This window comes from Apteryx mantelli, chromosome 26 (genome assembly GCF_036417845.1).
Source record: "Apteryx mantelli isolate bAptMan1 chromosome 26, bAptMan1.hap1, whole genome shotgun sequence".
Taxonomy (NCBI): domain Eukaryota; kingdom Metazoa; phylum Chordata; class Aves; order Apterygiformes; family Apterygidae; genus Apteryx; species Apteryx mantelli.
Window position 1 is genome coordinate 6,827,292 of NC_090003.1, and position 121,896 is coordinate 6,949,187.

General features: G+C 49.1%; 5 protein-coding genes across 10 annotated transcripts; 3 read left to right on the forward strand and 2 right to left on the reverse strand.

The window, feature by feature from the left end:
- Positions 1 to 8,622: 8,622 nt before the first annotated feature.
- On the forward strand, positions 8,623 to 26,117 carry DISP3 (dispatched RND transporter family member 3). The gene is made up of 20 exons (XM_067310977.1): positions 8,623 to 9,550; positions 11,269 to 11,488; positions 13,153 to 13,289; positions 13,741 to 13,875; positions 14,173 to 14,333; positions 14,724 to 14,863; positions 15,647 to 15,792; positions 16,748 to 16,909; positions 17,329 to 17,490; positions 17,982 to 18,104; positions 18,735 to 18,871; positions 19,546 to 19,727; positions 20,181 to 20,311; positions 20,421 to 20,596; positions 21,841 to 21,967; positions 22,776 to 22,921; positions 23,243 to 23,402; positions 23,794 to 23,907; positions 24,953 to 25,119; positions 25,755 to 26,117. The coding sequence occupies exons 1-20, from the start codon at positions 8,623 to 8,625 to the stop codon at positions 26,115 to 26,117; spliced, it is 4,017 nt and encodes a 1,338-aa protein (XP_067167078.1).
- A 41,935-nt stretch (positions 26,118 to 68,052) lies between these two features.
- On the reverse strand, positions 68,053 to 93,257 carry FBXO2 (F-box protein 2). Of its 3 annotated transcripts, none has more exons than XM_013940058.2 (6): positions 93,153 to 93,257; positions 91,125 to 91,400; positions 89,784 to 89,910; positions 89,591 to 89,686; positions 89,056 to 89,191; positions 68,053 to 68,096 (listed from the first exon to the last, which is right to left on the reverse strand). In XM_013940058.2, exons 2-6 carry the CDS (start codon positions 91,372 to 91,374, stop codon positions 68,079 to 68,081), a joined length of 627 nt encoding a protein of 208 aa, XP_013795512.1. In that variant the 5' UTR covers positions 91,375 to 91,400; positions 93,153 to 93,257; the 3' UTR covers positions 68,053 to 68,078. The 3 variants fall into 3 exon arrangements, with proteins under 3 accessions (XP_013795512.1, XP_013795511.1, XP_013795513.1); XM_013940057.2 differs by lacking the exon at positions 68,053 to 68,096 and adding an exon at positions 87,034 to 88,219; XM_013940059.2 differs by lacking the exon at positions 68,053 to 68,096 and adding an exon at positions 87,034 to 88,639.
- A 455-nt stretch (positions 93,258 to 93,712) lies between these two features.
- On the forward strand, positions 93,713 to 97,180 carry LOC106482440 (F-box only protein 6-like). The gene is made up of 6 exons (XM_067311182.1): positions 93,713 to 93,722; positions 93,929 to 94,249; positions 94,883 to 95,009; positions 95,739 to 95,834; positions 96,160 to 96,295; positions 96,966 to 97,180. The coding sequence occupies exons 2-6, from the start codon at positions 93,991 to 93,993 to the stop codon at positions 97,110 to 97,112; spliced, it is 765 nt and encodes a 254-aa protein (XP_067167283.1). The 5' UTR covers positions 93,713 to 93,722; positions 93,929 to 93,990; the 3' UTR covers positions 97,113 to 97,180.
- Positions 97,181 to 97,365: 185 nt separating this feature from the next.
- MAD2L2 (mitotic arrest deficient 2 like 2) lies at positions 97,366 to 105,562 on the reverse strand. 4 transcript variants are annotated; one of them, XM_067311180.1, is made up of 9 exons: positions 105,549 to 105,562; positions 102,691 to 102,742; positions 102,341 to 102,459; positions 101,729 to 101,800; positions 100,758 to 100,858; positions 100,546 to 100,640; positions 100,359 to 100,432; positions 99,191 to 99,283; positions 97,366 to 98,897 (listed from the first exon to the last, which is right to left on the reverse strand). In XM_067311180.1, the coding sequence occupies exons 2-9, from the start codon at positions 102,728 to 102,730 to the stop codon at positions 98,856 to 98,858; spliced, it is 636 nt and encodes a 211-aa protein (XP_067167281.1). In that variant the 5' UTR covers positions 102,731 to 102,742; positions 105,549 to 105,562; the 3' UTR covers positions 97,366 to 98,855. The 4 variants fall into 4 exon arrangements, with proteins under 4 accessions (XP_067167281.1, XP_067167279.1, XP_067167282.1 ...); XM_067311178.1 differs by lacking the exon at positions 105,549 to 105,562 and adding an exon at positions 104,949 to 104,986; XM_067311181.1 differs by lacking the exon at positions 105,549 to 105,562 and adding an exon at positions 104,907 to 104,937.
- A 134-nt stretch (positions 105,563 to 105,696) lies between these two features.
- Positions 105,697 to 118,110, forward strand: DRAXIN (dorsal inhibitory axon guidance protein). The gene is made up of 7 exons (XM_067311177.1): positions 105,697 to 105,779; positions 111,480 to 111,961; positions 113,400 to 113,587; positions 114,136 to 114,247; positions 114,620 to 114,709; positions 114,964 to 115,053; positions 117,073 to 118,110. The coding sequence occupies exons 2-7, from the start codon at positions 111,502 to 111,504 to the stop codon at positions 117,183 to 117,185; spliced, it is 1,053 nt and encodes a 350-aa protein (XP_067167278.1). The 5' UTR covers positions 105,697 to 105,779; positions 111,480 to 111,501; the 3' UTR covers positions 117,186 to 118,110.
- Positions 118,111 to 121,896: the final 3,786 nt, after the last annotated feature.

A 121,896-nucleotide genomic window follows, 5' to 3' on the forward strand; every position in this document is an offset into this window, starting at 1 on the left:
AGGTAATAAAGCAAACATCTTTTAAAGCAGCGTCTCTCACTTTTCCCCATATGCCGATCTTGCAGACCTGCAGTCCCTTTCTCCAGCCCGTTCACTGTTCGTGTGGCTGGGCTGGTGGTAAAGAGAGATGGGGAGGCTGATGGTCCTTAGTACCTCTGTCACTGTTAGGCCTTTCTGAGGTGTCTCAGGTACTGGCATGTACATCACTAGTCAGCACAGATTGCATGAAATTGGCTTTCATTGCTGAGGATGGATGTCTTTATCCAGCAGAGGTTATAACGCACAGCTATGGTTACACTTGATGTTACAGCTCAGATTACGCTCACAGAACAAAGCAGAGTTTGCAGTTTGTTGCACACCCCCATCTGCTGTTCTGTGCGCTCTAAGAAATTAGGTGTCTTGTGCGTCTCAAACTAGGCACCCAAAATAAGTGTCTATTTTTTTCCTTGCAATCTCCTGAGCTCCTGCATCTGCCAGATGGGGACTGCACCACCCCCTCCTTCTCAGAGATGCTAGGAGAAGAGATTCGGTTCAGTCCTGTTTGTTCAGCCCTCAGACACTGTCATGACAAGCAGTGTTGAAAAGCTCATGAGGAAATTAATAATTCTGCCTCTGAGCGAGGCTTGAGCGGCGTGCAGGAAATGAGGCATGAGACCACACGTTGAACAATGAGGAGAGAACAAGGTAGTGAATAGCTGCTGGTTCAGGGAGCATCATCCATCGCATGCACTGGCAGAGGCCGGAGTTCTGGCATCTGGACACCGGGCTTGGAAGAAAAACTGCACTGTGAAGCATTTACAGAAGAGGGGCAAATTAAGGATGCTGTGTCAGCCCTGAATTTGGCATTTCCTGACTGGTGAGTGCTTGACTTTGCAACTAATCTTTCCACAGTGTTTTTGGCATGTAATTATGAGTACATCTAATCAGCCTGTGTCAGACACCTGGAATAGCAAGCAGATGCGGTGAGGAGATCCTCGGTGTCACACGCTGAAGATACTCCAACCATCCTTTGTGCCTGTTGAAAGCAGATCGATAGATCCAACTGGCTGCTTCCATTTCTAGCTGCTCTTATCTTAGCCAGGGTGAAAGTGCCTGTGAGGGGAAAGGAGGGGTAGGACAGGCAGCACTTGAAAAAGAACACCTCAGTTAGGAGTGAGCGTGCATGCAGGTGCTTGATTTCTTGCATAAAGCTTGGGAGCTCAGCCAATCCTCCATCCTGTATACAGCCCAGTCTACTGTCTTGTCTCCTACAGGCAAATGGAATTGCAGAGGATAGAGTTTTAATTTTTAAAAAAAAGTCATTTTGTTGAACTTTTTTCCCAGCAAACACACACTTGCATCATTGTACTGCAGTTCCAACAGCACCATGCTGCTGCGGCATCTTGATGTTGTTCTTGTCTGCAAAGCGCCTGGGGGTCTTGCAGTGTTTTTGTGCAACTTTCCAAAGGATTTGAAGTAAGCGGGAAGGGAAATGCAAAGAGCCCGGAAAGAAAATTAATTAAGGCCTTGTCGCTGCATTGTGTTGTACAGCAGGAAAAGGAAAAGGAGATCTGTGTGGCTGATAATGGTGGAACCAGCCTGGCCAGCAGCTTAAACCAGTGCCTTCAAGCATGTGCACCTCTGGGCTTGTGTCCAACTGAGACAGGTTCTGCGTTGTCTCCTTAGGCACAGGTTCTGGCCAGTGGCTGAATCTAGCCAGTATTTTCAGAAGTATCTCAGGCGGTTCAGGTTCAGGTGCCCAGTCTGAGGTGTCCTGGGCCTGCTTGGTGTTCCTGGAGAAATGGGTGTGCAGCGCCTCTGCAAGTCAGACCTCCAGTTAGGGGCCCAGAAATTGTGCTGAATACCTCCTGTCTGCTTCATCTTCCCCACTCATGGATGGCAGTAAGACTTGTCTGCTTTGGCAAAGAGCAACACAAGGTTTACTCCTTGCACTCAGTTACAGTTGTGTTGATGAAGGGAGAGCAGGGACCCGAGAAAGCCCTTTTTGCTTGTTTTGGAAAATGATCTTTCCAGACTAAGCTTAGTGATTCAAGTGCAGAGCAAAACTCTGGGTCCTGAGTCTCAGTGCTGCTGTGGAACACAACTTTAGAGTGGCTATAAACTAATGATGCCCTCCAGCACTTTTGCATAGCCAGAGCTACGTACAGCGTTTTTCAGTGCGATGAGGCCTGGCAGACACTGTGTCTATCCCTTCGATCAGCACAAGCCTCAGCTGTGCATCATTATGGAGAGGTGGCTGTTCGCTGCAAGTGAAAGCTTGTAGGTTGATTTTGCAAGCAAAAATCCCATTTCTTTCTCTTTTGGAGAAGCTTTAGCTAACAAAGGGGCCAAGAGCTGCCTTCAGTAAGACTCCAAGAGTTTTCAGGAATACAAATAGGACTGCAGAATTGCTAGCTCTGCCCTGAAAGCTTCGCCCATGGAAAAAATGAATGTGAAGTTTAATTATTTTGTCGATAGGAATCTCACATATTAAGAAATTGTCTTTCCCTCCCCTTCTAGCCTTGTGCTTTCTTCCCTTTTCTGTTTCTAGCTTGCTGGTGCATAAGGCTTCCCTTTTCCTGTAAGAAGGAACAACTGAATAATTGAAATGGGACACCAGTGAGGATTTTTTAATCTGAAAGTCTGCATTAATTAGTCAGGTTGGATGTAATTAGCTTCCTCATCTGTCACTGCCTCTCCCCAACTTGTCAATGACTTTCTTCTATCCTAGAATTCACCAAAAAGAAAGGACCGTCGCGTGGGAGCTGCATGGATGTTTTGCCTGTTGGGGTACGAGTGAGTGACAATACCTGCAGGGCTCCTGGGGTCCGAGCTGGATCCCACCTGCTGCAGTCGGGGGCAAAATTCTTGCTGATCTCAAGGCGTCCCACGTTTGGCTTTGACTCTTCTGTGTCAGGCCCACAGTAGGCAGAGTTACTCCTGCCCTGGGCTCCCTAGCCCTGCCGTGCCTTAAACGCTTAGCTCAGTCAGACTGATAGATTGCAACAAGACATCGGAGATACCTAGGCTGATTAGCTGCTGTATAGAAGAGGGGGTGCAAAGATTTAGGGGCTGCGACTGGTTTCTCCCTGACAGCCATCCAAGGAGGGATGGGTTGAGGCTCCTCCGTCAGGCCCCAGCGCTGTTTCTGGCTGTGGTGCTGAGGTGCAGCTGCCTGGTGCTCGGGGCAGGGAGGGGTTCGTATCTGATGCGCGATGGCTGCTATGCTCTTCTAGACGGAAGTGCCCATTGGCACTGATATATAGCCTTGGCTAGGAGACCTCCCTCATCCGCCTACTAGTCACGTCTCCGCACTGCTGCTGTGGCCTTGAAGAGGCAAACCAGGTTGTCATCCAGATCTTGGAATTATTGGCTCTTCTGTAAAGTTTGTACAAATGCAGGGCTGGAAGATATGAGTCTCCTTATTGCCACGTGCCTCTTCGCTATGGTGGGTTGCCTGAGCTCATATCTTCTGACCAGGTTTTGTAGGCGTCCTGGGAGGATGCTGAAACTGCCTAGCAGTCCCTAGCCCAGAAGGCTGAATGCTAAGGGAGGAGGATTTTTTATGTACTGTACTGCAGACTCCTCCTTCCCTTTCCCTCTCGAATCCCCGCTCCTGCCCTCCCTTCCCAGCTCAGTTAGTTTTCTACAAGGTCTCTCTGAGCCGAGCTGTGCTGCTGAATCAGCAGCTTGCTTGCTTCTCCCTCCTTCCCTTTCCCTCCCCATTCTCAAGTGGTTCTCTGCTGGCTGAATGAGCGAGGCAGCGCAGACGAGCGTGTGCCGCCGCCAGGCCGGGGGGTGGACGAGCTCGGCCGAGCGTGAGCGGCGCGGACCCGGCTCTGCCAGGGGAACGCGAGGTCTGTGGTTTCTCTGCAGCCACAGTACCTTTCGGATGAGGCGGGAGGCTTCCGTTTGTGTCCCCCGCTCCCTTTGCAGTGTACTCTGCGTAGGCAGCTCTGCAGAGCCTGCTAGCAAGCTTCATCCATGCAGTGGTGGCATGGGGAAGAGAAAGGGCGCTCAGTCTCCCTGCTCAGATAACCCCGCATCTTCCTCGTGGCCGGTACCCTGGGGAGACCAGCCCCTCACTCTGCCCTGGCTGTGCTCGGCGAGCTGGCAGCGCAGGGTGCGTGGTCTGCCCACGCTGCCCGCCTTTGCACGGGTGTGCAGGAGCCGCCGCAGGCTGTGGGTGGCCTTGAGGAAGGGAGAGGAGGGAAGGAATCGTGATGGAGGAGCCGTGGCAGATTTTCTGCGGCTCCAAAGCAGACTGCGGGGTGCAGGGCTGGGCTGGAGGAGAGGGAGCTGCAGGCTGAGCAGGGAGCTCGGGGCTATGGCTCCATTTCAGCACTGAAAGGTCTCCTTGAGATTCCTCTTCTTTTGTGGGTTAAATCAGCAGTTGTTCCAGCAGCTGCTGCCGCTGACTTCCCATGCAGCCCAAGCAGCTGGTTCAGATTCTGTCTTCCGTGGGGATCACAGCAGCAGCCTAGCCCGTTCCCACCACACCTCCTCAGCGCTTGTACGTTCCTGGTGGGAATCCCTGAGAGCCTCAGGACAGCGGGGCCGGGTCCCTGACGCGAGGCAGCCGCAGTCACTGCAGCTCCGTCTTTTGCTTCCTGCTTGCAGTCCGGATGGAGCTGTCGGTAACGGGTGTCTGAGGGCCCTGCCGGCTCCGGCTTGGTGCGGCCAAGCGTGTGACTCTGGAAGCAGGGCCGCTTTGTCGGGCAGAGCCTGTCGCGTGGCAGGGGGGAGGTTTGCAGTTAATGTGTGCAATTGCTAACTACTTTGCCCAGTTTTCTCTACCTTTTTCTCACTTAATGGCAGCTAACCTGTAGCAGCACCTCAAGTGCCAGCCAGTAGCCCTCTTTGCAGGCTGTTCTGCCACCCTGTCGGGTCCTGACTTTTCAAACCAGGAGAGCCTGTCTGCTTGGGAGTCGGTGCTGGAGGGGAGATAACAGCCCAAGAAGTCTGAGTGCCTACCCTGGGAGGCTGAATCAGTGCCTCTTCTCCAAAGAAACAGATCCAGGGCAAGCCCTTAGGAGCACTTTCATGCTTTGCTCCTTCAGACCTGGAGCAGGCTTAGCTTGCGCTGAAGTGAGGCAGAGCTTTAATTAGGGCGGCAGGATTAGGTCTACTGTGCAAATTCTGGAACTGAAGAGGTAACTGGGCCATGCTGCAGTGCCGGGAGTCCCTCAATAATACAGGAAGCCGTGGAGGGAAAACAGACCAGCCCCCAAGTAGAAATCGAGCAAAGAAAATGCATTTCACTCCCCTCCTGGCTGGTTTCAGGGTTTATCTCCCCCGCCGATTCAGTTTGCCGTGTTTTGGCTTGGATAAGCTTTCATCCCGACCCGGGCAGGATCTGACGAAGGCGGTAAAGCCAGACGAGTCCCAAGGGCAGTGCTAAGTGAGCTGTGTCTGGCTTTGCAGCCGCATCATGTGGTAAACTCTCCTTTGAAGGGAGTTCAGAGCGGTGGCGGAACTAGGGCAGGATGCGTGCACGTGCTCTCCCTGCGTGCAGAGGGAAGCGGTCGCTGTCAGGCACAGCACAGCCCAGATAGCTCCCTCCTCGCCTGCTTCTCCCTGCCCTTGCTCTTCTGCAGGGGCCAAATCTCGATCCTCCCAGAGCCCCGACTCTGTGGGTGTATATAATCTTGGGTCTTTTCTGGCATCTGCTGTGCTGGGATTTATGCCAGCATCAGAATTTGTACCCAGCCTTCATCTAGAGGGTAACATCCCTTGGCCTTCATACACTGTGAGTGCCCAGCTGCTGTAAGGTGGCTTTTGCAACCACTAACAGGGTGGATGGAAAAGTTGGAGAGCGATTCCTGAGGTCCCAATCCCCTTCCTTGACCTGAGGATTTAGGTCTTGGACAAAAAAGAAGATGTCATGATGCTTTTTGTGCTGCCTTATTACTATCTCAGTCTTTCTCTCATTTCCCTTTCTTGTCACATGCAGCTCTTCTGTTTCAGGATTACAACCTTTTCGCTTCTCCTCAGTAGCTCAGTAAATGGGAAATGATTATAGCTCTTTATTTTCTAAAAAGGGAATACATATACCGGATTGGGTCTTGCAGTAACTCCTGTCTCTTGAAGGGGAAACCAGGCCCGCGGGAGAAAGGATAGCTTGGAGGTGTGGGAGGCAACTGCATGTATGTACCAACCTGCCCAGATGGGACAGAGTGACGGTTGCACCTGCGTTCTGCAGCACCGGTCTGTACTGTTGGCATGAGCCGAAGTTGTAGCTTGGTTGTCTCCTCGCCCTCTAGACGCAAGTAAGGCTCTCTGTAAGCAACAACAGTCACGCCCGTGGCTGTGCGTGCCCGTGCAGTCGAGGCGGGGGAACACCTGCACACTCGTGGCGGTGCTGGGCAGCATCGTTAGTGTGCCCTTGGCTTTGCCCCGGGGCCTAAGGCTCACGCAGTGACGCACGGCCGTTCAGGGAAACTTTCAGATGTGCCCTGGCTGTTTAGGATTATGCATCCTGAATATTAAATGTTAATGGAGCCTAAAAACAGACGGCTTCTTCCTAGCCTTCCTGGAGGCTTGAAGAGACACCCCTTTGCCTGTTCTTCCCATCTAACAGTCCCACATGAGAAGGGGGAAATGCCACAGCAGAGTTTTGTGAGCCACCCTCCCCTCGCCCTATTTCTCATTCTCCTAAGGACGCACAGGTCTGGCAGAAGAGGGGCTGTGGCCATCTGCCGTCAGCGGTGCCCATCTGGTTTTGCGCGGAGAGGCTGCAGGGCAGGAGGACTCGGCGCAGGCTTTCGTGTGCCCTGGTGCGCAGCTGCGGGCAGCTGTGCCGAGGCAGGGGGAGCCAGGCGCCCAGGCCTGCGCTGCTGGGGCCTGGGAGTCCCCCCTTCTCGCTCCCAGGAAGGGTGGACTCTTCTGAGACAGTTGCAGACTGTAAAGCCCCTGATCAGCTTTCGTGCTTTCCTTGCTGTGGGCAGGAGCAGGGAGGAGAGCAGCAGGGAGGCCGGAGCTCTGGAAGCAGAGGGAGCCGGCGCAGAGGACAGGTTCCCCGTGCTCTGCAGGCTCTCCAGTGCTGAGCTCTCTGCCTGGCACGCCAGCACAGATGCTGTCAAAACCCGAATAAGTCCCATAGGAGCTGCTGCGGCCAGTGAACAAAGCCACTGGCAACACTGGGCTGACCAGAGCCGGGGGACGGCTGCTGTGACCCAGGGGCCAGTGCACATCCCTCTTCTGCCAGGGAACACCTGTATCTCCTTGCTTGTCCCCTCCGCCCCAGCTCAGCCAGCTCCCAAGTCTTCTGAGGAACTAGCGCTAAGGGGTGTTGGCAATTCATCTTCCTGGTGATTGAAGTCCTGTTAAATAGAAACACTGTTCAGGAGCAAAGCTCTCAAATTGCTTCTGGCCTGTGTGTGAATTGCTTGCAACTACCAGGGTCAAGCAGTGAACTGAATCCGTTCGTACAGGGAGGGGGGCTCGAGGCTTTGCTGCAGAGAGTTGGGAAAGGGAGCGACACTTGTGGGGTCTGGGGTCTCCTCTGGGCCTCCTTCTTGGGGAGCACCACCTGCGGCTTGCCGGAAGGGGGGCTCCTGTGCGACACCCAGGAGGAGCACGCGGGAAAGGCCAAATAGCTGTGTGCTGACAGCTCCGCCGGCAAAGTAGAGCATCTCCCAGGGAGTCCCTCTTTCTTTCCTGCCCAAGCATGAGCTGATCAGGGGAAAAGTTTCCTTCCTTCTCATTCCCTAGTGACAGTGTCCGCTTTTACATCCTGGTTGTTCCATAGGAACCGGGAAAACCTGCTCCATAAACAATGGCCTGCAGGGGTGGGAGGAAAGCGGGGCTGAGGTGCTCTGCGCCACGGGGTCATGCGGAGCACCCGTGGGCTGCGCTTGTCTCCAGGAAATGAGCAGGACTTCTCCTGTGGGAGGTCCCCGCCTGACCGCCGGGACGTTCAGCCCTTCCCTTCCCATGCTGGCAGTGGCTAGCCCTGCGGGGAATAGAGCAGGGTCACAGCCAGCTCACCATGGGAGGAGGTACCTGCAAGTGCGTGCATACGTGTGTCTCTGCAGGCATATGTGCGCGCACTTCTGGCTCCGGGTGTGCACGCACGTGCATGCTCTGTGGGAAAGATAAATACTGTTCTAAATACCTGGAGGAAAATCTACTGTCAGCTTTAATGAGAGGAAGAAAGGGTCCCTGGCATTTTTCATCTGATGGCATGAATTTTTCCCGGTCTTGAGAAGCAGATTCGCTAATTAAATGTTCCTGCTGCTGTGATCTGAGGCAGGGACTGAGCAGGGTGTACTGCGAATCCCCTGCCGTCTCTGTGCCTGTCATTCCTGGAGCCTCACAGAGCCCTTTCCTGCCAGGGCGCCGGGCTCTGGGACTGTGGTTCGAACTTCTCCGCTCTCCAGTTTCTCTGAGGTTGCCAGGCAAGGTGTGCGACGTGCTCTGATAAGCCAGTTCTTTCAGTGGCTGTAGCAGATCTGCCAGGTCCGAAAGGAGCCGTGCTTTGCTGCCAAGGGTGCAGGGCTGAGAACTGGAGCGCGCCTCCCTCCCTGGCTCTGTTCCCGAAACCCTTTGGTGACTGCTGCGTGTGCATGCCCGTGCCTGGTGACCCCCAGTGCCGGGGCCTTGCTGACTGCTTTTCTCTCCCACTTTGTGCAGCCACTGGACATGGACACGGAGGATGACCCCTTGTTACAGGACGCCTGGCCAGATGAGGAAGAGGAGGAGGTTGCCTTCACCACACGGAAGAAGTGGGAGGGTGCCCTGTTGTGTGGGAAAAGTCCATGGAAAGTCAGGCCCCTGCATACCACGCTGCCAGTGACTGGCTTCTGGAATATTGTTGGCTGGATATTTACCAATCCGTACTGTGCTGGCTTCATCCTTTTCCTGGGCTGCACCATTCCTGCTGTGCTTGCTGTTGTCATGTTCCTCCACTACCCAGCCCTGGACATTGACATCTCCTACAACGCCTTTGAGATCCGCAACCACGAGTCCTCTCAGCGCTTCGATGCGCTTGCCTTGGCTCTCAAGTCCCAGTTTGGGTCGTGGGGCCGGAACCGCCGGGACCTGGCTGACTTCACCTCCGAAACCCTGCAGAGGCTTATCTTTGAGCAGCTCCAGCAGCTGCACCTCAATGCCTCCCATCTTGGGGGCACTGCGCGGGCCAAGCGTGGCATGCCAGAAGGCAGGACTTCCTCCCCCAAGCCCCATGCCCGCCTGAGGGTGGGAAACCAGACCTTCCGAGTCGCGAGGGGTGCCCCGCGCTGGGACTACTCCAGCGCTTATGTCAGTGCCAACACACAGACACATGCCCACTGGCGCATCGAGCTCATTTTTCTGGCTCGGGGGGACTCTGAGAACAACATCTTCACCACTGAGCGCCTGGTTACCATCCACGAGGTCGAGCGCAAGATCATGGACCACCCTCGCTTCCGGGAGTTCTGCTGGAAGCCTCATGAGGTTTTGAAGGACCTGCCCCTGGGCTCCTACTCCTACTGCTCCCCTCCCAGCTCCCTCATGACCTACTTCTTCCCCACTGAAAGAGGAGGGAAGATTTACTATGACGGCATGGGACAAGACCTTGCTGACATCCAAGGTGAGCCGGGGTGAGGGCTGGCATGTTCTAGGCTCGCATCTCCTGTGAGCTGAGGCAGTCACTTACTAAAGTGCAGCTAAGATGGGGACTGCCTTGTGCAGAGGGGAAGGTGCTGCCATGGTTTGCCTTGAGGAATTGGCTCTTGTGCGCTAGAGCCCCCTTTCTACCCTTTCAGCAAAGCCCCTTCAACCCTGGTGATGGGTCACACAGGCTCACCCAGCAGGTGAGTGAGAGGGACAAAAGAGAGGGAGTGCGGCATGTTACAGATGCCTTCACTGCCCCTTGGCCCCTGTGAATGACCATGATTCATTAGGGCCGTGTCAGGTCTTGGACAGACAATGGGGGTGAACTTCCCTGCCCCAGGAGCAGATAAAAGAGGTCTTTGGGCTGCTTTGGAGCTTGAAAGGCAGCTTGTGAGTCACCAGCTAGAAAGGCTGCTGTCAGAAGAAGAGGGGGAAGGCCCTGGCTCCTCCTCCTCCTCCCAGCTCTGCACCCTGCATGATGCCCCTCCGCTAGAGCAGAGGCTCTGGATGGTGAAGAAGAGGTGAATCATGATGAGTCTGTGGGTGCGATGTGGCTGTGGGATGAAACCTCCATCTGTTTCCCAAGCACAGGCTGCAGATGATAGCTGTCCAGGAGCCATACGGTGAGCAGGCAAGGGATTAACTCCTTCTGCTCCAGTGTGAATAACAGCTCTGCTACCAAGATAGGAAAGAGCCTAGTTTCTGGGTGTTTCTAGCCTGGCCTCAAGGGAACCTGGATTTTGGGGATAGATGTGCAGTTTCTCTTACTCCAAAATGTCTGGCTCTGTTTTTCATGGTGTGCTTGAAGAAATGAGGTCTCCTTATTCTCTATTATCCCCTGATCTTCTCCTGCATGTGTAGATGATCGTGTTACCATAGTTCAGTGACTTGCTGTGTGCCAGACGAGCCCAGGCAATGCTCCATGCGCATGCTGTTTGCCTGTTGGGAATGAGAGGTCAGCTCATGTGCCTTCTTTCACTGCTGGGGTGATCACCTTGCCTGTCCCTTGGCTGTGCAGCAGTAACCATGCATTTGCAATCATTTCTATGTTTTTGCTTGTCAGTGTGCACAGGAATGCAGGGCTCTGCCTGGCTTGAAGGGAGCTGAGAAACTTTTTCCTGCCACGCCAAATCAAAGATCAGTGGTGATCATAAGTGATATTACACGTGATGGTGCTGAGGGCACCATTTTTACAAGCACCCCTTTGAGGAATGTGCTCCCTTCTCCTCATCCCTGACGCCATCAGGTGGCAGAGCTACCAGAGCACAGCAGAGCCAGGACCCCTCACCTTCCACGGGAGACATTTAACTCTTGTGCTTCCCAGCATGATGGAGCAGCTGTTAGGCCAGTGTAAGAGGGCTAAGTGCATCCGACAGTGGTGGTTTTGATGAGGGTGTTTTGTGCGTTGCTGCTCGGGCTGGCTGTGGCTCGGATCACAGTTGGGGTGGAAGAGTCATTGCTGGTGGGGAACTGCATTCAGGTAACATCGCATACAGAGACACAAAGCAGAAGAAGGTGAGTCTTTGCCATACAGCTTTGCCCAGCTCTCTTTGCTCCCTGCAAGGCAGCAGCAGTCAGCAGCACTCTGATGAAAGACAGTATCACTCCTAGCTCTGCTGTTGCTAAACTGGACCCCGTGCCTTTCCGAATCAGCTAAGCAGGAGCTAACAGACGTGGCGCTGCTTTCTCCTGCAGGGTCCCTGGAGCTAGCCATGACCCACCCCGAGTTCTACTGGTACGTGGACGAGGGGCTGTCTGCTGAGAACATGAAGAGCTCCCTGCTGCGGAGTGAAATCCTCTTTGGGGCACCGCTGCCAAACTACTACTCAGTGGAGGACCGCTGGGAGGAGCAGCGCCGCAAGTTCCAGAGCTTCGTCGTCACCTATGTGGCCATGCTGGCCAAGCAGTCCACAAGGTGAGGGCTGTGACAGCCAAGGCAGGTGCCTGGCTGAAAGAGCGCGAGGGCAGGAAAAGGCAGAGGTTGGGGAGCATGGTACTCGCTATTGCACTAAAGGAGTGGCTGGAATATGCCCCTCAGGGTGTAAATGTTTGGTCCGAAGGTTTATGCAGGTCAGACCTGTGTGCCCGGCTCAGATAAACCCTGCAGTGTTGAGTCTCACCTGGAAGCCACTAGGTTCAGAGGGTTTGGCATGCCAGCGCAAACTGTTGGTCAGTCTTGCACAGTAGCCAAGGTGTTATGCTCCAGTGGAAGGAGAGAAAGTATCTCCTTTGAAATTGGACTCTGGCACAGTGCTGTGCGTGAGGGTGGGGAGCATATGGCAGAAAGCCATTCACATGCTTCCCTTTAATGCTGCAGCAACGTGCCAAAACCATCAATAGAGACAACAAAAGGGAGCTAAAGATTTATTCCAGTGCCTGCTTTTCTGCTCAGCCCCTGTGTGGCACTGGGAGTGTTCACTTCCACCTCACAAGTCCAGTGCCAGTGGCTCCAGCAGAGCTGCTGCTCTCCATGCCTGGCCTGAATTTGGCTCCAATTGGTCTGATGCAGGGGGTGAAATGGCCCTCTGTTAAGGCTCAATCTGAGGGACTGATTCTGCTTTTGCTCTTGTCGGTGTAAATACTTCCAAGTGTTCAGTCTTTATACAGAGGGAGAGGTGGGAGGTATCAGGGCAGAATAAGTTTCAGGAAATGCAGGCTTGTTTCACCTTGGTCTGTATGACTCTGGTTTAATAGGGTTTTGCTCGGTGCTTGTTGGAGGGAGAAGGTGAAACAGAGCTAACAGGGAAAATGCCTGTTCACCACAGGGTAGCCAACTACCCAAACAGCTGGGGAAAGGCAGTGAGTCCTGATGTCAGTGTAACTTCTTGGTCCCCAGCTCTCTACCGTCCTGAATCTCAATAGCTCCCAGAGCAAAGGGACGCTGATCTTCAAAAGTAGAGTGAAATGCAGCCAGCCCTTGTCGGCCCTGAAAGGCATGCAGCCGCAAAGCGTTCTCAGCAACGGGCAGGCAGAGTGGGTTGCAGTATTGGGAAGCTGAGAGGGGACTGGGGCCAAGGCTTGGTTCTGAAGCCTGGATTCCTGGTAGGCTCCTATAGTGCAGGGCTATTGTACTCCTGCTTAAATTATCTTGGATTACTTCCTCTCAGAGCCTGCTTCCAGAAGCAGAGGCTGGTAAATCATATGGTTCTTGATAGGCTCTCACTCTGCCCGCATCCGCTAGTTATTACCTTTGTGCTTAATATAATAAGCAATGATTAGGATTCCAGATGGAATTGGCTTTGGAGGCTTCAGGAGCTGTTTGCTGACAGCAAGAAGTCTATTAGTGCCATGGACCCAATATGCACTGGAGGAATTTTAAAAATATTAGTCCTGCTATTTTATTTTTCTCTCTTCTTGTGCAAACTTCACCTCCTAACATCCCTCCAGCAGCAATCTAGTTCAGCCCGCTCCCACTGCTGTCTGAGTTGCTTCCTCAGAGAACTGCCAAGTTTATTAGATCAGTGACCTCCTTTGACCCCAGAAGAGACAATGATGTGCTTTGTTAAAACCCCTGGCTCTTCTCCCTTTACACTCAACTCTGCCTACTGCCCTTCCTTCCTTCCTATCTTCCTACCCCAGCAAAGTCCAGGTGCTGTACGGAGGGACGGATTTGTTTGACTACGAAGTGAGGAGAACCTTCAACAATGACATGTTGCTGGCCTTCATCAGCAGTAGCTGCATAGCTGTCTTAGTCTACATCCTTACCTCCTGCTCAGGTAGGCCACAGTCAGAGCTGTCCAGCTCTCGAACAAAGCCAAATGTGCTGCGACTCCCTGCGTCCATGTGCAAACCCTGGGAGAGGCTTCAGTGCTCTGACCCCAGCTTGGCTTTACAGCACAGCAGCATGCAGAAGGTCACACAAGTCTCTGATTTTTCAGGACGGAGCTTACAGGCAGGGCTCGAGGAGAAGCTCGTGTGAGAACAGGAGTGAGATGTAAAATCCTATCTTGCTAACTCTGGTGTAAAGCTAAGTTGTTTCACTGATGGGGCTGATGGGAAGCATTCTCCAAGCTGTACTCCTGCACTCCTGAGCTGTTCTTTGTCCCACTGCAAGCTTTCCCCAGCACACTCCTGGGAACCAGTACCCCTGTGGGGCAGGTGGGAGGTGGCTGTTCTTCCTGGGGGCAGCCAGCAGTGGTGTTTTTCCATGTTGCTTTCCTCCTGCAGTATTCCTGTCATTCTTTGGCATTGCCAGCATTGGGCTAAGCTGCCTGGTGGCTCTGTTCCTGTACCACGTCGTATTTGGGATCCAGTACCTGGGCATACTCAATGGTGTGGCTGCCTTTGTCATTGTGGGGATCGGTAAGCACATCCTTACACAAACCTACCTGTTCTGCATTGCCGTAACTGCTGCCTGCATGGAGAGGAAGGTGAGGGTGACAGATGCAGACTGAATTTTCAAGCCCTTTCCCCCTGTTTCCTGTAAGTGGAAGATTTGCACTCAGATGCTCAGGGGAAGTGAGTTTTTAGCTTCTCTGAGCTGTGCTGAGTTATCCAGTGGCTGATTTGGCCCTGTACATCCAGGTTGGTCCATCCTACCTCACCTAGACGTAAGTCTCTGGTGTGAGCAAAGTTTCAAAATCTCCTTTTTTTTCCCAGGGGTTGATGATGTCTTTGTTTTCATCAACACCTACCGCCAAGCCACCCACCTCAAGGACCTGCGACTGCGCATGATCCACACTATCCAGACAGCAGGAAAGGCGACCTTCTTCACTTCCCTGACCACAGCTGCTGCATATGCTGCCAACATCTTCTCTCAGGTATGCTGCAGCTTTGAGATTTTGGGCTTTCTGCTTCTGACACAGGCCCTGATAGAGAGGGGAGCTGCCAGCACTCTTTCTGCCCTCTCTTGCAGTGCAGGGCCATGCCAGACTTGCCCTGCACGTCTCGCCCTCACCTGCTGTAAAGCAGTGAGCACTCTCTCTGTATCAGCATCCAAGGCAATATTTCCTGTGCCATTGATCAAGCAAGATTCAGTGGCTGTTGGGCTCCAGTTCAGCTCTGCACCTGCCAGGGTTGCTGACTACTGTAGCTGAGGGCAGCATGAGCTATTCTCAGGGTGCTCCAGATCTCTTTGGCATGCTGTCTCTCCAGGCCTCTCACCCTAGCAATTCTCTGATCCCAGCTCCATGTTCTCTCTCTTTGTGCAGATCCCAGCTGTGCATGACTTTGGGCTCTTCATGTCGCTGATTGTGTCCTGCTGCTGGGTAGCTGTGCTCTTCACCATGCCAGCAGCTCTTGGAATATGGACCCTTTATGTGTCCCCACTAGAGAGCTCCTGTCAAACCAGGTGAGACCTGGAGCCTTCTTTTGTGAGTGGGAAGTTGTTTGGAGCCCGTGGCCAAGGCAGCGTGCAAATCCCTGCCCCGTCTCTCTGCCATCCTCATCCCCTTCAGGCATCTTAGCTCAGCCATACCCCATTAGTCTGTAATGGAAGGGAAGTTTAACTTATGCCCTTCCAGATCAAAGCAGAATAGAAGGGCCAGGTTACAGTCTCGTTCCCTCTGGTGTATGTATAGGTGCCACCCAGGAGCCAGGGTCTCTGCAATGTCAGTGATGTCTCTTTGTCCAATCCCATGGAGCACTGGAGCCATCTGTGTCCTTAGAGCACTTACTGCACAGCGAAATCCTCAAGCTGTGGAGGCACAGGCCCTGCAAAGCAGACAGATCAACAGAGCTCCTGTTTCTGAGCACAAGCAGTGCATGCAGATTTGTATCTGGAAGTCAGCACCCTTCCCCTGCTCTTTAGCAGTGCAGGTGACCTGGCCTGATTTAATTCATTAGCAAGGAGATGAACTGCTGAACTCCCATCATTCAGCACCAAGCCATCGAGGCTCAGCCCTGCCCTGTATATCCAGCCCAGCCCTCTGCTGCTTTGCCATAGCAGCTCAGCCCCTGACCTCTCAGCACTTAGCAATGGAAATTGCTTATGGTACTGCCTGTGGCTGTCTTTTCAAGTAATTGGAGCAGGCTGTTGCTGCTTTTCTTGTTGTTAAAGAAGCCTGTTGGTAGCTGTTTGTAGGGTACATGGCGTACAGCCCATGCCTTTGTCTCCTTCCCTCCCCGAATCCAGCTGCAGTCAAAAGTGTACCAGAAAGAGTGCCTTGCACCTGGCCGAAGACCTCTTCATTTCCTCGGAGGCCACCTCCAGAGCAGGCCAAGAGACACTTCCCTATCTGGATGATGACATCCCACTGCTCAGTGTGGAGGAGGAGCCTGGTATGTGCTTATCGTGTGCTGCCTTTAGGGGGGACCACGCTGTCCTGTTCATCCTGGAGCGTCTTTCTGTCCCTGCCATTTGTTCATGCCTCAGTTTCCCTACTTTTAAGCTGGGGATAGTGCTGCCACAGGAGTTTGTAGGAGTATGAACTCACTAATGCCTGCAAACTACTTTGAGACCTTCAGTGGGCATCCATACATGCTTGCTAATTACTTTGCTAATCCTCTTGGGTCTAATGTGGATTGTACTCTCTGGCTGGAATCCTTAATTGCCACATGGGTGTAGCCACAAAACATCTAATCCACAGCCCCAGGACACCCCACCTTTGAGTAAAGGAAGGGTCTCTCCCTCTTTCTTGCCATTCAGAGAGCTGTGTTTGGGAAGCAGGCAAGAGAACACTGTGTTATTCTCCATCATCACCTCCTCAGAGCATCTCCTCCCTCATGGCAAAGAGGGCAATGTCTTGCCTGAGACCACATAATCTAGAAAAAGAGCCCAGAAATGCCCTTATCACTTGTTATCAGCAGATATTCCTTCTAGCCCTGCCTGAAGATAAGGGTACTTATGGGGTCATACTCTGTTTTACTGGGCTTTTAAAACTTGCTGGGATCTCTTCCTTTTTAAGTCCCACAATGGGAATGTTCTGGGCAGTGGGTAGCCTTCAGGCCTAGCAGCAAACTGGAACTGGTGGCAAATGGATCCATGGCTGAGGGCCCCATCAGCCCACAGCAGTGCACAGACCCTCTCCCTGCAGAGAAGGCTCTGAGTAGCTTTTGATACACAGGTATGCTCTGCAAACCACTGCCTCTGCCTGGGTCTTATTCCCTCTCCATCAGCTTGAGTGAGTTGTACAGCACCTTGCACAAGGAGATATTGTAAAGGAGAGCAGAAAGCTATGAGTGACTTTAGCATGACACTGACCACTGAGGCTGCCCTTGATTTTTCTCTTTCTAGTCTCCCTGGAAATGGGTGATGTGCCCTTGGTATCTGTGATGCCAGAGAATCTGCAGCTTCCTGCAGAGAAGAGCAACCGGGGTCACTTGATAGCCCATCTGCAGGAGCTGCTGGAATACTGGGTGCTGTGGTCTGCAGTGAAGAGCAGATGGGTGATTGTGGGTAAGGAAGAAGGGGAGATATCCCATCTGCATGGATTTTAAAGGGTTTGACAGCATCTTGATCAGTCTTCAAGCCTGGATTATTAGTGATGGGAGATTGCATAAAGGGACAAGATAGATGGCTTCTGACCCAGTGGATGAGTGTCCTCAGCACAGATGGTCCCTAAGAGAACTGCACAAGGAATTCAGATACTTTTCCATCCCTCTTTTCTCACTCAGATCTGGAATGGCAGGTCCTGATGGGAGGGTTTCTAGTCATGGGGCTTATAAAAAGAAAGCCCAGCTGCCAGTGTACTTCAGGGGTTGTTCCTTTCTTCTCTTGAAAATAGCATCTTGCCTCCACTCCCCTGCTGTCTGGGTACGTCCTGCGTGCAAAGTGCATGCAGGGTCCCACACACTTATCAGGACTTCTTCTTGCAGGGCTCTTTCTCCTCGTTTTGCTCCTGTCCGTATTCTTTGCTAGTCGCCTCCGTCCAGCTAGCCGTGCTCCAGTCTTGTTCCGGCCAGACACTAACATCCAGGTGCTGCTAGACCTGAAATACAACCTGAGTGCTGAAGGCATCTCCTGCATTACCTGCTCAGGTGAGAGTGCTGGTCCCCAGGCTACAGTGGTTGCAGCCTGGCCCAGGCCCTGGGCTGGGAGAGCTGAAACATGAGGTCTGAATCCTCCCAGTATCTCAGTGCACAGATCCCATTGAAGGGAGGAGCCTTCTGGGAGTGGAATGGTGGAGTTCCCCATGGGAATGGCATGTTTTGAAAAGCTGCTTTAGCCAGGATCTGGCTGAGTGTTTCTGCTAGAGCAATTCCTTTATAGTCCAGGAGAAGTGACCACTCTCACTTCCCTGGGCAGCTCTACTGCAACACAGGGTCATGCAAAGAGGCTCCTTTTACACATAGGAGACCATCCCAGTGACCAGCTGGGGGTCTGTGGCTCTGCGTTCCCTGCTCAGGGTTTGGTGTTGGATACCAGAGTCCCTGATGTTTTCCCTACTCCAGTGAGTTGCATGCACAAGGCTGACAGGTCTCTTGTCATGCCATTCACCCTTTCATCCCTGACTAACCTTTTGGGACAGGTTTGTTTCAGGAAAAGCCCCACAGTTTGCAGAACAACATCCGAACCTCCTTGGAAAAAAAGAAGAGGGGCTCAGGGTTGCCTTGGGGAAGCAAAGGGAGCATAAGTGATACAGGGCAGCAAGGTGAGTGGGGTGTGATGACCGTGACTTTGGCCACATTTGGGTCTGGGGCTCAAGGGTCCGCTCAGGTGAAGATCAAATCATATGTCCTCTAAATAGCTGATTGGGAATAATTTTATTCGGGCACACCTCTACTGAGCCCTGGCTTGATGCTGGACATAAGGGGCATCATTATTATCCTCCTTCCTCTGAATGTATTCTGCTGTGTGGAACAGGTCCCTATAACCAAGGTAGCAGCACAGTCTAGTGATATCTCTCTGGCCTGCCCAGTCTGAGCACAGGGTTAGGAGCTCAGAGCTTTTGCATCCCAGTCCCATTTCACAGCCTTGTTGGCAGGCTGTGAGGAGAGTAAATTCAGCCTGCTTCTCATGGGATTTTGAGGATAAAAGAGTTATGGGGCCAGGTCCTAAGTTGACGTCAATCAATAAGCCTTCAGGAATTACTGCAGCTCAGGATATATTTGTGAAATCCTTTGAAAGATGTGCTGTGCTGCTAGGAGGCAGAAGCTGTGCCTGCTGCCCCAAAGGAGACCGCAGGCCAAAAGACCCTCCTTTGCTGCTGCCCCTGTTTGTAGGATTTACTGATCGAAAAGTGCCATTAACACTCCCACTCCTACTGTGTTGTTTTCTTCAGATCTCCAGGGGACTGTGTATATCTCCAAGACAAGAGGCAAGGGAAGACCAGCCATCTACAGGTTCTCGCTCAACAACAGTGTCCCTGCCCCCTGGCAAACGGTGTCAGCGGGAGATGGGGAGGTGCCTTCGTTCCAGGTGAGTCAGGGGATCTTGGACTCCTCTATCAAGAGTGCAGCACACAACAGGTGAGCACGAGAGCCTCCTGCCTCTCCACAGGGCCCTGGGTAGCACAGGGTGCAATATGCAGGGTATTGCAGTAAGGTTGCTGACAGCGAAGGCGTTGTGCCTGGCAGTGGTAGAGATTAGGCCTGGCACTGCCGCAATACTGGGCTGTTGCTGTTGTGTGACTGTCAGCAATGGGAGCAAGAGTGTGGATACCTGTGGGAATCAGATGGGACCTGGCATCCTCAGCCAAGCTCACTCCCTACTAGAAACTGCTACTGAAACAGCTGGATTCCTGCTGCCTCCTGTCCCTTCACAGACAACTGGTGAGCAGGCAACACTGCTCGTGCGCAGACCATGGGGGGGACACACCTACAGGAGAACCTGCTTTCAGATCTCCCTCACCCTGCACAGAGCAGCCACCATCTACCCTAGGGCCATGGAGAATGGGGATGGTGAGGGATCCTGTTAAACACTAGCCATTGCTGGGAAGGAGGCAGGCTGGGGACTGGCTTGGTTTGTGCCTGCAGTGCTCATTCTGTGTGGCTGTGCCAGTGCTCAGGGAGGAGGGGAGTGTGTGATGCTAACATGCGACAAGCTGCAACCCTGTGGAGTTAAGTGTCTGTTTTCATTAATCCATTGCTTAGGTGTATAGAGTGCCTTTCGGTAACTTCACCAGGAAGCTGACAGCTTGTGTGTCCACAGTAGGGCTGCTTAAGCAGACGAGCCCCAGGAAGTGGATGATGACCACCTTGTCCTGTGATACCAAGAGAGGCTGGAAGTTCGACTTCAGTTTCTACGTGGCCGCCAAGGAGCAGCAGCGAACGCGGTAACCCTCCAAAACCCACTGAGGGCCAGGCAGCAAAAGCAGCACAGCCAAACAGCTGATAAGGGGTGCCTGATGTCCAGTGCCAGTCCTGCCCTCAGTTGGTGACATCCCTGGAGGCCTGGCTTTGCTGCAAAGTGCCCTGTCTTTGCAGAGTTATTTTGCAGGCCCATAGTGTCATTGATGTGGCAAAGGCCATCCAGGCTCAGGGCTGTGACTGAGGGCTTCTTTGGGTGGCAGAAACAAATTGCTGATTTTTGGTCTCTCCCTTACCTGCCTGAACTCTTGGGCTGAACAGGCAGCACACAATACACAGTGGCTGGGGATCCAGATCTGGAGTTGCTCCCCTTTTCCTTCCCTGTGCCCCCGAGGTTCTCTCTAGTGCTTTCCACATGGTGCTTTGGACACACCATCTTTATCACCTCTGGTCCCCCATAACGAACTCTGTTTGCACAGGAAACTGTATTTCGCCCAGTCGCACAGGCCTCCTTACCATGGCCGAGTGTGTGTGGCACCTCCTGGCTGTCTTCTCAGCTCTAGCCCAGATGGACCCACCAAAGGCATCCTTTATGTTCCCAGTGAGAAAGGTAAGCTGATGAGGGCCTGTTCAGCCACGTCTGTTGCTTTCCGGGCCAGAGAGGCAGTCAGTTCTTTGATTTCTTCTGATGTAACCATCCTTTCTTCTGTATTTGACAGCAGCACCCAAAGCAAAGCTCTCAGCTACTTCTGGATTTAATCCTTGCATGAATACTGGCTGCGGGAAGCCAGCAGTGCGGCCACTGGTGGACACAGGAGCCATGGTGTTTGTGGTGTTTGGTATCCGAGGGGTTAATCGTACTAGACGCCCGGACAACCACGTCATTGGAGACATGGTACACACACTTTCTGGCATGCTGAACAAGCATGCCTGGGGATGATGAGTGAAGGAAAATCTCCCTGGATAGTGTTTAGTTAATCCCCACAGCCCAGGCAGCATGGTCCAGCAGTCTAGCCAGATGGAATAGCAGAGATGGCAGCACTGGGATGAGCCAAAAGCATGTTTCTGTTTTAACAAATTCACAAATAATGGAGATAAGCCCAGTGCTGAAATCACTTTAGACTTTCTAGAAAATCCCTTTCTGAGCGCAATGTCTAACCTTCTAATTTTGAATCCTGAGGATTTTAGAAGCAAAACCATCTTGAGCTCAGTATGGAAACCTCACTACAACCTCAAGATCCCAGCAACTGCTGTTTTTCTATAATTATTGTTTATCCTGTTGTGAGATATTAACATAAAGTACAAATCGACTACAGTACCAGGGAAAGGTTCCTGAATATGACTTGTCCAAGAACAGCTTTTCCCCCAAATCTGACACCTTGACATATTCGCAGCCTTTCCCCAGCAAAATTATGCTTAACTGTTCTCTTGGCAAATGCACGTCAGCTTCTTGCAGTTCCTCCTGCCTTCTGATTGGGGGGAACTGGCAGAACCAGCCTTTGCCCATTTCCTCTGGAGGGGACAGTGCAAAATGCAGGCAGTGGAGTGGGCGGAAAGATGGAGTTCAGCACTGGGCAGTGCTCGATTTGCAGCTTCTCCTTAGGCAGACCCTAATGGCTCTGGGCATGGGCACTCATCAGTGCTTCCCTCATCCAGCCCGAGTTTTTGGCATAGTTTCTTGCTGGGTTGTCTGGCGAGGCAAAGATGTCTGATGGTTTGTTTGTTTGTTTTTTCACTTTATAACATGAATAGTGACATTGGTACAAGTCCTGGTGTGGGCACAGTTCAGAAGTCCATTGGGGAATTAATGTGGTTGAGCTTTCTCCTTCCCCTCAAGGAATAGAAGCACATTCATTGGATAATAGGATAATTCAGGTTGGAAGGAACTTCAAGATGTCGTCTAGTCCAACCATCCTAGGAAGTAAATGCACACTGCAGGTGTGCCTGTAGATGACATGGGGACAGGTTTCCTGTGCAACAGAGCTTGACCCTGTGGGTACAAGAGTCCTCAGGGTGTACACATCAGAGCTGGTCCCAGGCTGTGTGCCCAGGGGAGGACTCAGTTTCTGCCTTCTTGTGCCAGTTGCCATGTGTGTGCCTCACGTGTGGTGCTCTTGTTGTTGTGTCTCCTTGTGAAAGGGCAGCGTTATCTATGATGACAGCTTCGACCTCTTCAAAGAGATTGGCAACCTGTGCCGCCTCTGCAAAGCCATTGCCAGCAACACTGAGCTGGTGAAGCCAGGAGGGGCTCAGTGCCTGCCCTCCGGTAGGTAGGATTAATGCCAGTCACAAGGTCCTTGGGGAGATCCGGAGAACCTGGGTGGATACTGGTTCTCATCTTCCAGTCTGAGGAGGGTGGCTGCTAGGGGTTTTAAACTTTCAGATCACAGCTTGATGAGGCAGGGAGAGGAAGGAGAGGTGCCAGTCAGTGGTAAACGCAGGCAATGCAGGGAGGAGATGTGCTTCTCAGCAGCCAGCTCTCCTAACTGAAGCCTTTCTTTTCAGTCATGGGCATTGCTGGTGATATATTCACAAGCTTTTGGGCAAGCAAATCTCTCTTCTCAATAGCTCCTGGGTAACCGGCAAACCACACCTGACTTGGGTGTCCTGAGGCTCCTCTCTGCCCCTGTGGCTTCTCGTCCCTAACCAGTGACTCTCTCCCAACTCTAGAGGTCACAAAGTTACAGAGCTGAGTTTAGGGAGGGAATATGGGCTTTAGGCCAAAAGCCAACCCTGCACCTTCGCACCTGAAGAAAATCCCTGCCAGGCCAGGCAGACAGCTCCTGTGCTGACATAATTCAGCACTTGCTGTTGGTACCACTTCCTGAAGGCTGGGGACAAGCAGTTGTGGTAGTGTCCTGTTGGGTGCTGATGGCACTGAGGGCCCTCTCAAGCTAGCAGCAGTTACGGGCTCTGCTGCTGAGAACTCAAGTGCTTTGGCAAGTCATAGATGCCAGGGGAAGCAGCTGCTGCTAAGTGGGGCCTGCAGCTTTCTCTTGTTTTCTTCCCCCTTGCTCCCATGTGTTCCCTTTCCCTGTCCCATCCTCCACTCCTTGCTCTTTTTTTCTCTCCAGGTTATAGCATCTCCTCCTTTCTGCAGATGTTGCACCCTGAGTGCAAGAACATCCCTGAGCCGAACCTGCTGCCTGGGCAGCTCTCTCACGGGGCAGTGGGAGTGAAGGATGGAAAGGTGCAGTGGATCTCCATGGCATTTGAATCAGTAAGCACATGGCATCACCATCTCTCCTTGTGAAGGTTCATTGTGACTTCTAGGGGTTTAGTTGTGCTTTCCCTGCACTGGCCACTTCCATTTTCAGCTGTAATTTGGTGCTTCCTAGAGCTTGTTCCTTGTTGCAGACAGGTGCCTAACATCACTCTTACCACAAGAGCTTGGGCAAAGAGCTGGTGCCAGTTTGCCCATCTGCTGCTACCAGTTCTGCCTGGTGCTGCAACTCCAGTTGGCTTGTTCTACCTCCTCCCTTGGCATGCAGACCCTGCCCTGGGAGCAGGACACAGGAATAACCCATTCATCTTCTTACAGACAACCTACAAAGGGAAATCTTCCTTCCAGACATATGCTGACTATCTGAAATGGGAGACATTCCTGCAGCAGCAACTTCAGCTCTTCCCAGAGAGCTCTGCTCTCCGACATGGCTTCCAGACCTGTGAACACTGGAAGCAGATCTTCATGGAGATCATAGGCAAGTGACTGCTGTGTTTATCTGCCCAAGGAACCCCAGCTCTCTGACATACCTTCACTGCAGTCTCCTCCATCTTATGGACAAGTGTTATACCCCTAGGCCCTTACCATTGCTGTGCAAGCTCCTAAGCCTGTTTGGCTCTGCTCCAAGCAGCTGACAGTGTCGAAGTCCTAAGCAAAGCCTGGGGACATAGAGAGGGGAAGGGACTCTGCCCTGCTCATGTGGCAGGCCAGAATAGGACTCAGGTCACCCACTTCCCACTTTTCATCCTCTTCTTCCTGTCTACCCCAGTGTGATTCCCTGTCTGCCTTGTCCCCAGCAGGGTCACAGTGTCCCCCTCACCCCAGCTGTCACCTTGCAGGATGCAAACTAGCTGGCTCTTTTCTTCCAGGAGTGCAGAGTGCCCTGTATGGTCTCATCCTCTCGCTGGTTATTTGTGTGGCTGCCGTGGCAATATTCACCACTCATATCCTCCTCCTGCTGCCAGTGCTGCTCAGCATTTTAGGTAAAAAAAAAAAAAAAAAAAAAAGCCAACCCTAATGTGTCAGGCTTTCCCTTGGTGTGAAATTACTGGACTGTGGCACTGCTAAGTCTCTGGTGATTTTTTTGAAGTGTTCTTAACTCTATGTAAACCCTTCTGGCTTTCCTGGACTTGGTCCTGATTTACCTGGGTGAGTGGGAGAAACTCTCAGCGAGTGCAAGGGGACCTCACTGCGAAAATAGATTTTTGTATCTAATTCCTAGTGCGTTTTATCTACACAATCCCTTCTATTTGTTTAAGTAAGGGTTTTAGCTACACAAATGCCATCCCTGCCTGTTATGTATAATAATGTGATTAAGTCCCACATGCTCTGAATAACAATTGCACTACTTCCCAAGGATCTGCACCATGGCTGCTGTTTCCAAGCAGTGTGAGATTTTAAAAGCTGAATATTTTAGCGGTTTTGTTAGTATTTGAAGCAAATTTGTAAATAGCCTCCCTCTCCCTGACTGGTGATTTGACGATATTATGGACTAAGTGTGTTGCTAAACTTCCCTGTTTAAAAATCCAATCTATCATTTTTAAACCACTTAGTCTCCCACTCATGACTCACAAACATCACTCTTGTCTTAAAATAAGCCAAAAAACAACAAAAAACGCACATGTGTTCAGCTTGTGTGTAACTTCAGGAAGGAAAACATAGGACCTTCTTTCTTGTAGTGCACGTGTGCACACATGCACACTTGCTTGGGCTTGGATTCACTTAGCAAGCATTCACCTGCATTGGTATCAGTCTGTTGGTTTGCTTAATATCTCAGTTAGGTGCTTCCCTATCACTGGCAGGTCTGAACACCTTACTGAGTGGTCCCTGTGGCCAGTGGAAGGTGTGGGAGGTGTTTGTCTCTCAGGGTAGGAGGGAGTGGGTACATGGTTCAGACTGGCTAGGGTGCAGACCTGCAGGGGTGCATTCCCAAACTACCCTGTCACTGATTTGTAGCAGTAGGGCTGGGATTTGAGGCAGGAATCCCAGAGTCCTTTCAATTTGCTTAATATTACCTTCTCCCTGCAGGCGTGGTCTGCTTGGTGGTGACCATCATGTACTGGTCTGGCTGGGAAATGGGGGCTGTGGAAGCCATTTCCCTCTCCATCCTCGTTGGCTCCTCTGTCGATTACTGCGTGCACCTGGTGGAGGGCTACCTGCTGGCAGGGGAAAACCTGCCACTGCACCAGGCAGAGGTGAGCTCTGGGGGCACGAAGCGGGGGGTGCATTTTGCTACCTCGCAGCACGCCCGGGCTGGTTGCTGCTTTCCCAGCTGACTGGTCAGAGTGATGCGAGCTGATATGCCTGAGCACAGGGAACCCAGCAAGGGTCCTCCCCACGTGGATGTCTCTCTTGCTGGCCACTGGACATAGCTGTATCCAAAGAGACCCTCCTTTCATGCCCCAGTGAAGACCATCCTGCTCTGGGATGGCTCTACATTCCCCCCTAACCTGCACAAACTGGTGTGTCTTGCTGCACTGCACCTCCAAGCTCTCTCCTCCCTTTTTAACATCTTTTCCCTCTTTGGGAAGATGGAGAGCGCAAAAGCTTGGAGATCTCTGATCCCAGGTATAGTGTCACCAGCAGTCAGCCTGATGTAGCTGGAAGGAGGCACTGATGGGCTGATTTTGCTTCTGCTTGGATGTTAACCTCATGGCTGTTTGCCCAGTGTGCTCCAGGACTGCATGAGCCATGAGATCTGCACGCCTGCAGCATCTTTGTCCTGGATCAGGATGCTATGAGCTAGAACAGCCCTCTCGAAGGCTAAATGTTAGTGCAGCCCCATGTGCTCATCCCCACTCCCTCTTAACACTGCCATCCCTTCTGCCAGGACCCCACAGCATGCCGCCAGTGGAGGACGATCGAAGCGGTCCGTCACGTGGGTGTGGCGATTGTCTCGAGCGCTGTCACCACAGTGATTGCTACCGTCCCGCTCTTCTTCTGCATCATTGCCCCTTTCGCCAAGTTTGGGAAGATTGTGGCCCTCAACACAGGAGTCTCCATCCTGTACACGTTAACTGTGAGCACAGCCCTGCTAAGCATCATGGGGCCTGGCACCTTCATCCGGAGCAGGACTTCCTGCCTCAAGGCCTTGGTGGGGGTGCTTCTCGCTGGCCTGCTGGGTCTATGCATCTGCCTCGCCCTGCTGAAGAGCGGATTTAAGATCCCTCTCCCTAATGGGACAGCCCTGTAGACCCTATGCCAAGAGCTACATGCTCTGTCCTCTTGCTCACTTTTCTGTTTTCTTTTCTTTTCTTTTTTTTAAAGGATATCTTTTGTAAGAAAAAAAAAGAGGAAAAAAAATCCCTTTTTTCCAGAAGTTTTTCAACTCCAGATGCACTTTATTTTCTAATGGGTTTTGCTCTAAACTTGTATTTATTTCAGTAGTGACGGATGGAAGACTGACAGCGAGGGCTGCCCAGGGAATACCTCAGCCAGAAAATAGCAGGGGAGAAGGTGTCCTTCTCTTCTTAATTTTCTTTCTCCTTTGCTTTTCTTTTTTAAATGAACAGAGTTTTCTGGAACCACAAAAGTAAAGGGAACAAGTCAGGTAGGCATCTGATCCCTTTCAAACCTCTTCCCTTCTTCCCCCTCTTCCCCTTGGTCAGGGTCAGTGTTGCAGTGATGGCTCTTGGAGCGAAGTCCTGCCTCCACCCCAGGCCTGTGCATTTCTACCTGAGCCTTTGAAAACAGCAGTGAGCTGATGAACAGGCACGGGGAATATCGCTATCTGGACCCCTTTGCCATGCCCTGTGCTCAGGCTAGGCCAGGAGTGAGCTCATTGGACAGGAGACACATTTCCAAGAAAGCTCTTCTGAGGGGGCCTTGTGGGATCTGCACTGGAGATGTTGGGCAGCACCTCCCAGAGGCACCTGCACACATCATTAGCAGGGACTGCCAGGACGCATGGCTCTTCCCCTCCTTCTGAAGGGACAGTGCACCTTTTGCTTCCCCAGAGGAGAGATCCCCCTGGAGCTCTTGGGTCTGGGAACAGCCATCAGGAACGCCATCGGTGCCCTTATCAGCTTGCCTGCCTCTCTCCCAGCGAAGCAGGGAAGCCAAGACAGTAACAGTGCCCTGCTCCTGCACCACACGTGGCCTCACCAGTCTCTGTGCCTGCTCTTCGTTGTGCAGAGGGAACAGCCTTTGGCTCCCTGTAAAGCCTTCTGCTCCTGGTCATAGTAGTCAGCTCGCAGTCTGAGTAGGAGATAACCAGGCAGAGCCCCTGGCTGGGGGTGTGCGCAGATAAACAGAGCTGCCTCCTCCATGGCAGCTTAGATGCAGCCTCCGTTGTGGAGAGATGAAGGCAGCGGAGCTTCAGCCTGCGGCTGCTGCCTGCTCAGAGCAGATGGTTTATATTAAAGTAAAATGAAATTGCAAACTGGCGCCATTAACAAGTACATTTTAAGCATCACTGATTCCATCATATTCTTAAAATTGAAATAACTAAGTGTGTGCATTGATATGCAGCACATCTGGTCCCCAGCAGAAGGGGAGGGGTCAGGCCCACTGGGAACTGCAGTAAACATTATTTACAGGGATGCCAACAGAGGGAGGTGGCCAGAACGTGGCCTGACTCATTTGTTTGCAGATACTACATCCCTGGTGACTTTGCATTCTCTGTCTGGATTGACCCCCTTTTTAAAATGGAAATGCCAGGAAGCCAATCTCCATTGCCAGCTGTGTTCTGGGGACCAGGCTGCTGAGACCAGCAGCTGCTTCTGCTTGGCTCGCTGTATCCCTGCCAGTCTCTTACATCTTCACATCATGCCTTTGCTAGTTCCCTTTAAGAGTGGGATCCTCCCTGAGAAAATGGATCAAGCATTTATTCCTAAAGCAAGTGCTCAGCTCCCCTAGGCCTCAGCTGGAGCGGGCAGTGCCAGGACAAGACTCTTGCTGGGCCTCACTGATGCCAGGGGACGCCCAGAGCAATCCTGCTGCAGGCAGTGAGGCTGGGGAGAGCACAAGCAGATCAGACCTGGTTTTTATAGCTGCTGTGCACAGTTTGGCCGCAGCTTCGATCTGCAAGCACTTCTTTCCCCAATGTCTGTTCTCCAAATTTAAATACCAGTGGTGCCCCAGGTGTCCCTGCAGGGCAGCAAGCGTAGAGGGCAGCATGCTGACAGCCTACAGCACTGTGAGACCTACGTGGCTGTGGGAGTGCTGCCAAGAGAGAGCAAAGGAGGCCCAATGATGCAGAGGAGGCCGTGGCTGGCAGCTTGACCTGAATCCAGCTGATGCTTCAACCTTCTCAGGGTGATAAAGCTGATGGTTATTTCTGGGTCACCAGACAGGAGAGGAAGGTATGAAGTACACGCTTGCACAAAGTCCCTCCTTCTGTGAGCGTGGAGAAGCCTTGAAGGATCATAAAGACAAGGCATAGATCTGCTTTGAATCCTGCAAAATGTAAAGCTCATTCAAGCCCCAGGAGTCCTATGTTTTTGTTCACTATAAAGAGGCTGTGCAAGCCCCCCCATCTCCAGCGTGATGCTGGGCACACCATGCTGGGACCATTCTCAGCCGCTCTTGGAAGGCAAAAATTAACTTCAGAGCAGTGGCAAACCTTTTATGTCTCCTGAGTCTGATCTGGCAGGGTGCTAGAAGTTGCCAGCAGTTTGCTGGGCTGCTGCAGACAAAAATAACAGAGTTCTTAGCATCTGACAGATTTTGTTCCCTTTTCTGGAGCAGGCAGGAGAAAGCACAGGCTGTCATTTTCCCTCCTCATCCAGGCCCAGCCAGGGCAGTAAGGGTGGCTGGTAATAGCAAGAACTGGTTATGACCTTGTCCTTTGTATGTCCAAGATGGTACTAGGAGTGTGCTGGGAGAGCAATGGCTGGAGCAATTCAAAAAGGAAAAGGAGAGAGACAGAGAAGTGCAGAGCTGTAGCAAATGATTCACAAAAGCATATTGAGGAGATCAGGCAAGGAAACTGAGGCAGAGAGGAGAAGGAACTTGCTCCAGATCGTGGTAGGATGGCAGAAGAGCCAGAAGGTGATCCAGTCTCCTGCCCTCTAGACAGTGCTTTTCACCACAAAGACCTGCTGGATACTGGTGAGCTGAAAACTTGATTTAACATAGTCATGTTATTTGTCTTTTCTTGAAGATCTAACTAGATGTTTGCACAGCTCAGTGTTAGAGAAAATGTCCATCCCCATGTGCCCTGGAGTGGAAGAGACTTAGAGCTGGGGCCCAGCCTTCCCCAAAATGCTTATAGTGCCCTGATCTCCCCAAGCACTTGTGGAGACAGTAAATCACTGACGAGTACGTACATCCATCTCCAGGTAGGCAGGGTTCTCCTTGCCGTTAGAAAATAATCCTAAAATTAGAGAGGTAGAAAAACGGATGGGTTTATCTGAGCAAATGTGAAGGTGGGGCTGACAACCCTGCTGGGAATCAGCACTCTGTGGCAGATGCTTGCAGCAATAAAAAGCAAGGCCTCACCTGTCTGGCATGGTTCTGGCAGCAGATGCTCCCCTAAATTAATTCCTCCCCCACCTCTGCCTATCTTCTTTCTCTAATGACTCCTCTGTTGCCCAGACCAGCTCTTGGACCCCGTCACCTTGCTGACCAAGGTTCACCTTCTCTGTGGTAGCTGCTCTCACCTAATGTGCTTGCAAAGTCTGGATTAAAATGTAATGAAAATTTTCTGAGGGATAGTTTCTCAGCCGGAGAATGCTACTGTGTTAAAATGCTTCATACAAAGGTATCAATTTTGATGTTTTTAAACAATTGAACGCAGCAGCCCAGTGTCATGGAAATATTCCATCCCACCCTTACTTGGAAGAGAATGCTCCAGTTTTCCATTTCAAAACAATCTTCTTGCTGCAATTAAAAAAAAAAAGTACACAATTTACCAGTCATAGCACACTGAAATGAACTATTTCTGTTCACTGCCAGCTCTTTTTATTCTGGGAAATCCTGTTTTGAAGGATACATTCTTAAAAGTTGATGTTTCAGAGTGGGGGGATCATTCTAAAACTGTGCAGTTTCCTTCAAAATGGGGCCGGTCGTCGCCTGACCAGAAGCCCTGTCCCGGCCAGCCCGAGGCAGTAGCAGAAGGCCCTTGCTCGCTGTTTTTGAAGCACTGTGATACTATGTGCAGAACTGATGCAGCTGCTCATCGTCTTCGACAGAGCTGCTGCAATGAAGGCTCCCCATGGCCAGGGACGCTTGGGGAGCAGGTCCCTGCTCATAACAGCCATGTCTGCATCAGCTTTGGAGCGAAGAGGAGCAGAACTGAAGTGATTTGAAAGATCAGTGTCAGAGGCAGGAACAGACCCAGGTCTCCTCCCTCCATTTCTACGCTGCGGTGTCTCTTGAGTTGCTGGGCCGATGCTGGGTCTGTCCAGGCAACAGGGACATCAGGGTTGGCCACCTACCCTGGCAGTTTTCCAGGCTGTAGATACTGGAAAAAGCTTGGTGACGGAGCTGGGCTGTGTTCCCTGCTAGATCTGAAACTACGCCAGGGCAAAGCCAGCCTGGGAATCGCCAGGGAGGAGGATGTGTGGCATGCCTGCGGCATCACTGGGACCGCTGACACGGTGCCTCCCGAGACCCCTTGCTTTGCCACTGCTGGGGCAAACTGGGCTGTTGCTTGATGTCATGGCATCTAACTCTTTTAGCTTTTCCTGCACTGAATTTTCTTACCAGAGCAGCCTGCCCTCCTGGAAGGTTATAAGGCCTGTAATTTAACCCAGTGACATGCATAAATCCTCCCACGCTGGCCAGCAGGGAAGCTCTGCTGATTGATTTACAGCCAAGCAGGGCAACCTCACAGTCCCTCGCTTATTCGCCTCGGCTAACTCCTCTGCCCTGGCTTAGTACCAGCGGTCCTGCAGTTAGGTGTCTGTCCAGGCCTGCCCCCAGCCCTAGGACGCAGTTGTTTTGTGTCCTTTCTCCCCATCACTCCTTGTCTGGGCAGTTCCTGGGAGGGCAGAGCAACAAGCAGAGGAGCAGCGAGGTTGCGGCGGCGGGGAGCTGGAAGAGTGGGAAGAAGGCGGTGGGAGGGAGGATGGGTGAAGAGCCAAGGGAGGGACGAGGGGAGGGAGGGAGCTGCCTTTTCCCGTGTCGCGTGCAGAGGGCCGGTTCTCAGAGCGACGTAGCACAATTCCCCATGTAATGTACGCATGTTACTTTTGTAAGTCGTCTCCTACCCTCACTATTTTCAGTGTTCCTTGATTTTTGGAGACTTGTAAATAAAAGATTTTGACATTCGCTCGTTTGGCACCTTCGCTCTCCGCCATGTCCCTCTTTGCACTTGGCCGCGGATGTGTTGTGCGCCGTGTAAGCGTAACAGGTGCGGGTGCGGGTCCAGGCCCGGCTCCGCATGGCTGCAAGGCCGTCTGCTCCTGCCAGCACACCTGCAAAGGCCCTGCCTGGAAGCCAATTTAGCACGTCTGGAAAAGCCAGCAGTCCGGAAAAGGCAGCTCACGGCCCCATCCTGGCCTCGAAAGGAGCCAGTTCAGGTGGGAGCTTTATCTAAGCTCTGCAGAGCCCCGTTACTCCTCTGCTCTGTACGAGGCCACTGCCGGGGTAGGAAGATCGCAGCCCTGCGCTGCCACCACGCCAGTGGGATTTGCTTCCCGCCTGCGCCCGCTGTCTTTGGCAGGTCGGGAGGGCTCACGAACATGCCTGCTGCAGGGAAGCTGCTCGGCCGGGGTGGAAGAGCTCCGGTTTGCACCCCGCGCACGAGCCGGTTTGCGCGCGGCCTCCGCGGGGGGGGGGGGCGCGCAGGTGCCGGCCGCTGGGCTCGTCAAAGCGCAGCGATGAAAGCGCAGCGGCCGCCGGGGCTCGGCCCTCGCCAGGAGCCCGGCGCCGCGCGGCGAGCAGCGGCGGCGGCAGCGGGTGAGCGCGGCGCGCGCGCTGGGGGGGGGGGGGCGGGTGCGCGCGCGCGGCAGCGACGACCGTTGGGCTGCTCGCGGCGACCGTTGGGCTCTGTCAGGGGCGCTGAGGCGCCGCGGCGGCGGCCGGGCAGCCCCCGAGCCCGGCTGTGAGTAACGGGGCGCCAGGAGCCCGCGTTTCTTTGGCACCGTTTCCCCCGTGGCTGCTCCCCTCCCGTCTGTCGCAGGTGACTTATGCGCAGAAATAGTGTTCAAGTCTCACGCTGGCTGCCGTGTGATGCAGCCTTGCCGTCTCACAGGCTCCAGATGAAAAGCAGGGCTCGCCTGTGGGTGTGTGGGCTTTTTTGGGATTTTTTTTTTCCCCCCTCTCTGTGTGATCATGCTCCCCGGTCCTCAGCCCTCCTCTCCCACACACTGTTCTCTTTCTCCTGCTGGCTCTCCTGAAATAGGCTGTACCACGCACAGTGTCTGTGAGGGGCTGCGTGCGCTCCTGCCTGCAGCCGGTCCCCCTGGGCGTACATGGGGATGGAGGCTTCGCTTGGCACCGAGTGGAGACCTTGGTTCAGTCCATCGTTGCTTTCTGTGTATCCCAGGTGGCTCCTTATCTGTTCCCGAACCTCTCAGGAATGGTCTTCCCCCTCTGATTGACACAAAGGTCACTGGAAGATGATGGCTCGCTTTCTTCCCTTCCCTGGCAATTTGTCCCCTTGCAGGTGACAGCAGCTCTCGAGTGGTGAGCCGGGGTCCGGCAGACCTGTGGCGAGCTGTGCCTTTGGGTTGCTCCTTATTCAGCTGTTGTGTGCTCCCCAGGGCCGCAGGATGATGATGAGCTGGAGACAGAGAGGCCGGGGGCCAGGGTTTCCTTTGCTGTAAGCCGGCGTGGAAAACAATGCGAGCCCGGAATGGTAGGAGCTTGGAAGGTTTGTGTGTCTTGTTTCTCAGAGTGCTGGCCCGGGATGCCTGTCTTTATTGTGTGTGGGGGGGGGTTTCCCCCTCTTTCTTCCTCAGGTTAGGGCAAATTTGTTGCCCCAGGAGCTCAGCGTGAAATCATATTCCAGCCTGCTGCACACAACAAGCAGTAGAAAAGGCCAGGGATCCTGGCAGCAGAAGCGTTAGCAGCTAGCCTGGTGTTTTGGCAGGGAGAAAGGCAGTGGGAGAGTCTGGATGAGAACAAGGCCTAATGTGCGTTGGGCAGGGGTGACAAAGGTTGCCATAGATCCAGATTTGAAGGCCAGGTTTGAAGCAGAGAAGCCCTTCTGCAGGGTGGGGTCATATGTTTGTGTGTGTCAGTCCAGGGAATCAATTAATCTGCCAGTAAAGTGCAGCCACTGCTGGGCTGAAAGGCGGCAGCTGGTAAACAGCAGCCATAAACAACAGCTCATGATGGGAAGTGGAGGAGGTTGAATTAAATTACAAGCAGGTTGTGATTTAGGCAGACAGCAGAAATGTCCTCCATCTTAAATAAGAAGACTTCTGCTTCTGGAAAAGGAAGCAATGAGGTGATAACAACAGCTACTGAGAGGGTAATTAAGGCCATGGAAGAGGGATGAGTACCATCAGGTGTCTGTATATAAACTACCCACCAAGGGATACGTTTGCAAGGAAGAGTTTTGATGCCCATGGTGACTGCTGCTTTGCATAGCTGGTCCTAGAACATGTGAGCAGGGAGGCTGGGTCACCTCCTCTTCCAGTGGAAGAAGTCCCCAGGATGAGTGTAAGGACATCTAGTTACTGAAGGGGTGTGCTGAAACATGGCACCAAGAACACTGGGGCTCAGGTGGTTTGACAGTGAGGCAAGGAGCTCTTGCTACCTCATGGCTGTTTTATGTTAACATTTGTTAGCTTACTGGTTGTGTTAGGCGCTGGTGCAGACATCTTAGCCATCACCAAGGAGCTCTGTGACTTTGTCAGGGGACTGTAAGTGATGGAGATGGGGTGATAACAAATTTCTCACCCCTGACTGGTTGTTTGAAATTATTTCCCTAAACAGACTGAACCAGAGAATATGGATGGAATGGGGCCCTTCACAGCCTGGTGCAGGGGAAACCCAGGCTCTGCTTTTAAAACAGCCAGGGAGTGCATGTGTCCTTTTTTGTTTTCTTTGTTTTTAAAAAAAACTCTAATGACCTTTTCAATTGAATCTCTTGGTATGGAGTGAATCTCTTGGTATGGAGTAGGAAGTGCAGGGTGACTGCAAGGGAAGGTTACCATGGCTGCTGCACTAGTACTTTTAAGCCTTCCTGGCTGGTGGCCTTTGTCATGCTGAGCTTCCCTGGTGGGTGCAGGGTTGTGTTGTATTGGACAGAGGTGTATCAAGAGGAGGTCAGGATTTGGGTCCTCTCTCTTGAACCTGCTCCCATGCCCATCAGCTGGTTTGTGCAGGCTCCAGGGAGCTTTTCCCAAGGGGTGATAGCCTGGCTTTGCTTGGGCTATTTGCAGACTAACAAAGGAGAAGAAGCAAGCAGGTGAACTGACTAAGCAGTCAGTGCTCAAGCTAATTGCCTACAACTGTCTGCCTGAGTTTGGACCAAGCTTTGCTGTCTGTGTTGAATGCTGCCTGTCAGGACAGCTCCCTGCTGTGGAAGAATGATGAAAGGCTCAAGTTGTCCCTTGGCAGTGTTCAAGAGCATGATGAGTTTGCTGCTGCCTGCCACAGCTGCTCTGCTTTGCTTCAAGGAGTTTTTTGATGGCCAATATTGTCTTCTCACTAGAGAGCGAGCAGTGGTGGTTCATCTCCTTGCATGCTGCCTGGGCTTGTGGTTTTCTCTTGAACAAGATGCAGCCCAAAAGTGCTAAAGGATCTGCCACCTGCGGGTTTTTCTTTCCAGCTCTTTGTTTTTGGACAGGGGGGGAACTTCTGGCCAGAGTGACACCTTGCTAAGCCACAAGGCTATATGGGGGATGCTGAGAAATTGCAGTGACAAGGTGGTGCTTTGTGCATGTTTGGTACCTGTTTTTAATCTTTAGGCTCAGGTGAGCATCTCAGGTGTGGTGACTCTGTGCTGCATGCAAACAGCTGAAATAATCTGGGGATCTGACTGACCCCTGCAGACACTAGGCAGGTTTTTTCCTTGTGCAAGTGCTGTTGAGCTGGCTGTGCTGCTCTGGATGACTCACTGTACCCCAGCCATGTGCTGTTCTCACTGTCAGGGGGCTGATGCAGACACCAGCCAGCAATTCCCTCTCCTGGTGATCTCCCCAGCTGCCTTGTTAGAGCAGCTGGCAAGAGGAAAAGGCAGGGTTCCTAGAGCCTCAGTCCAGGTGCCATGGTTTTGGGGGCTAAATGACTCCTGATGACAGTTTCTCAGGTTGGTTGCAGAGGGTGGTGGGCTGACTTTTTTTATCTTAACCCTTGCAGTCTTCCTGAGGGATCTAGTTTGTTAGAGACATGGGTATAAATGAGCATGGGATCTGTCCCCTGCCTCTGGTGTTCATGTATCTCTCAAAGGAGCTGCCCTAAGGGAACGGAAGGGTAAACTCCGGCTGTTGTGAATGCCTAGAATGACAGTGATGATAAATTGTATCTTGCCAGTGCTTTGTATGTTTTCATTTTTTTTCTAGTGTGGAAATGGAAGTGACATTTGTATCTAATGTATGGGGATGTGACCTCAGTGAAATCCACTGTTGGATGCTGCCTCAAAAGCCCTCATGCACTGTCTAAGGCTGCTCTCTGAGGGCTCTTCCATCCTTGCTGGGATGGCTGTTCCTCAGCTGGGGCGAGGCCACTGTGTGTGCAGGTGCCCTGGCTGGTGTCCCAGGACTCTTGGCTCTAGCTGGGAGTACAGGAAAGCTGGTATTTGCTTGAGCCTGGGTTAGGCTGACCACAGTCAAGCTAATGTGGGGAGAGAGAGCATGCTCTGAACTGCCCTGGTGCATATTTGTGCTTCTGGCATGGTGACAGATGACCTGCACACCTGCAAACACACATATGAGTATGCAGTTACCATCTTCTAGCTGCTGCCAGTGGCAGAGCTTTGCTGGGCCTTTGCTTCTTTGAAGCTTTAAGGCTAAGCAGCCTGTGCAGCTTGTAATAAACCTGAGATCAGAGTATATCTGTAACCCTGGGAAAGCACAGGAAGCACCAGGTTAGAGCCACCTAGCTAAGCGTTTAATCCTATCTTCCCTAGGTTAGCATCGTATACTCCTGGAGAAGTGCACCAGTGCTTTCTGCAAAGTTTTCTCTCTGTTGCTGTTTGATCTACTGAGGCACTTTCTAATAAAGCTAACCACAGAAGAGCAGATACAGCTCCTTCCTGTCGCTTGGAGACAAGTAAGTTTTTTCCATCTGCGCCACTACTCTGCCCTTGTTCCTATTCAACTGAGAAAGCTTCTTTAACCTGCTGGGTCCTGTAATACATCCTCGCTGCCTGCAGAGCGGCTGGGTCTTTGGGCACTTCACAGTCAGTAGTTGTGCCCTGAGAGCTCCCAGCAAGGTTAGCCGGGTGCCTGGGGAGGACGCAGCAGGCTGTGGGGTGGAGCTGCGACTGCTCAGCAGGCTGGGCCAAACTCCCCTGCCCTGCTGCGTTTTAAGCAGTTGGTGGGAGGAGGTAGGTGGCAGGCGGCACTGGACAAGGGCTGCTGTGGTGGCTGCTGCCACTGAGCTCCTGGGCCTCCCTGAGGAGGAACCTGGCCACAGAAGGCTGGTGGTGACTAGCCAGTAACCCCGTGTGTGTTCAGTAGCCTGCAATCCCATTTATTAGCACTTAAAATTTGCTGTCTCTGCTCCAAATGGAGTGTCTACAGCACTGACATGAACAGCTGTCCCAGTCAGCCAGATCATAACAAATGGGAGCTCTGGCTGGAGTGTTATTTTGCTGCAAGGGGGCGATACATCTTATTACTAAACAATGAAGCTCATGATGGATGGTGACAGGTGTCTCTGCTGTCTTGCTTGATGATCACACTGGAAAATAAACATAAAACCTAAGATGTTCCCAGGGATCTAGGCAAGGCCTCACATTGCACCTGGGAAGAGATGGCTTTGAGTTTCCCTGGTGCCTTTACTGCAAGAGTCCTTGCATAAGGCAAGCACGTATGCTGCCTTCTCTCTGTGATGGATGCTCTGGGAGGGATGCAGGAGTGGGGGAGGGAAATCCAGGGAATAAGAGGGAGGAGCAGGAGCTGGTTGAGGACACAGGGTTGTGGCAAGAGCTGAAGACAACTGGGGCAGCAGCATGATCATTTACCTGGAAATGCTGAAGAGCTTTGTCCTTGGTAACATTGCCTGTAGTCCGGTTACATGGCAGTATGGGTCAAACAATGTCCTTCTGACCCAGCCTGAAATAATGCTGCATTATGGGGTAGGTTTGGGGGGGAGAGGGGGGGAGGGGATGACAAGGTCCTTCTGAGGTCCATATGCATGATCCTGGTGCTTGAAGTGACCTGTGTGGCAGACACTTAAGCCATAGCCTCTCTGAGCAGAGGGCTGGAGCGAATGATCTGCTCACTTAATGCCAGTGCAAAACTGGAGTAACCCTGTGCAATGCAAAGGAGCTGAGCTTCAATCCAACTGGATTTCAGCTAGTCTGATCAGATGCCTTTGCTTCTGAGCAGCTGCATCAGCAAAGCACCAGCTTGTTCAGGTACGTTGCCTATGACTCGGAGTCATTGCAGAGATATTCATGGACTCTTGGACTGAGCCCTAAAGGAGCTGTCGAAGTGCTGGCTGGGTAAAGACTGTGTATGACTCAAGTCTCCTGTGCATGCCTTCACCCACACACCCTTCCCTTCATGCTGTTTCGAAGAGCAGCCAGCACAAGGACTACTGGATTTTCTCTTCTCCCCTACCCCAAGGGTTTTTTTTAAATGGGAACTGTGAAATGATCAGAACAGGTGGTGCTGTGATTTCACACAAGAATAAATATATCTTACAGCATAAGTGGGGCAAGCAGGCTGATGGGAACTGGCCGTCTCTTCTTGGGCTTTACAGGCAGAGGCACAGGGCATGAGATGCAGCATGATGGGGCTGAAAAGAACTGAGGACTGGCACAGGGTATGTGGAGTGACACTGCTAGCATTGGGAGGCCAATTAAAGCTTATTTAAAATATTAGCATATCAGCAGGCAGAAATTCTTCCAACTGGATTGGTTTCACTAGGGGAGCAGGGAATAGGGCCAGCATTCAGCTGGCAATTTTTCTTTCAGTGCAATTGCATTCATCACCTGACCTGCTAGGGCATTGCTGGGATCTGCTGAAGGAGAACAGCAGAGGGACTGGATGCATCCTCAGGGAAAAGTATTTCCAGCATTGTGCTCTTGCTGCAGAAGCTGTGGCAATGAATGGCGGTGGGGGGGTTAGCCCTCAGCTGGGAGCTGCGAAAGCAAATGACAAAACAGCTCTGTTTTGGTGTGTATGTGTTGTGTAGATGAAGGAGGGGGAAGCTCTTAAATCCCAGCCTTCCTCTTCCTGGCAAGTTCTCCCCAGTGTATATTTATATTTAGTATCTATCTAGCAGGGAAGAAGGGGGGGCTGTCTGGTGAAGGGGCTTGCTGGGGCAGGGAGAAGGAGGGAGTCATCAGCCAGACAGATGCGAGGATGGACTTAAATGGAGCACTAATGGAAGAGGGAAGGCTTGAGACTGCAGCTTGCTATTTCGGCATGAACTGGGCTTTTCTGTGTATGCCAGCTGCTGCTCGAGCACAGGGGTGGTTGGTCCCTGCACTGGGGAACTTTCACTTGTGTAGCTGGTCTCAGTGTACAAAGGCTCGTGAGAGTCTTTCTGCTGTTTTCTGGGCTTTGGGTCAAGTCCTAAAGAGACCAGAAATAGCTGGCTTTCCCTCATGGGTGTGCTAGGGTGAAACAAGCAGTATTGCTGCAGACTGAGGCTCACTTTTCTGATAAAGCTGAAAGCAGTCTGGCCTGGTGATGGACGATTGCTGCTGGACATTTGATCTAAGTCCAAGGAAAGACCTTGTGGCTCTGACTTCCATCCTGGGAGGAAGGCAGGGCTTTGAAGCACTGTTGGGCTGAGCTGGGGCAGTGCCATTCCCTGCCCCTTGGCTGTATCCCAGGCTGGCTCCTCTGAATTCACATTCTCACTCCTGGGGTGTCTTTCCCCTTGAAATTGTACCAAAAGTCTGAATCTATGTTGAAGGATTTGCTGAACATCTGACTGCAGCCAAAATTATCCTGCCCCCTTCTCTTCCTCTTGAGGGTGTGGTGCACTTGGAGCTTTTTTTCTGGTGAACAGTGGGGCCAAGATACTGATTTGCAATAAATCTGTGCCCAGTGATCATCATCTACCATCGGTCCCCAGGGCTTCTGGGTGCAGGCTGTGGTTTCCTCAGGCGTACTTGCTCTTTGGGTCAATGAAACCTTGAGTTCTTTATGCTTCTACTTTTGTAGATAGATACCAATATTTGAAAATTACTGCCATGTTACCTAGTTACCGTGGGGTGGAGAAATTGCATGGGCTTGATTTGTGGGTGACTGTGGATGAGTGTGCCTGCAATTCCTAAGCAGGTGCCTGGGGTAGGACGGAAATTTAGGACCTGGAGTATTGCATGAGAGATTAAGGCTGCAAATCCAACTGAAGTAAGGAACTAAATCTAGTCAGTTGACTAGATATTTATCTTTTGTGGATCAGGTACATGCTATTACGAGAAAATAATCTGAAGGTCTCTGCACTCCAGCACTAGAAGTAGATCTATTGAAATTGTTAGGAAAACTTTTTTAATGCCTCTCCACTGTCAGCAGAGAAATTGCAACCTGGTCTGCAGACAGACTTTGACAATCATTTCCTGCTAATGTTTTAGCTGGTGAGAATCTGTCACTCAAATATTTGCTGAGGGGGTGAAGTTCTTCCTCGCACGGTGTTAGCGCAAAGTCTGCCTGGCTGAGACCTTGCCAAGGAGGCACAAGGAAGATGCGAGGTGACCTGGGCTGGTGTTGGTTTCTGCACTCAGAGGGATTCTATCTCTGAAAATGCAAATGTGGTTGAAACCAATTTTGTTCAAGAACGTGAACAGACACTGAAAGAACCTTTTTTCCCCTCTCCCCATGACTTCTCTAATTACCAGGGTGAATGCGCAAAGCCTCACATTGAAGTGTTCACAAGAGTGGGTTTACTCTTGTTTTACTCTTGTTCTTGGCATAAAAGACATCTTATTAAGCAGGTTTTAATATTTTCTCACCAAGAGGTGTGGATTATAAAGCTTTAGACACATTGCATCTGGAAAAGCCAATTAATAAAACAAAAATTTAGATGTCATTTTTTTCATAAATTAACAATTTATAGATAATTTACAGTGCTCATGTCATTAGGCAAATGGACTTTAAATTGATTTCAAATTAGTGGGTTAATGATTTCCTGCAGGTACCACTTCAGTGGGCAACATGCATGGTGCCTTTTTCAATAAAGGGGTAGGGGTGCAGAAGCAAAGTCATGCCTCTGTAATTGAGGCAATAATTGGAGTGGTGGTCACATTCAAATGCAGTATTGATCTGCAAAAAGTGCTGACTGTCTTCATCACTATGGCTAAGAGGGAGTAGAAAGGACTCTTGAAGACTGCAGTCCTTGCATATTTCTTGTATAATAACTTCTATTTGGTTTAAGTTAAAACTCCAGGTGGTGCATTAAGGTAGCCAATTGATTTGGTATTGTTAAGTAACCTTGCGGCTTAGAGCACTAAAAATTATTCAGCTGAGTTCTAATTATAGCTGTGAGGGACCAGTATGTCCCAAAATCCCTTAAAGGAAAAAGGGGGTGGGGGGCAGTAGTTATGTGGCTTCTGAGTTCTTGGAGTCTGAGAGGAACCTGAAGAGGGAAGATGAAGTGCTCTTGTATTCCTGTTGTCATAGCCAGACCGCGAGCAGCAGACCTTGTCTGGGGGTGAGACCTGTGGGTCTGCCTTGCCACTGTGCTTGTGTAATCTTTGCATGACTTCCCCCTGCCTTTTTCTTTCTTTATCATTTTGTCCTGCTTGCAAAGGCTGTAAATATTTGGAGAAGAGTCTGGCTGGCTCCCTTATATTAACACAGGGAACTAAGGTTGAAGTCTGAAGATGCTGGTGGAAGGCAAGCAATTAATATCTCAACCTGGTCAACTGATAGTTTCCTGGAGGTCCGGACTAGTATCTTGTTGGAGCAAATCTAGAGCAACTCCTCTGGCTCAGTTAAGATTTCTGTAGGCTTACACTGGCAGCAATGTGATGATGATCTGGGCTTTTTGTGTGTCATCACCTTAATGCTAGGAGCAAAAAAGATGCTAATGAATTCCTCTTCTGGGAGATGAGGGGTTATTGTCCCTATTCCACAGCCAAATAACTGAGGTGGAGAGGGACACCTGCACAGGGTTGTGAGGAGAAGTGGTAGTACAGTGGAGAAGGGGACTTCTCTCATTAACATAGCAGTGCCTTCTGCAAGTCCTGTTTTATGCTGGCGCATTTCATAGTGTGAGGCTACTGTTGCGGTAGGGTGATGCACAAAGATTACAGTCTAAATTGGCCTGCCCCGAGCAGCGCCCTGGGCGGTGTTGCTCAGTGCTGCAGATGGGCAGGTGGTGTGCTGTGCAGGACTGGGTTTTCAGCACAGCTGACAGTAACTCAAGAATTAAGTGGCTGTGGAAATGGATGTTGTTGGCAGTACATATTTGCGGAGTGCAGTCTGCCTGTGGCTGACTGTTTACACAAACTCTATTGCTTCCAAGCTTTGTATTACAAAATTAAATTCCTCCTGTATTAAAAATTTATGTTGGATGAAAAGATCAGTGTATTGAAACTTGGTGAGAATTTCCCCCTGCATGCACATACGCGCCTCGTTTAGATGTGCCTTTCCTGTGAATGCCAGCTGATGATCCAAATCATGGGAGGTAAGGTTTATAATTACCTTCTATCAGCACTGTTTAGGAAATGGAAAGGTGCCCTCAGATAGGGGGTGATACCTATAAAGATGAAATTCATACCAACTGAGAAGTCATTATTGCATCCCTTAGCATCTCCTGTACTCCAGAGTGTTGAAAAGGCTTCACAAAGATAGCTTTATGGGAAAGTATCTTCTCAAATACGTTATTCTGGCTTCAAGGACACTGAAAAATTCTATCGCGTTTTGCACAGAGCCACTTCTGTCAGTGTACAATTCAGCTCATAATTATAGTCTTTCATCTTATTAGCATATGTAAGAGTTTATATAAGTTTTATCCAAACACTCTTAATTCATTAGATGTTCTTTGTATCTCTTGTGCCCTGGGGCATAAGGAATACTCTGTGCTTGTTTTTTATGTAAATTAGACCTTAAAGATGTGCATAAATCTGTGGACATGCTTCTAGCACTTAAAAATGATGCCATAAGAGGTGTACAATAAAGATTTAAAGCCCCATCTTGGCAGAATACAATACAACTTTTCATATATTTTCTGGGGAAGGAGATGTGTTTTACAGTAAGTCAATTATGAGAGAAGTTTGGGGAGGAAGTGGAAGGAGGGGGAGGGAGAATGAGAGCAGAGGTTGCCTGATGCTGACAGTGCATGCCACTTGGCAGAGGCACTTCGTCCCCAGGTGGGCTGTGGTGTGAGGGCTTGATCTGAAGTCCTGTGGGCTTTCCATAAGCCCCTTTTCCTAAGGGCTTAGTGGTGCTACCGGAGAAGTCTGCTACTAGCAAGGAGCAAAGGCATTAGCCTTGTGGCGCTGAAGGGAGACCTCAGCCCTCCTTGCAGAGAGGCACCTTCGTGCCTGCTGTCCACAGCTGTGCTCTGTGATGTGTTGGCTCTTCCCAGTGCACGTGCATGTCCTCTGACCAGACTGGGATGTGGCTGCTCCGCATAAAATTCCTTTTCTCATTAAACTGCATGCTATTTAGTCCTGCCTTCTTGGCTGTGGCAGCACAGTATGAGCCTGCAGGAGCTGTGACCTGAAGGGACCATCTGTTTCTCTTGGTGCAGCTTGCTGGCAGGCTGGAGGGCTGGCTGAGACCAGGGAGGAGGGCTGCAGCTCCCATATGCTGCTGTTCCCAGTGCCTCCTCACTGCCTCAGTCCTTAAAAATCCCATTTTCCTGGCAGCTGTGGTGAAGTCTGACTGCTTCTCCCACAGCTGGAGAGACTGGGAAGGGTGACCTCCTTCCGCTGTGGCATCAGATACCCTTCCTGGGTTACGAGTGGCCTGGCAGGCAGTACAGCTTTGCCAGCTGCGGCGCCTGTTGCTGGCGCAGCGGTCTGCGCTTGTGGGGGGACCCTGGGGACAGACCTGGGAATGCCAAGAAAAGCTTTGTTTGATAACAGACCTCTTATTTCTAGTGCTTGGAGCCTTAGTCATAGCCCTCAAAGCCAAGGAAAGGCTTCAGGTCTAGACCTGCAAAGGCACCGAAACTCTCCATTTAGGAACCCAAATGGGACTTACAGATGCCTTTGCTAATCAGCCTGTGAATGAAAGTCCCTGCCTTGCAGCACTGTCTGTACGTATCTGTCACTCTTGGTGCTTAGCAGCAGAAGAGAGTGGGAGATGCAACCTCTCATTAATACCTCCAGGGAGTTTCTGCAATATTGTTTTGCAAGCAATTGTCATTTAACATTAAGGCAAATATCTTGCAGCTATGAACTAGAAAGCCTTTTTTCCCCCCTTCCTTTTGAAAAAAACTCTTAGCTTTCTCAGCTTTCCAGCTGATCTTAAAACTGCCTCTTTCATCTGCCAATGCTGCAGCCAACCTGTTAAGTGTCCCAGAGCTCATGCTGAACGGCACGTGTTCATCTGTGTGTTGGGTTGTGGGCAGAGCGGCTCGCTGCTGTGGTGGCTGGGAAACCCAGGGATGCCGGGGAAGGGGGGAAAGATGGAAGGGAATAGCTGTGCTCCTGCCCTTTTTACCTCTTGGGGGAGGAGACTGCTGGTTAGCTGGCACTGGCTAGTGCTGAGTGGTTGGATATGTAAATAAGTTCATTTTCATTAGGGACTCAGCTGTAAGAAAATACCATTAACTCCATCAAGGCTCATCTCTTTTAATACTTATCTTCCCCTTGGAGGCACCTAAGTCTCTAAGCTAATAATCTCTTATCAGCCTCCAGTGATTTTTACTTAAATTTGCTGGGGGGGGGGGGGAGGGAGGGACAACATTCCTGATATTTTTCCTTTATTTCCAAATGATCAGTCTTCTGTAATTATTTCTCCTCTGAAATATTTAGCTCCCACCTTAGCTCTGTCCTTGTTGCCTCTTCTGGTTTTTGCTGATGTAACCTAAACTGACCACAGTAGCCAAAACCCACAACAAAATCCTTCCCACTGCTCTACTCATCCTCAAACCTTCAGCCTCTGGACCTAGATACAGGTGTGCTTGTTATGAGCTTTAAGACTGCTTGCCCCCCCCTTAACCAAGGAGGTTTGCTAGGCTCTGCTTTTGTTCCTATTAGAGGGGGCACTGGAGAGGGCTGTCGGGGAGGGCTGGGAGTGAGAGCTCTGCGGAGGTTGCAGTTGGCCAGCACAGAGGTGTGTGGCGTGGTTGGTGCAGAGAACAGAGCCAGGGTCTCCTGTGTGGTGTCTGGGTAGAATGAGGGGATGGGGCTGTGGCTGCATTTACTTATGCTCTAATTTGCCTTTAGCTGGCACAGCTTGTGCATGCCTTGGGGCAGGGGAAAGGGGTGTTTTGCTGATGTGGTCCTTGTCCACCTGCGTCCTTCCTGATCTTCAAGGCCTCTGCCATGTGCAGCCTGACAGCCCTTTGCTGTCAGCCCAGCGTGGATGTGGTGCAGAGAGCCCGTCTGCTGGGTGCTTCGTGCTGCTATCCTTGATCGCAAGCGAAAGTTGTGGGAACTGAAGGCATCGGGCAGCTGAGCGAAGGAGAGGTGCCCAGAGCCTGGGACGAGGCATGGCAGAGGGAAGCTGGCCGTGCTTCACAGATCTGGCTGGAACAGGGGGCATCTTGTCTTGTAGTAGTGTCCCGGTATGTGTCCAGGTTGGAGCCTGTTGTAGGGTTTTGCTTTCTCTGCGCTAGAGACACTGTGTATTGCTGCTGGTGATAATAGTGCCAGTACCTTCCCCATGCCCCTGTGAAGGTTGTGGAAGTGTTCCTCAGCTGGAGAGGCTCTTCCACGCTTATGAAGGACAACAGTCCCTCCTTTTCCCAGCCAAAATCCCCAAAAGCTAACAGCATGTCCTGTTCTGGCTCCTTCACAGCAATGCAAACAACTACCGTTGCGTAAAAGCCACGGATGCCCATGCTTTAACAGCACTGCAAATTACACTCATAAATTCAGAGTGCAGCTAATTGTTGTTTTATGGAGTAGATGTTCTTTAGGAAAAAAAATTAATCTGTAAACACTCTGCCCTGCTGAGCAAAGGGCTATTTATCCTGGGTGAGGAATAGCCTTCTAGAGCAATGAAAGGGCAAGCTGGATCACAGACTTTTCAAGGGCGCTCACTCCTGTGGTGTGGTACTGGGCAAGGGGGTTCGTGACAGAGGTTTTTAAATGTGGGGGGGGTTATATATTTGCAATTACTATGTTATTACCTGTTCTGGAAACACCTCTGGCTTGAATGAGATCAGGTTTCCCCTGTGCCACCTGCTGCCCTTGTGAAGGGGAAGGATGCACTTGGTTTGAAGAATTACAGTCAAAGTGGATGTGACTGGCAGAAGCAGGGGGAGGGGTATAAACTTCATCTTGCAGGGGAAGCAAGATGCTGGGCAGACTCCGCTAATTTGCCAAGATACTGGTGCATGGTATTTTTCACTGTAAGAAGATATATTGGTCTCAGCTCTTAATCATCTGCTTCAAGCCTGTTCTGGGAACTGATGGGAGAACCAGAAGTGAGCTTCTTTCTGGGGTCTCGGCCCAGAGCCTTGACCAGGCTCTCCTCTGGCTCTAGCAGGCTCATCCTATGCCTGGGGAAGCTGGTGATGAAGCACCTGCTTTGGCAGGGGAGGAGGAGGGCAAGGTTTTCACTGCTGGAATGACCCCAGCTAGATTTAAGTTCTCCTCCTTTATCCCCCTTGGCAGTTGTAGGTCAGCCAAAACTGGTGAGAATTGTACCTTCAGACACGTGATCCCTGCTCCCCCTTTCTTGTTGGGCCTCTGTCTCTGCTTGGAAATGTTCTCTAAAAGGCCATTTTGCTTCTCTGGGTGCCATCATTCTTCTCAGCCTTTCCTCTCTTTATTCCTGGTTAGATCCTCTGTACTCAGTTTTCTTGATCCGTAGAAATGTTATGAGGGTGAGGGTTTTTGTATCTCAGTTCTGTTTTTAGTGTGCAGTGACTTGGCAGGGTACGTGACGGGGAAAGTGGGAGGCTTTGTGCATAAAATGCCTGTGCTTTGTTCTGTCTCCCTCCATAACCAGGGTCTGATCTTCATTATTCCAGGGCAAACCTGGGAAGCTTCTCACCAAAATTCAGGGTGACACCAGTGTGGTGCTGGTGTAGCAGAGATCAGAATCTGGCTGTTTACATCAAATTGTCAAGGCTGTAGCTTTCAGGACTTTAAATAGATGATGCACATGCATTTTAATAACTGTAACCCTCACAGCGAGCACAGTTTCTGCTGAATGTGCAGAATGTAAACCTGCATTATAATAGCTGGAAAGGTTGGTTGTGGTGGAACTTGATATACTGTTTGGTTTGGGCTTTGCTTTGTTCCAAGAGGCTCCAGTGAGGCTTTGGAAAGCAATGATGTGCTAATGGAGAATTTGGCAAATAACAGCTTTCAAAAGGTCCTTGTCTAGTAAGGTGAGAGGCGCTTCTGAAAACATACCTTCACTGGTTAGAAGCACATGAGAAAAATATCCTTGTGGGCTGAATAAGACACTTTAATTATAGTTAATAATGATGCTTTGGGCTTTGCAAGTGCTCTGCATGCTCAAAATGCTCTCAGCCCTTACAATGCTGAGGTGAAGCAGGCAGCAGCACTGCAGTCTCTTCTGTGTTTTCCCCCTCCGGTGCGTGGAAGGGACTGGTGGGAGCTGGACTGAGCACACCACCTCCTGCCCAAGTCTGGCTTCTGGAAAACACTTAGATGCTGTTAGAGACTTTGGCATAAACAAAGTTCAGCCTATGCTTTGTGCCACAGTGAGGGGTGCTGGACAGCCAGTTTGAGATCGGGTATCACACGAAAAGGGGCCCAGTGGGAGTCAGACCTTTACATGCTTAGCCTGTTTCATTGAGCTGGGTGTCGGCTGGGGTTTTGTGCCAGCCTGTAGTGACTCCTATTGTAGCAGCTACTGCCTTAAAGGAGAGAAAAAGCTTTGTAGCCTTTTTAAAGGGAGCAAAAGCGTTTGAAATGTAAAGTGTTGAGCCAGACTTTTATGTAAACAATGAGCCTTTTCCTTTTAGTGGTGTGGAGCCTTATACGGGGCGAGCTCTTGGCTGGCTGCTGTGGAAGAGCTAATAGCAACTTCTTCTAGAAGGGGAAGAGGAAGGGTCACTCCAGGAGGTGTAGTGCTATCATGTTGCTGTTGTTGGAGTCTGATCCTGCTCCAAGAGGAATGGACAAGAAAGAGGATGAGAATAGCAAAGCATAGAAGTAGCTCTGTCTCTGATGCTGGCTTTGCTGGCAGCTTTGCTGCTGGAGGACCTGGGGCTTGACCTCCTGTCTGAGGAGCTGAGCTGGAACACCTTGTCTCAGCTGCTAAATCAAGGGTTGCTCTGCTGCTGGGAGCCAGTGGGTGGCTGTGGGGTGAAGGAGGCGAGGGCTTCAATCAGTGCTGTGCCGTAGTTGCCAAGCTAAAGCACGTGTGTGGGCTACTGTGAAAACTCAGCATATGGAGAGGCCAGGTGGCAGCCAGGACCTCCCCCACTAATGCTGGCTCCTTGGCAGTTGGATCAGAATGACTTTACTTGAAGGGGAGAAAATCTTTTTTCTCCCCTATTCCCCTGCAGTAGGAATTAATTTAAAGGAGTCTCTTTATTCCTGGCCTGAATGAAAGCTCACTCTAAATGTTGAGTGTTACTGTGAGTATGCTCAGATATTTGTGGGGTGCCTTTTGCTTATGTGTTGGGGCCCCTTATCAGCCTTCCACTGCTGTATCTCGGCTGTTGAAATCTCAGCCTTAACCTATTTTGCTTTCGTGGTGAAATCTTCCAAGTGGACCACAAGGCTAGGCAGGCAGTTCATGGCTGAAGCCAGCAAGGTGTTCAAACTCGGGTGGCTCGAAAGTGGGAACCTGAGTTTCACAGGAAACAGATACATGTGTTGAATGATTTTTGTTCCAAATGGAACTGAAGTTACCAACTTCTGAAACTCAGGTTTTCTAGAGCTGAATTAAGGAGGGGGGGGGAGACCTTCCTCCCTGAAAATAATCACCTAAACCTTCAGTTTATTCAAAACATTTATCTTCAGTAGACTGGGTGGGAAATGTTCCAAACTGATGCAATTTATACACGCTTCTAACTTGAAATATGTGTGATTATTCAGCAAAGGACTTGGAAAGCTACCTGCCTAAGTTTAACACATAATTCAGTCCTGTTGCCTTCAGCACTAGCACAAATGCAGGTGGCAGTGATTTTAAAAATGAATGCAGTGCTGTGACCTTGTAAGCAAACAAGCTACCTTTACTTTTGTTCTTCTCTATCCTGCATTGTTCTTCCTAATAAAGGCCTCCAGGCACATGGTTCAGCTGCTGTCTGAATTGGGGCCCAGTGTACAAACCCTTCGTGAAGTTTATCATGCAGGAACAAAAGGCCCTTATTCTGCTGTCGTTGTGGTTGCTGCGTGGCAGTGTACAGCATGTACGGAAGGGGAAGAAGGGGGATATGCTTCTGTGTGATCATAAAATTGAGTTCACTCTGTGTATTAATGTAGCAAGTGTCATTCTCTCTACACAAAAGAGAAAGTCCAAGAAATGAGAGGTTTAGCTTTACCATCACTGATCAAGAAGTGCCTCTGACTGTACCACTGTAAACAAATAGTCGGGTGCCTGTCTAAACAACCAGTGGCTCACAGGCAAGTAAATAAAACCACTCAGGATGTGACATTTCTTCAAGGGGACTTTAATATTTTGATTTCTTTCCACTAAAGAGCGGACCGTGGTTGTGTTAGTGGAGCTGCCCCGGCCCTGAACTTTCCTGGCTCTAGTGTGTTTGTGTGAGCACAAAACACCGGTTCCTGGGGAAAGGGACTTGGCTGGAGAAGGCTGGCGGGATGTCCGCTCTGCGAGCCCTTGCAGGCTGCCAGCCTGAGCACTTCAGAGCGGGCTCTGCTGCCGCCTGGTCCCTCTGGGCACCCATCCTTCCTGCGGTCTCTCAGGCCTCTGGGGTTTTGCGGGTTTTGCAAAGTTCCTGTGGCTGTTGTGGCATCAGGCACAGTTCAAAACGCACAGCTGTTTTGCCTGTACTGAGTGTCTGTCCACAGCGAAGGACAGCTGTAAGCATGTACATCTGGAGCGGATGAGCGATGTGGCTGGCAGCGCTGTGGGAGCGAGGGTCCCCGGCTCCCTTTGGGAGGTGTGTGCACAGGAGTTGGAGCCCTGCAATGACACAAGCATCAGTGCTGCTCCTCCTTGTCAGGAGGAAGCTGGTAGTCAGGGTGGAGGCTCGAGGCAGTGTTCATGGGCTCCTCCGTGAGGCAGCAGCAAGATCGCTCTCTCCTCTGGTGCTACAGACGCCGCGGAGGTGAGCAGGGCGCAGTGCGAGGAGCGCGGCCTGTCGGCACTGGAGCAGGGATCAGCAGAGTGCAGGGAGCTGAAACACAAAGCACCTCCTTGACATTTCATCTCCCCTCCTCAGCCACTGAAACTGCCAGTTTATAGGTGTGAGCAGGGGGAAGCACTGAAGTGATTTCTCCTTTGACATTTAAATTGCAGACAACACTTCCAATTAAATTTCCTTTTCTTACTAGTCGTTGGTTCAGGAGTTTTGACCTCTTTATTTTTATTAGGATTATTATTATCTGTTTTTGAGGCTGCTAGTGATGCAGAATTCGCTGACATTTGGAAAGGTTGCTGAAAGCATTGCCTGCTGTTAACCTTTGGGGCTGTGTGGGACTCTGCTGTTGGGCATTTGCCAAGGTGGTGGCTGTCTTGAGCACTGCCTCTGCTGGGATCTGCAACCTCAGCAAATCAGCACATGCTGAAAATCCCAGGTGGTCTCTGACTACCAACCTCTTGGCTGCAGCTGGTGGGCTGTTTGCCCAGGTGGAAGATGGGGCCCCAGGGAATGAGGCACATGGAAACCCCAGACTCCCTTGGCATTGCTTTTCAGAAAGGTAATGCCTTTGGTATAGAGCTGAGCCCAAATGTCTCTTAATGGCTTTATTTTTCATCAGTTTCATTCTGCTGGCTGGATAAAGGTTCTTTCTCGTCATGATGAGGTGCTCCTTGTCAGAGCTTTTAGTCTCTGAGGCTGTGCAGATAAACCATATCGAACCACTATGGAAAAAGACTTGGAAAAACAGGAGAGAAGGAAGGGTATAGTCAGACAGGAAGAGATTGAGGGAAGAGCAGTGGGAGGGAAGCAGAGGGTAAGAGAAGTTGAGAGGGTGGATTATATCATGCTCTTTGTTACTTGTCCTATTCTCCCAGACCACTTTCAGAGGAGTCTGGGATTGAAGGCAGCAGATCCTTTTTTTAAATTGCTCTTAACCTACATGTTCCCCATCCTGTGCCTGACTGCAGCTTACTCTGAGGAGCTCCAAAAGTTCTCTGAAGCATTTGACCCTTGCAGAGAGGTGTCTGGTCTGGCACTGTTAAAGTGAAATGACCTAGGGTCAGGGGAAGGCAGAGGATTTTGCCTTTCAGAAGGTGCTTTCCCCCCCCCCCCCCCCACCTGGGGTGGGAGGATGATCTCTGTTCTGGCACATGGCCTGTTGCTCAGAACCACGGGGGGAGATGCTGAGATATGTGGGAGGGAAGAAAGCTGTTGTGAGGTGGAATAAACTGGGTCAGAAGAAACTTGCTGGTCTCCCAGCAGAAGTGTCAGGAGATGGTGTACAGGGATTTAGACCTATGATTCCTTTCTTGATCCTCCTTTCTTTCCCCCTGCCCCACTGAGGAGCTGGCTGGGATCTGGCTTGAATTGGCTTTACTGAGACACCTGCAAGGCTGTAGCATTAGCCTGAGGGAAGAGGAGATGTGCAGGGATCAGCTGCCTAGTTGTCTCTGGCGTTATGTGTTGCAGGGATTTGCTTTGTAGGCGGCTGTGTCATTAAATCCCCTTCAGCTTCTTTGTGTCTGTGATGCTGGTCGTATAAGTTAGTTTCTTTTCTGCTAGGGATAGCTCTGGTTCCAGCGTATTAGACCACAAATGCCCTTTGCTCCTGCAGGGTGTTGAGGGCTCATACGGCTGCCTTTCCTGCTGATTGCTCTGGAGGAATCCGGGTTGCAGGAGGGAGAGGGCTTGCAGCCACTTACCCTTTTGGAGCCTTTTGAGGCTCTCCCACCATGCACCCTGTGGGGAGTCCCCAAGTGTGGGATGGATTGCTTGGGCATGGGTGCCAAACAGGTAGCCTGTCTCAAGTGCTTCCTGCCTGGCATAGGTCTGGAGGGATGCAGCTGAGCCTCATTAAATGCACCAGCCAAGCAAGACAAGGCCTCATTTCCTCTTCTACGCTTATATAAACTCCATCAAAATGAGTGTTACCCGGGACTGAATCAGACCCCTGCTGGTATTTAGGGCAAATGGGGTGTCTGTGCCCCCAGGATTGCCCCTTGCTCTAATCAAACAGTGTTTCTACTGACAATACTTTGCCTCTGCATTGCATCTTCTGTGTCAAAGTCCCAGAGCCTTTGCAAGCCTTAATTACCTGCCTTTTTCATCATACCCCTGTGGAGTAATATAATTCCCCAGTTTACAGAGAGGAGTTCTGAGGCGCAGAGGCGACAGTCAAGGAGAGACATGCGGAGAATGGTAGTACAGGCTAGCAAAGCATTTTCAAACTTATTCCATCCGATTCTGAAGGAAAAACAGAAATGCTGAATTACCTGTGCCTTTATAAACTTCCCCAGCCACGTATGTGCAGCTCACCCCTTAGTCACACAAGGCTGCTGACGAGTGAAGAGGGAGCCTCTGGGAGCAGTGCTGCTCGCTCGCAGGTGACCTCTGTAGCAGGGCATGGGTACTCAGATCTGGGGCTTGAGATGCGTAGCAGGAATGAAACTCAATTTATTGGGGCATAGATGGAATTGATTCATTTATAAAATGAATTTCTTTAGGCTACTTAGCTTTTTGATGTCTCGCTGGTACTTAATTGTCTTAACTTGATCTTAATAGAATTATTATGTTTTGTGTCTCCAGATCTTGAGATTTATTTCCTAACTCTCAATCTGTTGGCCTATGGCAATGCTTCTGCTTGACTTTGAACTGTGGGCAAAAGAAAGTTATTAGGCCAGTGAGTTTGTTCTGCATTAGCAAAGGGAACAGTTCTTGTCAGATTATGTTTTGTGCTGCAGACTTTAAATGAAACATTGTTATTGCAATGCTTCCCGTAGTGGATGTCATCTTTATGAGCAAATTACTCTCCTTTGCCATCTTGCAATAGCCTTCATCGTTCAAGTACTGTATATCTGAGTCTTGCTATCCCTCCTTTCTCAAACCCAGAGCTGTAAGGCAGCCTAGGGACTCAAGGAGATGCAGATCCAGGCAGGTTAAATAAAGACAGATCATAAGATGCTTGCATAAGTAACTACTAATGCAGTATTTCTGCAATCAGGTCTCAGTTGCACCTCATCTCCCTTCCCCAGTGAGACAGTAGAGCCTCTCTTGGCTTGTCTGACTTTAGGCAGAGCTTCCCTGAGGCAGGAATGACCTGCTGGTCTCTGGGCAACCTGTAGCCCAGCAGTGGCTGCCATGCCAGAAATGTTAGGTTAGGGGTTCTTGCTCCAAGTGCTGCCTTTGCTGTCTTCACCCTTCTCTGGTATTGCGGATGGTGGAGGCTTCTATGCAGCAAGGTGCCAGTGGCTCTGCTGTTAAGGGCTGGCTGTTGGCATTGTGTAGGTGTGAGGGGGTGTTACTAAGGCTTTGGAGGGGGAGAAAATCCTTTCCAAGCAGAGCTGTAAAATGAAGTTTTGAGTCAAAGGGGGTGAAGTGAGGCAGGAAGAGAAATATTTCAAGTTTCAGTATTTGTTTTCTTTTCAGAAACACCTGGGTTTTGTTTGTTTTGAAACAGTCTTTGTTTTGTTCTGCTTGACTCAAAACAGGATTTTCTGGGGTTGGGCAGAGATGAAAATTTCACTTTTCACTTTCCTTGGACAATGACTAAGTTAAAACAAATGAACTCCTTTAATCGATTACATCCCCAGGCTGCCATGGAGCAAGGCTTTGGCTGGGGAAGGAGAAGCTGCCCCCTTGTCCTCTGGGATCCTGCTTCTTAGAGAAGGGGCTGGCCAGCAGCAGACTGGGGAAGGCATCTTGGGACACCAGTGGATTTAGCTGGTAATAACAGCAGGAGTCGGTGACAGCTCTGTCTGTAGCTGATAAGTAAAAGAATGAGCTCAGAACTACAGGTCAGGAAGCAGCAGCTGTCATTAGCCCAGAAGTCCTGATAACATAATCCTTTAATAATACCAACATAATACCAGCAGCTGTGGGCAGGGGAGGGAGGGGGAAACCAGAAAACCTGGTGCTGAATTTGGGGTGGTGTGATGTGGGAGAGATGGAGGAACGAGTGCCTGGATGGCTGGGGCGTGGGGGGCTGGAGTGTGTTACAGGTGGGGGTCCCTGAGCCCTGGGGTGGCTTTGCGAGGAAGGGTGCGCTGCTGTGCGCCCCGATGCGAGAGGTGAGACGGGTGCCCCTTGTCGGCTGTCCAGCCAGCGCTGCAGCTGCCTGCTACAAGGAGTCCCCTCCAGTCCCCCCCAGCTGCTCTGCACCCAGTCTGGGAGCACCAGCCAACCAGGGCTGGGCATCCTCCTGCTGCAGAAGGCCCTGCTTGCCCAGTGCGCTCGGGGGCACCAGCACAGCCCTGCCTTAGTGCCACGGCTGTGGTTAGTCTCTGTGGAGGGTGCTGGTGTCTAGGGCTTTGCAGCTCTTCAGAAGTGGGGAGTCTGTGCTGAAGGCTGAAAATAAGGCAGAAAGTGCAGCCTGTCCCTTGCTGCATATGTTGTCCCTCTGCCCCCCACTTAAGAAAAGATTGCCCTCCAAATTCAATCCTGTAGCCCATTATTCATGAGGTCATTACTGTTTAATTTAATCACCAAATGTCAGCTGAATCCCATTTATTCTGCCAGCCACCTGGGGATTTACCTATTTATTTTACATTTCAAATGAATTGCTCATTATTCTGTCATTCTGGGATTTTATTCTGTAATTTATTTTGTGGGCCCTGACAAGTTGAAAATGAGCCCTGGTTCTCTCCTCCACCTTGCATAATTGCCTGGCCCACAGTTCAGCTGTTCACTCCCAGGACCGAGGGACCTGACCCCATATTCAGGGAGGGAAGGGAACTGGGCTGTACAAAATCCAGCTGCTGTTGCTGATTTAACTGTGACAAAAAGGGGGTACTTCTTCCCTCCCTTCCCCACTTCTCAGGTCAACATCAAAGGACAAATTAGCCTGTGCAGCTGGCTACTGAAATACATCACGACAGCCAGGAGTAGTGTAGCATCCCTTACAGGGTGTGGGTGTAGATGCCCAGCTGAGGTCCTGAGGCTGTAAAATGAAAATGTTGGAAGGAATACTGGATACTGGAAAATCCTGTTTTGAGCTATATATGAACCTTATGTTTCTAATGGGGTTAGGATGAAGTGATCCCTGGAGATGGTCTGTCCTTAGGCTACCTATTTATAGATTTTCTTTCCCTCTTTGCTCTTGCTTTGTCCTGAGTTGGTGCTGGAAAAGATAATTTACTGCTGTGCTCCAGCCCCGAAGTTTTCAGGCTCCTGCAGTGCCTCTTGCCTGGGTTAGGTCCCACTCTCCTGTGGATCCAGGTGGCTGTGCTCACAGATCTGCTCCTTACGAACAGGCTGTCATGCTCATATGCTAACCTGGCTACTGAGGTGGCTGTGTAGGATCTGAGCCCTTGTCCTGCCCCCACCTCATCCAGCCTCTTTCTCCTTAGAGAACACATCATCATGGAAAACCAATTTTCTGTTCGGATTAGCTCTTTATCTGCCAATTGAGTGCTCTGCTCTCTCAGCTGCCCTCCGGGCTGCTGGGACTCATGAGCCCTACACATTGCGCCTTTATTATCCTGTTGAAGATCAGCTCTTCTGTGCTGGAGAGATTTGTTAAGGAAATTCCCAGACGGCCAAACACAGGCAGGCACTAGAAAGAGCAAGAGGAAGAATTCGGAGGATGTGAAGGGGAATTTCAATCTGCATGGTCACTTCTTGGTGGAATGTAAGCTGAGTATGCTCTCAGCTCTGAGAGCCAAGAGCAGAAAACCCACCAGGCTTGTTTTCCTGATGTTTTCCCTGCCACTGACACAAATCCAAAGCACCTCATTGATTTTCTGTTTTGCCTGGTCTGAGATCAGTAGTATGAAATTGCTCCTGTTTGCTGGGCTGAGTTATTGCCAGATGTTTCCAGCTAAGTTCCCTGGCAGGTGCAAGAGTCAGATAGGGTATGTCTCTTTTCCTCAGATGCCATTCCTAACCTGGACACTGCATCTTCCCTCCTTTCTCAGCCCAAGTGATCAAGGGCATGGTTGGAAGTTGCTTTCTAGGATTGGGAAAAGCTCCCTTGAACTCACCACCTTTGTAAAGAAAGCTACATCTTGCCAGGCCAATACCAATGTAGACCTGCTAAGAAAACGTAGGCGTTAACTCTAAAAGTGACCATAGTGAAACTGTGCTCCCTAGTCTGTGCACCCCCACTCCCATCTCATCTGATCTAGTGATGCCTGGGGCAGTGGCTCATTGCTGTTATGGGCTGCCCCACCATGAGGGGGACAGGCAGCTCTGCAAGCCAGTCTAGTCTGGCTGGGTGTTTTCACAGAATCGCTGAGGTTGGAAGGGACCTCTTCCATGGTCTTGCATCCTTTCTGCTGATCGACAAGGCTCTCTGAGGTGAGGAGCACTTCTTGGTCCTGTTGTGCTCAGTATCTTGTGCAAAGTGGGATGTGGCCTCAAACAGGGTCTTTCAGCTGTGCCTGCAATATGAGCTGTTTTAAGAGCCCTTTAAATGTGAGCGAGCCTCTCTGGGAGTCCTCTCATTTCCTGGTATCTGGGTTGAGCTTCTGTGCCCTCACTGGAAAGGAAGCTAGTCTTGCTGACAGGGATGGGTATGCCTATTTCTGCCCTCCCTTATAGGGAGGAAGGGGGCAACTGAGTGCCGAGTACTTGTTCTTGTGAATAATGGCTTGGAAAGCATAATTTTCCAACCGGATGTCAGGCATGTTTATTTCTGGATCTCTAAGTACTCTTGACTCAGCCCTAACTGAATTTGTGTCCCAGCATTTTTCTTAATTATCCTCTGATTCTTCTATGTCAGTGCTTAATTGGAGATTAATTGGGAAAAATGGTAGTATGCATCCTGCTAGAGGAAATGGATCATTTGCATGCATCTTTCATGGCCCCAGCAAGCTCCAGGGAGGAGCCCAGTTAGATTTTGGCCTTGTCCTCCCTCTCAAGGTCGCTGTCTCTGCTTCCTTTACCGTGGCCCTGCTGACACCAGGAAAGACCACACAGAGTCCGTTAATCAGTGCCTGTCTTGGGAACAGGGTGTCTGCGCTGCGTAGCGTGCTGGGCTGACCAGGTTCCCTCACGTGCTCTGTCCTCCTGTGCTCTGGCCCTCTGGGGTATGGTGGGGAGGGCTGTTGGACTGTCTGTTGGCAAAGCGCTGTTCACTGGGAAGGGGAGCTGAAGCCCTGCCTGGTTAGATCCTGCTGGAGGAAGGGCTCTGGAGCCCTGCTGAGCACTCCTGGCTCTGCTCCCAGCTGAGCATGGGATGACAAATAGAGGTTATTCCTGCAAAGGCTCTCTTGGCCCTTTAACAAGCCGCTAATGGCACAGAGATCCAATAACAATCCCTCAACCTGCCTTGGGAGGCTGTTTAGTGTCCCAGCCAAGCAGCATCTCCAGCCCCTTGTGGCTGGGTGAGGAGTGCGTGTGTGGCAGGGGGGTTGCTGCCAGGGGAACTGAATTAATTCAGCGGTTTAAGCTCCTTACGCTGCCTTCATTCAAGTAAGTGTAGCCATCAATGACGCAGACATTAGCAGCTTGTGCCCCACTGAAGGCCAAGGGGTGCAGGTCTCAAAATGGCTTTGCTAATGTTGCGAGGTGAACGCTTCCTTCAGGCTCATTTCCTCCAAAAGTCAGATCTGGAAAGCAAGGAGCAACTTTAGCTCAGTTCAGTAGGCTGTGTGCTGGTGGGGGTGGCTATGTTTGATGTTGCAAAGCTGCTTGTACCTCTTCACTGTAAAAATTCCTGCTTCTTTGGAAGCTACGCAAGCAGTCATATTACCGAGAGCACTAAGTGGAAAATAGAGCCCCACAATATCTTCCCTGCTGGTAACGTTTTGTGAAAAGCTTCAGTTCCTTTTAAAAGGAGCAAAGAGCCTTGCTTTCCTGCCAACAGAAGATGCATTTCTCTGGCAATCTGCATAAAATAAATCTCATGTATGCTATTTAAATAGAGGTAATTTGGTGCAAAGGAATTGATTTTGCTATCACAGTATGTTGGATAACACTGGTTTCTTTGAGGGGGAGAAATAAGGGGGGGGGGGTCCTGCAGTTTGATATTTTGCATAGCTGTATAGTTGTTTCCCACCATATTTCTGCAGCTTGTTTCAAAGAGATCTTGCTGTGCCTTTTGCCCCATTAGGTTTATGTTACTATCTCATTTTTGCATGAGAAATGCCTAGCTAGTTAGTTGGGGCCCCAAACTCCAAAAATGCTCATTTAATTTTGGATGGCTCCACCTCTGGAGGAGATGGGGGTGGCATAGGGAAAGCGATGGTAAGGTCTCAGACACCCATGAGCTCTAACAGAAGATGTAGGTGCTTAGAGCATCTGATCATTGAGCCATTGGTTACCTGCAGCTGAGCACTTAAAAAATGAGGCATGTAAGGTAAATGGATATTTGATTAGCTCAGGCTGTTGAATGCCAGCTGCAGAGCTGGGCCAGATATCAGTCATTCTGTTACTCAGTTCTTCCCCTTTTTATCAATAGGGTGCTCTCCAGCGCTGCTGAATTACACCAGGGCCAAGTCGGTCTGGATTTGGGGAAGCCCATTTCGCGGTGCTGCAGCGACCCCCTCCCTGCCCCTTCTCAAAGCTCACCCCAGTTCCCCGCTTCCCTTTGCGCCCAGCTTTGGCTGTCCCTCCAGCAGTGGCAGGCAGCCTGTGGGGACCACAGGGTACCCCCCGCTCTGAAGGCAGAGCCCCAAGGCCTCTGTTCTTGCACAGATACCAGTGTTTGTGGTTTTTACTGTTGGCTCCTCTGCTGCCTTTGTGCATTCCTGTTGCTCCCAGATGCACAGTTACTTAGGAAGAGACTTTGCCCTCCTTCACCCCAGCAGGCACTGGCTGGAGCGGGGATGGTGGAGAGCAGAGCTCTGGCAGGTGCTGAGCAGCAATGTGATGGTGACAGTGGGCAGGGATGGAGCTGACCTGAATGTGCCCGTTCTCCTCAGGGCCTTGCAGTCCACAGCACTTGTCAGGGCTTTGGGGGTGACAGCAAAAAGTGAAGGAGGTGGTTAGATTTGGCTGGAAAAACACCAGGGGTTTTTGTGGGGGCGGTTTTTGTTTTGTTTTTCCAGCAAACCTTTCAACTTTACCTCCCTGGCCTGGCTAGGCTAATAAAGAATTGATTTCTCTGCATCTTGGCATATTTCACACAAGCCTTGTCAATACAAGGCGCTGGATTCAGTCAGTAGGTGGACTGGGGACTTCAGACCAGGATTTAATCATTGCAACATCACTGGTGACACTTCAAGTGACGCTTGCCATTAACCTGGGGAACCTGTTCAGTGTTTTCCTGGGGTGCCCTCCAACCAGGTAATGTTTGGGGTGGGGATCCTTGTGCAGGCACTGGTGTCCGCAGCTGCCAGCAGCAGCGTGAGAGGACCAGGGAGCTGAGCAGTGATGGAGAAGGGAAGAGCCAGACTTCAGTGCAGGATGGCTGCTGCTGTTTCAGCAGATGTATTGCTGGCTTTAGTGCTCATGTACTGTTGTTGCATTGCAAACTTAATGTTTGGCAGCAACTATTAAACACAGTAACAGCTACTTTGTACTAGGAAGCTGCGCAGACCTTACAAATCATGATGCTCTAACCTGCCACTGCCTCTCCCCACCCCAGTAAAGAGAGGTCTCTTTGCCCCCAGTCTCCAGTGGGTAACAGCAGTGCTCCTGTGCTGTGAAGGTCTGGCTGTTGCTGTTGAGAAGAACTTGCTGTTTGCAGATGGCAGAAGTTGTGTCTATGAGCATGACAGGGACTTACTGAACATGGAAAGATAAATGAACTGGCCTGTGCTGGGTACTGGGAGCTGGGCTGCTTTGGAAGCACTGCCTCACCATTTGTCTTGCCTGTTGGTAGGTTTTAGTATGTACTCTGCAATGTGCACTGCCAGAGTGAGCTGTATGTGCGTGGGGGGGTTCTGACCTGCCCTGCAAAATGGTGAAACTGCTGTTCAGGCAGGGATCTTCTTGCTTTTAGACTCAGAATGCGATTCTTCAGGGTTGATAACTGGACTCCTGACACAGTGGGTTTCCTCCAAAGCCTCTGAGATCAGTGCAAACCTTCTCAGACTTAAGTAGCTCCTGGAGTATGGGGATGTCCAGGAGGCAGCACTTCTCCAGCTTGCATCAGAGCTAACTGGACATGAGGCGGTGTTCGGCTCCTCTCTGCAAAGATGCAGCACCTCAGATGTGCTGCACTCATGTCACCTGGATAGGGAGCTGTTGCTTGCTTCATTTTGACCAGTGTGAGTGTTTCCCCTGACTCAGGGCCACCCTTGAGGCACATCCTGGGTGCTTTGCGCTGTTCCCTCTGCCACTGTGGGAACAGAGGTCTCTTCTTGCTCCAGCAGTGCTGAGATGCTACCTGCTGCTCTGGGTCCTAGAGGAGCAGTTGCTGACAGGAGGGTGTTACCCTGTCTGACTTTAATGAGAGCCCTTTTATTCTCAGCAGCTTAAATAAAAAAATTCATGACCCCCTCTGCTGGCAATCTCCAGCTGAAATGTTATTCCAAGCTGATATAATATTCATTCACTTCACTACTGGCATCAGTATCAAATGAGGAGGCAAGGGTTTTCCTTGCTTTTCCCATTAAGAATAGATCTGCCCTTGGAGACAGCCTGTTTACAAGCTTTAATGAGGCTGTGCTGTTTGAAGCAGGGTCCCTCCCTGCTCCGCAGGATGACCCATGCTTGCTGAGCACCCTTTTGTCTTTCTGCTTAACCTGTAAAGAGTGGGAAATACTGTCTCCTCCACTCCGTTTGCCCAGTGTCCAGCAGCAATGCCAGCCTTGTACCTACTGCTAGCACTGGGCACTTGGGATGGCAGATGTTACTGGCAGCAGGGTGAGCACGACAGTCCTTTTGGCTCCAATCCTGCTGTGGCTGCCCAGCCCAAACCTGGCTGCTGAGGGCAAGATGGGAGCCTGGGATAGGTGACTTGCCCATGCTGAGCTCCTGGACTCCCTCTCCTGGGACCAGCTGTATTGCAGCTCTAGTGCTGGGAGCCATTTCATGTTTCTTTCTTAAATTTCCATTCTCTCATGTCAGGCCCCTGCAGGGTGTAGGGGCTACCTCTGCTCCAGCACAGAGCAAACCAAGCCTCAGTCTTGCCTGGGGCAGCCAGATGATGCTAGGACATGACTTGGAGACCAGCTGAGACTTCCGAAGACTTGTATGGTGTTGGGCTGTCTAAGCACAGGGAGTTGCTCTCCTAGTTGAGCTAACTGAGGCCCCTTGGGGCTGGGGCTGAACTAAGCTGCCTGTTAGCTGATGAGGGGAGGTAGCCAGAGATGCAAGGCCTGAGCTGGAAGTGCTTGGGTGGACCAGGCTAAGCTGCAGGATGGTACATATGCTTCCCATCCTAGTCTGTGCTGTGACAGGCCCTTTGCCAAACTGCACAAAGTCTCAGGAGCCTGGAGGGCTGCTCTGGCCAGGGTTTGAGATGGAAAAGGGGGCAAAATAAAAGCTAGTGATTTCTGTGAAGGGCTGCTAATTATCAAGCTCTAAAGGCAGGGTTTGCCGTCAGGAGCATGATGTGCAGTGGGTTGGCAAAAGGGATAAACTAACAGAAGCTGGATTAATTTATCATAAGCATTGTCATAGTACAGAGCTGGGTTTAGGTTTCCTTGTTTTTAAGAGGAAATTTTGGAATCTCAAAGTTGATGATTTGAAGTGCCTCATTCTTTGGGATTATTTTTAGCTTGCTGTGAAATACAGCACTGTGAAATACGGACCTGGCTCTTTACATTTCAGTTGACAGTTTGTGATGGCCTCTTCTGCTCAGGTAGTATCAAACCAGGCAGCTTGCTCTATTTCTGCTGCTGGCCCTGAGCCAGACTGAAGCTCTGCTGTGCTAGGTGCAGTACAGCCTTACCATGAGCAACCAGCTCTGCGATTTGTGCCTGAGCAGACTGGTGCTGTCAGACATGTCACAGCCTGGGCTTTCTAGCTTGCCTCCCATGGCCAACACACCCCAGCTGCTCTGTGCTCACACTCATGTAAGTGTTGAAAGAAATCGCTCTGCCTGCAGAAGAGGTCATCTTTCAAACATTGTCTTGGGCCAGAGGGGAGAGTCAGGGCATGCTTTCTTCTCTTGGAAGTGAGCTGAAGTCTCTCAGATTAGAAAACTGTTTCTGATCCATTTATGCTCCTTGGCACTGACAGAGCAAAGACCTGCTAGTTAATCAGTTTAGCCCAGAGAAGCTGTCTCATCCTTGCTCTACATCTTGTTCTCCCTTTAAACAAGTTCCCCAAGACTGGGAATCAACTACTTGCTGGCAATACATATGCTTTCCCCTCTCTTTTCTGGCCCCGGAGGTTGTGTTTGTCACAACTGTGCCAGTAGGAGGCAGAGGGGATGACCTGCGGGTGACTGGTGGAGCTGGAAGAAGTGGCAGTCTTGGCATGTAACTTGCCAGTGAGGAGGTGGCCATCTTCCTGTCCTCTGCGTACAGCTAGAGGGGACAGAGGTCTGGGTGTGTGAACAAGCGAGGGGCTTTGTGCTTGGTCACTCCTGAGTGTAGCACTATGTATTTTGCTTCCTATGGGGCCTGGGAAATGTCCTGAGCTGGTGTCAATCGGCTGCAAACCCCATCCCCTTCCCTGACTTAGCCTGGACTGTGGAGGAGGGTGATGCATGTTTATGCCAGCTGGAGTTATGACCTAGTAACTAAAAGTGTTTTTTTGTCCAAGCCTGAAATTGGCCCAGTTTGGTCTGTACAAAGCAGCTTTTTAATGCAGGTCCTGCTGTGCAAGTTGAAAACCAGTGTTGGGGAGGGGAACCTCCATAAAGAGGAGATCTTGAAGACTTTATCCTAGTCGTATGAATACTTTCTGCATTAAAGCATTACTGTAATGAGAATGTGTCAAAGGCTTTGCTGGAAAACCCATTAAAACAGATTAGAGCATCTATCTGCACCATAAAAAGGTCTTTTTAGTAGAACTGCCCATAATTCCAGCTGTCACAAAACAAGAGACTCCTGAAATGCCCTCCGAGCAGCCATTAAAATTGGAGAAGACTCAGCCACGTGGTCTTGCTTTGATTGTTTTCAAGGCAAAAAGTACTCTGACCCTTGGGCTGTCATTGCCTGGGGACTCTGTGCCTGGAGGAGTTAATGACCTCTCATTAAACCAAGATAATTGTCACCTCAATTCCCAGCTGATTTGTGGGGAAGAGAATGAATGTTCTGCTGTGTGACATACTGTATCCTGGCTTTCACCTGTCCCCCAAACCTATGCCCACCCTCCTGACCACTTCCCACTGAAGTGGTGGCTGGCCAGCTGAAGGCCAGGTCAAGTCTGAGGCAATGGGAGCTTCTCTTGCAGCGTGGCCTAGGGACAGAGGGGCAGGCTTCAGCAGAGCTCATGAAAATGAGTGTAGTGCAGAGCTGGATGTAGACATAGACACTAGAGCGGGTTGAGAAATTGATTTCTTAGTGATAATCAGAATTTTTTTGTTGAAACAACTTGGATTTTTACCCAGATCTCCTCCCTTCTCCAGTAAAAAGCATGTGGGTGTTTGTTTTTTATTAAACTCCTCCCCCATCTCTGAGACTTTAGATTAGTTCAAATGCTGCTTTCACTTGAAATTAATGGGGGGAGAGAAATATCTAGCTGCTTCTTTGGTGTTTCCCCTCCACCTTTGGATGTTGCTATAGGATAAGAATGAAGTCATAGTGGTTTAAAGACAAGCTTCCAAGGATGAAGGAGCTGGGGAGTATCTGAGTGAACTGAGGCAGGATCAGATTAGCATCAATGCTTTTGGGTTCCTGCCCTAGTAACAGTCCAGGCACCAGTCTCCGGGTCCTTGTTTTGATCCCTTTGAGCTGGGAATATAAAAGGAGTGCTCCTCCATATTCAGCAGCTCCCTCTGAACAGGGTACAAAGGGAGAGAGGGCCAGATCATCTGACTTTGAAGGGCTGAACATATGAAAGAATGTTTATTTAAAAAGATAAAGGTGGGGTGGAAACTGACAGGATTTAAAATTTCAAAAAAAAAAAAAGGGAGGGGCATAATTTAACCTGTAATTGCCCTCTCCATCTCTTCCAGTACTCCTGAGGCCTTCCCTATGCTGTCACTCCTCACATTGTCACTATTGTCCTCGGGCTTAACTGCATCCTTTAGGCAGAGTTGCTTTTTCTTCTCCTCCCCTCCTTGTTACTGCCTTCCCAAGAGTGAGGTGCAGCTCTCTGAGGAGACCTGGCCTTGCAGTTGCATTCCTAGCGTATGGCTCATGCCAGCACAAATTTGTAGCCACCCTCTGATTCTTTTTCCCCTCCCTCTTGTTCATGGGTGTCTTTCAGCCTTTCTAGCCTATACCCAATGCATAGAGAAGCTATATCCTGAAGGAGCTAAATACGGAAAAAACTTGTGTACAAAGAGGTGAAAAAAGACTTGATTCAAGGAAGCATTTGCAGGTGCTTGTTGAAATCAGCTCTATTTCTAGCCAGCACAATTCTGTATTTGACTCTAAGTCCCTACTTGTGCCGTGAAATTTGTGCTATGCTTAATAGAAATGCTTCCTGAATCGAGGCCTAAATCCCTTTGTCACCCATGAAGAACAAAGCAATAAACCCCTGTTATTTTGCCAGTTAGTTGGATTTCATTTATGTGGCATGAAATGTATTTTCTAGTTAATGAACCTGCCACATTTATGACCTCCCATTTTCACTTGAAGGGAGCTGGAGGGTGAGGGGGAGGTGTGGGGCTAATGGAAAGCCTGCTGTGTTTTTCTTGAAACCATCCCCTGACAGGAAAACTTGTGGAGAGAGCGAGCTCTAGGAAGAGGGAAAGTGGTGCCGGGGGCTGTGCTTCAGCCTGTGATCACCCTGAGATCAGCCCCAAGCCTCACTGAGCTCAACAGCTCACTTGAATTATGTAGCCATTAAGCCCTGGGAATAACCTGCTGGAGTTTGTGGCTGCAGAGCCCAGAGGAAGAGGTCTCCAGAAGCTGGACTTGCTAAAAGGCAGCTCTGAGCTGTGCAGAGGGGCCTGGGGCTAAGGGCATGCGCAGGCTGGCCTTTGTGCTGTGTTGGGTCTGCTCCAGCCTTGGGTGAACAAATACTGCAAGCATTACTTGTCGTTCAGAGCATCTCCTCTGGTCCCCCATGGGGGCTTGTTTGGACAAGGGCCTCAGCATGGGCAGACTTTCTCTTCCCTCTGCACTTTTGGCACCTTACCTGGAATGTCTTTTAATGCGTCCTCTTTGTCTGGAATGATCTGTCCTGCAGTCTCTAACAGTGCTCTTTCCTTGGCCAATGGCCCCAGCAGTCTGTACTTGCCGTTTCCAAGCTGTCAGGTGCAAGTGTTTGGGTTGGCCTCTCTCTCCGTTGTTTAACATATATTTATGGTACCTGCAAGGTATACACTGGAATACCAGGCAAATAGTGTGGCTTTGGATGGGATGAGAGAGGCTGGTGTTTAGATCTGGGGTTCCTGTGACCCCACAGCTGGTGACAACAGCTGCTGGCTTAACAGTGCTGCACTTTGTTCAAACACTTTGGTCATTATATATAAACTATTTTGTAGTCAAATTTGATCCACTAAGATCTGTAGGGTAATTCTATATTGGTTTATCAGGTCTTTGTGTGGGAGGGGACTGGCTTATAGCGAGTGCAGCTCTGAAAGCAGTCACTTGGCAGCAGAGTGGTTTGCAAGGGGTTAGGTTGCTTTAACATGCATGCAAATTCTTCTTGTGTTGAATTCCAAGCAGGTGAAATCCTTCCTCAAGAGCAAATGCCAGGACAAGATGCATTAAAGCCTTGCTATTGCTGCAAAGCACTAGGCAGGGACTACAAAGTGCTGTTGCATTTTATTTGTTTCCACTTAGTCCTTTGACTGACCCGCATTCTGCATAGACTGACATGTGATTTGGGCTTAATGAGTTAGTGGCATGCAGGACAGAGGCGGCCCCTGTAAGGATGGATGAAAAGCCCATTTATGTCTTATGAATTGTTAAAATTGATAACCAAAGTGTGCTGACATGTTAAATGCTCTGCAGCCGCTCCTGTGGCGGCTGTTGCCCACACATACAAGGCCCTTGTGGCTCAGGTACCCTTTGGGACTGCAGCGCAGTGCTCCTGAGGACTTGCTCCCGGCAGACAGGTAGCCTCCCAGGGCATGGGGGGGCAGCTGCTTAGTTTTGCCTGTTTCTCTACCTGAATAGCTCAGCATTAGCTGTCCTCCACTGCAGAGTAATTTCAGTGGGATTCTCAGCCCAAGCTCAGCAGGGGCAAAGGATGGTACTGTAGCCATGGCGAGTGTGGTTTATGTTCGTGCCAGCTTCAGCTGTTGAAGTGTGGAGCTGTGGGTTTGTTCCATACTGCCTTGGTTTGGGAAAAGGCACCAGGACCTGGCCCTCTGCTGATGGATGCCATGGGGTGTTCTCCTTATCCAGGGAGCCAGGCTGAGGGCTCAGAGCATCTCCCCTCTGTTTGTCGCTAGAACTGGCCTTGGAGGGACCTGCTTATCCCAGAGTTGAGCGCCATAGGAGCTCTCCTCAGAGACTGGTGAATGATTCCCTTCACTACTGCTGCTTTGTAACATGAAAATAAACCATTTTCTGTATATAAAAGCCTGCAAGGTAATTAATATCCCAGCCATTAAATTCCACTGTAGTGTGCTCAGTGTTAATAAGCTAGCTAAGAGCTCTTCTTGAAATTAATAAGTTGCAAATGACCCAAGGGCCACTGCTTCATGCTTGCTTTTTTTTCCCATTTACCTACCCAAAATTACAGAATTTAAATAGAAAGACGATTTTCATTTATGAGCTAGTATCATTATTCATAACTGGAGAATTGTAAGGAATAAAAAGCCTTTCCAGTTAATTAGAAACCTGAGCATCTCAGGGAAATCTGGAAGGGAAGAAAATCTGGGTTTGACTGAGGTGCAGAAATACAAAGCATGAATCAAAAGGAAAAGGAAGGGTAATTCTGCAGAAATGTGAGCAGATTTGAAAAAGCTTGATCCTGAGGACCCAGCTCTCCACTGCAGGTCAGCAGTCTTACTGCAGGGAGCATGGAGCATGCCAGGAGATACCAGTAGCAGCATGTCCAAAGTCTTCCCCTGCCTCCTGGCTGCTGTCATTAAGGAGAAAAAGATGTACTCAGAGGGGAGATGAGAGGATATTTTCAATGGCGTCCAATCTGAAAGAGCAAGTTGCTTTCTGTTGACCGTGTTGTATGATGGGAGCTTTCTCTCCCCACTGACCTGCTTGGTCTGTATTTGGCAAGCTTGCTGTGTAATGTGGGAGAGGTGCTTGGGAGGAAGCAGGAGTTCATGTCTCCAAGAGCAGACGGTGCAAATGAACTGGTTGCTAGTCAGCTGAATTCCTGTTGAACTAAGCATCCATTTTAATGATGCTGACAATTATTAATGGTGTTAGGTCATCTTCAGCCATGGATTCTCAGCTCTTTGAGATGACTTAAATGAACATAAAGCTACATACAATGAAGCCTTCTGCTGTAACATGCCACCAAAGTTAGAACTTACGAGTAGGGCAACTGGGAGGGATGCACGGGCAGCAGATGTGATCCTCAGCTCTTTCAAGAGCTGAGGCATCCTGGAAGTTGCTGCCTGCTCTGTGTTTGCAGGTCAGTCTTTGGCTGTGGGCATGGCTGGGCCTTCTTCCAACTGGGAGGCAGCATTCCCTTTGATCCCAAACTGCAGCTGATTGCAAAAAGAGCCAACACTTTTCAGACAAACTCATCTTTTCGTTGCTGGAGTTCCAAATTATCTAATACTTGGGACTGTCTTCAAGAGAGCCAGCTCCTGGAGTCCTCTGAATATAAGAAAGCCTTGGCGCTCATCTGAGAAGCAGATGGGGGTGGAAGGGATATATATTTTTAATCCTGTGGCTCGAGGAATACTCCTCCCTCTCCTCCCCTTGTCCCAAAATAGTAACACTTACTGGTGCTAAACTATGATGCTTTCTCAGCAATGGCTCAAGCCCTCCTTTTGTGCAGCCCTTTGCATGCTGTTAGACCAGAAGGGCTGGGGAGGGGGGTCTGGCAAGAGGGCACCTCATCCTGCTTTTTCTGCAGATCCCAAATGGGTCATTTGAGTATTGCAACAGTCATCAGTGCCCTGGTCGGATGTATATTTGGGCTGTCTCTGTACAGACACAGGTCTGGTATCAGAGCAACCTGCCCACTTCTGACACCCTTCTACACTGCAGCGGCAGAGCTTGTTTTCCTCTAATACTGAACAGTGGACTCTTAATTGGGTCAGGGTACTGTGCGCCCCTCTCCCTTTACAGCTCTTCCTTGTGTTTTGGGGCAGATTGCCCCAGCCTTTCTGCCAGTCCCAGCACTGCTTGTTTGTACTGGGGCTCTGCAGAGTTTCGCTTTAAGATGATCAAATAGCCATGAACCTACTCATCAGACTAATTAGGATCCATGAAAGGGAGAGCAGGAAGCTGTGAGCTACTTGCAGTGTCTGAAGAGGTAAACGCTGTTCTTGGCAATGCATTGTTAGCAAAACAGAACATGAGATTAAGTTGACATGCCAACATAAACTGTAAGGGAGACAGTGGGAGAGTATGCAGTGGTCAAGACAGTTACCTCCCCTGAGCTTGCTTCTAGCTGTGAATTGGTAGTGTGTGTCCTAAAACTGGCTGTGTGGGTCTTCTCTCACCTTAGTCACATGCAATCAATCAAATCTAGTCCAGCAAACAGTACAATGCTGCAATACCAGAAAGCAAAGAACTATGTTGTCTTTCCTGAATGCGATGAACATTTCTCTTGGCTGGCAAAGACCCAGTTACTCTCTACTTACCTAGGTTCCTGTGCAGCTCTTCCACAGGTTCTGTCTTGTTGGGAAGGTAGGGCTGCAAAAGATCCCCAGGAAGGATCCGGTACCTCATAGCTGGCCCTGGAACTGGTTAAAAGTGAGCAGTCAAGGGGTGACAGACTGCAGTAGGTGCAGAATGATGCCCTATATACTGGTAGGCTGCTAACCTTTTTCCCCAGCCTCTTCAGGCCTGGTGGAACTTTATACCCCTAATCTGGTTCTTTCTAGGATCTAGAAGATGGTGAGCTGCAGTCAAGGAGGAATGTTCAGTTGTGCCTTGGAAAAAGATAGGCTGGAAAATCTGCTGGAAAATGTTTCCCTTTATTAAGGCCTTGAATCATGTCTCCTTGCCTTCAGAGCAGCAGCTGGCAACTGATGTCTTTGCAAAGCCCTGCCTATTCAGGGGGAGAAAAGGGCTCCCAAAAAGCAGAGGATGAAAAGGGCCTTTTATTTTGCTTTTGCCCCTGAGTGGGTACCATGGTCCATGCTGGCAGTGACCAGCCCTGACTTTGGAGATGCTGGAGGAGGATGGCGCTAGATCTGGGCAACTGCCCCTTAGAAACTCGGAGCTGAGACTAGTGGGCTGAAATCCCCTCTCCCTCTTTGAAAGGGGCAGGATGGGAGAAGCCTGCAATGCTTTTGTGAATAACTGTATGACTCTCTTGCTCTCAGAGCTGTCAGTCTGCTACCCCCTGTCAGCAGCAGAGTCTCTAATTAAAACAAATTAGAGGGAGAAGACCTGGAGGTATAGAAATGCTCTGCTAATTATGTGGCTTGCTTAACAGAAGAGCTGGGCTTGTGGTTTTGTTGGTCTGTTTTCTGAGAGAAAGTAGTATTGCTCAGAGGCTGGGGAGGGAGGGAATAGTCTTGGGTTGCTTTGTGTCCATTGTATGTGTGCGAGACTGCCTCTGTGCCCAAAGTACTGGCCATATTAACACTACTCTTTCCACATTCTCTTAAAACTTGATGCTTCTACTGAGCTGTTCTGCTGAGAACCAGGAACATCTCTAACAGTGTGCACAATCCCCCTGTAGCTGCAGATGCTCATCTTTTCTTCTGTCCCTACATCATCCCTTTGGGACGATTAGAGAATAGCTTGTAAATTCATAATTATGGTCCTTTTCAAACCTAGAGTAGTTCTTCCAGTCTATCAGGTGAATACATATTTATAAGTGTTCTTAAAAAATGCACCATCTTTCACTCAATGAGGTCTAATGAATCCATCATGTAAATACAAGCTCAGGTGCAGAATGGAAAAAACCTTAGGGTATTTCTTGGGATTATTAGAGGGATGTTCCTTGAATAGCTTGGTTTCTCTCAAAAGTAGCAATAAAAGTGATTTAACTATACAATGCACAGATCACTTAAATGTTTCTTCTTTATCAAAAGCATGTCAGTGCCCTTCAGGCAAGCAGGGTTTTTTTCTCTCCTCCTTGCAATTCTGTTCATGTAAGAGTAAGTTAAGAGAAGCTAAGAAATAACTTACCTGTGCTATTACGATCAAACTCTGAAGTATCTTCCAAATATAAAACCAACAAGAATTCACTGGTCAACACAAACTGTATTTGGAGAGATCTGAATCTGAAACTTCTTGCTATCTAAGTAGCTTTTTGGCATTTCTTTTCCTGCTCTGGTAAAGCTTGATTTGGTTTTGCATTTTTAGTTTTGTTGTGGAACACGGAGTAAAGACTTTCTGAAGTGCTGGGCTGGCTGAGATTGTCTCAGTGCTCTGATTAGAAAAAAAATGCCTGAAGCCAAGCTGAGGAGAGAGAAGCCAGCATCTCCAGTGTCTGAGATAGCACTCAGTGAGTTGCAGGTAAAGCATGGTAACATTCATAGCAACCTGCTGAAGGACAGAGGTGTCTCTCCAGACAGCAATCCAACAGTGGCAGGATCAGAGGTGGGATATTGCCTTGTGCATATTGGCAGCTGTGGTCTGCTGGGCTGAATGAATTGTGAATCCAGAGTCCTCTGTTCCAGTCTGAGCTCTGCCAGTCACTTACTGCATGGCTGTGGGGAAACTGCTACTTTTCTGTGCCTCGGTTTCCCTAGTGGAAGGAATGACCTTTTCTTGTGTTTGATCTGGGTTCTCAAGATACACAGGGAGTGTTGATTATGCACTTACTAGGTCTTACTGAGCTCTGGTAAGTGTTGCCTTGCTATCAGCACTATAGATCTCTAGTCCCCAGATGCCTGCTGCCTGCTGTTTGCTCCAGTTCAGCAGTTGTGCTGTGTCCCTGCGCTCAGGGAAGGTGGTACTTGCAAGAGCTTGGACTCAGGAGGAGAGTCAGGAGGCAATTGCTTAACAGGGGATCTGCACTTTGCAGTGGTGAGGGTTTGGCTTGTGACTGTTTCCGTGGTCAGTTAGACCTTTCTTCCCTCTGTTAGCAGTTCTGTGTTCAGGCTGTATCACAAGAGATTATGACAGTGAACAAATTGCCTCTCTTTTCTAGGGGAAGTGTTGGATCTAGTTGCAATCCTTTGCAAGCCAATCCTTTGCTCTGCTGAGTCACCAATACCTTGAACAACCAGCTCTGTTTTGTCTGTTTTTGCTGTGATTTTCCTGATTGCAGAACCTGGAAAACAGTATTTATTAGGGTTTTGAGTATTACTTAGGTCAGCGCTTTTCTACTGATAAATGTTGGTAGTGAATATAACACTAGGGTATGTATCTGGGACATACCTGTGATTACAGTTAATCAGGGCTGGAAGTGTATCATTAGATTGATGCCAGGGCACTCAAAAATCACGCTCTGAGTGGAATTTACCTCCAAAATTCCCCCTGCTAAGTGAAAAAATGCATTTTTTCCCATAGTTCCTCAGATTACTGGGTGCTGAGAGAGCAAGCACATGCTTGTATTTTCTGTCTATTGCAGCTGGAAGTAAGCCTTTAGCATCGCCAAGTTGAGTTAGGAAAAATCGCAGCTTCCTGTTCTGACCCTAATTGAATCTATTCTACTTTCATTGCATGCCATTACTTAACTTCTTAGGAGGACAATTATTCTGGAGTGTTAATAACAATATCCTGGTTTAATGTTGCATAGAATGGCTGATGCAGAAAGAAAGCTGGGATTTCATGGCTACAACTCTCCAGAGTCTGTCCATCCCAAAAAGAAAAGACATCTTTCCCCGAAACAGTGGAAACTTATTTTTTCAGCAGTGAGTCAAGGAGTGTATAGAAAAGGGGCAAACTGAGTATTTTCTCATGCATGTTTTCCTGCAGATGCTGGCACTGCTCCACTCCGATTTCCATGCCAGCGGGCCACGGTGGGCAGCACCGCTCCTTGTCAAATGAGCAGGAGAAAATTCCTTCCTCAGCCCAAGTCTGTGTAGCTGGGTCCTGTGTTTGTGGTAGCCTTTGTCCTTGATGCTGAGTTGCCTCTCTGCCTTGATGTAATCTGAAATCTGGAGGTACTGGAGCAGAAAGACTGTGTATCTTGGATAAACTTTGCACATCTCTAGTCCCACTGAGCTTGTGTGATCCCTGCTCTCATCAAACTTTTCCACAACTGAGTGGATGCTGCGAGTCACCAGCTGCCACCAGCCACAATCCCAGCCTGCCCAAATAAGAAAAAGAATGGAGCAAGTATCTGAGCATGGTGTTGCTGGGCAAAGTGAAGATTGGTGTGTGGGGGTGGTACCTGCTTTCTGCCTGACAGCTTTTTCTGTCCTAAGCAATAATATCCCTGCCCATAGGTGCTTTGTTTTAAGCCAGATTGTTAGTGTCTATAGTTTGCTAGACTCTTCCCAAGGACCCCGAGCTCTGATACAGAGAAATCACTTCTGAGTGACTCTACAAACACTGGTCACTTGTGTTACAAGCAGTTGTGAGACTGTTTGGGGTGCTAAATTTGGGGCTCTGCTGGTGGGGATGGCCAGGCCATTCAGGTGTGGATTTCTCAAGGGCTGCTTCTCTCCTGGTGAGGTTGACATGCCAAGCTCTAAGGATCCTTTGAAATCCCCTTGGGCCTGCCCCTGCCCACCTCATGTTCCCTGGGAGACTGCTGAGGGTTTAACTCTCACCTGTGACTGGCAGGTCTTAGTGACGGACAAGAGCAGCTCCTGGCACTAGATGCCAGCAGACCCTTCCCCAGTGGTGTCTTTATTCTTTTTTTAATAGCATTATGTTAAGTTTATCATGAAATTGTGATTTCTAATGTTACAGCCTGAAGATGTTAAGAAATTTCATTAAATGTTACAGCTTATTATAGTTTTAATTACTGCTTTTCTTAATGTCGGCTAGTTTGCTGCAGTATAAGTCTATTCTTTTTTCATGTGAACTAGGGTGCTTTACAATCTAATTACAGTGGACTTCAGAGTTAGCTGAGGGGCAGTATTAATTACCCTCTGCCCTAGTTCATCTCTAGATGCAGTTTCTGATTTTTCTAATTATTTTTATGTTCTTTGCATTGTGAAGCTGAGGAATAAAATTAAAAACAACCAAGAAAGTCCAGGTTTTGGAGGCAGGGGGTTGTGTTAAAAATCTCGTCAGTTGCTTTACGTGTTGATCTGCACTGTCCCAGCTGGAAGCAGTGGGCTGTTGCATGGGGAAATCTGGAGAGCTGGGTCATACCTGCAAGAAGCTCAGGTTCTGCCCATCGCTGTAAAAGAGAGGGGGCTGATATGCCTTAAGATACCATCTCTGAAAGTGGAACATCTGGGACCCGGGCTTCATTGTGTCAGGCACTGTGGGTACTAAGTAATTTTAGCTTTGCCATGGGTGTGGGCTTGTTCCTTTTCCTGCACCTTCCACTCCACCAGCCATCTCCTCTCTTCCCCTTGCCTTGGTACGCACCTGGCCCAGTTATGGGTACAGGGCAGAGGCCACTGCTTGCAGGAACAGGAAAGCCAAGCCTTGAACACAGGATGGTTGCCAGTGATGACAGGGCAGCCCTGTGCAGGTGCCCGTAGGGTGTTCCTCCAAAAGAAAACTGGATCTACTGCCCTTCCAGTAACTTGGTGCTAGACAAAGATGAGGGCCAGTCCTGCCACAGGGGACAAGGAGAGAAGGCATAACGGCTATGGAGCAGGACTGGCGCTGGCTTAACTCCCCACTGGGAGTGTGGCTGGGAGGCTGGTGCAGAGGCAGGGGGAGGCTTATTAATTGCTTGGTGGCGCTGTGTTACATGGCCCATTTGCAGCTTTTTCTTGTCAGTTTTGAAACTGTGCAATGAGGCACAGTAATCAAGGAGGGTTTTAATAACCATCCTGGCTCTGACATTTAAATTACAGATGGCATTTTCAATTAAACAGGCACTCTCAGCAGGTTTAATTTAGCTATCAGTTCTGCTCTGTTCTTTAAGTGCTTTCTTAAAAAACAGTGATGAATTTAAAACTTCCTCCAAAGGAAGAGGGAGCTGAGGAAGGACTGGAGCTGGTTGGAGAAGGGAGAGTCCCGGGGGGTGCTCAGTGTGCAAAGGAAAGCCAGAGGCTGAGGAGACGCGATGTGTGGTTACCCCAGCACTGATTTGTTCCTGGGATGCCTCGTGCTGTTATTTGTGAGTACATGTGAGCATACGCAGTTGCATGCAACATCATGCTCCCAAGTGCAGTGATGCCTGGACTTGGCAAACCATCTATTTTGTGGCCAGGCAGATGCTTGGGAGTGTGCATGCCTGCTCTCACCCTTCTGCTGTGTTCTGACTTTCTAATGATAATGCCCAAGGCGTGTCTATTACAAATGTGCCTGGCTGACATAATTAATCACACACCTTGTGTATGCAGCAAGGCACTGCTGGCCTTGTGCCCAGCTGCTGCTCCAGCTCCTGGGAAGACAGCAGTGCCAATGCACTGCTGTTTTCTCTGGCAGGAGCCCTGTTCTCATAAGCATCTATGCTGCTCTCCTGCAGTTAGTTGACCACCCTGTCCTGCTTCTGCACTTGCGTGGTGCGTGATGCACAGTCCCACAGCACAGCAGCCTACAGATCTGTCCTTGCACAGCTGCGCTCACCTCCAAGCCTACATTGTCCTTTCATCTTTACACATGTATGCTAATGTTTCACCAGGGCACACCAAAATCCACCTCCACATGTGCTCTCCCTTACATGGCTTATATTTTGCTTGTTCCAAGCAAGATTGAGGCCATTTCCAGCCCTGCTTAAACCTGAACCAAACAAGAGAAGGCTATAAGGGTCATGGTGGGAATTACTGATTTGGTTCAAATGTAATCTCCCTGATGGCTGTGGTGTGTGTTCATTAGTTACTGGCTGTGCTGGTTGTTGACACACTGAGCTTGGTTTACAAGCTAAGCTGCTGCTTAGCTCAGGGCTGTTGGGACTGAGAAATACTCTCCCTGCAGGTCTTTCCTAAGAGGAGGCAGGGAGCTGTAAAGGAAAAGAAGCAGAACACTAGCCATATGTTCTTCAGCTGGGATAAGCGCTGCTCTTGAAAGCCAGCCTTGCTGGGTTTGGTTTGCTCGTCTGGCACCTTGAATCACTGTGGCCCGCAGGCAAAATGGTACCTAGTTGAAAGCTGCTCTATAAATGAGGCAGGGGTGAAGCTGGGGCAGCCCCGACTTCTGCCTGTCTAAGGCTAGTGCCTTGTTTGTGAGGTGGACCAGCTCCTGTTTGCTTCATATGGGTAATGCCCTGGGAAGCAGCCCTAGAAAGCAGTGTTCTCCCTTGCTTGTCCTTGGGCACTGTCCTTGGCAGAGAGGTTAGAAACATCTCTTGTTACCTGGTTTCCAGCCCAAACACCTAGAATTCCACCTTGAGCAACTGCAGATCAAGAGTCATTTGCAGTACTTACAAAGGAAACTTATTTCAAGTACTATAGTAGGATTTGGGAAAATCCTGCTTGGGTCAAATATCCAAAAGGGGATGGGACGGGGAATTGCCACATCAGCCTCTTCTGTGCACAGTGTGTTGCTACAGAGACTTGGAAGGAGTCACGGCTCACCTGGGGACACTGTTCAGGAGGATTCAGCCTTTGTGTGTGCTTATGGTAACTGGTCCTCAACTGGTGACTGTTTAGAGGTGTTGCATAAAATAAAGCTGCTGTGCTGGGCCTCCCTCTTTTGGGAGCTGTTGTGAGGCTCGGAGAAAAGCCTTCTCCCTTCTGCCAAGGAGAGTGCCTGCTTCCTAGCAGCTGTCGGGAGGAGCCTCCTCTATTTCTCTCCAGTGTAAAACAGGGCTGGATAATTTCATCACCGCTAATAACATTTCTAGCAAGGCAAGCTATGATAATGATAAGGGTAATTGAATCTCATGCTTTGGGGATAAGCTGAGCTCTGGAGGGGGATCAGAGGAATCTATTTTCCTCTTCCCTGTGGAAAGCTGCTCTGCACAGTCTATCATGTGTTGAAAGGCTGATCCTTTTCCTGGCACAGAGGCTGGGCCGACCCTAAAGGCTGGGCTCCAGAAGATCTGTGTTGCCTGCTGTCTGTCCTGGGTCTCAGTGCTCTGATCTGGTTAAGAGTGAGCTGGATTTGCTTGCAGTCTTTCCAGGAGAAAGCAAGCAATGGAGAGTGGTAGTAAGAAGTGAGGCATGGCCTGCCCAAGCCTATTGGTTGCTCGGAGCCTGCTGGCTTGCACAGGTGAGTGCGGGGAGACTGCAGCCAACACTACCCTGGGGTGGTCTGAGTGAATGGGCAGCAGTGTGATCAGCCTCTGTGCCAGGAAGAAGTCACCTGTACAGTTAGCTCCTGTATGTCACATTGCTGTGGAACTAGATTGGTGTGAAAGAGTGCAAACCACTTCTAATAGTGGCAAATTGTCCTGTGTCCAGGGTGCTGCTTTGATTTTTCACTTTGGGAGGGTGAGTTAACACACAGTGGCATGAGATGAAATGAAGAATACAAAACTAGGCTGCCCCTAAGAGTTACCAAGGGAATACCAGGTCCATCATCAGTTAATGTTTATAGACTTCAGAGAATCCGATACCCAGGACTAAAAAAGCTTTCTACCTGTTTGCCCTGTCAAAACATCTAGAATTTCTAATGTGTGCAGGATGAAAACTGATCATCATATTTATGGTGGAAGTTAATTTCAAATGGTATGATTTGAGAAAATCCTGATTAGGGTGAATCTTAAAGGGGGACTAGGAAGCAAAATACATCTGAACTGTTCTGTGTTATCCTCTCTGCTTCTAATCCTGTCTAGAGGTGGCTGCATTTCAGTGGGGTCTGAGGAGATCTCTTAATACTGCACTGCTCAAAGGAGTATTGTCACCTAAATTACCTCATTTATGTTCAAAGTACTCTGAGGAGTGGGGGTGAAAGGGGCTAGAGGATAGCACCTTTCCTGTGCTTTAGGAATGAACCAGAGAGTAATGCAGCTCAGCTAAATGGAGTTCTGCTCCCCACCTGGCATCCTTTCAGGCCTATCTGACAGGGTGTGAGCTCTCAGTGAAAACACCAGGCTGGCTGAGCTGGAGAGAGGAGATGCCAGGCACAAGGTGGGAGTAAAACGTCAACAGTCAGCAATCTACCTTGTCCCTCATTGCACTCCATGGCCACCCCTTCAGATGAATTTATTCCCCTAGTGCTTGGTCTGGGTAGGGTCAGGCAGTACAGCTGGTCTCCAAATCTGTAAGTGGACATCAGAGACCTTGAAAATGAAGTGAAATGTCCAAAAGTCATGTAGGGAGGCCATGGCAGAGCTTCAACCCAGAAGCACAGAGGTTTTAGGGATGCTCTGGAGTAGTTATTAGCTCTTAGGAGAAAAAGCACTTCTACTCATTTTTCCCCTTAGCAGCTGTGAGTTATTTATGGTGATACTCTGACCTAGGGCTGGGGAAAGGATTTCCAGTTCATTATTTACTGATCTGTTCAGAAGCATTACACTTTTTTCTCTCCCTCTTTGGAATCTCTTCAGGAGCAGGAAAAACTTCTCCCCTGGACTTTCAACAAGTCCTTTGACACATGCCTTTATTATTTATTCTTCATTATGAAACTTATAATTCTTAAGACAGTGTAAAGAAACATCCTTCTCATTAGCCTTCAGGGCTGCAGTTAAGACTTCCAGGTGGCAAATGAATGCCTTAATGTACCTTTTGTGTCAGTTGACTCATGATTGACTGATAGTGTTGAGCCTCAGATCAAAGCTGTCTGTGATATCTATCACCTGGTTCCTTTGCTGCTTGTGAACATGGGGTGAGAAGGTTGTGATGGAATGCAAAAAAGCCCTGGTGACCATGCTGGAAAAGTTCAGTGGAAGAGCTGGAACCTAGGTAGATCTGTGACAGTCTGGAGCTAGGTCTGTTATGAGGTTTCCAGTCCCCCAAGCAGCCAGTGCCTTGTAGTGATACACTAGGATTTTTCTGGTCAAGGCTGTAGTATGTGGGACCTATGTCCCGTAGCAGTGCCACTCCTTGTTCATCAGATAAAATCTGGGTCATGTTTCTATTGCATCTGCTTCTTGGCATCTCAGAAGCTGGCACTGCAGGGTCCAGCCCCCAGCACGCATTGTGGATGTGCTAGGAAGACAGTCCGATGTGCTTAGTCCTGGCCCTCATGCAATGCGGCAGCAGCCAGGTAAGTAGCAGTGTAATGGTGATGCATATCTCTACAGGGTTATCATAAAGGCAAGTGCTCTGCCCCAGGAGTAGAAGAATTGTTCCCACCCCCTCCTGTTCCAGCTCATTAGACTTAGGGGAGGAAGGGTAAAGGAAGGGCTTGAAAGCAGCCTGGAAAAACTTGGCTGTACTTTCTGGGTCCTAGTATATAAGTCATTAAGAAAACAGCAGCAGCTCTGCATCTCAGTCAGCTCTAACGTTCTCTGGAGATGCAGGCTAGCTGTATGGCCAGGCTGCAATGTGGGGAGAGAAATGGGCACAATTAAATTATTCAAGCAGTTCAAAGGTCTCTGCAGGCAGCTGCTCCTTGTATGTGTGTGTAGGAGAAGGCTGTAGCATTGCCAATGAACACAACAGGTAAGGGAGGAGGTCCAGAGTGTGTTGCTGAAGCCCAGCAGTGCTTGGCTTGGGGACATCAGCCATTCAGCACTGAAGTCCAGAGGCTTGGCAGGGTAGATGTTCAGTGTCTTGCAAGGTGCATAGCAAAAGACAAATGTCACCTTCTAGCAATATGCCAGTCTGAGAGCCAGCATGGTCCCTTTTTTCTCCTGATGTGGTAGATGTCCTCCAGACACCCCAGGGTACCTCCTGGCTGTTTCTGTCACTGCTGGATGCAGCTTCCCTTTCAGCTGCTTTCTGCTGCGCAGATGGGCAGTGGTGGAGAGATTGGGGGAGAGCCTGTGCGGATTCCTGTTTGACACTGACCAGGCATTGTTATTGGGGAACTAGAGACTGACGCTGGGGCTTGGAAATAGATGAAATATCATTCATTTTGCATGCAGGCAAAAAGCACAGTAAATGAAATGGTTAGATGGAATACGCATGACAGGAGAGCTCTTGTCCTGATCAATAATTTAAAAATTCTCAGGAAAGTGGGAGTTAGGGCTGCGTGTACAGAACAGTCACCTGAGGCTTAAAAAAACTTCCAAGAAGCTGTTAAAGACTAGTTTGCTGGGGTTTACTGGTCATACTTGGGCTGAAGGCTGAAGTTAGATGCAGAAGTTTGAGTTACACATTTATAGGAATTTATAGTTACTCTGTTCAAATCCCTTGTCATGATACAGACAGTTTAAGGTAAGAATAAAAGCTTAAGAGAATCCTGTCTGCTTACAGGCCAAGAGATGGCCTTGTCTTACTGAGATTATAACACTTCAAATGCTTTTACTTAATGTGTGGTGATTGTGTCCAAACTTGTTCCTTGTGGCTGTGTGCTGTGCTGGAGGCTGTATGAGCCAGCATGTAGGGCTGGGCTGGGCAGCGGTACAGTTCAGAGAACAAGGCTGGGGACTGGGAATTCTTGGCTGTATGTGCAGGCTTCCTTTGACTCCCAGCTAAGCTAGTTTTATGTCTCTGCCCTCCCTGTAGTAAAATAGGGATAGCAGCTCATGGAGGTGGTTTGGAGGCGCACAGGTACTTCATGGCTCTGGCTCTTGGAGCGAGCACTATCTAGATAGAGATTAGGAATTGGTGCATCTCATCCTTTTTTGCAAGGATGAGCTTGTCTTTTAGGCTTGCCTGTCTGTATCGGAGCCCATTTCCCCCACCCCCACCCTTTCCGTCCGGTTTGAGTTCCGGACTCTGCTCGGAACAGAAGCACTGACCTTCATCACTGTCAGCAGCACCTCCTTTTCCCTAAGGCAAGGGAGTGAGCGTCGCAGTCTGTAGGTATGGCCCCTTCTCATTCCTTGAAGGAACCGAAACACCTGATGGCAACAAATCAGTATTTGCTTTGTTTTAGTTTTTCTTATCACTGTTATATTTCTAGAAAAATCTTTTGCTGCTGCTTAATCTACCACAATACCTGTTCAGCCTTCCTTAAACCCCCTAGGTGGTGTAGCCTGTGCTTTGAAGAACAGTAGGCTACGTAAATACTTAGTCTGTTCCTTTTTCCCTGTGAAAAGCTGATTCAAGGGGTCTTGGCTCAGGCATTGCAGTAAATCATCCCCAGTGGTGTTATCTAGGAGCTATAGTGTCACATTAAGGATCCCCAAACTGCTGTGAGCCAGCGAATGACCCCCAGGCAAAGTGTCAGAGCCTTGTCATGGTTTAGCTTGTGTACCCACAAGAGCCTTTTTGCATGGGTGGTGGTTTTGCTTGTGTTGCCTACAAGAGCTGCCTTGTGTGGTTTATGTATCCTGTGACTGCTAGGTATGCCTGGATGGGGCAGGGTCCCCCGGGGCACAGCGGGAGCATGGCTGAAGCTGCGCCTTGCCTAGTCCTGGATTACACCTGTGGTGGGTCACTGCAGACTTGTGCTGTGCAGGATGGGGCACACAAGCATCTGAAAGACAGTTGAGGCTGCTGCCTGATTTTAAATGTTGCTTGGAAACCAAATTCAATATTGCCTAACTTCACCAGATCTGCAGTGCAGAATTCATTGTGCAAGGGGAAAGGAGCTTTTTTATTTTTATTATTATTTTCTATTTTTTCCTTTTACAAGAAATAATTCATTTTTCTGCTGTTGGAGAAGGTAGTAATTGATCTAGGGCTTTGCAGCTTGCCTCCCAGAATGGTTTTATTCTTAATGTAGGAATAAAACTCTGTTAGGTCAAATACACAGCAATAAATACAAGAAGCACATTAGCTTTAATATATTGGATTATTCCACTTGGTGGTGACGGGAAAAAAACAAGATTTAATTCCCCTGGCAATGCAGGCAAAGAAAATCGCTTTCCCTCCCCTTTTTTTCTGTTAAGTCATTTTTGTCTGTCAGTGCTAGTGCTGGAGGCTTTGGGATTTAATTTTATTTTTTTATTTTTATTTTTTAAACCTGGTGTGAAAGTAAGAAGTACTTTCTCCAAGTAAGTTGTCCACAAATTCACTCAACGCCTTCTATTTCTTGTTGTTATGGGTTCTCTCTCTGACAGGTTGTGAGGAGCTCTTGTGCGTCAGCACAGAGGGAGCTGTGGTGAACTGGTGGAGCAGCTCTTAGCTGTAACCCTGCTGTTGGAGTGGGGAGTGAATCAGAAACAGCCATTCCCCTTTTTCCAGGTGTCCTGGTGTCACTTTCTGTTCCCATCCTGAAGCTTTCAAGCTAGAACCAGGATCTGCTTTTTAAGCCAACTGATTTTTTTGATGTACCACCACCCTTCACTGCCACGTCTGTCCCAGCTTTCCTCGTGTTCCCCAGGCTAGTGGTGGCCCAGGGCTCCCATATGGCACTGAAGGTACTGAGCAGTGTGCGGGTTTCTCCCAAGCAGCACATGAGCACTGCTCCAGGAGCAGAGCCCCTCATCCAGGGTGTGTGTGTCTGGCCAGGCACACGGCTAGGACCTGCTGCCACCATCACAGCCAGCGTTAACGTTGGGCGAATTCTTCAGCCAGGTGTTTTGTTACATGCAGTGAGCCTCCATCACAGGAGACAGTGCCCACCATCCTGTACTGTGTCACATTCACTATAGCTCCTAGATACACACAACAGCTCCTAGATAACACCACTGGGGACCATTTACTGCAATGCCTGAGCCAAGACAGTCACATTCCCAATGTGCTACTGCCTTCCAGTGCCAAAGCCTTTCATCAAATTCCATAGTTGGTCTTTGTGCCAAGCCCTCTCTCATTTTCCTGTGGTAGCAATGACATTGAATTCTTCTCCTACAATCCCTGCTCCCCTCCAAATTTGTTTCACATCAGTAGCAGCACAGATGAGAAGAGGCAGGGAGGAAGAAGCAGAAGTGATCTTTGCTTCTCACCATCATAGCAGGCTGATAGCAGGTAGCGCCACTGTGGACCAGGCAAGTAGCAGAGTAAGATCGCAGCAGAGATTTAGGCGCCACTGTGGACCAGACGAGTAGAGTAAGATCACAGCAGAGATTTAGCTTGCTAGCAGAGGAAACACTTCTGATGTTAGGCATGGTGAAGGACTCCAAGAAGGGACTTGCTGAGGTGCTAAAGCCTCCATCACTGGAGAGATCTTTTTTAAAAAAAAAAAAAAAAAAAAAAATAGAAAAACCTGTGTCAGGAGTGATATAGAAATGGAGGGGCTGCCATAAGGGAGAGAGGAGGGCTTAGACTCAGCAAGCCTGGGTTTTGTGGGGTTTTTGACCATCTCCCTCTGCAAATTGCTTAGGGAGACTGAGGGAAAACAGCAAGGCAGGAATCTTTTATGGTTAAATGAGCCTTTGTTCTGTATTTGTCCAGGCAGAGTTATCGCTCCAATGAGCAGGGCTCCTCCACCAGTACCTAGGCGCGCTCTGATTGTATTTGTTGAAGATGAGACAGACTTCACAATAATCCTGCTGGCAATTAATTGGCTTTTGTTCAGCAAGAGTGAACAAGATCTCATCTTAATCTGCTTCATTATTTCTCCTTGTATAGCAGAGTCAACACAAGATTAGGTTTAATTTACAAAAAAATGCAAAGTCGTTATTCATATCTGGATCAGGATTTTATCTGCTTCATTTTGTGATGCTTCATGTGTCAATATTAATGAGGAGCTGCACAGAGCATGGTGAGGTGGAAATGGCACTGCTTGACTTCAGGACCTTTTGGAAGGATTGCAAGTAGCAGGGCTCTGATATCCTTCCTCATCTCCCATCTCCTGCCCCTGCTTAGAGAAGAAGCTTCATGTTCTGTGGAAAAGTAATCCATTTCCCTGGGATGGCCAGCTCAAGCTGATGCTGTAGGCTATCATCTTCTAGGCAAAAGAAACTAGGGGCACACATCTGGAAGGCAGCTATAGGAAGCCAAAAGGAAATGTTGCGGGGTCCATGGCAGTACCAGCCAGAGGCAGATCTGGTTTGATGCAGGTGAGACTAAAGAGGTGAAAGGCTGCTCCAGTTTCTTGTGGTGGTCAGTGTCTGAGGTCATCCTGGTCTCAGCAGCACAGGAGGGCCAAACTGGCAGTTTCTGGAATGCTCTGCATGGCTGTGGGCATGTGCAAGTGCCTGTGGGTTTCCCCACACCTGCAGTGCACGTACCTGCGTACAACCAGGCTTCCACCTGGTCACCTCCAGGCAGTTAGCTGAGAGCAGAGCACAGCATGTTCCCTTTCCATTGGTCTCCTCACACAGTGCCTACGCCTGCAGCATGTTCAACAAAAGGTGTCTCCTTGCTGAAACTTCCTCCTCCCCCCGGGTGGTGCAGAGCTCCTGTTCCTGTTGCAGTTGATGTGTTCCCAATGATCCGTCAGCCCACCAAGCACTCTCATGGCTTTACTGTGGCCTCTTTGCCTTTCTGGCAACCCTGACTGCACTGTAGTTAATGGGTCTGCACAGACAGCGGCTCTAGATGAGTTGCTCTAAGTGCCTGCAAGGGAGGTTAGCCAAGGGCACATGTAATGTAGCTGGGGCTCTTGCCTTGCTGGGGAGGGCTGTTGAACTTTGCGTGCAAGCAAGGTGGCAAAGTGGCCGTGTGCACCTGGGTGCAGTGTAGAGGAGGATGCAGGCAGGCCTACTGTTCTGACCAGGGTTCTGCTGATTCTCATGGGCTGCCTCTAGGTAAGGTACTTTGCAGGGAAAGGCATGTTACTGATTTGAGTGCTCTTACTGAGTAAATGCCCTAAGACAGGGTCAGGGGAGCTGTGCTGCTTTCAATTGAATGTGAAAGGCAGGTCTCTGTGTTCAAGAAAGCTTACAGTGCGCTCAAATTAGTGCATTATAGTGAGGAGAGCACCTGTATCCCAGACCAGCTGTGCAGTGAGAGCCTCTCTTGCCCCAGAGGCAACTGTGCTTCCAGAAAGCACAGGGTGTCCTGGGTGGCAGGGAAAGTGTTAAGATCTGTCTGGCAAGAGATGCTCTGGAAACCCTGACAGCCAGGATCTGAGCAGGACAAGAAGAGAAAAGGCTGACTTGAGCCTGAGCTGCAGCCAGAGGAGACAAGGTCTAGTGATCAGAAACCAGCCCCCATGAATGGCATTTAATGTGGAACACTTGCAGTTATGCCAGGTATTTCTCAGCATGAACTCCCAAAGCAGCAGCTAAAAGGCCTGAGGCCAGTGTGGCTCTCCAGGCTCGCTGCCTGCAGCCAGAGTGCCCTCTGCTGTCACTGTGGCTCTGAGCACCCGCTGTGCTGCAGAGCAGGGTGCCAGGTGGATGCCCAGCCCCTGGAGCTGGCAGAGAGCCCAGAGGTTTTGGCAGGGTAGGGGGCAAGTGCCCCCTCTTTTGGGAGAGACCAGACCTGATGGCCTTGAGAGGCTTCTGGCACTGACCCTTCGTGGACTGCGGATAGGGCTGCCTTCGGGGTATTACCCCTTCGACCCTGCCAGCTAGCTGAAGTCCAAAGCTGCTGGGAGGAGAAAGTAAAGATAGTCTGGCACATCTGCTGCGGTCCTCTGTTTGTATGAGACACCTAAAGCACTCTTTTCTCCAAAAATGAGGGAAGCTGACCCTAAGCCCAGAAGCATGTTTGTGGGCTTGCTTGGTTGTATCTGGCTTTCTGTTCCCCGACATCTCTCCCTTACACAGGAGTCTTCACTGTGCATCTTCTCCACACACCTCTGGTCCCTGTGCAGCTGCGTGGGCACTTTTGCTTGCGATGCAGGCTGCTATGTGTAAAGGAGTTTGGCTCTTCCATGCAGCTGTCTTGGGCAGAAGTTTTTCAGCTTTTCAGCTCCCATGAGACTCTTCCAGTTGAACTCATGGCTGTTCTCTTTGCGGTTCTGAATCGCCTCCCCAGTGGGAGAGCATTATTAGAGGCCCCCCTTTCTTTTTAACAGCTAGGGAAACAGAAGGATGAGGCAGCCACTGCCCAAAGGACAGCAGGAGAAAACAGCTGGAAGAAGTAGGAATCAGGTCAGCTCAGGCCCAAAGTGGTGTGCTAACTCATGAGCTTTGCTGCTTCCTGAGGTGTCTGTATGATGTGGGAATGGCTGTGTCTGGACTGGAAAGGGGGGTGTGAGCTCAGGGGATGCTTGTTTGCTAGCCTGTGCTTGCTAGTTCCTTGGAGGATCTCCTTCTGGCAGGCCTCTGGGCCCAAATGCAGGAATGATCCATCAGCTTTCCATCTGGCTTTGGGACCATGCTCATCTCTGCAGATGTGGCTGATACCCTGTTATCCTGGCTTTCAGGACATGCTATTCCCAGCCTCCACAAGCTGTTTGATTTAATGGGAATTAATCTCCTAAACTATCCTTCCTTTTATAACTGGCTGGAACAGCTGGGCTGCAAGCAAGAGGGAACTGCCAGATTGATTTCAAACCACCCCCCTCCCCACCATCCCCCATGTCTTGAATGCCTGGTGGGGGGACTAAACTCCTCCATCTGTCCACAAACCCCCCAGGTGGGTCATAATAGATGCTTCATATAGAAAATTCAATTAGACCTGACAAGAGATGTATGTTAGTGCTTCCTTGCCAGGGCCCATCTTGCTCTGTTCTGTTCTTCTGCAAGAGACTGACTGTAGAAGCTATTATGGAGAGAAAAAAAAAAAAAAAAAAAACCTTTTAAGTATAATGGCATTTATAGCCAGGACTGGCTGTGGTGGGCTTTGTAGAAAGGAAAATTACAGTGGGGACCTCACATGACTGCAGCCACTGAGATGCAATTGGATACCTGGGATGGCAGATGCTGCTTGAGAGGAATGCCAGCTGCTGAGAGCAGGAGAGGGCTGTGCAGTGTGCTGTGTCTAGGGTCTTTTTCTTAGTCTTTCTGAGCATTAAAGAGCCCTTTTTGCTGGGGTGAGAGGTGTATTCATGCTAGTCTCTTGGCCAAATGCAAGTAGTTCTGTCTTAAACTCCCTCTTGGCTCCCATCATCCAGTTGTTTTGCTCCAATGTGAGGTGTTTCAGTGGTATGTCTTTTTTTATTTTATTCTGGGTGGCTTGCTGCTAAGTAAAGCATGGTTGTGGGATGGCTGTGATGCACTGTGGGTTTGCTGTCCAAAGGAAAGGTGAGCCTATTCTACAGCCTTTGCCACCTCCAGGGCTAAGACCCTTTTGTGTTTTCAGCCCAAGTGCCCCAGCAACAATAGGTTTTGTATTTAGTATGCAGCTTTCTAAACACTTTTAGTCTGGCTGAGAATATCTGTTATAAATTGCTTGGGCACAAACTTCTTCCTCTGTTTGTACAGCACATGCATGGCTCAGTTGGTCATCAGTCTTCCCACAAACTACTGCATAGTGTCACATAGGCACTTGCTGGTGTTGGCACTGTAGAAAGCAGAAAGAACCCCTGTTGGTCACTGAAGCTGCATGAGTGTCCTTCAGTGGCTGAAAGTGTTAATATATGTAAACCCTTCCATCACAGTTGCACTGATTTTTCTATAATCCTATGAAATTGCATAGTCTCAGTTTCAGTGAAGGCTGTAACAGGTGAGAACCCATTGACACCTGCATTTGGTCCCTCTCAGAGGGATGAGTTGGCATTGTCTTGAAATGAGATGTGTATGGTGCAGACTTCAGTGTGTTCCGACTTCTGGTGTTGGATCAAAATAAGAGGCATTAGGAGCAAAATATCCAGAATGGATGAAGCAAGCAAGACTTGCAAGACTTTTTGGGGTTTTTTTTTTTTTTGAGACTTCTGAAAGGAGCTGGGTACCTACTTTCTTCACTCTCACTGGGACTCTTGCAGGAATCTGGCTGAATGCAGGCAGTAATCACTCCCCTGAAATCAGTGGCAGCTTTTGCAGATGCTCTTTGGAGTAGAGGTAGTTGTTCTTGTTAGTGAGGCTGCAAGTCATTGAGTGTCCTGGAAAGCACTTCTTGGAGATGAGGAAGAAGGCCAGGACAGCTGCAGGATGCCCCCTGCCAGCCAGTCTGAACATCAGGCCTGCTGGCATGAGGGTGTGTGTAGGGGGACAGCTGCCCGCAGCTGCTTTGGTTGTAAGAGATGCTGGGGAGGCTGCATGTGTTTAGTAGTTCAGCCTAGATAATCCTAAGGGGAGGGGGGAACCTTGGCCTTGCTCCATACTTGTAACAGATGCAGTATCTGAAGGCTTAATCCTGAAAGTTTATTCTGACTGAGATGGTGGCTCAGGAAAGGTTCAGGTTAGCAATTGTATCAAGGCCTGGTGTATTGATCCCCTTGCTGTACTGATTCCTTAGGGAGAGACTGAGGCCTCATCTCTTCTGTGGGGCAGGACTCTGGCAGTGCGGTGAATGTTAACTAGCAACTTGGTCAGCTGCCTTAAAGGTTGTGGTGAATAAAGTTGCACTGTGACAGTGTGTGCAGAGGTAAGGGCAAGGAGAGGAAAGAGCTAAATTTCTGAACTGGTTCTGGTTTCTCCGGGGTCAGAACCAAGGCTACAACAAAGCTATGTTCACAGATGACCTGGAGGGTGTCTGTCAGGGCTGGACTGTACAGGAGCCTTCCTGGACCCCTTCCATGCCTTGCATGAGTTCCCACTACATTTTAAGTGCACATCTGCCTGCTGCTGATTTGCAAACCCACTGCTCATCAAATGCTTCTGACAGGTTCAGGCTGCTGGGAGGGAGCAGAGCATGTACCTTTTTCCAGAAGGCTCATGGTATCACACAAGATATGACTCCTGTTCTTTGAATAAGACTTGTTGACCTCCACTGCAAGGGGAAAGCGCAGGATACAAACACCCAGCACACAAGGGAAGGTCCACACAACTGTCATTTATTATATTCACCTGGACTCTGGCTCAGCATGGCTGTAGTTTGGAAGGCCAGTGTGCCCTAGGCATCCAGGTGCAGCAGTGTGCAGAAAGCCTAATGAAGCAGAGCATGTATGAAGTGACCAGCTCAGAAGCTCTCACCTTTGGTTACAGGTAATACTAGCATGCTGCATTTGTAATGGTGCACTTTGATGCAAAGTGGCATTCAAGTATGCGCTCTGCCCTGGCAGTTCAGACAAAAAATGGAAACACGCATCTCTAGGCAACATCAGCCCTGCTGTCCCAAGAGGACTGACTGGAGGGGATGGACATGGTTCAGGGAAGCTTGGGTGTCTCTGCTCAGCATGGTGGCTCACAGCCCTAAGTGGTATCAAGAGGCACTAGTGGGAGTATGTTACGATGTGCTGTCTTGTCAGTGAGCATATGGAGCGAAGGCGGATGTGTACTTCTTGCAGACACTGTTACTAGTCAGGAGTAACTGAGATCAAGTGGAGCTTAACAGCAGCTTTTTGTATGGAGAATATTGCAGCAATCTCTTGTCTGCGGAGAGCCATGCTGGATTTGACCCAGGGTGCTTGTGTGCAGTATGCAGAGGCCAGGAAGGGGTAGATGAGTTTGCTTTCATTTGTTCCTGGGCCCTTTCCCCAGTTTGCTGCTCACCCATTTCCTTAATATTTTGTCCCTTTCCAGGGTAGTATTCTCAGTTGCCTTCTGTTTGAGAGAGCCAAATGAAGCCCTGAGGCAGACACCAGAGTGGTTTCAGTTCCTAAGTTTCCCTAATAAATGAATGTTGGGAGCAGTGTAAGACAAGGGTCCAATCCTTGTTGCTTTGCATTATCACCACTAAACATTAAAACAGGAACCTGGAACAGCACTTGGCAGACAAGCTACAGCTCATGTGAGGCAGGCAATGACATCCATAGTTAATAGATGGGAGAAGCTAAGATGCTCACCACAGGCCATGGAAGCAGGCGGGGCAGAGAAGGTACAGGTCTCTGCATTTCCTGGTTCAGTTCTGAGGCTCAAGGGCTATGTTTCTCTTTTCCTGTTTTTCCTTTCTTTAACTTCTAGAAATAAGCCCAGAGTGTCCTCATAGTTAGTGTCCAAGTCTAGGAAGCACACAAGGGAGTGCCTAGCTCCAGCTGGGTGTTAGGGATAGTGGTTGAATGGCTGAGGTGATACCTGCCCAAAGAGAAGTAAGGTTTGCAGGATTTCTAGGTGATCCCATGTCTGACAGAACATCAGTGCAAATGGCAAAGCTCAGTCTAATGTGCATTTGTGAATCTTTCCATTCTTTGCATAGTCCCCTTGAGGAAAGACTGGTCACCCCCAGCACTGGTGCACACATTCACACACAGAAGTAATACGCTTTACGGCCTGGAAGCAGCACCATGCAGAAACCATCCAAAGCCTGTGGGATGCCCTGAGGGAAGCTGGCTCTAGCAAGCAGGACCCAGTTCAGCATGGCTATGGCTCCACTGTCACACTGCTGTTGGTAACACGTACGCCATACCATCCTTTCCAGAACAGCGTGTCCTGGCCACCATGTTCAAAGAGGACAAAGCGTACCCCAGGCCCGTAGTTGGAAAAGGTGTGGGAGATCTTTGGGGTGAGAGAGAGAAAATGGTTGTTGGTGAGCGTCAAACCACCATGAATCTAGCTTTCTGTAGTGCACAGAGCCTTCAATCCCTGCCTGCCCCAGCCATAGCTACCAGGCTGGGTAACAATGAGGACAGTTACAGTGGGAAAGGAGTTACTGGGAAGAGCTTTGATCCCAGTGCCTTTTCAGAGGCCACTTGAGCCCTTTCCCAGCTGGGCATCTCCTTCCACTCCCACAAACTTGTGACTTGGCGAGTTTCCAAACTTTATGTAAGGTAGCCTAATAGTAAAATCCCTGGCTGCACAGAACATAAGCCAGAGAGCTCCCCATCCTCCTCCAGGAGAACATACCCTGCTTGTAAACATTCCTGACTTGTGCAGGCTGGGTGTCCCCTGCCCAGCCCCTGTCTGCGACTCACCTCAGTCCAGTCAGCATCATTGTCCTGTGGGATGGCAATAGTTTCACTCTTGTACTCGGCCAGCACATCCTCGTTCTCTGAGAGCAGCTTCACGCAAAGCTCATAAAGGCAGCCAGCATCACTGCGTCCTGCATACCTGCAGGGAGACCCAAGCTGCCAGTTTTGCCTAGGCAAATTTGGCAAAGAGACACAGCACAAGAGCCCTGCTGAATGGTAGCAATGGGTGGGCTCAAACCAAGGTGCCAGCAACCTGATGAGATTGGCAGAAGTGTAAATCTGGAGCAGTTCTTACCCCAACCTATCCCCTCCCCTCCCTCACAAGAGGGACCTGGTCTTTGGAGGCCACATGTACCAACAGTTTGAAGCTTGTGGGATCTGCCAGTGACTCTAAGCCAAGTTCTAGCCCTGCCCTACATGTAGAAGACACCAAGGGATGCAGTGGGGTGATAGCTGAGGTTTTAAGGCCTAGTGCAGGTATATGCCCTCCCTCATTTTTGATACTCTGCCTGCCTTTCAGGGCATCCTTGCTACTTACCAGTCCTTCACCACAACTTTAGGCTGGGTTGTGTCCATCAGCTCTTCCCAGTAGCCCTCAGCCCTAAGATCAATAACCTGAGACTTTCGACACCACCTGAAACACAAAAAATTAATTGGTAGCACAACCCCTCCTGGGGCTGGAAGAAGCAAAATTGTCCCCTTCCCTGAATAAGAGAAGAAAGCAGCCTTACTCATAGGATGTAACAAAGTATTTATGGACATCTTCACTAGGGAATTCTTTTCCAAAGTCCCCAGGGAGCTCTTCAATTTTCCAGCCATCACCTCCATTCTCTACCTCTCCCCAGTACTGTAAGTCTTCTGCAAATGGCAGAAAAAAGAGAATCTATTGCATCATGGTCTCTGGCCTGGAGAACCTCACTACCTCCCAGTGGGACCTTTCTCTTGCTTGTGAAAGGTATGCTGTTAGATACAGTGCTCATTCTGTACATGGGCTACAGAGATGTTTGTTAAACAGAAGTCAGGCAAAAAGCTTTGATTTGGTTGAATGCAAACTTTAACGTTTTCTGCCACCAAAATGGCTATGCATGTGTGGGTTTATTTAAGAAAATATTCCAATGCAACTAGGTATTCTGAACTGTCAGCACTTTCAGCGTTGTAATATAGAAGTAGCCTGGGGAGAGATGCCTATTCCTTTTTTTTTTTTTTGTAAGCAAGTAATTGGGATTTGGTTATGTTTCAAATTCCTTGTTTGTTGTTCCTCTATGTGACACTTTGGGACTTTGAAGAAGGTTTGTAATACATACCTAAATTGCTAAATGGTATTTCTAGAAGCAATGGGCCCCTAAACTGGGCTTTTCTGGCCTTAGCCAGAGGGAACTTGGATGTTGAAAAAGCTTGCAGAAAAATCACCTGTAAACACAATGGAGAAGTTATGTTGATGCTTATTTTGCCTGCTGATGTATGAAATACGGAAACTTATTTGTTGTTGCTTGGGTTATGAGGCTTGGTTACTGCTGCTTATAGCTAAACATTTTGCAGATTTACCAAACAAAGTTAATGAATTATCAAATTAATGGCTAAAGGGTTATGTGCCCAGCTCAGTAATGCAGATTGTAGTAAGGAGGCACAAATGAGACTTGCCTGAGCCTGCTGCAGGGAGGGAAGCCTGAGGTGCCTGGTCAGCTAAGGCCAGAGTAGCCCGTGAGTGGGGAAGGGCTTCATTTTTCCTGTAATGGTTTGGCAACAAGTAATCTGGAAACCCAGATGTCACTGCTGTTGCTGCCCTGGATAAGGGTTCTGCAAAGGATGCTTTTTTCTCTGTCTCAAACTTAATTCAGATCCCAGCAAGGGCTTATATAAAGCTGAGGTCAAGTAGAGCCCTTTGCAAAGGCTGATTTGTTAGGATGCCTTCATGCCCATTAAGTGACTTGGCTGCATGTACTTCTCCTGAGCAAGAAGAAAATATTGCAACCTGGTGCCAACTAAGATCTTTTTAAAAGCCTGGAGATGCCCAATCTTCAGTGAGTGACCTTCTCTGCAGTGTCTTGGGGCTTGTTATACTCATCTCTCACCTTCGCCACATGGGTTCTTGATGAGATTCCTCTTTCTCTTACTCAGGAAATAGAAGTTTTGCCAATTCTCTGCATTCTCCTGTGACTCTTCTCCAGTGAGGCCTTCTTGCTGGCACTTGAGGATCCAAAGAGCAGCTCCATCCACCAGGTTCTTCCACTGGCAGCAGACCAGGCGGCACACTAGCACCAAGTCCGCTGCAGGGATGGAAGCCAGGATCCTGATCAGGACTGCTTCAGGGAGGGACTCCATCTTTGGGTCAGGTTGGATGGAGCTTTCTGAGGAAAAAGTGGGGAAAGGACTAGTGACATAGGAACAGACCAGTGGCCCATCAGATTTGGGGTCTCCCACCCCAACGATGTCAAACACTGATGGATTAGAGAAAGGGAAAATGAACATGTTCATCTGAAAGGCAGGTGTGGCATGATTTCAGAGCATGTGGATTGCTTCCTAACCTCAAGCCCTCCTGACCCTTGCTGACTTAACACCCTGAAGCATCAGAGTAGATCATTAATATTTTATGACATAAGAGAAGCCCTTTGTTAAATCCATCCACAAAATGTCAGTAACTGACATAGGCAACTGTGGACAGTTTGGCAGTTTCTCAGTTAAGAGTCCGGGATGAACCTTAGGAGTGCTGGCACTTTGTGCAGCTTCAAAGCTGCCCTGGAATTGGTCCTTCCAGAAATCTGCCTCTGCAAAAATCAGGCTCCTAGTTGCAGTAATGACTTCACTTGCAGAGGGAATGCTGCAGACATCTGGGTGCTTGTTCTGCCTTTGAGATCATGACTGATAACAAATGCTGCAGAGTGGTACCCAAATATCAGTGATGGGTATCCTGCAAATCCTATTTGCAGAGTTTGGTTCTATGCCTGAAAGCCCTTGCCTCCAGAGGCTGGCACTTAATCTCCTTAGTCATGAGCCTTAGCTCTGAGCATGAGTTATAACTGAAAAGAACTCAGTTGAGATTCCCTAATTTTCCTTTTCCTAGGGCCTTGTAACTCTAGCAGTGAAGCTGAAAGTATGTGCTTTACCTCATGTGCTAATTCTGCACTCTGAGTCCTAAAGGCTCTCTGCTGCCCCAAGTCTCAGGACTAGGTGCTGCAGGAACAGGCAAAGATGAGTGTGCAGATTCGGAGCCCCAGGTCAGTGTGGGATGCACCATGACACTGCTTTTACCTCAGCTGAGTCCTGGTGCTGGGAAGCTGAGGCTGCAGTGGACTGCACAGGCACAGCCAAACTCCTCAGGAGTGAATCATTATAAGCCTAAGACAGCATTAGGAACAAAGCGGGTGAAATATCCCTGACATGCTACTTGGAGAAATACTGCTGTGCTAAATCTAGCAGGGAGGAAAAGAAATAGGGAGTCACTGAAATAACAGCATCCTAAATCTTAAATGCTCCAGATGCAGAGCTATTATGTCCTCTATCTGCACTGCAGATAGATGGAAACGGTCATTTAAAATTCCCTAGCTTTTATGGGGATTGTATTAGGGATTTCCTATCTAGCATCCCCCACCCCAACCCCCTATCACAACCCTGAAGGATAAGAATGTTACAGAAATATTGTGCTAACTTCATCTCCTGCAGGAATTTCACTAGGCCCTGCCTGGTGACAGAGCATCACCTCTCTCCTTGCTTAGCAAGGATTTCCCACAAACCCTGTAAGGGTGAAGGCCTCTGGCTGGCTTTCCTTTCCCACTCCTATTCATGGTATCTTAATGCTGGTCTACCACCAGTGAGAGCTACCCTCAGCAGGACCCTTTGGGGTAGCTTCTTTCTCTTGTGGTGTTTGGGACACACTGGCTGCCTACCTGCCCCTGTCCTAACCCTCTTCCCTGTGTATTTTCCCACACTTGCTGCACAGCAGGGACGAGATGGGCAGGGTTTCGAAGCCAACCGAATAGAACCCGCAGCCTGAGGCACAGGGCGCTGCGGCAGCGTTCTCGGAGCCGGGCATCCCTCCCAGCATGGCCAGCCCTGGCAGCCCGCAAGGAGGAAAGCCAAGCCGTGATGCTGAGAGCTCCTACCTTGGGTGCTGCAGCCGCAGGTCTGTCGCAGGCAGGGAGCCGAGCGGGAGGCGAGCGCAGGCACAGCGGGCTGCCCTCATAAAGGGCGGCGTCCCACCCCCGCCGTGCGCGCTGCCGGTGCTTATTGGCTCCTGTCACACCGCTGACACGGCTGCAGCGCTGCTCAGCGGTCTGCGCGCCGGGTGTGCGCGGCGTTCTGGCTCTGCCACTAAGCCGCTGGCTGAACGCGGGGAGGGGACTTCCCGTGCCTCAGTTGCCCCAACTGTCTTGCCGGAGGGGAGGGAGGGGGGCGAACGCAGGAACAGCCGTAGGGTGCTGGCGGTGCTGTTGTGCCGCCCTGCTGCTGCAGCCGGGCTCCCTTTCCTCCCTGTGGGAGCTGTGTGCCCCGGGCGGGCAGCGTTCCCGGGTGCCTGGACCCCTGCCCGCAGCTGGGCCGGGAGCTCCGGCTGTGCAGGGCGGTGGCTGGGGCGGCCCCACCTCCTGCCTGGCTCCCCGCCCCGCGCTCCGCCCGCTGCGGAAGGCGGCGCAGCCCTACATCCGCGTCCGGGGGCGCGGGCAGGCGCAGTCCAGGTGGGGCCGGCGGGGCCGGGGGTTGCTGGCCGGGGGAGCCGGGGGACGTTGGGCTGCCCCGGTGCTCATCTGGGCCATGGCCTGCTGCACAGCTGTCCTGCTCGGGCCTCTGCGTTCAACCCTTCGGCCTGTGGTGTATGTTTTCTTGATTTCATTAACAACTAGTAAAAATCTACTTTTTTTTTCTTGACTTCTCTGTACTGTAGGTGCCTGGAAACCTTCCATCCCATACATTTACAGCCCTAGTCACCGAAGCTGTTGGTCCGTGATGACAACCATTTCTGACCTTCCAGAAGATGTCCTGGTGGAGTTGCTTTCCATGCTCCCAGCCCAGGATCTGATCTGTGCCTGCAGACTGGTCTGTACCCAGTGGCGATATGTGGTGGATCTAACCACTCTATGGAAGCGGAAGTGCCAGCGGGAGGGGTTTCATACTCAGAATTTGGACAGAAGCATCCCTGACTGGAAGATCTTCTATATGCTCTGCAACTTGAAGAGAAACTTGATAAAAAATCCCTGTGCTGAAGGTTTGTTTTTATTATAGTAGAGGGTTAGAGTTTCCTAGCAGTCAGAAAAAGTTGGTGTCCTGCATGAACTGTAGCATTACTCAGGTATTGCTGGTGCCATGGGACTGTTCAGCCACAAGGATGGAGCTGTAGTAGGGCAAATCCGCAAGGAAACATCTGCAGGTAAAGCCATCTTGGGTAAAATAAGTATTGGTAAATGTGACTGTGGCTGAGACCAGAAAAATCTCTGAAGTCACTAAGGTACTATGAATAGTGAATATTAATTTGCACTGTAGGTAGAAATGATGCAATAATAAAACTATCAGTTATTGGGACTAAATATTTGGGCAGCTGAGATTTTTTTTTTTCCTAGCTAAAACTCATCTCACTGCAGTAATTCTGTTTCATTACTGATTTTGAGTTTCTGATGCAGTTAAAAAGCTGCTGCTAATTGTCCCAGTTGCTGACAGCCATGTTAAAAGTAATGGCAATGTACTGACAGAAGTTTAAGCTGTAGGGAAAAATGCATATCTGAAAATTCTTCAGTGTGGATTCCTGGTTCTCTTTTTATAGTTGACTTTTTAATGAAAGCAGAGATGCTGTGGAAAACTGAAGTGAGGTCCTAACAATCTTTGTGGTATCCATGTTTTGTAGAGAGTTTTCAGCACTGGAAACTTGATAAGAATGAGGGAGATAAATGGAGGATTGAGGAGCTGCCTGGACCTCTTGGGAGAGAGATGCCAGATCCAAAAGTACACAAGTATTTTGTCACTTCATTTGGGTAAGAACTGGATTCATGTGATCTGGAGCTGGAGGAAGAGACCTGCTTCCTCCTGTCAACAAAGGCACTAAGGTCAGAAGGCTTGAGGCCAGTTGATAATCCTTAGCCCACATATGGGAAAAGGAAGAAGCTTAACTAACCTTTTAGACTAGTTACTCTAAATAGACAGGTAACTGCTGAGGGAGTTAATTGTACCAAGCGCTATATCCCTCTGTCCCTACCAAGAGTATTCTGTAACTTTTTTATAGTGGTGATAATGAATGTAGGATTCCCTGCTTGTCTTCTACCAAAGGTAATGGGCAAAGGTTAAGGTTTGTGGAAAGGTTTGGCAAACTGATTAGATGCAGTTACCTGACAAGGACAGAACTCTAATGTGCAAGAGTGTTAGGTGTCTGTCATGTTAACAGCTTGCAATAAAAGCTGCCCACAGGGGAAGTTTAGCTACTTTTACATCCCTTATATAGCTGTTTCCTGTAAACCACATGCTATATATGAAGAGAAACCCTTGTTAATCCAGCTTGTAGGTAACTCCTCCTTTTGCATGAAAGTAAAGGTAACCAGTTTGCTTCCTTATGTGCTTCTGGCTACAGAAACAGGCATGCCTTGGCCACGTCAGCCTTGTGAGCCATCTAGGTTTGCATGGACTTTTTACGAGAGCAAAGCTGTTGGAGGGAAAGTGTGGAGGGACAAGAGATGTGTTTTGTGAAGTTACTTCTGTTTGTGTTGCAGACCATGCTTCAAATCTCAACTTATTACCCTGAAGAATGAAGGATACTGGAATGAGCTGATGGATGAGAAACGGCCTGAAATTGTAGTCAAGGATTGGTAAGCATGTGCATTGAAAACTAGAATTTCTGGCATTATGACCTAGATAGAAGCTGGGACTCTTGAAGCTTTTCATGCTATAAGGAATAGTTCTTTATTGCTTGGGACTGTAGCTCTTGAGCAAGGTTTATTCAGTGGGCTGGAAGGAGATGATAATTCTGTGAAGGACAGGATAGTTGGAAGTTCTAGAGTTTCTCCATAGCTATGGGGATGACATTCCTCTTCCTCTGCATAGGATTCCCTTGGAGACTGTTTCTGAACACCAAAGACAATTGGAAGTTGTGTCTGTACAACCCCGCTGCTTGATTCTTCTTTGCCTCTCCAGGTACGCTGCCAGATTTGACTGTGGGTGCCGTTATGAAATTACTGTGAGGCTGCTCTCTGAAGATTATATTGTCCTTGAGGAGTTTCACCCTGAGCCAGTGGTTATAGAGCAGTGGAGCGATGCAATGTGGAGAGAGGTGAGCAGCTTTACATCAGTATTCTGACACTTCATCTTGCAACTCTGGCTAACAGTCCCAAGTAGACCTACTCTCTCTGCTCTTTGGCTTCCACTAAATTAAGAGAAAATGTAAATCAGTCCTTACTGTTGACAACACTGAAAAAGCAGTGGTGCCATGGAAGAGCTAGGCTGGGTTTGTAGGTCCCCATGGTTTTCTATAGCATTCTAATGTGCTTCTGTGTTTTAACTTGACCCTTTTAAGTGTTCCTACCTTTATTTAGACTTTGTCTAAATAAGTTACAGCAGCATAATTCTTTTTTTTTTTTTAACTGGGCAAAAAAGCTTTGTTTTAAACTATTGCGTGGACTTCATTTTAAAGTATTGCAGATGCTTGTTTCCTACACTGCTAAATGTTACACTAGTTTAAAAGGCTGTAAATTCCCTATTGTTGTGTTTGACAAATATGTAACACTAAGCTTGATTCTTATGTTTGTCTTGGAGGATTTTAGGACAGAGGGCAACAAAATACAGGTGTGCCTTTCCCTCAAAGGTATGATATGCACTTTCATTAAAGGATATGTTGGAATGAACTTTTCCAGAGAAAGGGGCTCTTACTGTAGTTGTCCTAGCTTCAAGGTTGGCACTGGTTTACTTAGGCAAGATAAAGGATTTTTTCTTTTTCCCCTCAGATTTCTCACACCTTCTACAATTACCCAGCTGGAGTTCGTTACATCTGGTTTCAACATGGAGGCCAAGACACCCAATTCTGGGCAGGATGGTATGGGATCAGAGTGACAAACAGCAGCATCACCATTGGGCCCTGGACATTATTATGAAGACACAATATAAACGTTCTCTTTTACCTCAGGATTGTAACCAGGTGGTCTCAGGTGCACTTAAATTTGTACTCTGGGTGAGTGTCCTGGCTTTGTCTTGCACAGTTGATCTGGAATACAAGCAGCTAGCTCTCCTTGTTCACAGCAGAACTTCTGCAGGCCCAGACCTTTGGAAGGACTTCTGTCTTCATCTTTCCTCCTCCTGCACCATGGATGTTAGTGCAATTACTAGTGTCCTTCCATAGGACGAAGCCTAGGACAATTAAATGACATCTGTCTTTTGTAGTAATAGTGTTTGGCTGTAGCACAAAGATGCAAGTCTTAAGAAATGGAAACCCTTTCTGGTTTGTCTATAGAACTTATGAAAGCTAAGGCTAAAATATTTCAGTTCAGATTATGACCCTGTTTTTAAGGGCTCTGCTATGAAGATACTTGTTTTGTATAGTATTTTCCTGTTTCAGTTTAATTGTGTGTATAAACATGTCTTTCACATCAGACCTCTTTTGATAGTACAAGGAAACTGTCAAGCCTTTTTAGTGTTGTCTTGCTGATGCTTACAGAAGTTGTAACAAATTAAGTATATTTGAGCAAAATGATACACATCTTACCTGTCCACATACTGCCCACCTTTATTTGAATAAACAGGGAAAGAGGAGGTAAGGAATCCCTTAGGGGTGGGTACCTTACAACTTAAGTGCCTTTACAAGCTGGAACTTGATTGTGCTTGGCTTTTTCCTTGCTATCTTCGTACTACCAAAGCACTTGGCTTGTACTAAACAGTCTAACACCATATAAAAGGTTAAAGCAGCAAATGACTTAGATGTGTTGTTCTTCCACTTATTTCTTGGAGGAGGCAGGGAGGGTCTACACTGGCTGTCTTATCAAAGTGTCTTCCCAATAAGCTCAGTTCAAAACTATGGACTATCTTTTCCACCCCTGTGTACACAGAACCAATGCTAAGGCCCTCTTCCATCTCCTTTGATAGATGCAGGATAATGGTGTTTTTCTTTGTCTGGTCTGTTAAGACTGGGATGTTTGGCAAGTGCCCTTGCTGGGCTGGCAGGCAAATTCCTCCTTGCTAACCCCACTCTTAGGTGGAAGTTCTCCTGAGGAAAGGGGAGAGACTGGTTGTATAGCCTTTCACAGAACTGACAGATCCCAGCCACATTCCAGAAAAGGTATGGAAAAGTGGTAAAAGATCCATATAAATACAAAGAGCAGTTACTTTCTCCCTAGGGGGAGGCTGGCTTGGATAGAATTCAGCCTAGTTCCACTGGCATAAAACTTAGTATTTATTGAAAACTACTTAGGACAGTCACAGTGGACACTGTATAAGGCCTCAGTCACCTGTGGTGCGAGTCCATTGCTCTAGCAGAGCACACAACAGATCCCTGTATATCACTACCAGTGTGCAATGGAGATGCCTAATTAAGGCTAGAAGTGGAATCATACAAAGCACTGAATGCACGCTGCAGTCAGCTTTATCCTGCCCCCTATGCCCAGCGGCTCACTGTGTAACAAAACCTATACTCACTCTCACACAAGTGTACATGGGAACAGGCTCTGGCTCCACGTTCCAAGTCAGTTCTATATACAGTGGTAAGCGCACTTGAAATAGAGGCAGCAGCTGCTCTACATTCACCCAGAAGGCCAGCTGATGAGACTGATATCAAGGTACAGTTTGTAAGGTATCTGATTCCACTGGAAGATCTGATGAGGCTTGGAGGTGATGAAGAGCTGAAGTCAGGTGCCTTTGTGGGCTCGCTCTTCAACATATAGCTGCATCTGGAGGAGAGAAACAAGTATCAATTTTCTGCTTCATGTCCAGGTAGGTGAATGGAGAAAAGTTTGCAACAGACTAAATAGGAATTCATACCTTCCACCATAACCAGGCTTTCCATTTCATTAGGAAAAGTCTTGCCCTTTGATTACTGAGACAGAACATCTGCCAGGCCTAAGCTCCTGCTCAGCATTATTAAGCTGTTATCCTATGGATAACTGCACAGCTGGCATCAGAATAGACAAAACTTAAAGCTGTGTGTGGTTTTGGCCACCTCCTGGGCTAGTGCTTTGCTCACCTTTAAGATATCAGATGTCATAGTCTTCAGTGGAATAAGCCGTGGGTCACGCATGTGCACATCTTGTTCATCAGCAAGGATCCATGGGAAATCCTAGGGGCAGGAACACAAGGTGCTTTATTAACATAGAGGCTGGCTGACACTGCAAGGTGATCTTTCTCCTTTCTCAGCACTAGGTCAGCATTAAATAAATGAGAGAGCTAGGGGCTGAGGGAAGAAACAAACAAGTGACTGTTGAAGGTAACTCAAGAGCCTCCCCTAAAAGCATAACTTAAACACTTGTACAGTTCTTGGCCCTGAGGCTCAGGCTACAGTTCTCATGCACAGTCCAGTTCTCAGCATTGATTTCTGCACCATAATTATAGCATAATCAAAATACTAACCCATTTTATTTATCCCAAAGGTGACACCTCACTCCTTCAAAAGCCTTATCTGTGCAGCATGCTATACTTACTACATCAGTAGTAAGTATTGCAACTCCAAGATGCTCATGGCATGGATTTACCTATTTAACAAAAGCTGTCCTGACTTGCAAGTTTACAAGTTTTAGTATTGTATCAGTTTTGTTACTAAGCAGTACAGAGCGGACTTCCCTTTTGAAACAATTTTATACTTCCTTAGCTTTACTGCCTGTTGCCTGTGTCTTAAGATACCCAAAATAACTTTCCTTGCAAGGATCCTTAGGTAAAATATTTGTTTTAGAAAGTGCTATGCACAGTTTCCTGAAAGATAAATGGTTTTGTACAACCAAAACCCACTAGTTACTTAAATCTTAGCCTTCCCTTGATAGATATATAAAGAATCATCCATCCACATATAGTAGATTTGGGATCAGGGCTCAGTTTTACTGAGATTTGAAGTATCTCTACTTCAGAGTACTGAAAGTGACAGAGCTGGCATTATGCATAAAGTTAAGTATCATTACACTCTAGTTCAGGCATCAAAGCAACTATTGTCTGTGATTTGTGGCTGGTGTCTGAAGGTGCTCAGTTATCTTGCCGGTGTAAACTTTTTTAATACACTTGGAAGGAAGCTGTGAAATGCATCATATGAAGTTAATATTCAGAATGTTCTAGTACCCTTAACTTAGAAATGCCAAAACCCCTTAATTTCCATTCTTTGCTCTGCAGCTCTCACATGCAATTAGGCAGCCAAAGACATCACTCACCTTTATCACCTGGATCTTTTCCATGTTCCGTGTGGCTGCCTCCCGTGTGTGAACCAGAACTGTGAAGGTGCAACCTGTAAGAGAAATGACATGCTCCAGCTCAGGGGATAACCAGCAGAGAGGATTCAGACACTACCTATACTTGTCTCAAGTGATGCCACATTTTGGGCTACACAGACATGCTTACCTGGGGGATTGTTGTCAAGCACAGCATCGCATACGCTGATCTTCAGGATGAAGGCACGGAGCAACTGTTCCACGTGAGACAGCAGGGACTCTGAACTGTTGAGGAGACAGTTATGTACATGCAGCAAAGTACTGTGACTCAGAGTTGCTTCCACAACATAGCTGCAGAAGCAAGCCTTGGGTGCCATGGGCAGGCAAACCAGGACACTTTACCTAATGGAAAGAAGAGGTGGCTGAGTGATCTCAAAGACAAATCTCTCCACTGGGTGGTGCTCTTTATCCAGGATTACAACTACAACTTTTTCCACATCATTCTGCAGGAAAAAATATAGTCAGAAAAAGCCATCCCTTAAAACAACCCTAATCTTCCATCCTTGCTGTGCTTCAGGTACTTCCTACAACAGGATCACACAGCACTAGCAGTTATCCAGACCTTCAGCACTGTTACATTATTCTGACTGATTAGAAAAATAAAATAACAAAGCAACTCTATAGATGTTAAACTGCTAGTTTGTCTCAAAGTCCAAAGACTATAAATTGCAGTAAATAGTACATTTTTCTAGGTAATGTTTTGGAAGAAAGGAGGAAGTGTACAGTCATCTTATTGCATCACTTGGGAATAGAGCTAAGTTCACATATGCTTAGACCATTGGCCAAATAGAGCAGCTTCACACTACTGCAATGTAAAACTTCCCCTTTCTATCTAAATATGTATTGTATTGTCTGTAAAGAGCAGAGTACCAACCCTGCTTGCATCCTACATCATGTGATGTTCCATATGGTCATACCTTTCCCTCACCAAACCTAGATTTCAAGCCTACCTTTGCCTTCACATGTCCTAATGGCTTACAACAAACTACTCTGCTGAGTGGGTGCTTAAACTTAACATTTTGCTTTTGAATGCATTTAAGTTAATTTGTAAGACAGTATAATTGAAAATATATAGGTGTATAGCCTCATGCGTATGTATCAGATGCAGCTAAATGCCAGTATTCAGCAGCAAGGTAGTGCCTTAATTGCAAGGAAATGTTATGGATGTTATGTTTTGTTTTTGTCACTAACTTTATTAGCTAGTTTTGTGTATGGTAAATTTGTAAATAAAAAATTAAAAATATTTATGCTCTTCTTTTGTCAAAGCTATTTGCAGCACACTTGCATGGTCCAGGTCCTTTATATGATCTCACCTTCTCAAGCAATGGCTTCACGCAGTGCAGAGTGTCCTGGATGTACTGATTCAGCTCTGGGTGGCAGGACATCTGTAGCAAATACAGTGAATAGTCAGTACTGTGTCCTGCTGTGAATCAGGCCAGTACTGAATGGGAAGTTGTAGACAGAACTGCTGGTGTGTTGCAGGGCACTGGATTCATGCTTCAGATGGAATTTTTCACAACTAGGTTGCCAAATCAAACCAGTAAATCTTTCATGGAAGGGTTAATTACCTGAGACAGATCACTGCACTTGCACAGTTATATTATTCCCCATGCCCCTGTTAGCTTGGAAGTTCCTACATAGCATTCACACTACAAATATACCTGTTGAACCATCTTTCTTTCCTAGCAGCATGCTTTCATGTTTCTTCTGTGCATAGCTTACCTGTGATCTGCTTGTTCTGCAAGTAGAGCTATATATCTTCAGCTACAGGGCTGTTTTCCTCTCTAAGAGCAACTAAATTCTTTGAACATGAGTTTGCACGTTAAGAGAACTGTTGGCAGTGACCTAGTTTATTCTGGTGAGTGTGCTGACCTCTGCTATTTTGCTTATCCACATAGCTATCTACTTCCATGAAAATCTCCCACCTGGACAGGTACGTTGTATTTTTTCCTCTTCTGAAAGATCCCAATAGGGTAAACTTCTCTGACATACAGGATGAGGTGAACAGCCACTTCCAGAAATTCTGAAAGAACATCTGCAACAACTAAAAAACAAAAGAAAGATGAAGTGGGCTGGGAGGGGGAAGCATAAGGAGCAATACGTTAGGTATTTTTTTCCTGCATAAATTTCACTTTTCCCTTAGCTACTGAAAGTTTAGGGGTAGAGCGACCCTCCAAAATAAGGCTGGCTTTGTCTTCACAACAATCCCATAAGCTCATGTGAAAACATAGAGCCTTACAAGCATACCAGTGTACAGCACAGCACGACACATTACCTTGTCCAAAGTTAAGGTCCTGCCGTGTGAGAGTGGTCATCTTTCCAAGAACCTGGAAGGAATCACACCATGACTGTGTTTATCCCTGGGCTCTTATGCTCTTAATATGGTCAGCTTATGGTGCCATCCCACCTCCCAAGCACCATGGAGCTTAGGCCAATATACTGTCCTCTAACTTAGTGACAAGTATACAAACACTGCCATGACAAAGCCAAAGGCCCACTGGGAAACATTTAAGCACCCTTTGTTCCAACAACACGGGCTTGGAAATCACAAGCAGTGCAAAAAAACAGACAGCATCTTTGCTGTGTTCTGGCTCAAACCTCAACAGTGTTAGATTACTCATGATTTAATTTCTACTTTTTTTTTTTTAATTGGGTTTTCTTCTAAAAGAAGTCAGCCAACTGGTCCGGTTTACAGATCTTCATTGCCTCCCTCCCTTTTTGATGCATTATGCCAAGACTAGAGAATTAAGATTTATGGAAGTTTAGACAACCATTTTTTAACAGCACAAGAAACATAGTATTTACTTTTAAAAAGCCACAGAAGTGGTCTCGTAGCTTAACATACCCCACAATCTTTTCTAACCCATATAACCCTATTTTAACATAGGAACTTCTCAATTTTATGGGTTTATTCTCACAAAACCACTATGAAACATTGCTCATTTCATGCCAGGACCTGCATCTTCCACTGGCACTACACAACACAGCCAAACCCTGCAGAGCCACATAATTAATTTAACATGGAATCTGTCACATAAATTGTGACAATTATTCAGGGCAACACAATAGATGGCCAAATTGAATATCATGTACCAACAATCAAATAGCAGACACTGAGGCTTAACTTTCCTTATATAGTTGAGTCAGTACCTTACACATCCATGTTTTAAGCTAGTGCGCACCATTTCCTGTCCCACACTTTTAACTTGTTTTATTATTTTATCCACACTATATGCATGCAAACTCTAACCACTAGTAGCACCACTGTTCATACATTGCATGTGTCTTTAAATGCCTCCAGGCAGAACTGTGCCTCCCTTCAATTACACAGGTTTCTTACACAGGCCTCTGATAAGCCCCAGACAATCTGCTCAACTGTTCAGCTACTGATTTTCAAGTTGCTTCAGCTGCAAGGAGACATTATCCTCTCCCTTTTTAAAATTAGAATCTAATCACTGTACAAAAAGGCCCTCAAAATATTAATGACCTGCTGAAATAAAAAGAATTAACATACTTGAACACTTTCTAGGACCTCAGCCACAGTGACTATCAAATTTGTATGAAAAGTCTGTATCAGAGCAGCATAAAGAATCTATGTTTTTTAGAGGTTTAGGTTCACATTCCTCACCCCTGGACATCCTCCCTTCCTAAACAGAGACTCCGATGAGGCAACAGCATCCCAAAAGACCCACCCTTAAGTACAGCCACAAGATTAGGCCTAAGCACTATATATTTAATACTCCCTCAACTTAAGGTTTTGGAATAACTGACTGGAGCAACACTGCAGTTAGCAGAACTTCATCTACTCATTTGAATTTGCTTCCCATGTACATACAAAGGCAGCTTTCAGAAAAAGTGGTCCTGTCTTTTCAGCATAATATAGAGCACTGAGAGATGGCAAGGAGTGAGCACGAGGAAAAACACTATCTGCACTTCCCTCATGATGCTTTTTGGAAGCTAGCAAACCCTTATTGGAGAAATTTCAAAAAGAGAAGGGAAGCGAAGGAGACAAGAATATCATGGAATTTGCAATATATCATTTTTGAAGTGATGATGTCTATTACAGAGGTTCCTGAGCTAACCCAGCACAGCCAGCACAGGCCTCCTGCATCAGCCCGCACCGCCCTTGCTGGTGTCAGGCCTGGGAGTCACGGCTCCAAAGCAGAGCAAGGAGAATCTCCAGATGAACCTCGATTCACGTCCTCGCACACCAGTTTCTCTAACTACTAGATATCTGGAAGGACAACGCCTTTCAGGAACGACAGGGCTACTTGCGGGCGTCTCCATCCCACCGATCCCGAGCAAATAACGTTTATTTCAGAACTGCAGCCTGTATCTTTGGGCTCGTGCCTCGGCGCAGCCCTCCGGTCCCCTGCTCCCCCCCAGCGCAGCCCTCCGGCCCCCCTCGTCCAGGGTCCCCAACACAGGCGCCCGCACCGTCTCGAGGGACCCCCCCCCGGCGACCGTTACCACCTCCCCGGCGACCGTTACCGCCTCGCGTCCCCAGCCCCGCCGCGCTCGCGCGCCGCCGACCGTTGCTCCCCGCAGCCTCGCGGGCGGCGGCGCGGCCGTGTGACGTCAGGGGCGGCGGCAGCGGCGCCGCCGGGCCCTAGCGCCTCCCGGCGGCGGGAGGAGCGGGGCGCCGGGGGTCCGGTCCCCGCCGCCGCGGGCCCCTCGCAGCGGCCCCGCTCGCCGCGGGCCCCGGCCGGGCCCCCCGCGGGGCTCCGCGGCCGCAGCTCCCTCCGCTGCAGCGGGGCTGGGGTGCCCGGCGCCGGGGGACGCTGCCCCCTCGTTCCCCCCGGGTGCCGTAGCGCCGGGCAGCCCCTGCGGGGAGCGGGGCCGCCGGGCTCAGGCCGCGCAGGGGACAGGGGCCGCCGCCGCCGCCCGCCGCGCCCCGGGCCCCGGGCCGGGACCTCCCCGCCTTTGTCTCCTTCCTTTGTCCGCCCCGCTCCCGCTCCCGGCCCGGAGCAGGGGCTGCGGCTGCCGCCACCGGCCCCGCGGCGCGCCGGGCACCGGGAGCGCCCGCCCGTCCTGCGCTGCCGCGCCCCCCCCCCCCGTTGCCCCCTTGGCACGGTGCCCGCCCCCGGCACCCCCCGCCCCACGCAGCCTGGCAGCCCCCTGCGCCTCCCGCACCTCCCACGCGCCGGTCCCCCGGGCTTCCCGGCGTCCCCAGTCCCTCTCCACATTCCCCCACTGCCGTCCCCTGCCTCTGTCTCCTCCTCCTCCTCCTCCTCCTCCCGGGCTCGCACACCCCCCGGCAGACCTGCCTCCCCGCCCGCCGCACGCACAGCCCAGCCCAGCCCAGCCCGGCCCTGCCCTGCCCTGCCCCGCCGGGCTCAGCGCAGACCGAGGAGCGGCGGACAGGTAGGCAGCGCCGCGGCCGCGCCGGTGCACGCCCCAGCGAGCCCCCTTCCCTTCGCGTGCACAGGGCGGCGGGCGGCTTTCCCGCTGCCCCCGCGCCCCGGCGGACACAAAGGCCGGGGGCGCCGGGCGCCCCTCACCGCCGCCGCGGGGCTGCCGCCGCCGCCGCCGGGACGTCCCCGGTGCGCGGTGCCCCGGCGGCGGGCTGGGCGGGGGCGGGGGCCCGCACCGAGCCGGCCGGGGCCAGGCGCCCGCGGCCAGCGCTATTGTCACCGTGCCGGTGCGGCGGCCGCGATGTGCAGCGCCGTGCGCTGCGCGGGGCGGCTTCGCGCTTGCTCCCCGCGGCCCCCTGCCCGCCCCGGCTCCTTCGGGGGGCTGCTGCCAGCTGCCTCCCGAGGCGGCTCTCCCCTTGCCTGGGAGCAAAGCCGCCGTGGGCGGGGGCACCGGCCCTCGCTCCCGGAGCCCCTTGCTCATCCCGGGGCTACGTCCCGGCTCCGAGCCCGACCCGCGGTGGGCAGCGGCCGGGAGGCGAGGGCAGCGCTTCCCACCGAGGCATTGTGTTTGCGGAGCCCCGCGCCGCCGCGCACACGCACGCCGAGCACCCGCGCGTTCTTCTCTGCTCTTCCTCTGTCGGTAGAAGTGAGATCTCATTTCTGAATTAAATCAATTTGGCATCAGTTAATGGCTTATTACAGCCGATAATTCATCATGTAGGATTTAAGTGACATTTATCCAATTCACAACCTGAAGTCTTCCATCAAACAGGGGGTTTAATGGAAGTGGTTTTGTATTCCCATCTCCTCTCCCTTTGCAGAAGGAGGCATTAATCCTACATTTTGGTTCAAAGTGGGAATGACTTACAAGGAAAAATGTTGAAAGCACAGCCTAAATGTTCCGCCACTCAGGGATATACCCACTTCTCCCCACAGTGAAGACTGGGCCAAATCTGCCCCCCCCATGTCACTCTAGCGGGTGCTTTCCAGCCGGGTGAGCAATGACCTTTCCTACTGATTGTGTCTCATTTGTCACTAGGCATTGTGCATTAAACTGGGGAGTCTTCTCTGCTGTGCTGACAGCAAGCGACTATATCTCGGATGCTAATCTCAGACTCATTGCTATTTTAATCTCATTATTGGGTAGAGGAGACTCTGTTTGATAGCAGGTCACCAGTGATGGCTGTGTCAGCCACTCTGTGAAGTCCCAGCGGGAAGCAGAGCAGAGGGTACTGCATATTCATTCGTGTACCCCTCTTCCACTTCAATGCTGTGACTTGCTGGGCGGTTCTGTCCCCGGAGGATGTTGGTGCTGCACCATCCGTGCTTACGCACTGACGCTGAGAGCAGTGAAGCTCCCTGTGTGGGGCAAGCTAGACGCAAGAGAAAGGGCGGCAGGGTTATGGCTCAAGGCAAAAGGCAAATAGTGAGATGAAAGATTTGCGAGGTATCGAGTGTCCATCAGAGCCAAAGTGCTGGAGCTTAGCAATGACTTAGACTTAGCAACTACAGCTTCCTGCCCACCCCACCCCACAGGCCTAAATCTCTATGTCCTGTCTCTTGTGCCATCACTAGTGCAACTAGTGCTGAGAATAAACCTGGATTTGGCCCTTTCTACAGTCCAAGTGATGTTTAGCAATGGCAAAAAGTGAGAGAAAATGGCACAGGCAAAAGGAAAACAGATGTCTCAAAGGGTGGTGATGGGATCCAAACACATTAAGCCTATATATCTGCAGAGGGGAATGCTTTCACACCAAAAGCTGTCATGAGGGATAAGAAAACTGTGGGGACAGATAAATATGAAAAGCAGAGTAGGAAGAAAAGGTAGCAAAGGATAAAGGCAACCCGAGAAAAGAAGAGGGCAGCTCTGAAGACTGGAGATCTGTGGGCCAGGGGCTCTGCCGGGCCTGAGGATACCTGGGCCAACAGAGAAAAAAATATTCTTTACAAAGTGAGTATGCAAGAAATGCCAGAGACAAGGAAAGTGATATTACTTTCCCCTGTGAGAAAAAGAGAAAAAGGTGCATATTAGATTTCCTGTCTGTTTTGGGGGGGCCTGGAAAGCTGGGGGGGGGGGGTGGATCACTTGGAAATGTGAAGGTCTATCAGCAGATTGTATATGAAGCTCCCCAGCATTTGCCTCTAGAAACAGAAAAACAGATGGAAAGAGACCCAGCAGGGAAGTCAAATCTCATTTATCTGCACAATGCCATCCTCCTGGCTCCAGCCAGCTCTCTGCATGTCAGCTAGCATAAAGCCTACCCCTTCCATTCTGCTCCAGGCCTTCCCAAGTCCATCCATCACCCTATGGCTTCTTCTTTACAGGGAGCCTGGCACATGACGCTGGGTTCATTGTCTGTCATCCCTGCCACTCATGCACATGACACACATGTAGATGCACATACACTTTGTCTATTGCTGCAGCTCGAGATTGTTTGGAGTCCAGGAAATCTTTACGTGCTCCTGCCAAAGTCTGAGCTTACCAGAGCCAGAGACATCAGACCCAGGGTACAGGCTTGGGTCTAGCTTGGTTCAGCCCTTGAGCATGCAAATGGCATCATCTGTGGTCCGGGATGATAAAGGATCTTGATATTCTCTGTTTCTGGGTTCAAGGGTTTTGGTCCTCTTTGCTTTGACAGGAATAATATATGTGAAAGGATAAGGTGAGGACTCTCAGGTATCATGTGGTCATATGGTCAAATATATGAATGAATGTAATCAATCTGATGTCCCTGCTTTGTCAAATACAAAGCAAATGCAGCAGGGGCAGTGTCAGAGCCTATTTCTCCACTAAGGTGACAGAGCCATATCCGTAGGGGGAAAACATGCCTGAGTTTATGTGTACTTATTCAGTGCAGGCTGCCTTGCAGAACTACAAGCAGAGAGCAGACTAATGCTAATTATATCAGTGAGTCCGCAGGAAAGTTGCCCAAGATGCAAAAAAAATCTAATTTTGCACGGATCAGAACTAGTTGCTGAGAGACAACACAGCCCTGCAACTCATTCATCAGCCCTGAGCCTGCACCACAGGTAGCTCTAAGGCCTTATCTTTGCTTGACACATTCTCCTGTTAGTAGGCAGATTTGTTACCTCAAGAGGCAGGTGGTTCATATTCCTGAGGGAAGTGCAAGGTGCTAGGATGAATGAGGAGGATGTAGGTCTGGTAATGTGGAGAACTACAGTAGCAGCTTAGCTTGGCAAATGCTTTGGCTTTTTCCTTTATTAATTTACCAGCCCTAAGAAGAGGATGAATGCTGGACTTGATGTAACATGTGCTTTTGTTTTAGAGCAGTTTGGGAAAGGCACCTTTTTCCAGGCCAGGCTTCCCTCTGCCAGGCATGTGTCTCAGCTCGGGGCAGGATTTCATCTTCTGCAGAAAAGGTGAAGAGTGAAGACATTGCTGTCAGGACACCTACAAGCCTCCAGGCTAGCACTGGCTTCTTTGTGTTCTGGGGTCCTGAGAGAGGGGAAGGTGGCATTTGCTTTGGAGCTAGGATGTCAGAAACCTGAGCACTGAGGAGAATCAGGGATGCTGTTGTGTTATCCAGCTGCCTATTGGACATGTGAATTTTACGGCTTCTGTAGCACAGCCAGGAGGAGGTAGGAAGAGGTTTCTGAAGTTACATGCACATCGGGTCACAGAGACGGGTGGTTGAGAGAAGGCTGGGACTTCTGTACCTCTAACACAGCAGCGTGGCATTCACCTAAGGTAACAAAACTTGTCCATGCACTGTTTTGGTTGGACAAACAGCTCAGAGCTCCCCCAAGAGCAGTGCAGTACTGGTATTTATCTGCATTACTAATATGGGGTTCCCGCTGACACAATAACACAGCATGTTAGCATGCCCTCCGAGCCAGCGCAGAGATGAGGCAACCCGTGTGCTTTGGCTGCACTTTCACGCTGTGTCATGCCAACAAGACAGCTGGGCATCTTAAATGCCCCCTGCACTTTGAAGCAGACCTTCTGTTTAACTGCCCTGCAGCATTTAGCTATTTTATAGCTCCTGCAAGAAGTCAGTATCTGCAGCTAATGTGTCTGTCAGGTTCATCATCAAAGGGCTTGTGTATGGGTGAGTGACTGATTCGTGAGGTTGCAGGTACGTGCCTCACATTCACTTTGCATTTGTTCTCTCCTTTTGGCATTTTGCCTGCAGATGAAAAGGTAAGATGCTGTCTCCAGCTCTTTGAGTTGTTCTGTGTATTGCCTTGATCCAGCTGGTTTGCTCTGGCTCTTAAAGAGAAAATCCTAGAAAAAACAGACAGTGGATGCAGAGCTTTGGTTTTGCTTGTTTGCTATTTGTTCCACTGGTTTTGAAGCAGGAACTTCAAGTGCTTTGCTAATGGATTTAGCTGTCAGTCTGGTTTTCCTTTGTTCCAAGTAGCTGCCAGTAAAATACTATTTTGTAGTGTTATGCCTTCAGCAAATGAGCTACCTAGCACCTCCCAAATCAGTCCTCAACTTGCAGTTTGTTGTCTTTCGTGGCCAGTGGAAGGACCTGCTTTTCAGACATTGCATTAAAGAAAAGGCCCCTGTGCTGCCTGCCTATTTCCATGGGAGGCCTGGACTTTGAAAGTTTGCTGGCAGGCATGAGATGTGCCACCTCTGAGGCTCTGAGCAATGGCGGAGGTGACTCTTGGGAAGGCAGAGCCTGCTAGTGAATGAGTGAGCAGGGTTTTTCATTTAGAGGATGGAGACATCTCTCTCTGAGCTCCCCAGATGCTCCATGGAGCTGCAGCTGCTATGATGGCAGAGGTTTCACTGACACACAACATTTCAGGTCTGTCTCATGGGTTGAAAGAAAAGAGGAAAGAAAGAAGCAAGGCCATTCTCAGGGTGCCTCCTGCCAGCTCCACAACAAGGCATTGGGACTGGCCTCAAAGGCTGTTACCTAATCCCCTTCGCAGGTGACATTGTCAAGCAGCAAAGCTCCTGGAGCAGAGAGCATTGCAGTTGTGTAGCAAAGCTGTTCACTTGGTGCCAGACAGCTGCAAATCCGGAGCAATTGAGAGTTGGGGTGCAGGGAAGAAGGGGGAGAGGGTTGAGGAGTGAAGAGCTGTGGTTGTAGCTTTGTGACAGTATTTCTTATATTAAAAGTTTCCAGTGCATGCTCTCCCCTTGGCTAGTTTTAGCTGCTCTGAAGCAGTGTGTTTGCGTGTGTGTGTCTGTGTGTGTGTGCCTGTCCATCTTGAGCTGCTCAAGGCTGTTGTTGTTGCCAGTCCTGCGAGGCCACCATCTGCTTCCAGTTCTGTTCATCTTGACATCTTCATTTCAAGGAAACCAGCTGTGAGGTGGGGGGCTGGTGCCAGCCAGGCCCAGGATGCCAACCTGGCAGCAAACAGCCCTAGCCCGACAGCTGGTGCTGTGCAGGCGCTGTGGGGGCTCTGGCCTGCGGGAGCCAGCATCCCCAGCCCCTCAGATGGCAGGCTGTGAATGGGAGGGTGGGGGGGCTAGCCAGGAATCAAAGGGAAATGTCCCACTGATTGATGGCCCTCATTTGCACATGAAACTGGGACCTCTCATCCCTGCAGGCCCTGCACGTGTGTCTCAGCTGCTATAACCAGGGCTGGGAAAGGAGGACATAACCAAGGAGGGAATAACTCCCAGCTCTGGACACCTGAACTGCTTTTGCCTAGGTGCCCTCAGTCTGAATCTTGGCAGCCTTTGCAGTTCCTACAAGTTAGTTGTTTCTTTTTTGTTTTTTACTTGCAGGTGAGGCAGAGCACCCAGGATTATGGCATCTTTTTCCACCTCCTTCTCCCCTTTCCTTTTCCTGTGCATACTGGCTCTTTCTGACATCAGCCTTGCAGTCTCCCTGGACACTGGCACGAAGCTCAAAAATGTCCCAGAGAACAACAACCACCTTCAAAACCAAGAGCTGTGGCCACAGCAGCCCAGAAGTGGGCACTACCACAAGCATGGATTGGCCAAGAAAGAGCGGGTCCATGCCATGCCTTCTAGAGGGCAGCCAGCTGGGGAGGAGGCCCTCAGAACGGGGAGTGGAGCTCCAGCCGTGGAAGAGCTGGCAGCAGTAGGACAGCCAGCAGCCCTGAAACAGGATAAGGATGTGTTCCTGGGTTTTGAGTTCCCATATCCTGAGAGGGAGAACCAATCCCCAGGGTCTGAGAGGGGAAAGAAGCAGAACCGAGAGCACCGGCGGCACAGCCGCAGGGACAGACTGAAACACCACAGAGGTATTTGAGCTCCAAGGGAAGCTGTGGCTGTTGGGTCACTTGAAATGAGTGTCGCTTGTGTGAGGGCAAGAAGATGCAGCTGTGGTTGAGCCATATGGGTGTGTGGAGGGTGTGGGATGCCTGCTTGCTCTGGGGAGAAATCTGCCAAACAAAAGAGGCACAAGAAAAAAGGGAACTCCAGAATCAGAGGTTTTCACTGCTGGCTGCAGTTTTGTGAAAATGACCTGGTTTGCCTTATGGGGGGAGTTCTGAAAGTTCCTGGGACTGGGGGTTTGTTCTGTGTTTTGGGGTGGCCTGCTTTGTTTTTTTCTGCTTTTCAGCAAATGGTTCAATTATGAACAAGCATATCCAAGTCACGCTTAATCTCCCCACTGATTTCAAAACATGACCAGAACTAGAAATAATAAAACAACCCTACTTAGCTTGAAGACCAGTTCTTCTCATCAGAGCCTGTATTCTTCTATATTTCAGCCAAATTAAGTTAGAAAAAAGTTGACTATAAAAATGTAACTTTTGCAGGTGTGAAACTGCACTAATTATCTTAAAATGTTGCCAGTTTTTGAGTGTCTTCTGTCACAGGTTGAGTTGTGGGAGTGTCTCTGTGGTATGATGTGCTCAGTGTTGTATATCTCTAGTCTTATTAAAGCCAGGCAATCTATGTCAATCTACGCCATTTGACAAGTTTGGTGTCTGTCCCTAACTTCCAGCTATCACTTCTCCCTACTTCAGTAAGAAGAGCTCTATTGTTTTCTCAGAGGGACTGACTAAACAACTCATGTTAAGCAATACAGAAGAGCATGCAACAGCTGCTGGTTTGAAGCAATATTTGCAGAGTACAAAACAGGTGTTGTTTCTTTGGTTTAACTTCAGGTGTATATTTAAACTAATACTTAGCAAAAACAGCGATCAGTCTGTGAAGATATTCCTATTTCAAGTTAGGTAGGTCTTGACATGAGCTAAATTAAAATAACCCAATCTTAAAATGAAATAAGAGCATGTCTAGATTAATTTGCAGCTTAAGACATTGGTTTAAAAATGGCTAAACAGGTACATTTTATATTCTTGAGACCAGAGAACAAGGATTGCTCCCCAAATAATTGGCTGTCTATGTCTATAGCTTGAAGAAGTTTTGAAGATTCTTATTTTCCTTAGGAAGAAATCCATTGCTTCTTAAGCAGGATATAGACACATTTCAACAAGGTGCTATTACATATGACTCGAGTGTGTAAGAACTAAGATGCATCTACTCTGGGCCTGATCCATCACTTCAGTCTAATAGCACATAACTCTGCTTTGCACTGGTATAAATGGCAGTTCAGGGTGATGGAAGTTTGGCCAGTGGCTGGATGATATTTGGATTCCTTGACCCAAATCTTTTCATGGTGCACAGAAAGGAAGGTGAGAAAGCTAATGCCGCTGTACCTGTTGCCCTCTGCAGGGAAGACTCCTGATGTTGGGCCAAGTTCCCTGTACAAGAAGCCTGAAAGTTTTGAAGAGCAGTTTCAAAACCTCCAGGCAGAGGAGGCTACAAGTCTGACTCCCACCATGCTTCACTTCACCGTGCTGGAACTGGCAGCTTCCACAGAAGAGCCTCCTGTTCTTCCAGCCACATCACCGCGGTCACAGGTAAAGGGACAGCTGGTAACTGCACTGTATCTCTGATACAAGCAGAAATCTCCTGCAGCTAGGGTCTGGTTTCCTTTTTTTCACTTAGAGACAAATGTTTGCCTAAAACCAAAGCCCTCCCTTAAAAGCAGCCCTCTACCTTGGAGACATCTAAACACCTCTTCTTCATAAAGAGCTCCTTTAGTTCTCTCTCTTCCCTCCCTTACTTCTCCCTTAGCTAGCCATGTTCATTCAGCTTCAAGGACCAGAGAGACAGTAGGAGCACTTGGCTGGAGAGGCAGCATATCCTGACGTTCCTCTCTGGCCTTTCTTCCTCACATAGAAGCAGTGAAAAGTTCCCTCTTGACTTCTGCTGGAACAAAGGAATGATGAATGTTTTAGACAAGCTCATCCTTGAACTAATTCCCTTCTGAAAATGAGATGACAAGAATCCCCAGTAGTCAAGGCAAAGGAACCTAAGGTCTGAAAGCACCAGGAAAACTTGCAAAGACTTGAGTATTGCTACAGAAGTGTAATTGATTGTCTGTTTGGTTCCTTGTGGTCTGCAGGCCCGCCTCAGGCAAGATGGGGATGTGATGCCCACCCTAGATATGGCGCTCTTTGACTGGACAGACTATGAGGACCTCAAACCAGAAATGTGGCCATCTGCTAAAAAGAAAGGTGCTATACCTCCACTGTTGACCTCCCTGTCCTCTTTCCCAAAGGTCATTCTCTAAGGCTTGGCCTATGGTTAGTGTTCACAGCCATGCTGAAAGATGTGAGATCACAGGGGAAGTGGTGGGGTGAGAGAGGAAGAGCATAATGCTGATTGTATTTTGTGTTCTGTTTCAGCTTGTTTCTCACTTTGGTTGGATAGCTTGAGGGTAAGGGAAAAATGATTAGACGAGGGGTTGAGAAGTAGGGAGGAGACTAAGCTAAAGGTTTAGAGCTCAGACTCCTGAAGCTTGAGGCTGTTTTCACCCTGGAACAATTCAGTTACCAAAATAAAAACACTAGTGTGAAATTTGCTATCAGCATCTGTTCTTTCCATAGAGAAACGCCGCAGTAAGAACCCCAACAGTGGGAATGAAACTGTGTCAGCTGAAGGAGAGCCATGTGACCATCACCTTGACTGCCTCCCAGGTCAGGAAAAATCTGACAGAGCCCCTTCTCCAAACATGAGATTAATGTTTTAAACATCAAACACAAGCCTGGGTTTTAGCATCAGTATCCTAATTTTTAATACTGACAGAAAGTGGTACGCAGAGGGATGGGCAGAGGCTCTCTGGGGTGTGTTCTGGGAACAGATGATGTCTGTAATGTGGAGTTGTCATGGGTGTCAGTAGCTCTACAAGGGGACAAATCAGCTATGCTGACCACTGTTTCTGTGATGGCAGGCTCTTGCTGCGACTTGCGTGAGCACCTCTGCAAACCACACAATCGAGGCCTTAACAACAAATGTTATGATGACTGTATGTGCACTGAAGGTGAGTTCAGCTTCATGTTGCCCCCTTTCCAGCTAGCTTAGTGGTTAGCTGAGTTGCCTGGGACTAGTGGTTTGTAGGTAGAAACAGGAGCCAAGCTCTGTCATTGACTCACACTGTGAGCAATGAATCGTCTGGGGTATCTTGTTTTCCGTCCTGAAAATATATATTCTAGTATCTCTGGACCTATTTAACAGAAGAAGCCACAATATATTAACACCTCAATGGTGCTTTGAAGTCTCACAGACTATAAAACCAATCAGATTACTATCCTTGTTTTACATGACCTTATGCCTAATAGGACTCTCCTGAGTTAATTTCCACTGAAACTGTAGCAATTTTGTTGGTGTGGGCAGGACACAGACTCCTGTTTCTTAAAACTGTTTCTGAAGAATCCACAGCAGCCCTTAATAGACAGTTACAATGTGAAGATGTTGAAAGGCAGTTTTCTAATCTGAACGTGTTCAGGATCAGCTCCACTCACTGGGTCTTCTCTGCTAGAACAAAACTCTTGTTGCTAAGTTTTATGACCTGTGTAGGTATCTAGTGACTTTGACCAGGTCCCTTCACCTATTTTTCACCCAGTTAAACAGATGGATTTCCTGGAAGTAAAAGGCCTAAAAAATAGTCTTCACCTTGGGTGTATTGTGCAACACTTGAAGGTCCTCATCAAAGAGGATCTTCTGATGGATTAGCCTAGCACAGTGCTTCTGCAAGTCTCATGAGGGCTGCCCCAAGGCCCTGCTTTATATTTAAGTTAGTTATAAGTTGATGCCAAATGTGCATCCTCTATAGCATAAAAAGATCCCCAGAGATGTAGAGTCCAGATAAGATACAAAAGATATTTGATAAGAGCAGAGCATCTGATCTTGTGTGCTTTCCTTATGGGAGGCATGACTGCTCGGGGGGATTGGTAATGAGGGGCAGAAACCCATCCTCAGGGTAGCCTGGTCTCAACAAAGCTCAGGGACATGCACTCCAAAAAGCTGCTCAGTGACCTGTGACATTGGCTGGGTCTCCAGTGTACAGGTACTCGAGGACAGTTTTATTAGCTGTCTCATTATAAAAGCTATAAATCCTCAGCCTCCCCCACTCTGGGGGTGCTGGCACTGTTGCTATCTGCTGTTTGCTTTGGAAGTAAATAGGATTGCAGTTTCTAGGATGATCAAAACAGCTCCTTCCAAGAACCCCAGTGATCCTGGGCTACTGAAAATCAGGGCTTTTGTGGGAGCTATTTGCACACAACTGTCCCCAGTATAGCCCAACTTGCTATGCATTCTGTTGTAGCAAAGTCAGACAATAGACACCAAAAGACAAACACACCAGTACCAGAAAGAGGTGACTCTTACCCTAACCAAAGGCTCCCATTCCCTCCCACTGTCAGGGGAGGCTGTGTACTGATGCTTTTTACAAATAAAATGTTTTTTTCCTTACTGTTCATCAAGGCTATACCAGATAGCTTCCTTCAGACCCTGCACTTCTAGCATCGAAAACAGAGAAAATGAAGGAGATCAGCAATAAGCTTTGGATCAGACTCCCCCCCTCCCACCCACCCCCGAATAATAACACTTCAAAGTCTCTTCCCTCCTCTCCTGGAGCTTCACAGAAATAAATAGCAAGGGGAGCTCCCCAGCCATTGCTGCTGCACATTAAGTCTACAGTAATTTCCCAATGGAAAGATCACTTAGACAGTAATGGGAAGTAATAGCGGGGAGCCAAGCGAGGCTTCCTTAAAATCACTGGAAACAATCAGGATAATTCATTGGTATTTCAAGAAGCCAGTGAAACCTTATGCCTGGCCCAATGAATCCCAAACAAGAACAGTAAGCCAAACAGAACAGAAGGGTCCAGAAAGCAGTGCACCCTCCCCACCTCATCTGACATGGCCCAAGCTTCCTTGTCCTGGGACTGTCCCCACTGTAGCGGGTTTTGTCATGAACTGAGGCTGGGAGCTAGTTGTTTGACATTACTGCTGCAGCGAGCCCTGGTCCCTCCTGCTCACCATGTGTGCCTTTTCCATAGGGCTACGCTGTTATGCCAAATTTCACCGGAACCGAAGAGTGACCCGAAGGAAAGGACGCTGTGTGGAGCCTGAGTCAGCCAACGGAGAGCAGGGATCATTCATTAATGTTTAGAAGGGTGGGACTCTATTTCCTGCCTGGAGGGTCTGGAGCTGGGGACAAACCATTTATACCTAGCAATGGCGATTAGAGAAAAAGTCAAGCAAATGATTGAAGCTGCAGGCTCTGAACATGCCAGGCTCCAACAAGACTGATGCTGGTGATGATTTATGAATTGAGTGGTCTCAACCTTTTCTATACCAGGACTGCCTCGCCCTCCCTTCCCTCAGCACATCCCTGCCATGGAGCTGGGCCCCCCTCTCCCAATTAGTAGGAGATGATCCTGACTGCCAGTCCAATGCCCTGAGGTAGAGGAAAGGTGCTTCAGTTGCAATGCTTCCTCTCAACACAGGCAAGATATGAAAGATCCTTCAGGGCAAATAATAGATGAGCTTGAGCTTTGCCCCTTAACTATTGCTTGAGAAGAGTGGTAGATGTCTGTTAAGGATCAGAGGTTCTTAGAGGATAGGAAGCTTGTAGCCTCCAGGTGCAAACAAAGGTAGGAGATGAAGATGGATGGGCAGGAAGCTGGCTGCCTAGGTGAGAGAGGACCTTCTGTCAGAGCTCCTGCTCTCTCCCTGTTCATTGCTACAGACAGATATTCCCCAGCTGTTACACACTACTGCTTCCTACCTGTCTTCCTTGGGACTGTCAGTTCCCACTCTTTCCTTCCTTTTTTGCTCCCAGAGAACCAGCTGGTTTCTGCAAGGATACAGCAAGACCTCCCAGCCTGCAGCTCTCACTCATTTGGTTATCCTGCCAAGTCTGTTATTTTTAATGATTATTTTTAGGAGCTTTCTGGGGAAGTAATAGCTTTCCTAGTGAGCCAAAAATAAAGTTTTTGGTAACAGGAGATAGGAACAGACTGTTCCCTTGTAGTACATCCTGTGACATGTTGCATGTGCGTTTCCATGATATGTAAATAAAGTTATGATAGATACCCTTTGTGCAACTCTTCTGCTGCTTTGACTGCACCTAACCATGGAGCAGGAGCCAGAAAAGCCTATAGGAGAGCTGGCCAGCAGGAAGCACTGACCGCTTCAGGTAATAGCACAGAGCAATTGTGCCACTTGGTACAAAAATTTCTCTGCCCAATCTGGGAATCCACGTGGGCCAGTATCCTCCACTCACATTGCAGCTAGCATTCAATTTCTGCCTGGTACCATCCAGATGTTTAAACCTTCTTTAAATTACTTGTTTATTGACCTCAGTGATATAGTGGGGCAAGACAAGTTATCTGTATTAAACAGAAAAACTGTTAGTTGGTAAGAATGTTCTTGTCTATTGCTATCACCCTAACACCCTGACTTCTAGTGAGTGAGAGAGCTCTGAAGTCTTTTGAATGTCGAATGCAAGAACCTGGAGATTTGCAGCCCTTTTTGTAGGAATAGAAGTATTAATCCTGGTGCTGTGGTCAGCATCCTCTCTGTGCTGCTTCCCTAAATCTCCCCATCTTCCATTAGGGTAGGCAAATCTCCATTTTGCACCCCTGTTTCTGTTGTAGTGTTCCTTGGCACTGTGTATTCACTCAAATGATCAAATGCATAATAGTTTACGCCTCTAATATGAAGAGCACCCAGTCATGACTACAGGGATATGCTATGCATACAATAGTAGTTCTGACCCACATACATCTGCACTGCTAGGAGATATCTTGAAGGAGGAATTTGTAAAGGAGCATTTAGGCAATACCTGCCACTCAGCTGGATGTAGCTATTTAGATTTCTGCTTCCAGCATTACAGTCTCAGTCCAAAAATCATGAGTAAAGAAAGGTGTTTGGGTCCAGCTCTATGCCATGACAGCAAGGATGCAATTTGTTAACCCAGAGAGAGAAATGCAGCCCCTCCCTCAGCCCAGATGCAGAATAGCGGGTGGTACTGCCAGGGCTATTGTCAGGGGAAGCATAAAGGGAAAAAGACTTTAACTGATCACAGTCAATTGCAGAGCTCTCAAACCCTGGTCTGTGTGACACCAATGACAACCATGTGCAAAGTCATTATCAAAGACAGGTTTGACAGCACACTGCTTTCCAGCATAGGAGCTGATATCTGTGTTGGAACAGTGCTATTGAAAGGAAGCTGGAAATTTTGTACAGGTCTTTATCCTAGGTGATTCTGCTATCCATTGTCCCATACACTGCATACAGAATCCTTGCAGGATCCTGGCCAATGTTTTCGGCAAGACTGTGGTGCAAATCATGTCAAATATAAGCAGGTTCAAACTGCAAGTCTGAATTTTGATCAGGAGCCTTTAGACTTCAAAAAGGGACCTCTTGCTTCTTTCCCTTTAGGAGTCTTATTAACTCTTGAGTATAAAGAGCAGTTGATTCCTTAATTGGGATTAGTTAAATATCTAAGGACAGTGAAAATTAATTATTATAAACCAAGCCACAAGATTATTGGATTGATTTCTCACAATGGAGTTTCAGAAAGAAGGTCCATGATCGAGCTCATTCTTTCTGAACCAACATGTGATGTTGCAGAGACGGAGCAGAAAGGCTGAGCCGCGACATGTGCACATGCTGCACAGCCACAGCAGTGCAAAAGGAATTGCACAATCTGATTTATGTATCTGCCAGATAAAATACTGACTTTGCAACTGCAGTGCAAATGAAAGCTGTTGAGCAAATAATACTCCAAGGTGTGAAATACAAGCCCAGTTTGTGATATAAAACCCCAGGGCAGCATTTGTACAAGGAAAGTTCAACCCACTTCTGAGCATAGCAAAGCTTTTCAGTGCTGCTCTGTGCTATGTCTTAAGGGCATGACAACACTTGCAGAGTGATACTATCACTGGGTTACATTTAGCAACTTTCCTCTTCCTTCCCAGTATCTTCCAGTTGCAGTGCAGTCAGTGACAGTTCTGCCTTTAGGGGCATTAGCTCCAAATGAGAGAGTGAGACAATGTCATGCAAGTCCTGATTTATATGTTCTTCTCAAATGATTGTTTGAGAAACTGTCATGAAATTTAGCATTCACACAAGCTCAGCTTCTCTACTACCCCCAGAGAGCTTAATCCAGAGCTCTTGCAAGGTTTTCTATTGTCTTGAAAGGGCTTTGGATCAGGCCCAAACCAGCTATAGCGGGGCTTTGTGGAATAATTTTGAGAGTTAATTACAGGGCACACATGTAAGTAAGGTGAGTGACAGAGCCCCACCCAAACTCCTGCTCTGGAGTCACTGCTGTTAGCAGCCTCACAATGAATCCGAGGGGCATGCATCGTTCTGAGCCATTTCTCCAAGGGTGAGAGTCATTAGACATGGAAAGGAGAGGACAGCGTGCTGATTTGACATAATCATCTCAGCAGCTGCCTGCTCTGCGAATGCTGCTGAATCTCAGGGATATTGCCGGCAGTTGCCAAAATGATGAGTACAAGGAAGACAAGGAGGGGAAGCACAAATTAAAACACTTGGGAATCATTCTGTAATAGTCTGCATTCATTTTAGCTTGGGGGGTGTCTTACTGAAACCCTCTCTCTCCCCCTGCTAATTACCCTGTTGTCAATCCACAGTGTGGGAAAGTGCTTCAATTTCAAACCCATGCTATGCTAAATTGTTCCAGTCCATGCCAGTCAGAGTTTTTGCTACATAAAGCCTAGAGAAAACATGGCTGTTCACATTTTTTAATCAGAAACAATGAGGGATGTTGTTTTCTTGGAATGTTTTGAGTGATCACATGCACCCCTAAAACCCATTTCTGCTATCTCAATTCATTTTCTAGAGTGCCAGTGAATCTTGAAAAGTAGTCCCTCAATTACATATCAAAGCTCTAGCTAGATTTCAGAAAATCAGAAGAGCAGCTCTTCCCTGATGAAATCAGAAAGGACTTTTATGTTGTCAAGATTACACCTTAGTGTAACCCTCCCCACTCCCCAAATCATCTTGTCATAGACTGTTTTGCAGTGAAGTTGCAGGAGGAGGTTCCCTGCCAGCATTACAAAATGTCTTTGGTTTCCCCTCCAGTCCTAATGATAATGTTTCTGCTTGCTGATTTCCCACTGGGATCTAAGAGAGAGTTTGCAGAGCCAGGACAACTTCTGTATGTCCTTCCTCACTGCTTATTCAGAAAGGCTGTACAGATAATATACGCATTTCTGCAGGGCTGATGCCTTCTTTGCTCTCAGCTCAGGAGACAAGGGCACAACTCAAAGATACCAGTGTCATTTGCAGTCTTTAGTTACCTTCCGATTAGACCCTGAGTGAGTGACAAGAAGGGCACAACTATGAGGGGTGAGCTTGTCTCCATCTCCACAGGCCAGACAGGGACAGCAGGGGCGACTGTATCAGCTCCTCTGCTGCCCTGCAGAACTGCTATAACCTTGCACATCAAGAGTACAGTGTCCTGAAGACACAAAGGAAAGCACTTCTGCCTTATTAGCCTCCTTTTTATGCTGTCAGGAAGGGAGCAAGCTGTGTAATAGGTTTTTACCCACCCTGCAGAAGACATACCACCAATATATTTGACAAACCATCTACATAATGGATATTATATGAATTGTACTGAGCTGAACTCACCTGGACCAGTCTGCTATTTAGGAAAATCTCCATATTGTCTTTCCAGTCTCCTGGGTCATCTGCTTCTCCCTGCAGGTCTTCTTTATCTCGCTGCTTGTCTTTTGCACCATGTTTATGTTGCTTTGAATTATCAAGCCTAGGGAAGGGAACAGAGGCAGCAGGTTACACAGAGGCAATTTACAAGGTACAAGCAAAGCAAAGCAAAGCAGCGA

What these genes read in the sequence shown, in the direction of transcription:
- MAD2L2 (XM_067311180.1), bottom strand. Translation starts at nt 102,730, where the DNA reads ATGACCACTCTCACACGGCAGGACCTTAACTTTGGACAAG. An exon ending in AATACAACGTACCTGTCCAG is followed by an intron (nt 101,801 to 102,340) that starts GTGGGAGATTTT and finishes TATTTGCTACAG; the next exon opens with ATGTCCTGCCACCCAGAGCT. An exon ending in AAAAGATCCAGGTGATAAAG is followed by an intron (nt 99,284 to 100,358) that starts GTGAGTGATGTC and finishes TCCTGCCCCTAG; the next exon opens with GATTTCCCATGGATCCTTGC.
- FBXO2 (XM_013940059.2), bottom strand. Translation starts at nt 91,374, where the DNA reads ATGGAGTCCCTCCCTGAAGCAGTCCTGATCAGGATCCTGGCTTCCATC. An exon ending in TACTTTGTTACATCCTATGA is followed by an intron (nt 89,687 to 89,783) that starts GTAAGGCTGCTT and finishes TTTGTGTTTCAG; the next exon opens with GTGGTGTCGAAAGTCTCAGG. An exon ending in AAAGTTGTGGTGAAGGACTG is followed by an intron (nt 89,192 to 89,590) that starts GTAAGTAGCAAG and finishes GTCTCCCTGCAG; the next exon opens with GTATGCAGGACGCAGTGATG.
- DISP3 (XM_067310977.1), top strand. Translation starts at nt 8,623, where the DNA reads ATGGACACGGAGGATGACCCCTTGTTACAGGACGCCTGGCCAGATGAG. An exon ending in CTTTGTCATTGTGGGGATCG is followed by an intron (nt 13,876 to 14,172) that starts GTAAGCACATCC and finishes TTTTTTTCCCAG; the next exon opens with GGGTTGATGATGTCTTTGTT. An exon ending in TTATGTTCCCAGTGAGAAAG is followed by an intron (nt 20,312 to 20,420) that starts GTAAGCTGATGA and finishes TGTATTTGACAG; the next exon opens with CAGCACCCAAAGCAAAGCTC.
- LOC106482440 (XM_067311182.1), top strand. Translation starts at nt 93,991, where the DNA reads ATGACAACCATTTCTGACCTTCCAGAAGATGTCCTGGTGGAGTTGCTT. An exon ending in AAAAAATCCCTGTGCTGAAG is followed by an intron (nt 94,250 to 94,882) that starts GTTTGTTTTTAT and finishes CATGTTTTGTAG; the next exon opens with AGAGTTTTCAGCACTGGAAA. An exon ending in GAAATTGTAGTCAAGGATTG is followed by an intron (nt 95,835 to 96,159) that starts GTAAGCATGTGC and finishes TTGCCTCTCCAG; the next exon opens with GTACGCTGCCAGATTTGACT.
- DRAXIN (XM_067311177.1), top strand. Translation starts at nt 111,502, where the DNA reads ATGGCATCTTTTTCCACCTCCTTCTCCCCTTTCCTTTTCCTGTGCATA. An exon ending in GCCATCTGCTAAAAAGAAAG is followed by an intron (nt 114,248 to 114,619) that starts GTGCTATACCTC and finishes TTCTTTCCATAG; the next exon opens with AGAAACGCCGCAGTAAGAAC. An exon ending in TGACTGTATGTGCACTGAAG is followed by an intron (nt 115,054 to 117,072) that starts GTGAGTTCAGCT and finishes CCTTTTCCATAG; the next exon opens with GGCTACGCTGTTATGCCAAA.